This window comes from Martes martes (genome assembly GCF_963455335.1).
Source record: "Martes martes genome assembly, chromosome: X".
Taxonomy (NCBI): Eukaryota; Metazoa; Chordata; class Mammalia; order Carnivora; family Mustelidae; genus Martes; species Martes martes.
The window spans coordinates 24,739,007-24,883,185 of NC_137897.1; the positions used below are offsets into that span (position 1 = coordinate 24,739,007).

General features: G+C 40.3%; 1 protein-coding gene across 9 annotated transcripts; it reads left to right on the top strand.

The window, feature by feature from the left end:
- Positions 1–32,558: 32,558 nt before the first annotated feature.
- On the top strand, positions 32,559–105,785 carry GK (glycerol kinase; the record flags this gene model as incomplete). 9 transcript variants are annotated; one of them, XM_080831159.1, is made up of 22 exons in its annotated part: positions 32,604–32,830; positions 43,765–43,838; positions 45,954–46,060; positions 56,658–56,735; positions 65,770–65,853; positions 69,392–69,468; positions 71,525–71,662; positions 75,017–75,126; positions 75,580–75,646; positions 76,725–76,742; positions 78,454–78,489; positions 78,869–78,936; positions 80,784–80,826; positions 81,269–81,349; positions 93,865–93,943; positions 94,935–95,031; positions 95,563–95,647; positions 96,415–96,535; positions 96,647–96,790; positions 99,798–99,878; positions 103,646–103,732; positions 105,602–105,785. In XM_080831159.1, the coding sequence occupies exons 1-22, from the start codon at positions 32,753–32,755 to the stop codon at positions 105,610–105,612; spliced, it is 1,764 nt and encodes a 587-aa protein (XP_080687285.1). In that variant the 5' UTR covers positions 32,604–32,752. The 9 variants fall into 9 exon arrangements, with proteins under 9 accessions (XP_080687289.1, XP_080687286.1, XP_080687291.1 ...); XM_080831160.1 differs by lacking the exon at positions 65,770–65,853 and having other exon boundaries at positions 32,580–32,830; XM_080831161.1 differs by lacking the exon at positions 103,646–103,732.
- Between the last annotated feature and the right edge of the window lie 38,394 nt (positions 105,786–144,179).

The following is a 144,179-nucleotide window of genomic DNA, read 5'->3' on the forward strand; positions in this document are numbered from 1 at the left end:
ATACCAAAAAATCTAGTTCTGTATTAAGTTAGGGGTCTCTGCAAGTTAGAGCAGGGACTGAATTCTAATTGCTTCTGTATAGTAGAATAAGAAAAAAAGACAGACTTTTCATGTTTTCCTAGCTTTGGAGTAGCTTCACTAAATGACTTTCATTAAAAGAAGTGATTGAAAATAATAATCTTTGACTTAGAAAAAATATTTAACTTTTATAGTAGAAATGTAAACACAGCAATGATTTACGATTTCTCAACATGTTCTTTCTTGCTGAAGGACATTTAACTAGTTTTGACCTATAGTCAGGATAAGCATAGCACACACGCAAAATTTCCAACAATAAGGACCCACAGACAAGAAAGATAAGTCTCGACTTAAACCTTATTTGGCAAAGAGAAAACAAAGTATGGCACCGTTAAATTTTGAATGCTAAAGATATTTCCTTGCTCTTAACTCAGGAAATAAAGCTTTAGAGAAGCCACTAGAGTTGACCTTCTTTTATTCTTTAACAGGATAAAACTCTTCTCTCTTTTAGTTCATGTGCCCTTTGTTCTGGACTCCAAAGTTGATGGACAAGTTGATATACAGTCACTCTGAGTACAGGGGAAAAACCAGAGGTGTGTGGCTTACAACTGCCAATAAAGATATAACCTTTCTTTGTTGTGCATTTCACAAGCAGATTACATAACCTTTTGGGGATATGTCATCAGCTCCAGCAACATACTCATTTTTTTAAGTTTTTATTTTTTTAAGATTTATTTATTTATTTGAGAGAGAGAGAGAGAAGGAGAAAAAGTACAAGCCAGGTGGAGAGGCAGAGGGAGAAGCAGACTCCCTGCTGAGCAAGGAGCCCGACCTGGGGCTCAATCCCAGGACCCCAGGATCATGACCCAAGCCGAAGGGAGATGCTTAACTGACTGAGCCAACCAGGCACCCCTAGTTTTAATTTTAATTCTAGTTAGTTAACATACAAAAACATGGAGCAGTTTGCAAATTTGCCTGTCATCCTTACACAGGGGCCATGCGAATCTCTGTATCTTTCCCATTTTAATCTACGTGCTGCTGAAGCAAGCACAACAGTAACATATTTAAGTAACATATGCTAACTGCACAAGGATACTTGGCTTTTTACTGAGTGTAGTTTGAGTTGGGCTTTGTTGCTTCCCTTCTTTCCGCATGGTGCATACAGAGGGAGGAAATGAGAGAGAGGGAGGCAGGGGTGACAGGAATGTTCTAGTAGGCCTGCTTGGGGAAAGGCACACGTGTTCCCTGTTCATTGCCCCAACCCAACACACACACCCACGTTACATAAAGAGCCCCGTGCAGACAAAAGGAGCTCTTTATGTTGCCTTAAAATGACATAGGAATTGTGTGTTTCTCGGTTGCCCCGCCCCAGATTTACATGCCCAAAGCCATGCAATATTTCCACACCTTAGTGCGCCCTAGTCCCTCTTCATCCCCTCTCTCCTGACATCATTTCTTTGTGAATCAACTACTGTAGAGGCTGTCACCTGGTTTCTCATGTATATCACATTTAAGTCAAATTAAAAAGAACATTACACTCGAGAAAAGCCTCACATCAGACAACAAGTGAATATTTGCTAAGAGACTGTGATGAGCCCACACCGTTACCGGATAGCAAGTAGATCAAATACAGGAAGTGGCTTCCGAAACAGGAGACTCTCATTGTGTTCTTCGCCAAGCCAGGATTCTCCTCTTTGGGACAGCCACCTCAGCCTCGAAGCTTTGCCCATCCCTCTGAAATGCAACTAATCAGTATTTTGTCTCCACTTCAAAGAGTAAAACTTCTGGAGCTGGGAGTCCAAAGGTAGGTACTTAAGTGCTGACTTACTTTGCTCACGACCCATACCACTTCTCTAAGTAGATCGCTCTGTTCATGATGAATCTCTCCCATCTTGATTCACGTTGGCTCCCTCTCAGATGGTGATTTTCTTTCTGACCTCATCTTCAAATTCCGAGTTGAATACTACTAATGCCATGAAATTAGAAGGGATGATTAAATTTAGGGGGGAATTATATAATTGTTCACAGAAACGTGCCCTTGAGACCTTAGAAAAGAATGGTTATTCCTAACTGGGATGGTTTTGTTTCGTTGTAGAGGTAATTTCTCTTATTATCTTCAAATTAACTTTCAGTTCTTAATTTTGCGTGGGATTTCTATTTGAAGTCAAATTGTATTTTCCATTTCTTTTCCTACTTAAACCTCCAGAGAAGATTTTGTGTATGCGTTCCTCACTCACACCATCTGTCAGTGAAGAGTGATGAAAAGTATTTCAGCAGGGGTTCTTGTGAGTGGTAGAACTTTCTCAGGAAACGTGCTGAGGATGGACCTGTTTTCACCCTAGGGATGTGGTTGTGTCGGTGGATGGACTCCCCAAAAGAGCAGAAGCGCCGATGTGAACATAGGGCTGGCAAATGTTTAACTGGGGGAGAGGAGAAAAAGGGTTTGAACAATTGGGAGTCCTCTTTGCTTCCAGGTTCAATGTAGGCACGAAACTGTCTTAACAGGTTTTCCTTCAGGCTATACTAGACATATGGTTAGACTGAGATTATAAAGCCACATTCAGCCTCTCCAGATAAATTACTAACCTTCCAGCTTCTGTGGCTCATGTTGGGACCATCCTTTGTAGTCCCGGAAGTGGCTGGTGTCCTGACGTTCTTAGGCAGAATAATGGTTGTCCCCAAAGGTCCGTGTCCTAACCTCTGGAGTCTTCACAAAAGTAGCCTTCCATGGCAAATGGGAATTGAGGTTGGGGGTTGAATTAAGGTTGCTCATCAGTTGGCACCATGACAGGGAGATTTTCCTGGATTATTCGGTGGGCCCAGTGTAATCACAAAGGTCATTAAAAATGGGGAAAAAAAGAGTGTCAGAATGATACCATGTGAGAAAGATGGGACTGGCATTGTTCACTTTGAAAATGGCGTGGGTCCAGGAATGCAAGCAGCCTCTGAAAGCTAGAAAGAGCAAGAGCACAGATTCTCCCCTGGAGTGCCCAAGAGGAGTACAGCCTTGACAGCACCTTGATTTAAGCTCAGTGAGACCCATTTTGTACTTCTGGCCTCAGAGCTATAAGGTAATAAACATGTGTTGCTTTAAGCCACCAAGTTTGTGGTAATTTGTTACAGCAGCCATAGGGAAGTAGAACAGGCCCCCTATGGCTCCTTGGCAATATTTTTCGTTTAATTTTTTTACCTTATTGGATTTTTTTACTTTAAAAAAGAGGTTTTTTGTCCTGCTTCACCAATCGTGCCCCTCTAATGTTATAATGTGATATGTATTCTTCCCCAGGTTTTTTTTTTTTAATGAAAAATTTCATTTTGCAACTTTCCTCTTTCCCTTAAACTTCTAGGGATGTTTTTCCAGGTGAGTTCAGATGTAACTCCATATAAAAGTTAAATGTTTATTTTTTTTGTCAAAAGCCATGAAAGAAAATATATAGAAAAGGACTAAGTTGAGACAAGAAACATAAACAAATATTAACCCATGACTCTACAATCTGTGTAAAGTCTGCTGATAATTTTAAAATATCATTAATGGATGTAAATAGGTAGTAAATCCGTAGTGTACATATTAGTACAAGATATTAAGTAAAAGCTTTCTCTCTTTTCCTTCCTCCATATTCTTCTCTCCAAAGGTAACTACTCTTCAAGGCTTCTTGTGGGTTTATTTTAGAATTTGTATATATATGTGTGTGTTTGTATATATACACATGTGTGTTTGTGTATGTGTCTATCCCACACATATAGGAGACCATTCATGATTGTATACCTTGATTTTTTCCTCTTAACTTATGTTATAGATCTTTGCCAATGTGACATACACAATCTCACTTTTAGTGGCTGTATAGTATTCTATCTGAAGGCTATTCCCAATTTATTTGACCAATTTCCAATTAATGAATGTGTTCATGATTTCTTCTTTCCTCTATAATAATGTTGTAATGAACATCTTTTTGAACACAACTTGAAGAACTTTTGCAGGCATACATCTAGGGTATGTTTCTAGCAGTGGCATTACTGGATGCAAAGTGCATTTAAATGATTGTTGGCTATTGCCAAACTGTCCTCCAGAAATCACTGTATCATTTAACATTCCCTCCATCACCATATGGCAATGTCCATTTCCCCAAACTCTCACCATCACTAGATACCATTATATGTATATATATTTTTTTAAGATTTTATTTATTTATTTGAACAGGCAGAGATCACAAGTAGGCAGAGAAGCAGGCAGAGAGAGAGATGTGGAAGCAGGCTCCCTGCTGAGCAGAGAGCCTGATGTAGGACTTGATCCCAGGACCCTGGGATCATGACCTGAGCCGAAGGCAGAGGCTTTAACCCACTGAGCCACCCAGGCACCCCACCATAATATATTTTTAATTTATTACTAACCTTATAAGTGATACACAGCATTTCATTATTTTGATTTTCATTTCTTTAATTATGAACAGGATTGAGGTAATAATACTTCTGACATTTAGTTGCTTTGTTTGATGATTCATGTGTTCATTTGGAGGAATGACAAATCTGATTATAACAAAATAAGTAATGTTTGTATATAATCTAAAAATTAATTCACAACTGACAAGTTCTGTGACTTTGAGCAAATCTCCCTGGGCCTCAATGTCCTTATTCTCACAATTAGGTTGTACTAGATAATCTCTAAGAACACATCTAATTCCAAGTCTACAAGTTGAGTTGACACAAGAAAAAAGGATCAGGGGCACCTGGCTGGCTCAGTGGTAGTGTGTGCAACTCTTCATCTCAGGGCTGTGAGTTTGACCCTCGTGTTGGGGGTAGAGATTTCTTAGTAAATAATAATAAAATCTTTTAAAAAGATAAAAGGATCAAAGATATCACAATTACAAACAGTTAATGTCTGAGTCCATTTGGGCTGCTGTAATGAAATATCATAGACGTAGTTTATTAAAAAAATTTATTTCTCACACTTCTGAAAGCTGGGAAGTTCAAGATCAAAGCACCAAGATTCATTGTCTGGTAAGAGACAGATTCCTGGTTCATATGTCTTCTCACTAAAACTTCACATGGCAGGAGGGACAAAGGAGCTCTCTGGGGACTTTTATAAGGACCCTAGTCCCATTTATGTGGGCTCTGCCCTTATGACCCAATCACCTCCCAAAGGCCCCACCTCCAAACACCATCACATTGGGGATTAGGTTTCAATATATTAATTTGGAGGTGTGGGGCAGAAACATTCAGTCAGTAGCAATAAATAAGCCACAATGTATAGATATTTTTTAAAAATTGAGAATAATAATGCACAGCCCCAGGGGAGAGTCTCATTTATTCTTGACTTTTTTTTTCTTTTTTTTTTAAGATTTTATTTATTTATTTGACAGATAGGTATCGCAAGTAGGCAGAGAGGCAGGCAGAGAGAGAGGAGGAAGCAGGCTCCCCGCTGAGCAGAGAGCCCGATGTGGGGCTCGATCCCAGAACCCTGGGATCATGACCTGAGTCAAAGGCAGAGGCTTTAACCCACTGAGCCACCCAGGTGCCCCTATTCTTGACTTTTTAAATGTATTTTCATATTTTTATGTTTTAACTTTTTAGTTAAATGGTATAGAGCCAAACCAAAATGTTTAAATGAGAGGAGAAACCCCTGTTTAAAAATTATTTCTTATTTAGCAACAGAGTCCTTTCCAACTCTGTGGCTTATACTATGAATTTATTTTTATTTCTTTTTATTATGTTCAATTAGCCAACATGTAGCACATCATTAGTTTTTGATGTAGTGTTCAACGACTCATTAGTTTTATAAGACTGGTACCAACGTTGTTCAATTGTATTAATTGTTTGTTTTAGGTATCATTATTTTATGTATTTACTTCCACATTATCTATATGGTCCTAAGGTGTCATTTCTATTGGGAATATTAATTCATTGCCCAAACAGATAGCCGTTTGCCTAGAAATTTCTCCATTGTGGTTTTTCAGATGCCTTCCAATTTCAACTAGAATTCTATTAACGAAGTATAAAAATAGCTTTTTTGCACACAACTCTGTCAACAACTGATTTATTTTTACTAATTAAATACAGTTAAGATGACACCGCATAATTGCTCTGATTCACACAATTTGAAATTCTTCTGGAAACTTAACTTTTGTGGGTATTTTTTGTTTGTTTTGTTTTTAAATTAAATATTTTATTTATTTATTTGACAGACAGAGACACAGAGAGAGAGGGAACACAAGCTGAGGGAGTGGTAGAGGGAGAAGCAGACTCCCCACTGAGCAGGGAACCCTATGCGGGGTCGATCCCAGGACCCTGGCACCATGACCTGAGCAGAAGGCAGACGCTTAATGACTGAGTCACCCAGGCACCCCTGGAAGTTTAACTTTTGAATAACATTTGATATATTTCTTCTTACATAACTGTACATTCATATTCTTTGACCATGCTTCCATTAGAAAATAGTTACTGCCTTTATAAACCAGTATCTCTCTCGTTTACATATTTTGGTGTTAAAATTTCCATTCCTACACATCAGTTACAAGTATCTTTCTCAGAGTGCCTGGTTGGTGCAGTCAGTTAAGTGTCTGCCTTTGGTTTGGATCATGATCCCAGATTCCTGGGATCGAGTCCTGGGATCATGTTCCACATCGGACTCCCTGCTTGGTGGGGAGTCTGCTTCTCCCTCTACCCATTCCCCTGCTGGTGCTCTCTCTCTGTGCTCTCTAGCTCTCTCTTTCAGATAAATAAAATTTTTTAAAAAGTATCTTTCTCATTCAGTTGTTTTCATTTTATTATTAATCGTTGTGGGAAAACATTTCACTTATTAGATCCACTTCACTACAGTTATTTTTATTACTTTAATTTTCAAAAAATTACCTCCCTTGTACTTAAGATCTGTGATTCCACTTTCTTCTAGCATTGTCTGTGGGTGGCTTTTAATATTTAACTCATTGACTAATTTGAAATATTTAGGGTGTGATACAAGTTATTTCTTTTATTTTTCTCCATTTTCATATTCATTTTCTTTAACGCATTTACTAGTGATTTATTTTTATTACTTTGCGTCACCTCACATATCATATATTGACATCTTAAAAATGTTATTCGTCTACTCTTTATTGCTATTCTACTTTATCATTCTATTTTCTCTATTTAGGATAGTATCAGAAAATTATGGCAATCGTTTAAAGTTTGACAGAGTAAATCCTACACTGTTATCTTTTCTTCTAAGAATATTGCTTGGTTGCATGTTTTTCTTTTTTTTTTTTTCCTCTTAAAGATTTTATTTATTTATTTGACAGAGAGAGAGATCACAAGTAAGCAGAGAGGCAGGCAGAGAGAGAGAGGAGGAAGCAGGCTCCCTGCCGAGCAGAGAGCCCGATGTGGGGCTCAATTCCAGGACCCTGGGATCATGACCTGAGCCGAAGGCAGAGGTTTTAACCCACTGAGCCACCCAGGCCCCCTGGTTACATGTTTTTCTATAAAAAGTTTACAGATAATCAAGTTCTCTTAAGCATTCTGTTGGTATTTTAATCAGTAATGAATTAAACATGGAAATTAACTTGTGAGATACCTCTTTTATTATATTCTCTTCCTAAACAAGAGCATATATATTTCTTCCTGTGCTCAGGATTCTCGTTTCTGCTATTAAAGATGTCCAGTCCTTTTTTATACATTATAGATGCTGCTCATCAGATTAGTAGCAAACAGTTAATGTTTCTATCATCCCTGACATTTCTGAAGCATGGATCATGCAGACTTTGTTTTCACCACCCAGTCACTTAACATTTTGTTTTTTACGCAGCAGTTTCCCATCCATTATCTCATTTGAGACTCACACCAACCCTGTGAGACAGGTCAAGTTCCAGACTTGTGACTCCAAAGATGAACACACGTAAGAAGTTAGCCCAAGGCCCATAACTCCTGAAAATAAATCTCAAGCTCCAGTCTGGAACCCTTTCCATCTCCATTTTGGATTGAGAAGAAAACGTGTAGGGGCGCCTGGGTGGCTCAGTCAGTTAAGCATCTTCCTTTGGCTTAGGTCAGGGTCTCAGGGTCCCGGGATTGAGGCTGTGGTGGGGCTCCCTGCTCAGCAGAGTCTGCTCCTTGCTCTGCCCTTCTCCCACCCCTGCTTATGCTCTCTCAAATAAATAAATAAACAATTTTTTTTAAAAGAAAACAGTGAAATGCCATGTGTTTTCTTTGTTATTATTGTTGCTTACTGTCATTTCCTTTAGATCCATAAAAATTCATGAAGGTTCACATGGTGCAAGAAAAAGCAGAAAAATCCTGGCATCGTCATTCATTACTGTTGTGCTGATAAGCAAGGCTTAAGATCTTTGAGTGAAATTGGAATACCACCTGTCATGTCCACTTGGCAAGGTTTTAAAGGTAAAATGTCATCCTGTAGATGACAATCCCAAAGAAATGTTTCTAAGGCAAAGTCACCAAATTTCTCTTAGTCAAAATTGTAATGTAGAAAGTGAGGAGTGACCTCCAAGTTTTCTTCCTATGCAAATATTCCATCATTCAAGGCTGTTAATTAGGGGAGCAATTTATATTTAATTTAAGGTACAATATTCTTGCTTAATAATTGCAGTTTCCATCTTTTACTGATGGTGGCAGTGCTTGTCTCTGTAGACAGCAGAACTTTTGGAGTTACAACAATCTTGGTAGATTTCATAAAACCTTTATTAGGTCTGCTACATGTTGTATAAGGCCTGGGGGTATTTTGTAAATGAAAATAAAGTGAAACTTTGTCTTATGTTAGAATATAGTAATAGCCTCTTTTTTTTTTTGAGGGGCACCATTAGGATGTCCCCGGCCCTGAGGTTAATTCCTGTCAGGTGATTGTGCAACTCTGAGCCAATTCTTTACACTAGAATGTTACGACATTCTTGTTGGCGGCCATCGCTGTGTCCACGTCAGTTCTTTAAGTAGGTTACAGGTCATCCTGCACATAGACACCCCTTTTTTTATTGCCTATGTGAATGGCAGTGTGAACCTCTATTTCTTTTTAAGGATTTTATTTATTTTTAGACAGAGAGAGCATGGGTGAGGGAAGGGGAAGAGGGAGAGAATATCCAAGCAGACTCCCCGCTAAGCACGGAGCCCATTGGGGGGGGCTCTATCGCTCAACCCATGAGTTCAGGACCTAAGCCAAAACCAAGAGTCCAGCGCTCAACCAACTGACTGAGCCATCCAGAGGCCCCAGCGGTATGACCCTTTAAAAGTACAGTCCATGGAAGGGATTAAGATACTCTGGTCTACCTGTTAGACACTGGATTTTGTATACTTCCATAAGCAGAGGTAGTCTTGGGCAAAAATTGTGAAGGTTATGTCATTTATCCTCCAGCTTCTATCTTTTCTTCTAGATCCTCTCCTTGACCTTTTGCCCAGTTTTTTTCTATTGGCAGGAGCCAGATCTGAGAGGCAAGATTTAGAGCAAAGAGCATAGCTCTGGCATCAAAAAATCTCTGTTGTCATCCTTACTCTGCTACTTTGAATTTGATCGACCCCAGATTGACCTGGTTTCCTCACTTATAAACAGGGATGAATGATCGCTTATTGAAGGCTACCAGAAAATAAAACAAATAGGGAAGTATTTATGTAATTTATACATTTAGGTTATTAATGTATCAAGATCTGAACATAAATATTTTATGTATTACTCCTTACAGTAATTTGTGAATAATCCCAGGGTCTTTGCACATGCTGCTGGCCATGCTGGAATGACTTCTGCCTTTTACCCTCAGGATTCAGATTCTAGAAGGCTGGTTCAAATTCCCCTCTTAGAGGCTCCAGTAGTACTTATGTTCACTTCTGTTTGGTCTTTACCACATGTCGCAATTCCCGTTTACCAGTCTGCATCTCCCTCTAGACAACCAGAAGATTTAAGAAGCAGACACTTTGAGGACATGCATTTTCATAGGTCCAGATAAACTATAGGACGTCCAATAGATACTTGGTACACAGGGGAGAAGAGGAGTAAGAATGGATAAAACAAATATGGGTAATTGATAATACAAGACAGATGAGATGTACTCTGGAAGGTAAAGTAGGAACGGGTCATATTTGCTTGAGGAATCCACTTCATGGAAAAAGTGGAACTGGAGATAGTCTTTGAAGGATGAGAATAGTTTGACAGGCAAACATTGAAAAGACAGCATCCTAGATGATGGGAGCAGCCCAGTCAAAGGCACAGACATAATCCGGGAAAGAGCAGACTATCTTTGGAGGGAATGGAAAGCACACTCATTGGCAGGGGTAGAGTACAGATAGGGAAGTTGTGGGGGGTGCAGCTGGAAAGGTAAACAAGAGCTTACTCTGAATTTGGAGATGAGGAAGTTGAAAGAGTTCCCACTGCTGTTTGGCCCTTGTCCATGCCTTCCCCTAAGTGCTCAGAACAAGCTCCTCCCCCTTTTCTCCTAACACTTCCAGTCAGGCCCCAGCCTCCTTTCTGCCATCAGTAACTAGCTTACATCAGGAACCTCTTCTGGGACTATCAGAGCAAACCTCTGCCAGTGATTTACTCTCATTGCCTTTTCCTCCTACTATCTGTTTGGTGTAAAACAAAACAAAACAAAACACCTCTGTTGTCATCCTTACTAGGTCTTCCAACTTTGTCACCCTGATTTAAACAATCAGAATCTACAGACATAGGGCTGCTTTGAATTTCACTTTTTTAAATGGTTACATGATTTCAATGTGATCCATACATGACAAATAAACCGATGAGGTGAAACATGAGAAGTCACCAAATGAGTCACTTGGATAAGTGGTGTGGTGGGCTGGGTGCAGGAGGCAGAGGGTTTACAAGACAAAAAAACCAGACGAGCTAGCAGGACCACTCCATGTTTTTTTTTTTTTTCCTTGCCATGCCCTGAAGACTTTTAATAACCTTGCATCTCTGACCCTAGCCAAGCCTGACCAAAGCAGGCGTGGGGCCTGAAGTAATCTTGTCCTGTTAGCCTTGTGCCAGTGCTTACTGTCGTGCTAACACCTTGCCTCTGACCTCTTCCATGTTGGCCAGACATATGACTGTATATCTGTGTTGCCTTCTCGATGTGCACAGCTGTTTGCTCATTCCAGGGAGTACAGCACTTCCCTGAACAACCTGGCTGGCCCTTTCCACGGTAGGGCCCTGACATGGCCTAGAGATTGCAGCTGTGGCACTATATTGAATGTTCTGGAATGATAGTTTTGATCCAGAGCCAGCCACTATCCAGCATCTCTCTAACCTGCCCTTCTGACTGCTGACCATCTCAGAAGCCACTCCCATAGATAAGTTAGCTCCTCTAGCCCTTGGACTGTACTCTTCCACCTCATCACCATGGGTCTCCACCACAACTATCTTTGCTGGGCCAAAGATGAGCATGTCAAAGACATGAAAAGGGACAAACATACTAGGTTGCATTGTTGGCCCCAGTTTTTCACCCCTACCAGCAGGCAGACACTTGCCATGGTCTCATCTTGGGTGGAGTGAATTTCCCTGCCACTTGACTTTGGCCTTGGCCGTGTAACTTGCTTTGGTGAATAATATCTATATGGAAGTGCCACCATGACAATTTTGAGCCTAGGCTTCAAACGAGGAGCCAAGGCCTTGCACATTGCTATTTGTTCTCTTGCACTTATGCCATCTCCATAGGATGAACATGCCTAAGAACAAGTCACCTTGACCAAGGGAAAAAAGAACACACATGGAGCAGACCCACCCTATTCAGTACACAACATGCAGTGAGAAAAAGGGCCACCCTAGCTGCCACATCCTGAAGCAGTGACATCCAGCTGAGCCCAGCCTTGATCAGTAGAATCTCAGGCAAAGAGTAGGTGCACAAAGACTTCCTGTCTACCCTATCTGTCCCATGTCACCACTGCTGACCAGATCAGGGTGACCACTTGATGAAAGGGAAGCAAAAGGTACATGAGATGAGCTAATCAAAGCATCTTTTCAAGGGTTTGTATGTGGAAACAAATTGTAATTGGTAAGGGACAGGCCCAGTTAGACTCGGAACTGGAGGTGTCATTCAGAGCCCTGGGCAACTTCATAAATAGATAGGGAAAGCCAATCTTGAGAGTGAAGTGAGAAAACAGGACACATGTTCAAAGACTTTAAGAGAGGGGCACCTGGGTGGCTCAGTGGGTTAAAGCCTCTGCCTTCGGCTCAGGTCATGATCCCTGGGTCCTGTGATCGAGCCCTGCATCGGGCTCCCTGCTCTGCTGGGAGCCTGCTTCCCCCCACCCCCTGCCTCTCTGCCTACTTGTGATCTCTGTCAAAAAAATAAAAAATAAAATCTTTGAAAAAAATTAAGAGTTTAAGAGAAGAGTCCAAGAAAGACAAAAACAAAAAGATGACTAGAGTAAACTCAGTTCCCAGAGGCCTCTAGCACCAGCATACACAGAGCCTCATTGAGTGGCAGGTCTTGTGTCTAAGAAGTTGTCAATCCTGTCATTAAAACCATCTGTCATCTCCCACTCAGTGTGTGCACGTGTGCCCATGTGCACATGCACCTAGGTACACACAGCGTTTTATTTTTAGCCAGCTTAAGTGGGTTTTGTTCCTTGTAACTGAAGAACTGGACTAAGATATTTTCCATAGTGGAGGAAGAGGAAAGAAGAGCAGCCAGTTGTGTGGCTGGCATCCCCTCACATGATAGAAAACCACACCAGCTGCAGGTGGGACCATGTGTCATGTAGCGTTTGCTGCATAAGAAACCACCTTGGAGTTGAAGGGGGTTCAACAACAAAATATGGTGCTGGCAATTTTGTGGAATGTGATGGCTGGGATCCTTGGGATATTTGTGATGGCTCTTCTGGCCTTGTCTGGCTGGGCTGATGCTGGTTGTTCTAGGATGGCCTCATGTTTCTAGCGATTGCTAAGCTGTTTTTCTAGCAGGGCCTTAGTGGCAATGACTTGTCACTCCTCTATGGGGGTCTCTCACCTCCCAACAGGCTAGCCTAGGCTTCCCCACATGGTGGTTTGAGGACTACCAAAGAGGAAGCAAAAGAGCAGTAGCCCAAATGAGGAAGCTCATTTTATGTTTCTGTTCACGTCATGGTTAGTAGTGCCCCCTTAGCCAAGACAAATCATGGCGTATAGACCCAGAGTGATGGAGACTAAGCAAGGGCCTACATGCAGGGTGGAGTGAACACTTTGGAAGCCCTTATTGCAACAATAGAGCAAAACTACAACGGACTGGGAGGGAGAAAGGAATACTGCCAAGAAAGACCTGAGTACAAGGGCCAAAAGCCAAGGGTGTGGTATTTTTAAGGGAATGAGTCTAGGAAAACCTCCATTTTGCTATAACTCAACCGGTATACCTTTGGAAGGGTGCAAGACTTTAACTCAGGGATTTGTCACTCTACAGTCATGGAAACATTGGTCTTAATAGTTATAAAATAAACCATAAGTATCTATAGTGTTTTACCCTCCCTGGAATGCCTCGTCTCCATTTCCTCCTTTAGAAAAGAAGCATTTCAGGAGAATTTTAACAAGGGGGGACAATATCAAAAGATTGAAAATAAAGTGTTCCCTGAATATAGTTTACATAGTAAGCTCTCTTATACTTGGTGGTGGAGAAGACTCCCAAATAATAAACATAATTATGGAGGGATACTGTTCTGTTGCAAACACTTCACTGGGGTACCACCAAAAGCCCCAAATCCTTACTTGAAATGGGTCCTGTCCCTTTAAGTATCATAACCACATAGCTGTGAATCATAAGTTAAATGTGGTCACTCTGTTCCCTATTCCTGAACACATATGTCAGCCTGGGTGTCCATATCTGCAAAGTTGGCAGGTACGAGGCTTCCAAAGGTCACAGCAGTATGGACTCTGTCACCTGTGGAATATGCAGGCATCCCAAAGTGTCTAGACATTGGCACTAGATTACAGCAAGTTCTCCTGAATAGGCAGAAATGTCGTATCTCCCCATCCAGAAGAAGAGGGAGTCATGAAAGGAGAGCCATACAAATGTATGCTCTTGTCATCATACAAATGCTAATTTATAAATAGAGGTTATTTCTCCTTTAACTATGTTCCTCTTGCTATGTTGCCTAACTGCAAGTCAGCAATTGTGACATCACCATCATTTCCAGGCAGCCAGACACAGGCTACAAAGAGAAAATTTCCATTCGTAGACTGCAGTGTTACTAACAGCACTTAGGGAAAAGGATATGAAGGGGAGTGGAGAAGTTAAGGTATACAGTATTTGAAAACGTAAGTACAAAGTATATAGGACAAATTTCTGAAGAGCAGGGATTTGTGGACCAACTGTTTTTGTTTTTTTAAGATTTTATTTGTAAGTAATCTCCATACCCAGTGTGGGGCTCAAACTTACAACCCAGAGATCAGGAGTCACATGGTGTACTGACTGAGCCAGTCAGGCACCCCAAGGAACCAAGTGTTTTTAAAAGAAGAAAAAAACCCCTCTGTTCCCCATAAGCCAGTGATTTCATGTGTGCCAATATTTTGCAAAATTTTAAAATGACCTTTTAAAAAATTAAATGTCTAAGCTTATTTAAGTACAACCAGAATGAATTCTAATAAAACTTATTTTATCATAAGCAAGGAAATAGCCAACACAAGCCATGTGGTCAAAAATAAAGAAGGTCAAAATCAGAGAATTAAAATGGCAATGAAAGGGAAGCAGGTGATTTCTCAACCTAGGTAACGAATGCCCAGTAATGCACAGTCAGCCAAGGAACATGAATAGAGGCCAAAGCCATTCAAATATGTCGAAACTATCTCTACAGGTTTTTAAATAGACTTTATTTTTTAAAGATTTATTTATTTGTTTGAGAGACAGAGCACTAGCAGGAGAGATAGAGGGAGAAGGAGAGAGAATTCCAAGCAGACTCTGCACTGTGTGTGGAGCCCGGTGTGGGGTCTGATCTCACAACTCTGAGACCGTGATCTGAGTTGAAACCAAGAGTTGGTGGCTGAACCAACTGCACCAACCAAATGCCCTAAAATAGACTTTATTTTTTCAGAGCAGTTTTAGGTTCACAGGAAAATTGAGCAGAAATAACAGAGATTTCATATATACCCCCTGCCTCCATATCCACAGCCTCCCCCATCATCACCATCCCCCACCAGAGAGAACATTTGTTACAGCTGATGAAGCTACATTGACATATCATCACCCAGAGTCCATAGTTTACATTATGGTTCACTCTTAGTGTTTCCATTCCATGGGTGTAGACAAATGTATAATGACATGTATCCACCATTATAGTATCATAAAGAGTAGTTTCATTGCACTAGAAATCTTCTGTACTTTGCCTATTCATCCCTAAGTCTCCCCCACACGTGCCCAACAACCCCTGGCAAGCACTGATCTTGCTGTCTCTGTAGTTTTGCCTTTGTCAAATTGTCATTTAGTTAGAATCACACTGTAAGTAGGCTTTTCAGATTGGGTTCTTGCACTTATACACATTTAAGTTTCCTCCATGTCTTTTCATGGCTTGATAATTCATTTACTTTTGGTGCTGAATAATAGTCCATTGTCTGGATGGACTACAATTTATCCAGTCACCAACTGAAAGGCATCTTACTACCTTACAAGTTTGGCAATTATGAATGACATTGCTATAGGCCTCGGGTGCAGGTTTTATGTGGACATAAGTTTTCACCTCCTTTGGGTGAATACTAAGGAGCATGATTGCTGTATCATACAGTAAGAGTATATTTAGTTTTGTAAGAAACTCCCAAACTGTCTTCCAAAGTGGCTGTACCATTTTGCATTCCCACCAGCAACAAATGAGAGTTCTAGTTGCTCCACATCCTTGCCAACATTTGGTGTTTCTCTATAGCTTTTAATTCCTCATTCTCTAACATAGAGAGATTGATGACAGAAATAAAGACCTAAATTTTGTGCACAGTGGTGAGGAATGGGGCCTGGGTGAATGGAGTACAAAAAGTATGGTAGAAAACTCTGAAAAAAGACCACAGGGGCACCTGGCTGGCTGGATTGGTAGAGCATGCAATTCTTGATCTCAAGTCATGATATCAAGATCAAGATCATGGTCATGAGTTCAACCCCCATGTTGGGTGTAGTACTTACTTTACAAAATAAAATTTAAAAGATCACAGCTTTTTTTTTTCAGTGATGGCCTAATTATTTATATATATAATGTTTATATGTTTGCCTTCAGAAAAGAGCACTATTGATTCATTGTAGGTTGGTTCATTGTAGGTTGGCTTATGCTCTGAATTCTTTGGCTTATTCTCTGAGTCATCAGTAGCAGTAAATTCATAAGACACACATGTGTACCTCACCATTTGGTGGGCAATTTCCTACATTTAAGTGACCTTGGCAAGTAACTGAGATCCTTGCCTTTATTTTCTTCAGCTCTAATAAATGGAGTTGAGCTAGACAATTTAAAAAATTCTTCCCAGTCCTTTAAGAAATTATATCCATATGTTTCTTCACAAATAAGAAGTATCCCTGAAGATAAGTGCTTTCAATGGAATGTTTCCTAAGAGAGGAGAGTTTCCCAGTAAAAAGGCTATGAATGTACTTAAATTAAGATCGTCATTCCTCTTTCCTTACATGCCATTTCTGTGTGATAAATGATAGTTTCTTCCAAAATTTTTCCTAATCAGGTTTAAATATGGAGCCTAAACAACTAAACTATAGTTACCTTTTCTTTTCAAAAGCATACTTTTAAAAAAAGAATCAGCAAGGGGTGCATAGGTGGCCCAGTCAGTTAAGTGTCTGACTCTTGACTCGGGCTTGGGTCACGATCTCAGAGTCCTGGGATCGAGTCCCATGTCAGGTTCCCTCCTCAGTGGTGAGTCTGTCTTCCTCTCCCTCTGCCCCTTGTGCTATCTCTCTCTCAAATAAAAAAATCTTTAAAAATTAAATTAAATAAAAAACATCTGCAAATGAATGATTATAATCCCATTGAGAGTAGAGAATGCCCTCATTCAACATCTATTTGTGTGCTAAAGAGAATAGCCCTTTATTATCTGTCATGATCTGAATACTAGATGGGCTCAGCTGGGTGGTTTTTCTGCTCTAGGTGATATTGACTAAGGTCACTCATTCAACTGGGTTGCTCATTCAGTAGCTGCAATCAGCTGGGAGCTCTACTGGGGCTGAAATATCCAAGATGGTTTCATTCACATTTCTGGAAGTTGGTGTTGGTCAGCTAGAGTGCATAGTTCTCCTCCACATGGGTTCTCATCTGCTGGTAGGTTCGATTGGCTTTCTTAAAGCATGGCAGCTGGGTTCCAAGAAGGAAAGACTCACTCCTGTGCAAACGCTTATCAAGTCTCTGCATCATGTTTGCTGATGTCCTGTTGGCTGTACAAGTCGCATGGCCCAAGCCCAGTCTCCTCTGCACCTGTGAAGACATAGAAGTGACTTGTGATGACTGGGTAGAGATGGGAATTGTTGCAAGGAGATGGAAATATGTTTAAGATCATGGATGGGTTTTGTCCAGCTTATCAAAGGAAATATTACTATTTTATATATATATATAGTATATATTATATATAATTATATATATAATATATATAATTATATATATTATATATATATTTAAAGATTTTATTTATATAATAAATTTATATATAATAAATTTATTATATATTATATTATATATTATATATAATATATTATAATATATAATATATAATTATATATAAATATATTTATATATATAAATTTATTATATATAAATTTATATATAATAAATTTATTTATATTTATTTATATAATTATATTTATTTAGATTTTATTTATTTATTTGACAGAGAGAGATCACAAGTAGGCAGAGAGAGAGAGGGAAGCAGGCTCCCCATGGAGCAGGGAGCCTGATGCGGGGCTCAATCCCAGGGTCCTGAAATCATGACCTGAGCCGAAGGCAGAGGCTTAAACACTGAGCCACCCAGGCACCCCCAAATTTATATTTTGAAATGGTTTCTACAGCTGAGATTCTGTGTGTACTGCCCTACTTGTGACAGTTATCTGTGTTTATTTTATATCTACCAGCAAAGCCTAGAGTAGAACCTTAAAACAATGAAAGAAGTGTGGGAGGGTACAGCACAATGACGTTATTACCATATTCCATGATTATTCATTCATTCACTCATTCAACAGTCCCTTATAGAACACCCAGACCTTAGTGCTAAAACAATGATCAGGACAAAATCCCTGGCATCAAAGAGCCTAGGTCATTGCATTCTGAGGGGTCAGGTTAGGGAGAAGGTGGCAGGAATCTGCATCTCTAACAAGCACTTATGTGACTCAGACTAACGGTTTTGAACCTCTGCCTTAAGCCTTTTTCTACCAATATTCGAAGTGTATTATTTGTTAGCAAAGAACCAAGATTTGGGAGAAAAGGTACTAACACAAGATAAAAGACAGATTTCTCTTAACACGGTTTTGTCGAATCCTAGGAAAATGGGAACTAGCATATCCATAGTCCCGTGTTTCTCAAAGTGTGATCTCTGTATCGGTAGTATCAGCATTACCTAGGAATTTGTTAGAAATGCAAATTATCAGACCTCACCTACTATACCAGAAATTCTGGGATTGGGGTCTAGCAACCTGGGTTTTAACAAGTCCCACAGGTGGTTCTGATATGGGTAGAATTAGTAAATCATTGCCATATCCTAATTCTATTACAGTTGCAACATTGCATAGAGTGATACATAATTTTAGGTACCTACACTGAGCTTATTAACGTCCATGTGAGTGAATTTTCTAATTTGCCTGGGGGGAGAGGAAGTCTCCTAATACGGCTTTCTTAAATCAAGTATGTTTAAATTCTTAATGTCTTTAACTCCCTCTACTAGCTTGGGCAAATTACCTCTTACATCTGCATAAATCATCTCAGACCCATAAAATAAAGCAGTGTCTGAGCTATTTATCGTAATCCTTTCCATCATTAACTTTCTCTCTTATGCTTTCCAGACCCATGTCAATCCCCATCCAAGTAATCATTGCTAGAATAGCAAGAAGAGATAAGAAAAGGCTAGCTTCCCAGATAGAATAGAAAAATAGGGCAAATATGGGAAGACCAAGAAGCATTACTGGACCTCCCCTCTCCATTGGGAAAAAAAAAAAAAAGATTCTCAGTGGAAATGGCGTCTTTCTTCTTATATAAATTAACAGCAGGAAACACCAGAGCAGGAATCACTGAAACACCTAGAGACTCTCCAGTGGGAATTGACTTTGATTTCTTGCTCTACCTGTCAGAAATCATCACAATGAACTTGAGACAACTCAAGCTGCTTAAATCGTCTGTCTGAAGCCTCAGTGTTCACCTCTGGGTTTCTTTGGTGGAAACAGATTAGCCAGAGAAAGAGCATCTTGCCTTTCATGATTAAGGCTGCTTGTAGAACACATTCACACATCCTCCCATCCAAGTCAACAACATTTGCCCTATTTGATAGATGAGCAAAAGGAAGCCAGGGAAGAAAATTAGTTACTCAAGTTCAGGAAGATCAAGTGTTGAACAGAGGGCCAAGATCACACCAAGATCCTCAGCTTTCCAAACCAGTGTTTCCTTCACTGCTGTACTTTCAGATCTGGAATGGGTGGCGGGGTGCGCAAGGTGCACTAGCTTCCTGCCTTCTTCCTTTTTATTTATTTTCCTGGCTTCCCTTCCCTCAGACTGCTCTTTAAAAGACCAATAGGCCTGAGGTCAGGAGCTGGAAATTCTAGTCCTGGTTCTGCCACAGAAGGCTGGCTGGTCTCAGACAAGTCATTTATGTTTCCTGGGCCTCACATGCCCTATTGTTACTCTGCCTCAGTAATAGTACGAAAAAGGAAATCAGAGTATGTATTGGCTGATTTTTACGTTTATGTAAATTTGAGTTTTCAGACTGCAGCTAGGGTTTGAAGGGTTGAGAAAGAGCAGGCAAATGGGAGTAATTCCAACTGGATAAGAGGAAATAGGACTAGGAGGTTCAGAGTAAATATTTAAGGTGTGGAGATGAGATAAGGCGAGCTAGACTCTTCTGTTTAAGACCCTTGTCTTTGCCCTTCCCTGATCTCCAAGTGCGAGCTTAGGTATGTGTAACTCCTGAAACCTTAAGTCATCTTTCGTCCTCTCGGTTTTGTTTTGGTGAAAGGAATTGGGATGTGAAATACAGGCTGTTGTGGGAACCACAGGATCAATATATTTAAGAGTCTCTCATGTACACCTAGCCCCACTTATTCTGAAATGTTTGAATTCTTTTTCTTAAAGATTTTATTTATTTATTTGACAGACAGAGATCACAAGGAGGCAGAGAGGTGGGTGAGGGTGGGGGGGGGAGCAGGCTCCCTGCTGAGCAGAGAGCCTAATGCAGGGCTCCATCCCAGGACCCTGAGATCATGACCTGAGCCGAAGGCAGAGGCTTAACCCACTGAGCCACCCAGGCGCCCCAAAATGTTTGAATTCTGATCCCACTATACTGGTAGGCAAATAATTTGCTGTCTTCTTAGAATCTCAGAGTCAAAAGTATGTGAGAGTTGGAACATGGTCACTTTTTTTTTTTAAATGGATCGATAGGGTAGGTTCAGTGGCTTTCTTTTTTATCACCTTCTAGAATCAAGGAAATCCTTATCTATATCATTTAATGCCTTTTGTGGTGTTTAGAAGCAAGTTAACCTATGTCCTGTACATTTGCCAGAAGGCCTGTCTGTGTCTTCTTCCAGGAAATTCAGAAATACTGATTCATCTGCCCTCCTCTCCTAAGCAGGCCAGTTAGTTTATCGGTAGTTATTAAGTCCAGCATTTCTGTAAGCAGGCCTCATGGGGAACACCAGAATCTGATAATTATACAGAGTATAGGAAAATTTCCTTCCAGAGCAAGTGTGGTTAAACTATAAACACAGAGATGGACAAGAGAGTGTGGCGTAGGGACACCTGGGTGGCTCAGTGGGTTAAAGCCTCTGCCTTCGGCTCAGGTCATGATCTCAGGGTCCTGGGATCGAGCCCCGCATCGGATTCTCTGTTCAGCAGGGAGCCTGTTTCCCTCCCCCCTCTCTCTGCCTGCCTCTCTGCCTACTTGTGATCTCTGTCTGTCAAATAAATAAATAAAATCTTTAAAAAAAAGAGAGAGTGTGGTGTAGAGTAAGGGGTAGAGGGGAAAAACAGAAATGATGTTCCAGAACCCGGATTAGGGAAAAGTATGGAAGGAAATGAAAAAGTAACAATAGTAGAGTCCTTTTGAAATTGACAGCATGGTAATTATTTTAGTGATTTTCAATCAGCATCTTTTAAAAATTGGGGAATTGTATACAATTTCTGGACACAAGAGACTCCCTTTTGAAGCTCCAGTTTTCTGTCCAACTAAGGAACTATCAAACTGGGCCAGAGGCAGCAATTCTTTTTTTTTTTTTAATATTTTATTTGTCAGAGAGAGAGAGAGGGAGAGAGAGCGAGCGAGCAAAGGCAGACAGAGTGGCAGGCAGAGGCAGAGGGAGAAGCAGGCTCCCTGCTGAGCAAGGAGCCCGATGTGGGACTCGATCCCAGGACGCTGGGATCATGACCCGAGCCGAAGGCAGCCGCTTAACCAACTGAGCCACCCAGGCGTCCCAAGAGACAGCAATTCTTTTACAAGCAATTGGTCATAAAATTTCAACAGAACAAGTGGCATTCAGATTATATGAGGCCAGTAAAGTGAATTAATACATACCAGGGACAGGTGTGTTTGACAGCACCAATAAATTAATCAATAGTGTAGAAATCAGAAGCAGCTCCACCAGTTGGCACCAAATTACCAGGGTTTTTTTTTTTCTTTTCTTTGTCTAAATCATGTAATTACTGCTTGCTTCTTTCTCATAAGAACCCCTTGCTTTCCCCACATGAGCAGGACACTTTTCCCACACCTCTGGAATTTGTGCACCTGAATTGCAATTCTGAGATCAACAAAAGCTTGTATTCTTTTTCAGTTTTGCCTCCTTTTCTCAGTTGACATAAATGGTGTGAGAACAACATGGGATCCGAAGGGATGCACCACTCTGACTCCGGATTCAAACATGGTACCTGCATAACCAAGCAGCACAGGGTTCTGCTGGTGAGTTCTCTTAGTTCTAAACCTCCCTGTTTCCATAATTTTCTTTTTAAGTAAGCTCTATGCCCAAGGTGGGACTCGAACTCATAACCCCAAGATCAAGAGTCACATGTTGTACCAACTGTGCCAGCCCAGAGCACTCCACCCCTTACCCCCAAACTTCCTTTTTTTGGTTGACGCTCAGACCCAGGTTTGGGGTCTTTCCCATGTAGGCTTTTGTCTGTCTGAACTATAGTTACTCTCTTCTGTCTGGTGATTACTCAATGGAGTTTTCAGTTTGGAAAATTGCTGCAGGAGGGCAGCCCCTGCCCGGCTGGGTGTATGTTATAGGGATATTTCTTGTAAGTTTCTGTCTTGTTGGATCAATCCTGCTTGTGTTACAGGGGCCACTCCTGGCATCTTCTGAGATTCCAAAATTAGTCTATTTGCATGCACAATTGGAAAGAGAAAAGAGACCAAGCAGCTTGAGTAGGAAGCACAGTTTACTTCGTTTTTAGAGGCCTCTGAGAAATTAAATCATTCTCAGCTTGCTTCCTTACCGAAAAATAACTTAACTTTGTAAAGCCAACTCTGACCTCCCTCAGAGATGATCTAAACCAAAAAAGTTTCTGAGAAACTGCCACAGATGTTGCTCTTTCTCTACCTTCTCCCTCCTGCTTTTCACCCATATATCCTAGGATTTTCTTAAACATTTATTGATTCATTTATTTTGAGAGAGAGAGAGAGAGAGAGCACACACACTTGAGTGGAGAGGCAGAGGGAAAGAATCCCAAGCAGACTCACCACTGAGCATGGAGCCTGACACAGGGCTTGATGTGAGTCTCGATCTCAGGACCCCGCGATCACGACCTGAGCCAAAACTAAGAGTCAGAGAGTTACCTGACTGCACCATCCAGGCTGTCCTGTATATCCTAGTTTTACAGAACTTCCATTCTATAATATCAACCTGGACGTTCCTCTGGACCTCCAGTCATTCAAACTCCCTCTAATCTTAAACCTAATGAAGGAGGTTCTAGGACTTCATCAATCATTTATACTCCTTGGACCAAGGCAGAATTGTGAGCTGCTACAAAGGACCTTCCCAATGCCCTTGAAGACCTTCTAGGATTTGCTAAGGAATTCATTTTAGCTATTCAGACCTATAAACCTGGTAATTCTGACCTTTATCAACTTACACACATGCTTGTAAGTGAGGGGCATATAAGGGCATGAATGGGAAAAGTAGGCTGGACAAAGCCTTTTGATGATTTTTCTAAGTGAAAAGCTATAGGTAAAACAGAAGCTTTTAAGCTAGCTAAAGATTTACATAAAACTACCCCTAAGATTTTTCAAAAGACTATAGATTGGAGAAGCAAATCAACAACGTACTCAATGGCCAAATGAATCTGGTTTTTGATTATTATACTTTAAAGAAAAACTTTTAAACAATACATTGGTATTGACAAAAGTAATTGTGAAAACACTTTCCAAAAAAATTGAATACCACCTTTGCTACCTAAAAGACAAAGTTGGCCCAAATAGCCTAAGAGCACTCTCCCTTCTAAGGACACAAACAACAGGGTGGGGAAACAATGCTCATATAACAGAATAGGGCAGCTCTGAGGACTAGAGGGGATCTTTCTTTACTTCTACCCAATACCTTAGGGGAAATAGATGTTATTGGGAATAGGATGAGATGAGGTCTCTCTCTCTCTCTCTCTCTCTTTTTTTTTTTTTTTTGAGTGAAGTCGACACACAATGTTACACTAGTTTCAGGTGTACAATATTGTGAGTCAACAAGTTTATACATGATGCTACATTCACCACAAGTGTAGCTCCCATCTGTCACCAAACAACTCTAATACAATACCACTGACTGTATTCTGTATACTGTGCCTTTTATTCCAGTGACTTAATTCATTCCATACCTAGAAGTCTATCTCCCACTCCTCCCCTTCACCCTAAAGACATGGGAGCAACACTGCCAGAGTTAAGCCCCATCAACCTTCCTTTCCCCCTTCTTTGGAATACAGAAACACTATAAGTGGTAGGAATGTCTCATATCCCATGACAGTTTTGAAATTCTTCCCTATCCCTTTTCAGCTGGGACCCTTACAAGGCACTCATCAATTCCTTCTCGTCCCTACAGACCCTATTTACCTGGCAAGAATGTTTAAAAAGCAGCTCTGTAGTCAAAAGTTGGCCAGATTAGAAGCAGGTATTCACCACCTGATAGAAATTTTAAGGCCTCTCCCCTAAGTTAAAATTAGAGCTCCATACCCAGAGGGAAAGAAGGAAACTGAGGATAACAGAGTCAGAAGGGTAGATCAACCCATGATGTCATTTCAGCTGCAACACAGTTCCTTGAGGGATTAAAAGCTATGGTCTTTATCTACAAATCTTGGCAAAACTAGAAATACAGCCCCAGAAACAACTGAAAATCCTTCAGCCTTTCCTTTTCACCAAGCCGAAAACATCCACTATTTACCTCAAAAGTCTTGTGATGTCTCTGGGAACTCATATGTAGATCAGCCTCTATTCCTAAAACTTGGTTGAGGGGGGAGTTTTTTAAAATTACAAATGGCTCTAGAAGCACCCTTGCCCAAAATCCAGCCCAGAGCTTCCATAATGTTACTTGTCAAGGACAGATACAAATGCTAAGTGCCTTCTCCACAAATATTAACAGAAAAAGTTTAAGCTGAGCAGGAAGCCTTAACTGATTGATTCCATGTGCCAGAAAAACACTTTGGATACAATTTTTCTTTTATAAACTAGTGAGTTCTGAATTATCCTACTTGTCTCATGGCTAAAAAATTTATTCTACTTTTTAAAAAAAGATTTTAAGTAACCTCTACCCCCAACGTGGGGCTCAAACTCACAGCCAACTCCAAGATCAAGAGTCCCACACTCTTCTGACTGAGACAGCCAGGCTAAAAACTTTAAAACAATAGCTTTAAGGTTACCATTTGTGGGTTGTTTTTTTGTTGTTCATAGGTGTTGTACACGTGTGGTATTTACTAACCTCTGGGTATGGCCAAATTTAATTTATAAAAGAGCTCTGTTTAATTGGCTTAAAGAAAATTAGTGCTTATATAAAGTAAGTTCTCAGAGATGTAATAGAAATGAACCCAAATATGTTTCCAATTCATGTGATCTAAGATTAATCCTTAATATAAAAGCTAATTGAAGTTGGTTGGTTTAATTAAAACAGGCATGTTTTTAGAGTTGCCAGCATTAAATATAAAGCTTTTATTCTACCTAGGTTTGCCAAAAGTCAAATTAGCTCATGTTATCTCTGTTACAGAATTTGTCAGCAAGGGATATAACTTAAAAGGTGATGGCTAGCTGTTTAGTGCCTTGTGAAATTTTCATGACTAATCTAAACATAATTATTAAGAACAAGTGAATTAAATAGATGTATGGATGTTATGTGTAACTAATGAATCATTGAACACTACGTCAAGAATTAATTATGTACTATATAGTGGCTAACTGAACATAATAAAAGTATTTAAATAAATAGATGTAAGTAAGATAAAAGTTTGTAAATGAGCTTTTCAGCAATATTTATGTCTACTTAAACAGTTTTCCAAATCCTTTTTGGTAACTTAAAACCTTAGAGTTTTGTTAAGTTAAATTACATGATAGATAGTCTAGATCATTTCCAAATCAGATAAAATACTGAAACATTAATTGCTAAAACATAAGCTTATTTACTTTTGACTGTCTGTTACAGAGAAACTAAAGATACTTATGTCTACTGGTAAACATGTTTTGTGCTATACTGAGAAATTTACTCTAAGAAGGCATATGTTTTTAAAAATTATGAAATGTATTCATAAATTTGCCAGTCTAAAGAATGCTGTTATAGGGGCGCCTGGCTGGCCCAGTCAATGGAGTGTGCAATTCTTTTTTTTTTTTCTTTTAAGATTTTATTTATTTATTTGTCAGAGAGAGAGAGTACACACAAGCAGGCAGAGAGGCAGGCAGAGGCAGGCAGAGGCAGCGAGAGAAGCAGGCTCCCCGCTGAGCAAGGAGCCTGATGTGGGACTCGATCCCAGGACCCTGGGATCATGACCTGAGCCGAAGGCAGTGGTTTAACCAACTGAGCCACCCAGGCGTCCGGGAGCGTGCATTTCTTGATCTCAGGGTTGTGAGTTCAAGCCTCACGCTGGGTGTAGAGATTGCTTAACAATAAAATCTTAAAATAAAAGATGGGGACCTGGCTGGATCAATTGGTAGAGCATTTGACTCTTAATCTCAGGGTCATGGGTTTGAGCCCCACACTGGGGGTAGAGACTGTGTTTAAAAATAAAAAATAAATAAAATCTTAAAAGAAAAAGTGTGCTAGTATCACAGTTCACAATTGCTTACTTCTTAGTTTTCATTAGAAATTAAGGTTTCCAGGGTCACCTGGGTGGCTCAGTTATCTGTCTGACTCTTGATTTCGGCTCAGGTCATTATCTCAGAGTTGAGAGATAGATCCCCATGTCCAGTTCTGCACTGGGTGTGGAAGCTACTCAAGATCTCTCTCTCTCCGGGTGGCTCAGTTGTTAAGTGGCTGCCTTTGGCTCAGGTCATTATCCCAGGGTCCTGGGACTGAGCTGGGGAGCCTGCCTCTCCCTCTCCCACTCCCTCTGCTTGTGTTCCCTCTCTCGCTGTGTCTCTATCAAATAAATAAATAAAATATTTTCAAAAAATCTTTAAAAAAAAGGATTCTCTCTCTCTCTCCTCTCCCTCTGCCCCCTACCCCCTGCCCACCACTCACTTGCCCACTCTCTCTAAAAAAAGGAAGAAAAGAAATTAAGTTTTCCTGGAGTGCCTGGCTGGCTCAGTTCATAGAGCATGTACCTCTTGATCTTGGGATCATTTGTTTGAGTACCATGTTGGGAGTAGAGATCACTTAAAAAAGAAAAACAAGGTTTCTATAAGTTAAGAATTCTACTAAATATAATTTAGCCTACTAGAAATAATAAGGAAACATTTTCATATGCCAAGAAAGTAGGATGTTATGTGTTCCATAAGGAAAGATATGAGAAATGGAGTGTGTTTTTTGTTGAGGGAAAAGAAAGTTTTGTGCTAAAGCAACGGCGGTTATTTAAAGAGGGTACACAGAGACAAAATCTGAATGTAAGAATGAACGCTGTAGAGAGTTTGTGAAAAGGGAATCTTTGCAAAAATAATTATGCATGATCAGGACAACAATTGGAATTAATGAGTTTTTTTCAAGACCCAGTGAAAGTCGCATGCTCTACAGTCAGGTGCCCCTGGAATGAATGAGTCTTAATGTCAAAGGTACACTGGTATAAGATTAGAATTGGTTTCCTCTCACTGTTAAAACAACAAAGTTTGCTCAGATTATTGGTCCACTCCCAATAAGAAAGTATAAACAAAGGTTTTTGTCTTTGACATACTCCAGGTAAAAAAGTACTCCAGGTAAGAAAACTGAATTTTTGAGGTGTTTTGTCTTTATCTGGTCTTTGATTACTTAAGGAAACTGATCTTCTCAATATTAAAAGAGCTAAGTTTTGTTAACAACTATGTAACCTTCTCTATTTGCTTTTAGAATCTTTTATTGTCACCTTGGATAATAAATAAAAGCGTATTAAGTTTGGGGCGCCTGGGTGGCTCAGTGGGTTGGGCCGCTGCCTTCGGCTCAGGTCATGATCTCAGGGTCCTGGGATCGAGTCCCACATCGGGCTCTCTGCTCAGCAGGGAGCCTGCTTCCCTCTCTCCCTTTCTCTCTGCCTGCCTCTCTATCTACTCTGATCTCTCTCTGTCAAATAAATAAATAAAATCTTAAAAAAAAAGCGTATTAAGTTTTGTAATTATCTGTGATCCTATTTAGGCAGCTGTTTTAAAAACTTAAGATATTTTTAACAAACTTCCCCCAATTCAAATTCTAAATGAAGTCTTTTTTGAATAAATTGTCAAATTGCCAAAGCACGGTCAGGTAAGTGATGATAAACCTTGGGTTATATTGTATGGGTGAATTGCTATTACTATAACTGCTCTAGAAATAATAGTAAATTCCTAAAGTTTTAATATGTCCTGGCACAATGTTATCACTTGTAATTCAAGTGATTAAGGTGTTGTGTGTCACAGAAATAACCACATTTCTTTGTCAGCTGCATTGTAATGAACTCTCATGGAACTCTCATCGGATCTTGAACCATGGCCATTCTGAATCTTTTGTCATTTACAGTTCTTGCTTTATACTTGATGCTCTTGCAAATGTGTTTCAGCTTCAAGGAGATTCATGGAAAGGACTTTTGATAAATACAGGTTTCTGATAACAAGACTGAACCAGATACGAATTTCTTTGACTAGTGTGAAATGTGGATTCAAACAAGAAGAATTAATAACATGGGCCGGAATAAACTGAGGAAGATGATCACAGTTCTTATGAGTCTTGTTTGAAACGTTGCTGGTTTTCTAATGTTTGCTCTTCCAGCTTTAAGGAAACTTTCCCTCTTAAACTATCTATGAACAGAAATTTGATTAAATATTCCTTTGTGAACAAATATGAAACATGTGTTTTTGTGTTTTTCTCCCTACCTGATCCCTCCAGAGTTTAGAAATTCAGTGAATATTTCTGTTTTCATGGCAATTATAGTTATTTGTAGAATTTATTAAGAATCTGCTCTCCTTGTAAAAGAACACCATTATAAACATTGGTTATGTTACCAAGGCTTTGACTGGAATGTTGTATTTGAGAGAGAAGTGCATAGACTCAGATATGACCAAATAGCTTTAGGGAACTAAGGCTGACTTTATGGAGCCAATGAAGCCCCTTGGAACAATAAGCCTGATATCTTGTTTACAGGGTTCCCAGCAGCCTTACAAGATGAGTAAGGAAGGTCACTTCCTGGCAGGTCCAGGAACCTCAGGCTATTTGGGGGACCTCAAAAAGGGAGCATTCACCCAAATCCATCGCTATTAATTATACAGAAGTCTGATGGCAAGTTATTGGCATTGGCCTCTTAGCCCGAGGAAGCTGCTGAAAACTCAATCTAAAATTGCTTATGAAAAGTTTCAGCAAAGCAGATTTAAAACAAGCTCTAGAATCCATCACTATTCTTGCTACACTTCAGAAAAGAATCAGGCCAAGGTGTTGAAATTGGACTTATTTTACAAATTAGTATTCATTTGGCTGTCTTTGGTGGAAATGAGGGTGATTTTAGAGACTGTTAAGAAACAAAACCCAAATGAATAAATCTAAAGATCTAATTTGTTTTATTAAACAATTCATGAATCAAGCAGCACCCCATCTAGCAAACAGAGGGAAGCTTTGAGAAATTGTACAAAATGGAGGGTGTTTATAGGAAAGAAGGTGGGGCCTGAATGGTATTAGTAAAAGAAAAGGATTGTTCTAGGCAGGGTCACTTTCCCTTGGGGGAAGAAGCAGGGGGTCTTATCATGCAGATTACTTCTTCTTCCTTTGGGTGGGGGGGAATGGAGAGGCCCCACAGGACAGACTCCTTGGCATTGAGGAGGAAAATTCCTGACTGACCCATCAGTTAAGATTACATTTCTGGATTTGCAACGAGATGGAATGAACTAGAGGGTATTTTGCTAAGCAAAATAAGTCAGTCAGAGAAAGAAAATTATCATATGATCTTACTCATATGTGGAATTTAAGAACAAAACAGAGGATCATAGGGAAAGAGAGGGAGACAAATGGTAAGAGGCTCTTTAATCATAGGAAATAACCCGAGGGTTGCTGGAGGGAAGGAGGGTAGGAGGATGGGGTAACTGGGTGATGGGGACATTAAGGAGAGCAGGTGATATAATGAGCACTGGGTATCATATAAGACGGATGAATCACTGACCCCCACCTCTGAAACTAATAATACATTATATGTAATTAATTGAATTTAAATTTAAAAAATTACATTTCTGGGGGAGATTGAAACTGAAATTACAGTAGGTATTCGGTTCCAGTTTGGGAACTCAGCATAAGTCACACCATTTTGGGCCTGTGGTTTTCTTTTTAAAGAGAGAAAAAAAAGGCACCTGGGTGGCTCAGTGGGTTAAAGCCTCTGCCTTCGGCTCAGGTCATAATCCCAGGGTCCTGGGGTTGAGCCCCACATTGGGCTCTCTGCTCAGCGGGGAGCCTGCTTCCCCCTCCCTCCCTCTCTGCCTGCCTCTCTGCCTACTTGTGATCTCTGCCTGTGAATAAATAAAATATTTTAAAAAAGAGAGAAAAAACTGCAGTAACACACGTGTTCAGATATTAGATTCTAGTTCTGATTGAGGGTTGTTTCCCCATAAAACTGCTGGATCCTGAATTCTGGTGTCCTCAAATATCTGGCTGTGACTCTCCAACTAAGGTTTCTAGTTTTCTTTCCTTCTTTTGACTTGGAATCACTGAGAACTAAAATTGCTGTTCTGGGAATCCCTGGGTGTCTCAGTAGCTTAAGCGTCTGCCTTTGGCTTTGGGTCCTGGGATCCAGACCTGCACTGAGCTCCCGCTCAGCGGGAAGTCTGCTTCTCCCTCTGCCCCTCCCCCTTTTGCTTTCTCTGTCTGTCAAATAAATATTTGAAATCTTAAAAAAAAAAAGTTGCCGTTTTTCCTGAAGCCCTGAAAACTGGAGCTAGACAGCTTGAGATAAACTTCAGAGAAACTGTCACAACAGCCCATGTTTAGACAGTCTTCATGCCTTTTGCTGTATGGGCCATTCAGAAAGATCACCAGAGATACTCAGACTGCAAACTAGGAAAATTTATCAGAGTGCCACCGCCTGCTCTCACTCCCTCTGAAGATGGTATGAACTTGACATCTAGAAATCTCACTGGCAGCACTCAGGACCACAGTGGTTTTATAATTTGCTCCAACCAGTAACATTTTTTCCTTTGTTTTTCTTTTGTTTCCATAGAGAGGCTTTTTAAAAAATTACCTGATTGCTTGCACAGTATGGGCCTAACTTTGGGAACCCCCTTTCAAGACCACCTCCCTAAATGAGACCCAGCTGTTTAACTGAATATACCTATTTTCAAAAGACTAGTTGCTGAGATACGGAGCAGACCTCTTACTTAAGGTCCAGGACAGAACATTTAAACTCCAGTTAATGGGGAATAATATTGATCTCTGATATTTTTCCAGAAAAAAAAAAAACTTGATCAAAATGCTCCATTTTTCTTTCCAACTCATGAACTCTTGAAGTAGGCCAGGAACAGCAACTGTTTTACATACAGTTGGTCATAAAGTTTAAACACAGGAACTGGCATTCAGATCCTAGGAACCCAGTCAAGCGAATTAATACATACCAGAGACAGGTTTGTTTGATGGCACCAATAAAACAATAAGATAGTAATCATAAGTGCCTCCACTCCTAGCACCAAAATAGCAGTTTTTTTTCACTTCCTTATCTAAATCATATCATCACCCCTTTCTTCTTGCTCATAAAAACCCCTTGCTTTCCTTTCATGACCAAGACCCTTTTTTGATTTCTCCAGAATCTGTGCACCTGAATTTCAATTCTGAGCCCCCAAATAAAGGCCTTTGTTGTTTTCAATTTTGCCTCCTTTACTCCGTTGATAAAATGATATGCAATAGAATAAAACAATGCAGAATGCGTAACATGGGAAGATAAATTGTTTTAGAAACCTTTCTCAATAACGTAAATATGCATAAAATATATTTATGTATAAATATATGTATTAAATATAAAATGTATGCGGACATGCGCGCGGACAGACACACACACCTGGAGTTGTCAACTATTTCTCACAGCGGGTTTTGATTCAAAGTTTGAAAAGCCCCTGAAACAGAGGACTCAAAAGGATCCAGGCAAGGTAAATTCAAGGTCAAATGAGAGAGCCCCTTTCCTCGCCCTCTGCAATGTAGAGCAGTTAATGCAGGGAGAGGAAATTGCGTGGAAGGGAGGGGACACCGGAGCGAGGTCAAGCGAGGAGCAAGGGCGCATCAGGACAGGGAGGTGCTGGATTCCCGACTGTCAGCTGAAGTAACCGGGAGGTTGATGCTACACGCTTCCCTTAAATGCTAAACCGAAAGAACTTCCGCGTTCCTTGTCCCTGAAAAGCGTACAAAGAATGGGGATTCGCTGTGCTCCGGGAGGTCACACTACATGGGGCCAGTTCCCGCACAGGGAATTATTATCCAGGGCAAGGAGAGGGGAGGTGGGCGGGGCGTGGGAAGAGCGGGAAGGCCTGACCAGTTCAGTCTGGAAGAACGACTCACGTCGTGCTCTGCGCAGCCCACCAGAGGGACCAGCAGTTCTGCACTCTGGGACCCATTCGCTGGAGGAAGCCCCAGGGGGCGGGTTGGGAGTTGTGCCCTTTTCCAAGAGCCAGCGGCGCTCCCAGCCAAAGGGCAGCACTCGCCTCCGCCCCCGGCCCTGCAACAGAATGGCTGGGCCGCCGGGTCGCAGGAATCCACGTGACCTGCTGCGCGGGCCACCGCCTCCGCCGCGCCCAGGCCCCGCCCCCGTGACGTCTCACCGCCCTCTGATTGTCGGAGCGTTCCGCCTCTTTCCGTGTTCGTTAATTGGCTCGCCCGGCAGGCCGCGCTCCTCCACCCCCCCGCCACGCCCCCGGAGTCGTGGAGAACGCGTTTGGGGGCGGGGTCTGGGTCGGAGGGGCGGGGTGATAGGGTTCCGCGCGGGTAAAGGGGCTGCCTGGAGCACTGTCTGAGCGTTCTGCCGTGCACGCCGCCTCGCCTTACCGGCTCGCCGTCTGCCCCTCCCCCGCCCGCCGCCGTCACCGGGGAAACGGGCCGCGATAGCCCGCTGACCCGAAGCTGGTTTCATGGCAGCCGCGAAGAAAGCAGTTTTGGGGCCACTGGTGGGGGCAGTGGACCAGGGCACCAGCTCAACGCGCTTTTTGGTGAGCCTAGGGTGACATTTGAGGAGGCGCTGAGCCGAGGCGGGAGCCCAGGGACCTCGGGGCTGGTTGTCTAGTCCCCATCCCGCGCCTTCCCCGACCCCGGGCCCGGTCGCTAGGCAAAGGGTGGAGGCCAAGGCCCCCAGACCGGGACCTGCCACGCTGGAGCTACCCTGCGTGGGCCTGGGGGACCTCGGCCTCTCGCAACCCCCGCGGTCGAGTTGAGCAGCCCTGGCCTTGGTGGTGGAGCCGGGTCACCTACTAATAGGGGACTCCACCCCCAAAGGGAGCTACGACTCGCCGAGCATCCGTGCAGAGTGGCCCGCCTGCAGCCAGGGACAGGTGGCCACATTGACCGCTAGTGCGGGCTTCCCCAGGAGCATTTGGCCTGCGGGGCGCAGGACGTCCTTGGATGGGGCGAAAGCTGTGTCACGGCTTTGGTAGACTAACACGGCGTCCTTTGGAGCAGTAGAACGAATATAGTATTGGCGTGAGGATGCGTTGTCATCCTCTCCCACAGAAATTGCAGAAGGTGGAATGCCGGCGGGGGGGGGGGTGTGGGGAGGCGCAGAACACCTTAGGAAAAAGTCACACTACACTGCTTTTACCGGCATCTTTACTTAATTTTGGAGACTCGAAAATTTCAATTTCTGATACTTTGCCGGTTACAGATGGTTTTCTCCGTGCTTCACAGCATAAAATGACAGGAGAATTCTTTTTCCCTTTTTATTTACCATGTATGAGAGCAGTTTTATCACAACGGAGTGCTAGTTAAGGGACTCTGATTATTAATATGTTTTGTGCAATTAGGAAACTTGTTCTTAAAGTGATGTAGGACTGAGTTTAGTAAGATAAAAGTAATTGAAATAAATGGTGGTTAAGAACTCAAGCTTTCAATGGACATTTGACTCATTTGACAGGTTGATGTAAATATTGAATGATTATTTAGCTCTGTCTTCAGATCATCTTTTCATGCGTTATTTTGTATATGTATATACTGTGTATATATATGAATACATTATATATGAAGTTTATATGTTTCTTCCAAGTTCTGTTGAGCTGACCACTTGACTAAAACCTGCATTTGTGCCTTCATTTTGATACTTGTCTCTCTTGTCTAAAGTGAAAAGCTTTCAGTCCAATTTTAGTTTGAGTCTCCCTTAATGACTTACCCTGGTTTGAGCTACCAAGACGTAGTTCTACTGTCTCTTATATTGCTTATCTTTTGATCACCCAGGGCAGGTTTCACTTTGTCTTATTTTCATATAAATGTAAAGTAATCCTGAATCATAAGCAAAATAATCTGTCTAACTGTACTTGATTAATATATAAAATACACAATCATCATTACCATCTCCCCAATTTAAGAAAGATCATTAAGACATGTGTGTTGGGGCACCTGGGTGGCTCAGTTGGTTACGCGTCTGCCTTTGGCTCAGGTCATGATCCCAGAGTCCTGGGATTAAGCCCCGAATCAGGCTCCCTGCTCATCAGGAAACCTGCTTCTCCCTCTCCCACTGCTTGTGTTCCCTCTCTTCCTGTGTCTCTCTGTCAAATAAAATCTTAAAAAAAAAAGACATGTTTGTTAACTGTGGGTTAATTTTTGAAACCATATTTAAGAATTACCCACACAATGCCTGCAGGGGCCAGCCAGGTAGAAGAGAGCAGACTCAGGCCAAAGGGGACAGCCTACAGCTGCCAACCAGGAACACCAGGCAATGTTGGCCAGAGCTTCAGATTTTTTAAGAAAAGCTGATAGTCTAGAATTCTCAGTGAAATCTTTCTCTTAAATGTTGGCAACTAGTTCATAAAGCCCAGTGGGGGCCAAACTCAACATGGTGATTATTCTCAAGTTTATACAGCTTTTGCCCTCTGTGAATATGGGTAAAGAATTTCATAACTTTGTAGGCTTCCTCTTTAGCAGCCAGCTTTATTGTGCTTGTCTTCCTTTTGAAACTCTTCACTGTTGCCGTCCATGTATTATTATGCAGTCTTATCTATTGTAGGTCATTCCTCAGAATCTGCTGCCCAAGAGGCATTTTTCTGCATTGGTGGAGAAAGAATTCGTCAACTTCAAGTTATCACAATAATTTGTTCAGTGTGTGATATGAACAACCTAAGCCCCCGGAAGCTGGGTTCTCTTTACTGGGCTCTGTATGGCATGATCTCATTGAGTCAGCTAAGGTGCAAATTCAGATTCCCATCCTGCTTATAGAATGATGCATAAAAGTTGATCAGTTAAGTTTTCTGCTTCTTGAGAAACAAATATGAAGGCATGCCTCACAGGTGCATAAAAGATTTAGACATCGTGTGTGAAGTGGAACAGAGCTTAGGAACGGTTTAGGGAAGTGTTTTCTTCTTTGGTTATAAGGAAAGTGGTTGCTAAACCACTCCCTGCAAAATACAGATAATAGATTTGCTGAATAAGTGCTTCGATCCTAAGGTGATTCCCAGGAGTTGTTCCAGTCGTTTTGTTCCGTGTTGTAATTATGACTCAGAACTCATTGCTTACCTTCTCAGGAAAGAATACAGTGAATGTGAACTGTCTTAAGGAACCTTACAAAGTTAAAGGTGTTTGAACAACTTCCTGACCATTATTCATCAGATTTGCATACCTCATTCCACTTTTATAAGACCCATAACCTCTGCAAGCTTTCTTCTTCCTTTTTCTGTAAGAGGAATGTTAGCTTTCTCCCATGATGGACACAAGATTTCTTTATTCATGCTCTTTCATCCGAGCAAATTGCCTCCTCCCGTGTTCCTCATATCTGCTGCCTGAAATTTCAGTCTGCTTCCAAATGGTGCCTTAACTGCCATCTCCTAGCAGGTCTTCCTCAAACTTTTGGAATTTCTACCTCTTCCTATACTACTTTTCTTAAACCTGTCTTCCTAGCTCTTATCACCTGCTCTGTATTATAATTATATACCTGCTGTGCTTGGGAGCAGGGACCTCTTTTGAAGTCTTGTTGGTCTCTGTGTTCCTTAAAACATCTTGGTCAACACCACAAGTGAACGTGTGTTTTGTCTACAAGGAGCACTTGCTACATATTTATTGAAGAGATGTTTATTTCTCTTTAATAGGTAAACTGAAATTTGATTCCAGTTTTTTTTTTGTTTTTTTTTTTACCTTGCCAAAAAATCTTAAAACTTCTTGACTTGGGTATGTTTATTTAATTTCTTCTATTTTAGTAGCAGACCTGCCTTTTTAGAACATGCTCACTTCTAGTTGTCAGAGTCCCCCCTGCTACCCTATCCATAGGCTTTGTGCTGAAGGAAGAATTTCATACTTGTCTGATAGGAAAGTGAACTGAGGTTGGCACATGATTACTCAGATTACAGAATAGGAACTTCTTGGAAAGAGAATCAGTGTAACAGGTTTTAAGGAGGGGCCATTTCTTTAGAAGACTATAAAGTTTCAGCTGAAACAGTCAACTTCCTTCTTTAATTTGGTAACTTTGTTTTTCCCCCGATTAAGTTGGATGTTACAAAAAGCAAAGACTTGCAATGTGTTGTGACTTGAACTGTGTTAGATGCAGCAATTGAGGATTTTTCCAGCATTATCTCATTTAATCCTCCTAACAACCGTGGTGTAGGTAGTAGTATTAGGCTCCTTTCCTGTGCCCAAGGTCACAGAGTAACCGGTGGAACGAGGATTCAAGGGCAGCTCTGTCAGCTCTGTTGCACTCAGAAGCCTGTCCTCCTCATTCCTGCCTTAGGCTTCCCGGCTGCCTGGAGCGCTGTGAAGGGGAGATGAGAGGCTGGGGAAGCCCACTTAACCCACCTTTCAGGTGTCCATTCAGAGGACAATCACAGATGAGTCTTCACCAAGAAAAATATATGTACACATTTGTTTTGCAGTATGTAAAAACAAGACAAAACAAAACCAAACCAAAGTTGCCTTTGAATAAGTCTTTCTGGTTTTGATCATCTTGTGACTCAGATTCAGTGGGTCCTGGGCAGGGCTCAGGTGTATTCACCCTGGATAAGGGTTGCATAACCATTTTGTTCCAGTAGCCTGCATGTCCGAAACGTGGCTAGATCTGTATAGTTCCGTGCTTGTTTTGGCAGGAACCATTGCCTTGGCCCGGTTGTTCCATCAGACTTTGAGATCTCTAAGGCTTAGGGACCAACTTCCACTTTCCTCCTTTCATTCGACATACTTAATAAGCACCCATAAGGGGCTGGGAACTCATGAAATTTGGTAAAAACCAATCTGCTCCTAGGTAGGATGAGGCCACTGTTGTGATAAGTTGTGTTTCTTTTGTGTTTTCTTTTTTCCACCAGGTTGGCTTATTTTCTTTCTTGCCCATCACCTTACACAAATGGCAAGAACACTGTCTCATCACAGAGCTGCCACCCCCTTGTTCTCTTGTCTCCCATAAGCATTGCACGTTAAGAGCTTTCAATTTTGAGCTCCTTAAAGGGCAGGATGGTATCTGTTTTTCCCTCCCCAAAGCCTAACACAGCACTTCACATGTATGTAGTGGGTGCTCCTTACATGACGACATCTGAGCCCTTCAGATGTGTTGACTAGAATTCTAGGATTGGAAGACGAGGAAGGGTAAAATTTGTGGAGTCTTGGAAAAAGTCTAATTTGGCAGCTATAGCTATGTTAGATATAGTGTATGCTAGTTAATATGGTTCATTTTAAAGAAAAATATAATGTCATTTGCCGTCTTTTCCTTACTTCTGTGGCTTGTTGGAAGATGCCAGGATGCCTTTTGTGGTCAAGTTGGCAGTGTAATGTATTTGTAGCCAGTATTTTTTATTTTAGGTCTTTCAAATTTATGTGGTATCATAGAGTTCTAGAGGGGGAGTTTACATTCCTGAAAAATGTTTTATCACATAGTGAAGCTGAGTGTGGTGTAAAAGTGTAGGCTAGTGGGGAAATCACGTGAGGAGGGAAATGAATGTGCATGTTTATGGTGGCCTGGCTCAGTTAGTCATAGGATGAGTGAGCAAGAATAAGTGAATTCATGTTGGGACACCAAGGGACAGTTTCTTCGTAAGGACAGCATGTTGTCTCTTTAACGCTGTCCTTCTAAGATGAAGAAGGCCTGCATTGTCTCAGAAAGTCCTTCTTAGATAGTTTTTTATAAAAGTAATTGTCCTTGTGTCTTCACTTTTTAAGCGCACTCTCTCCTGCAAAGCTAGAATTGAGTCATGACTTACGCTTAGTGGTGACTAGAGCTGGTAACTTCTAATTCTACCACTTGAAGGCAATAGTATCAGTAGCCCTAATAATAATAATAAGCATTAATAGTAGCAGCAGCAGTAGTGGTGACAATTTGGGGGTGTATGCTATGTGCCTGCCCTGCTAAATTTCTACATTCACTTCTTTCTTCAATTTTTTTTTAATTTTTGAGATTTTTATGTCTTGAGAGAGAGAGCATACACACAGTCTGCGCATGTGTGTGCACACAGGAATGGGGGAGGAGCAGGGGGGAGGGAGAAGGGGGCGGAAGAAATCTCAAGCAGACTCCCAAGAGCAGCAGGGAGCCCTTTGTAATGGGCTCCATCCCAGGACTCTGACATCATGACTTGAGCTGAAGAGTCCAGTGCTTAACTGACTGAGCCACCCAGGCGTCCCTTCAGTATCATTCAGGACTTAAATGGTCAGTATTCCTTTTTTTTTTTTTTTTAAACCTCTCTTCAGTTTGTAATTGCCCTCCCCATAAAACAGAATCTGGAACTGATAAGTGATTCGGGCTTAGAGATGCATACGGTGGCTTTGAGTCCTCACCTCCACTGGTCAGTTGGGCTGCCGGCTGGTTGGCAGTAGTAGCCTCAGTAATAGTAATGGAAATAGTCATGGCAGCACCAGCGGAGGTCTCGTCATTTGGCTGTGGATGATGTGCCTGCCCCGTGTGAGATACTTTTCATAAATTCTTCCATTTGATCCTTTTTTTTTTTTAAGATTTTATTTATTTATTTGTCACAGAGAGTGAGCACAGGCAGAGAGGCAGGCAGAGGCAGAGGGAGAAGCAGGCTCCCCGCTGAGCAAGGAGCCTGATGTGGGACTCGATCCCAGGACCCCGGGATCATGACCTGAGCCGAAGGCAGCCGCTTAACCAACTGAGCCACCCAGGCGTCCCCCATTTGATCCTTTGATGGATGGAAAAGTCAAGGTTCAGAAAAAGTTAAAGTCAAACCGCTGACATGGGCAGAACTGGTGATTGACCCTATACCCCCAGCTCTGTGTACTTCCCGGGCCGGTGCTCTTTGCCTCCGGGTTACACCAAGCATGAAGTTCTCATCCGCCTCTCTGACCAACACAAAATTCTGAGAATAGATCCACCTCTTTCTCTCTCTCTTTTTAAATTAATATATAACCGACATGTAACCTAGTATAAGTGTAATGTGTACAAGTGTTGTTTGATCCATTTATGTATCGTAATACAATGACCATGGTAGCATCAGTACCTCTGTCGTATCACAGAATTATTTCTTTTTTTTTGTGGCGGGGACAATTAAGATCTAGTCTCTTGGCACCTTTGAAGCTTTTAATACGACACTGTTGGTTCTAATCACTGTGGTGTGTGTTAGAGCTCCAGGACTTACTATCTACTAGTTCCAGGTTTGTAACCAGGTTTGTAATTCAAGCTTACCACCTAAAATATAAGCAACTGCCCACTAGGCATCTCTCTGTCTATGCCCAAATAACACCCCAGATAACATGTGATCTAAAATGAGCTCTGCAGTCTTGTTAACCCCTTTGTGTGCCACAGTGACCGTTCCTACCCTATCCTGTGTCTTGTAAACACTGCCAGTGCTGACCTGTCCCCATCATCCATGAGTGTCCCCTTTTCCTTTACTCCTCCCCCTGCAAACCCTTGATGCATCTAATTGCTTGTATCGTAAATTAAATCTCTCAGTAATGTCCTTCAGTTTCTTTCAATCCTCACTGCTGCTCCCTCTCTGATAGGCCCTCCGCTGTGTCACCTGGATCCCCACGGACACATGGTAGCTGCTTTCCCCACCTCGGTCTAGCCTCCCATCCCTTCCTAGGCCTACACTTACTCCCTTCCAGTCCACCGTAAGTCAGCCTAGAAGTTCCTTCTTTGAATAGCCCCTCTCTCGGACCCCTGCGGGTCCGAGTGAGGTATTCTTTTATGTCCTAAAACTTGGTATTTGCTGACACTTAATGGAGGAAAAAAAGATCATAATTCATATTAGCATGATTTTGTACTGGAAAAGCACTGAATTGGCATTTAGAAAACTTAGAGTTTAGTCCTGTTGGTGAGTATTATCCAATCTTCTGGAGCTTACTTTGTAAGTACATGTTAGGGCCCTGGGGTTCAGTTTGTGTCATAAATTTGTTTTTTGCCTTAGAACTCCATGGTTAAGCTTTTTTCCTTTTTTTTTTTTTAAGATTTTTATTTATTTATTTGACAGAGATCACAAGTAGGCAGAGAGGCAGGCGGAGGTGGCGGGTGGGGGGCAGTTCAGGAAGCAGGCTCCCTGCTGAGCAGAGAGCCCGATGTGGGGCTTGATCCCAGGACCCTGGGATCATGACCCGAGCTGAAGGCAGAGGCCTTAACCCACTGAGCCAGCCAGGCACCCCATTAAGCTTTTTTCTGAGAGGGCCTAAATCTGGAAGCTAATGCCGATAAAATTAGAAATCCGAGGTATGGCGTGGCCCAGAGGCTCAGCTGGAGCTCCCTGTCCCTCCTTTCGAGCTTCTGAAGGGTCCTGGAGATGTAAGGGGCATATTTTGAAAATGCGGGCTCACAGGATCTCAGCAATGTCTTCCAGGAAGTACAGATTCCTTGTGCCTTCAAATATTCCTTTTAGTTAATTTTCTTAAAGAAAGCCTACAACTCTGTGCTGTTGTGCATCTGAAGTTTTTTTTTTTTTTTAAGATTTTATTTGTTTATTTGGCAGAGACAGAGCACAATAGGCAGAGAGGCAGGCAGAGAAAGAGGGGGAAGCAGGCTCCCTGCCGAGCAGAGAGCCGGATGTGGAGCTTGATCCCAAGACCCTGAGATATGACCTGAGCTGAAGGCAGAGGCTTAACCCACTGAGCCACCCAGGTGCCTCTGAATCTGAAGTTTTAACTGACTTTCAAATTCGGTGAATTTCAAATCTGAAAAGGGAGAAAAAAGTGAGGAATATCTGTAATTTTGAGGTTTTTCTCCTTTGCCACCTAATGAGTTTTAAACAATGACTATGCTAGAACTTTTATAAAACAAGCTATATAGCCACTGCCATCTTTGGTTGACAGTGGCTTTTGAAATCTGCTGGAAAACATCAGACTAGCATTCTTGCTACTGGGCGTTGTGTTCTCATACAGCGTTCATAACCCTCCCGGCAGAAAGTATTGTGAAGCATCATTAGCCGCCTTCGTACATTTGTCTGTCTGCAGACAAACCGACAGTCATTAAAACTCTTCACATGAACCTAGATGTGTGAGAAAAATAGTACTGCAGAATTTCGCCATCCTGTACAATAGCCACTAGCCACATGTGGCTATTGCCCACTTCCGATGTGGTTAGTCCAAATTGAGGCGGACCATAAGCATAAAATATATACTAGATTTCAAAGACTTGCTTCTAAAAAAAGTAGCAGGTCTCATTAATAGTTTTCGCTCTTGATCACTTGTCAGAATGATAATTTTTTAGCTATAGTGACCTAAATAAAACATTAGTTAATTTCACCTGCCTCTTTTTACTGTTTTTTTTTTTATGAAAAAACTTAAAATTATGTAAGTGTTTGCATTGTATTTCTGTTGGACAATGCTGCAGTAAGCAAGTTGATTATTCTAAAAATAGGAAACCTAGAAAGTGTCCCACAAACTTGGAAGTGTTGCACAGGGTCAACTCCTAAACCTCTACAGATTGTGTCTATATTCTGCACAGTTTCAGAACTCTGAAAAAGTAAGGCGGTCCAGGCTCCATCCTGTTACATCCAAATGCTTTGTGATTACCAGCATCCTGGTCTAATAAGCCCGATGGAATTTACCAAAATCCTTCCTTTTTCTCTGCCTATTCCAAAGGCCTACAAATCCATTAGTGTGAGGGTCCTGAAGTTAGCCTAGTAAAAACTACTAGATGATGGAATAGGGATCCTACTCCATTCAGAGACCCACAGGTCTGCTGTTGTGGTCTTTGTGAATCCAGCCAACCAGAAGGGACACCTTGTCTCCTAACCCAGAGTCCTTTGGGGATTTGTGAGTAGATCCTGGGAGTCATAGTAGTATGGATAAAAATAATACAAGTGTGGTTCCATATTAGAGATTTCCTACCGCATAACCATTTCTCATTTGATCTGGTAATTTTCTTCCTATAAGTACCGGGTAGACCATATTTTTTCAGGCATTCAACAAATGTTTATTGTAAGCCCTATGCCAGGCACTATTCTAGGCCCTAGAGATAATTCAAAATAAAACAGAACAAATGGAGTGAACATCCTAGAGATACACCGGAATGCTAAGTTGTCAATTAGAGGGATATTATTTGGGATTCTGTCAAGTGCCTTTTATTTATGACATGTCAAGTTAACCTTTGACTTGTAGGATATTTTATGTCTTCCAAGGACTTGAGAATTTACCTTCTTGCTTTCCTTGTATTTATCACTTCCTCCCAAAAAGAAGATAGTGTGCTGGGGAGGGAGGACAGCAGCTGCTCACGGTGTGTTTTCTCTTACTTTCCCTTTCATAGACTGCATTGAGCGGGTAGTTTTCTCCCACAGGAAACCTAGGCATGGAAACGCTTTCTTAACTAATTGGATGTAACTTCACCACTGTAATTACAGTGATTTCGGAAGTTGAGTTTAATTAAAATAGGAATCCCGACTCTGAAAGCCTAAGGACTCTGGTACTCAAGTATAGGTTCACGCACGTGAAAAAGAGTGTATAAGAGAAAAGGTGGCGAAGTTTTTTTCTTTTTGAGATTTTATTTATTCATGAGAGACAGAGAGGGAGGTAGGCTGAGGCAGAGGGAGAAGCAGGCTCCCCGCGGAGCAGAGAGCCCGACTTGGGGCTCGATCCCAGGACCCCGGGATCATGACCTGAGCCAAAGGCAGAGAAGCTTAACCGACTTAGCCACGTAGGCGCCCTAAGTTTGGTTTGTTTGTTTGTGTTTCTGAGTATTGTTTTAGCAGTAGTAAAATTGTGGAGGATTGTACAGCACTTCTTCTTCGGTAGCTTTCATCCATTGGTTTAAATGTTTTTGTACCAAGGGGCGCCTGGGTGGCTCAGTGGGTTAAGCCTCTGCCTTCGGCTCAGGTCATGATCTCAGGGTCTTGGGATCAAGTCCCGCTTCGGGCTCTCTGCTCGGCGGGGAGCCTGCTTCTCCCTCTCTCTCTGCCTGCTGCTCTGCCTACTTGTGCTCTCTCTCTGTCAAATAAATAAAATCTTAAAAAAAACTTAAATGTTTTGTACCAAAGGTCAAAAATTCATGACAGGTATGTCACACGGAGCACTTTGCCAGATAGGACAGGAAACACTTTTGCCCTGTTGATACGGCTCTGTTTTTACCTTTATGAGAGCTAGATGCATTGCTGTGCTTCCCTTTGAAGGAATTTGTGCAGTGCCCTTCTCTGCCTGGGCATCTATGACTCTGTGTCTCTTGTATCCAAGGTGGAAGCAGGACAGAACCTTACAATGTCATCATCAGCGTTTTACCGCCTTTCTCTTATTCTTGGTTTTCCTATTCTCTCTTGAGATCCACGCTCATTAATTGGTTGATGTATTCAGTTTCCTACGTCTGTAGTGAGTTTTTTTTTTTTTTTAAGAATAAGGAATTGTCCCTTTAGCTTCATGTCCAATAGATTTCTCTTTATCATGACTCTATCTGAAGAGAAGGTAGAACATCCTGTGTGGCCTTAAAACTGATCAGACTTTTTCTGTGAGTGACTGAGAACTTGTTGCTGAAAAGCTCTGAACACCTTCGCTCTCTACGTGCATTTTTACCCTAATATTGCAATATGTTTTTCAGGTTTTCAATTCAAAAACAGCTGAACTACTTAGTCATCATCAAGTGGAAATAAAACAAGAGTTTCCAAGAGAAGGGTATGTTTCCTGCTTTAATACGTAAAGATACCTCATGTTTATTAATGTTTATTAATTTTTATTAAGATACCTCATGTTTATTAATGTTTATTAATCCATCTCCCCTTATAAACCCTCTGGCCTTGTAAAGCAAACTTGACCAAACCCCTCCTGGGAAGACTTGAGAGAGAGGTTTTAGTCAAGGAAAGAAGTAGTTCCTTGGTGGCCCAGCAATAATAGTGACTGATGACTTGGGAATTCAGTGACAGGAAAGGAAGGGATAGTAAGTAAGGGAGTATTAAATATCGGAAATCCCGCACTGACTTTGAAAGCATTTAGTTCTCCGTCCATCCTTGGCGAAACACTGCTTTGCTGATTGGAGTGTAAGCATTCACATCTCTTAACCATCTAATGCTAAAGTCATCCTTCTTGGGAATAATGTGCGTATGTAGTAGTTGTGATTAAATAGAATGTTAAGTATATTATTTAGAATTTAATGATGTTTATGATGTATCCACTTGGGAAAACTGTGGCAATTTCTTATGAAATCAGCCATATATCTGCAGATTCTGCTCTTAGGAATTTGTCCAAGAGAAATGAAAGCAGAAAGCATATGGCTATAGAAAGGCATACATGAATGTTTATAGCAGCTTTATTCATAATACCCCAAACTGGAAACAACCCAAATGTCTGTCATCTGTGGAGTGAATAACAGTGAAATACCGTGAGGCAGATTTTAAAACGTGAACTGATGCATGCAACAACATGGTTGATTTGTATTAATATCATGAAACATGAAAAAAGCTGAACACAAAGGAGTACGTACTACATGCCTGTATCTGAGATGCAAGAAGAGACTAAAGTAAGATGATAGAAATCCAGAAATTGGTTGCCTATGGAGTATGTGATTGACTTGAAAGAGGCATGAAAGAACTTTCAGGAGTGACAGGAATAGTTCTATATCTTGACTGACTGGGGTGTTAGTTAGATGGATACATACATTTGTTAAAATTCAACAAATTGTGTACTTTCGATCTGTTTATTTTACTTTAAAATTTAATGGATTTAAGGAAGAAAAAAAACTTGATGCCTTACCAAATTTTGGTATTTTCTTTCCATGAAAAATGTTCTTCATTTTAGAGAATTACTATAATAGTAAAAGCTATTGATACGGTACCAACATTAGAATGACTGTCCACAGGCCTAATTCCAGTGCAGTTGGGAGAGCACCTGGGCCTTAAAGAGATGGAAGTTAGAAATATGTGGAAGGAAGTTAGGTTTTTAGAAAAAGAATTTAGAGAATTCAAAGCTCAGGAAAGCATGGCAAGCTGAAGGAAGACCAAGAAAAAAGGCACTTGGAATTCCCTTGTACTTGCAGATTGTAGGGTAGGATTTTTAAAATTTGGGGTCCTTTTTACTTGTGGTTTTCCTTAATTGTAATTTTTTTTTCCACATTTCTCTTCCGTGTCATTTATTATGAGACTTTCATCTTTCCGAAGTCCCGTACCTTAACCGAAATGGCACTGGCATTGGGTCTGAAAACTGAAAGCAATCCCTTGTCTACATGAAATAATTACTGGAAGAAATTTAAATTCTTTCCCTAAATTCTCACAAAATAACTTGGGAGAAAAATGGCAAAAGAGATTAGTATACTTCTTTTCCTTTTGCTTCATAAATAAATAAGTACATACCCAAATAAATAAGTAGATCAATCAGTCCATCCATCCCAAGACTCATACATATATTTCACTCTATTTAGAAATAGCTAGTAACTAGTGAAAACATGTAGATGGTTTATTAAAATTCATCAGAGCCACAGGATATAAAGAATTGGGGAACTAATTTCTTTCTGGATTTGAAAAAGTTATTTAAAGTAGGTAGAGCGTCTGCTATTTGTGGTCATTACTTGCCATCTTTCAAATGATTAATTACTATTTGAAGAATAAGAAAAACACAAGGGAATAGACTGGTGTTTACAATCATTTGTTTAGAATATTGGTGATGCTTTCCTTTGCTGATGTAATTTTTGTGGATTTATGCACCAGTCACACCCTCATACATGCACAATTCTAGAGGAATAAATGACATATGTATTGCTTTCTTGTGGACTAACCAAATACATTCTTTTGTTCAAAGATGGGTGGAACAAGATCCTAAGGAAATTCTGCAGTCTGTCTATGAGTGTATAGAGAAAACATGTGAGAAACTTGGACAGCTCAATATTGATATTTCCAACATAAAAGGTATTTGAATAGAATATTTTTCTCCATGTATGATTATCTCAATCAAATTTGTACATTGCTTTATTCAGCACATAGCCAAGTGCCTGTGCAGTGGCAAGCATCTCTGGTGAACCCAGCATGCGACAATAAATGGGAAGATGAGGTCCCTGTTCTCATGAAGCTTTTATTCCAGTGGGTGTGAGCCCAACAATAAGAGCAGACAACTGCAAGCTGATCTCAGATACTAAGAAGTCCCATGCAGAAGCTCAAACCGGATGATACAGTGGGGTGTGCCTGGAAAGGCTTACTTTAGTTTGGATGGCTAGAGAAGGCCTTTCTGAGGAGGGGACACATTTGCTGAGGTCTCAAAAGCCAAAAGGGGCCAACCATGCAAATAGCTGGGAGAAAAAAGTTTGAGGAAAAGGAAGCAGCATGTGCAACGGTCCTGAGGTGGGAATAAGCTTAGCGTATTTCTGGGTCAGAAAAAGGCCAGTGTGTCAGAAGTGGAGTAAAAGAAGGGTGAGGGCAGAGGTGCATCCGGGGTTTCAGTAGGAGCAGAAATTGGGGGAACAGATAGGGCCTTGTCAGCCATGATTAGGAGTTTGGGTGTTTCTCTTAGTATTACAGGGAGCTGGCCGTGAGAAGGTTTTAAGCAAGGTGACAGGATGGCAGTTTGCAGACAGCTTCCTCGTCACAATGTTGAGCTTTGTGGTTAAGTCGTGAAGGTCTGAGTGTGGACACAGGGAGACCAGTGTAGTGGCTGCTCTGGAAGTCCTGAGAAAGAGGGTGGTGACTTGACTGATAGTGGTAGCAGGGGAGGCTGAGAGAGGGGGCTGAACTTGATAGTGTATTGGAAGTTAGGGTAATAGAGTAGTGCTGTGGAGGGAAATGATGGGTCAAAGATGATGCTTGGGGTTTTTGCTGGCGCTCCAAGATAGATGGGGGAACGGCTGGGGGTGGGGGGTTGGAACCAAAGCATTTTAAGAGAATCCCCATGAAATAATTGAGAGTGTTAGATCACTACAGATCTCTATTAATTCCAAGTAGTTTTATTGTTTTTAAAGATTTATTTATTTGAGAGAGAGAGAGCGCACACAGCCACGGGGAAGGGCAGAGGGAGAGGGAGAATCTCAAGCACACTCCACCCATTGAGCCGCCCAGGCACCCCCTTAGCTACTTGGACCCTACGTAAGTAAGGGCAGCCATCAGTTGGTAGTGATGGTGCCTTGATTTACATCACATTGGCTCTGAGATTTACTAACACTCCTGAGTCGAAACTTCTATTACTTACTTATTTTGGTAGAGATGCTGGGGAGAACCTTTGAATTTTTTTTTCAGACTTTCATCTATTTGTATAAATAAAACTTACTTAAACAGACTGGACGGGGCACCTGGGTGGCACAGTCGTTTAAGCATCCAGCTCTTGGTTTCAGCTTGGGTTGTGGTCTCAGGGTGGTGGGATCAAGCCCTGCTTCGGGCTCTGTGCTCAGTGGGGAGTCTGCTTCAGATTCTCCCTCTGCCCCTCTGCTGGTGCTCTCTCTAAAATAAATGGATACATCTTTAAAAAAAAGACTAAATGTTATCAAAACCATTTATTGAACAGACTCATGTGCTGGGTATGCTAGGGAAACAGTGGAGCACAAATGTCGTGTAGCTAAGAACCAAGTGAGGGAGGCACATGTTAATGCAATCACAAATTAATGGAATATCTGACCCTTGGTTGTCCCTGCATCTGTGTGGAAGTGCTTCAGAATTCTTTCAGAGTTACATTCAGCAACTTGTAGATGAGCTGTGCATCAAAGCGGTGGATGGTTGTATCCTTGTTCTCACAGCTTTTACAGCCTAAACGACCTAAACATACAGGAGGCATTCAGTAGCACACTCCATTGTCAAAATATCCATTACCAAAGACATGAAGAATCTAGGTGGCTTCTAAAGCCACATTCAGGATGTGGATTCCAGGGTGATCAGCCTTGGTTTTGACGTCATTCTACCTCATAGGTAGGGTCGGCTGCAACGTGTTGGCCTTCTGGACCCTGAGGTTCGGGTGCCATTCCTTTTCCTCCCGTTTTTTTTTTTTTTTTTTAAAGATTTTATTTATTTATTTGACAGACAGAGATCACAAGTAGGCGGGGGGGGGGTTCAGAAAGCAGGCTCCCTGCCGAGCAGAGAGCCCGATGTGGGCCTCAATCCCAGGACCCTGAGATCATGACCCAAGCCGAAGGCAGAGGCTTAACCCACTGAGCCACCCAGGTGCCCCTTCCTCTTGTTTTTGTGATATTTCTGGAGGTGATGCACAGCTCCTGTCTAAGTGCCTTCCCTTCCCCTTGCGCTAACTGCTCTCTAGGAGCACGTGACTCTGTTCTATACTCCTCTGTGTCTGGCCCTTGTAAAACCCATACCTGAGTCAAAGTGACCCGGCATTTCCTTCTCAAGAAATACCAGAGGGTGGCCAGGGGAGAGACTGTTCCACGCCCCCCCCCATTCCAGGTCAGTTGTGCTAAATTTTATTTTTATAAGGTAATTCATTGAATTGTCACTGCCAAGGGCTAGTCCGCTTGCCTACAAAGAAGTCTAGCTCACTGATGCCTTGAGGGATCTTCTGTCACCTAAACCTAGCTGCAAATGAGGGAAAAGGACTTTTTGGAGGTCATGTAGCTATTTATTAGTGTTAATATTAAAGTACAACTCCCCTGTCTTGTGATCCAGTGCTCATTTTCCTGAGCCACACAGACAACTTCACAAACCACTTCTCTTTGTTTTTCAAACCACTTCACTTTTTAGTTCCCATGTAGCAAATAAATAGCTGAAGACCAATTTATTGATAGTCTTAGCTGTTAATTTTAAGAGTTTAGGGGCGTCTGGGTGGCTCAGTCAGTTGAGCCTCTGCCTTTAGCTCAGGTCTTTGATCCCAGGGTCCTGGGATTGAGCCCCCGCATTGGGCTTCCTGCTCAGCGTCTCCCTCTGCCAGTGCTCTCTCTCTCTCTCTCTCTCCCCCCCCCCCTCAAATAAATAGAAATCTTTTTTTAAAAATCATTAAGCATTTATCATAGCTGGTTATATTTCTTTTTTTTAAGATTTTACTTATTTTTTAAAAGATTTTATTTTTAAGCAATCTTTACATCCCTCTGCACCCAGCATGGGGCTCCAACTCACAACCCTGAGGTCAAGAGTCGCATGCTTCCCTGATCAAGCCAGCCAGGTGGCCCTAGCTGGTTGTATTTCTTTTGCAAATTCTCATTTGATTGGTATAAGTTGTCCTCCACCAGAAACTTGGTGGATTTCAAGTCTGGATGAACAATGTCTCCAAAATTAAACTTTCCTCTCCAGCTCAACAGCACACAGGAGTCCAAGACAAGTAAATAGACTGCTTCTTTTCGTGAGGAGTTGGGAAGCTCTGTTTGCCTGTGACTGGACTGAAGGAGCTACAGAGTATATAAAGAATTCAAGTATCAGATACTCTTCGTTCATCTTTCTGTGATAGAAGCAAAACATAACCTATACTGCTTTAATCCTGAGAACATAGGGGTACCTGGCTGTTCTGGCTGGTAGAGCATGCAGCTCTTGATCTTGGGGTCCTGAGTTTGAGCCTCAGGTTGAGTACAGAGATTACTTTAAAAAATAAATTTAGGGGCGTCTGGGTGGCTCAGTGGGTTAAAGCCTCTGCCTTCGGCTCAGGTCATGATCTCAGGGTTCTGGGACCGAGCCCCACATCAGGCTCTCTGCTCAGTGGGGAGCCTGCTTCCTGCCCCCCCACCCCCCCGCCGCCTGCCTCTCTGCCTACTTGTGATCTCTGTCAAATAAATAAATAAAAATCTTTAAAAAAATAAAAAAATAAATTAAAAAAACCCGAGAGCATACAATTTTCATTGATTAAATTCTCTTGTATCAAATGTAGTTACCACACTGTTAGAGAAAAGAGAAACCCCCCACATCTGCTGTCTGGCCCTGCTGAACGTATCCACACATTTCTGTCTTCTCTCTATTCCGGGAGGGGGCAGGGGTCTTAGAAAGGCACCTTGTTCTCCAAAATAGCTTCCCAGCTGTGGCTTCATCTCATTTCCAAATGTTACAACGTGCCTTAAGCACACATTTTCCAGAGGCTGTTTTTCTTACAAAGCTTTAGACCTCTTCCCACACAGCACTTTTAGTGGCCCCAAAGCCTTCCTCCAGGGCTCTTACTATTTCACTTCTAGTCGTTTTGGGTTTTTTTTTCTTTTCCTAAAAATGTATTCCAATAATAAATTAGGATTTCATTTTTAATAATTTTTAAGTGGGCTCTAGGGCCAGCATGGGGTTTGAACTCATGACCCCAGTATCAAAGAGATGCATGCTTGACCGACTGAGCCAGGCAGGTGCTCCTGATTTTATTTTATTTTATTTTTGTATTTTTTATACATTTTTTAAAAGATTTTATTTACTTATTTGACAGAGATCACAAGTAGGCAGAAAGTCAGGTGGGGGGTGGAGGGGAGGGGACGCAGGCTCCCCACTGAGCAGAGAGCCCGATGCGAGGCTCCATCCCAGGACACTGAGATCATGACCTAAGCCAAAGGCAGAGGCTTTAACCCACTGAGCCACCCAGGTGCCCCTTTTTTATACATTTTAAAAAATATTTTTTTATTATTCATTTGAGAGCGATAACAAGAGCATAAGCATGAGCAGGGGGAGAGGCAGAGGGAGTGGCAGAGGAAGAGGGAGAAGGAAACTCCCTGCTGAGCAGGGAGCCCGATGTGGGACTCGATCCAAGGACCCCAGGATCATGACCTGAGCAAAAGGCCAACTGAGTGAGCCACCCAGGCACCCCCTGGTTTTATTTTTAAATAAGGGTTCCTATGGTCCATAATTCTCCCAACAGTTATAACACCCAGCAGTATTTATAAAGGCTTTTTCTAAGTATATTTTCTTAACTGTCATTATAACTTTTCACAGACAATGTCAAGCAAAACTGAACCAGAGATTGTGAAGTTAGCATTTAACTAGTTAATTTTACTCGCAGCACTCATTGTTGAGAAAACTACCTACCAGGAAAGAATATACAGGTGAAGCATGAACCTTCTAGATACAGTGTACTACATTGCATTTTATATATGCCATTGATGATAGTACTTGTAATTAAGACTGGGGGGCCAAGAAATTATATATATTTTATACGTGTAACTGTCATATGCCCCTAAATGGGAGATAAACCAGGGTGGAGAATTACAGAACCTGAATGTGTAATTCTGAGAAAAACAGAATTAAAATTAGGCATGATTTTTTTTTATTTTTAAAGATTTTATTTATTTGTCAGGGGAAGAGAAAGAGAGGGAAAGAGCCTACAAGCGGGAGTGGCAGGCAGAGGGAGAAACAGGCTCCCTACCGAGCAAGGAGATGGATTCTGACTGCTAGTCCCAGCACACACACTTCTCTTAATAGTGCCTAATTTTATGGGATGCCTGGGTGGATCAGTCCATTGGGTGTCTGCCTTCGGCCCAGGTCATATCTCAAGGTCCTGGGATTGAGCCCTACATTGGGTTCCCTGCCAAGTGGGGAGCCTGCTTCTCTCTCTGACTCTGCTACTGCCCCTGCCTATGCTTGTGCGCTCTCTTCTCTGTCAAATAAATAAAAATTTAAAAACCTTTAAAAATTTTATTTATTTATTTTAGGGAGAGTGAACATGCACAAGCACAAGTGGGGGGAGGGGCAGAGGGAGAGAAGCAAACTCCCCCCTGAGCAGAGAGCCCAACATGGGTCTTGATCTCAGAACCCTGAGATCAGGAGCTCAGTGGAAATCATGAGTCTGGTGCCAAATCAGCTGAGCCACCCATGTGCCCCAGAAAATTTCCTTTAAAAAAAAACAAAACAAAATAACACAGGGGTGCCTGGCTGGCATAGTAGGTAGAGCACGTGACTCTTGATCTCAGGGCCATGAGTTCAAGCTCCACATAAAAAAAAAAAAAAACCTTAAAAAAGTACACAGGATTTTAGGGTAAAGTGACAGGAAGTTAGAACACTGAAAAAGTTTAGAGGTACTGCATAAGGCCCGTGTGCCCTGAATAGAAACCAGTAATGGAGACGTATTTATGGCTGCAGGAGAATTCCTGAGAAGCTCTTTTGCTGGACTTTGACTGTCTGCAAGAAAAGCAGTAGTTACTTGGCACAAAGGAATCAAGTTAAGATAGAAGGGAAAGAAGGAATGGTTAGGGAGGAACCTGTGACCAATGAGTCAGATCGAATATAGCCCTAGAGTGCATTCTAAATGTAGGTTAGAGTGAGCCAATAAAGAAGGGTAGCCCAAAGGGCAGAGGATAGTGACTCAGAGACTGTAGCTAAGTGAGCAAAAATTAACCTAGTGGGGAGGAATAGGAGATTTTACTGGACCATGAATTCATTGTGATCCCACAGTGTAAAGTTGTCACTAAAACTATCATGTTCACAGTATTCCATTGCTGAGTTCTCTGAGTTCTCTGGCCTCTGTTTTGTCCTCAGTACTGCTGGGCAATTCCTTTATGGGTCCTGTTTTACAACTATTAGTCCACTCTTTTCCTCAATAATATTGATGACAATGAGGGGCACTTGGGTGGTGCAGTCGATTAAGTGACCAAATCTTAGACGGCTCAGATGGGATCGACCCCTAAGTCAGGGTCCACACTCAGTCTGGGGTCCGCTTGAGAGTCTCTCTCTGCCCCTCCTGCTAGTGCTTTCTCTATCTCTAAGATAAATTGATTACTTAAAAATAATAATATTGATGACAGTGAATGGAAGCAGTAAGGAGCATTTATTGAGCAGTTACTATGTGCTGGGCACTATCACAATAAGCATTAACCTAGGGGTTCCTCATTGTAACCCTGTTAGGTGAGAACTATTACCTCCATTTTGCAGAAGATGAAACAGATTGAGATCCAGGGTCATGCTGCTAGGAAACAGGAATTCGAATTTGAACCCAGCAGTCTGGTTTCAGAGCCTGAGCTCTAATTAAATAGTGCCGGAAACTCTATGATCTTATTTTGCTTGAGCTCATTTGAGCAGATAACCTTGTGTTCTACTTCACAGAGAACACTGAGGCTGTGGGGGCTTAATTCCTCATTTCCTATTCCTGTACTTACCTAAAACTCTTACCCACTCCCACATCCCAAGGAAAGCAATAGCCTTTTGTCTTCTTGAGGCGCCTCCCTCCACCTGTGCATTAATCTCATCCCCTCCTGTCACTACAAGAATCAAGACCATGTCCAATTGATTTCTAGCTCCCCAGCTCCCCCACCACATTCTCCTTTGTCTTCCATCTTTATTACTACAAACATTAGTGTCTTCTGATATTAAGGAAATGCCCCCAAATCTCTTCCTTTTACCCTATGCCTTGAAGTTTCTTGAAGTAAAAACTGTCAGTCATCTTTGTACCTTTAGAAAAGGTGTTCTGGTAAGTAAATTTGCTTTGGATATAGGTTATTTAGATAAACTATTAGCTAGACTCTCTAAGAAAAAAAAAAGAAAGGGCTCAAATAAATAAGAAATGAAAGGGAGGAAGTTACAACTGATACCAAAGAAACACAAAGCATCGTAAGAGAATGCTATGAACAATTATAGGTCAGTAAGTTGGACAACCTAGAAGAAATTGATACATTCCTGGAAACCTACAGTCCTCTCAGACTGAATCATGAAGAAATAGAAAACCTGAATAGGCCAAACATAAGCAAAGAGCTTGAATCAGTAATCAAAAACTAAACAAAAAGGCCTCTGCCCAGCAAAGGAAACCATCAACAAAATAGGCAACCTACTGAATGGGAAAATGTATTTGCAAATCATGTTATCTGATAAGGGGTTAATATCCAAAATTACAAAGAACTACAACTCAATAATAGCAAAGAAACAGTCTGATTAAAAAATGATCACGGGGAGGGGGGCACCTGGGTGACTCAGTGGGTTAAAGCCTCTGCCTTCAGCTCAGGTCATGATCCCAGGGTCCTGGGATCGAGCCCCGCATTGGGCTCTCTGCTCAGCAGGGAGCCTGCTTCTCCCTCTCTCTCTGTCTGCCTCTCTGCCTACTTGTGATCTCTGTCTGTCAAATAAATAAATTAAAAAAAATGATCGTGGGACCCAAATGTCACTTTTCCAGAGAAGTCCTACAGATGTCCCACAGCATATGAAAAGATGCTCATCATCACTCATTATCAGGGAAGTACAGATCAAAACCACAGTGAAATATCCCATCACACCTATCAGAATGGCTGTTGTCAAAAAGACCATGACAGCCATTAGGGAGGATGTGGAGGAAGGGGAACCGTCACGCTCTGTTGATGAGAATGCAAACTGGTACAGCCACTGTGGAAAACAGTGTGCAGGTTCCTCAAAAAAGTAAAAACAGAACTACCATATAATCCAGCAATTCCACTGCTGGGTATTTATCCAAAGAAAATGAAAACACTAATTCAAAAAGATAAACATACCCCTATGTTCATTGCAGTTATTCACAATAGCCAAGATAGGAACACCCATAGTGTCCATTGATGGATGAATGGAATATCCAGTGGAATATTATTCAGCCATGAAAAATGAACTCTTGTCATTTGTGACCACATGGATGGACCTTAAGCGTATGTTAAGTGAAATAAGTCAGAGGAAGACAAACACTGTAGGACTTTACTTTTATGTGGAATTCAAAAAACAACACAAAACTCAGAGATGCAGAGAACAGATCAGTGGTTGCTGGTGGGAGGGGGGCAGAATGGGAGAAGGGAGATGAAATACAAACTCCAGTCATAAAACAGGTAAGTCATGGGGATCTATTGTACAGCGTGGTGACTATAGTCAACAGTATTGTATTGCATATTATGTAACTTTGTATGCTGACAGGATACTAGGTTTACTGTGATCTCTCTGCAGTACATACACCTACCCAATTGTATTGTATACCTGAAACTATGTTCTGTGTCAATTATAGACCTCAGTAAAGTACATATGTTGTTCATTTTCCATAGGCCAGTTTTCATTACTGTTACACACAAAATCTCCTTAAAGTAAAAAATCTAAGTAATTACTTTTTTATTTAGATTTTAGTGTATTGTTTTAAGATAAATGGTTGTTTTGAGCTTTAAAAAGAAGATTATTTAGCACAAGGGAACTATTGGTCCTGCTCAGGTCTCTGCTGGTCAGAAATTCCTATCGTGTTTTATTCTGGGCATACAATTTGAACAGTACAGACAGAAAGTTGGGTGTTCCTGGGGTGGTGGTGAAGGGATTTTAAATGACGCCACATGGAAGGGTGCCTGGCTGGCTCTGTCAGGAGAGCATCTGACTCTTGATCTTGGGGTTGTGAGGTTGTGAGCTTGAGCCCCATGCTGGGCATAGGGATTACTTAAAAATAAATAAACCATGCCATATGGTGGGAGCAGTGGAAGGAAATTAGACTGTTTAGCTTACACAGGGGAAGAGAAGACCTGGGGGTCAATTATAGCTGCCTCAAGTTTGTGAAAAACTTGCATGTAGGAAAAGTATTAACCTTATACCATATATCTGCAAAGCCTGTAGCAGAGATCTGTAGGTGAAAACTACAAGGAAGAAGATTTTTTTAAAATAACAAAGTTGTGAATAAAAATTGGTCTGCCTCGAGAGAGGTAGTATTTTATCACTAGAAGTGCTGTCTGAATGGTCACATGATGAATGGTTTTCGGGGAAATTTAAGGGGAAGACCTATTATTGATTATAGAGCCTTTAAAGTCAGTCCTCGCCTTACGCTCTAGAGAGTTCGATCCTTCAGCCTGGTGTCTTCAACCCAGGCTGCGTGGTAGAATCGCTTGTTGAGTTGTAAAGGAAAAATACTGATGTTCAGATCCTACCCCAGTCTGTTAAATTGGAATGTTTGGGTCATGGCCTGGGCACTGATATTTTTTTTAAAAAGCTCTCTGGTTGGTTCTGATGTACAGCCGAGTCTGAGAGCCTCTGCTACAGCCGAATCAAGCTGAATTGAATAAAATGACATGGGTTAGTATTTTTACCTAGAATAACTACGACTACAGTGTTTGAGTTGTGTGAAGGTCAGTGTAATGTAAATGCCATCACATATTGTATTTATGCCTTATTCAAATTCATACGTCTTAGAACATACTCCATTACGGAAACAAAACAATTTCTGAAGAACCACAATAGGAGGTTGCCCAGTGTGAAGGATTTTATCTGTAGCTGTTCTCTTAAAATGTAGGCGTGCACGTGCCCCCAGAGGGAAATTGCCTATAGCAGTTCATAAGTAAATGGATGAGGTGATTATTGGTATCCATAGAATAATGAATTGGGTATTGTAAATTTGAAATTAGTGCATTCCCTTTTTTATAAGGTCATCTGGGAGCCTTTCATTTAGATACAGACGGGGGTCCGTGTTGTCGTGTGCTCGTAGTGAAGTGGGGAGCAGTCTTGCAGAAATACAGAGAAGCACTTGACAGTGGGTGTTTACTTCTCCCAGAGCTGCTCACAGACAGTATATTCATTGCCACTACAGAAGTGCCAAGTGTTTTTTCAAATTGTTATGTTTCGTTATGCTTGTTAAAAAAAAAAACAAAAACAACAACACATGAGAACTATTCTCCTGAAGTAGTTTCCCGCTTGTTTAATTTATATTCCTTTCTGTTTAATCTTCTCTTTGAAGCTATTGGTGTCAGTAACCAGAGGGAAACCACTGTAGTCTGGGACAAGTTAACCGGAGAGCCTCTCTACAATGCTGTGGGTAAGCTGTTTGTTCATGGATGTCAAATGCAAAGTCTTTCTCCCCTTGCAAGCACTGGCCCCCTGAAATGTGTGGCTGAGAAAGCGTGCAGCCGTGTGTCCTGTACTCGGATGGGATGGCCAGAATAGTCCTCTAAGAAATGAGCTGTTCTCTACTTGCCACTTTCAGGTATTTATTGACATCTTGAGTCACATCTTTCTCTTACTTTTTCCTTTTCCTGATTATTTGTATTATACAAATGATTCAGCGTTGCCACAAATGTTTCATAGTCCCTGCTGTTCCTGACACCTAAAAGAGATCACGCCTCCTCCCCTGAAAAATCAAAATTACACATGTTCACAGTCATCTCTCTCTGAGGTACTTGTGTACTTGTTCTTCCCATCTAGTAATTGGAATTGACTCATCTGAGGTTATGAAAATAAAATCTCTACACTTTAGCTCCTTCTGCTACACATCGGGCTGTTTCAGCAGGGGTTCAAGAACTCAAAATTGCAAATACCACCAACATTAGGTATCACATCTTACTTAAATGTGAATGACCATGAGTATAATGTAGCATACTCTTCGCACGTGACATTTGGGTGGTAAATGACGCTGTCAGTTGCTAAAAGGAGAAGTTTGTTGTAAATATACTGTCACTGAAATGCATCATTCTGTTCACAAATAGCAAAACACAAGCTTTTGTCAATAAAATACCAGGTTGTGAGGTGGGGAATGGAGGCAGAAGCAGAGATGGGATGATTTCTAGAGTGACCTGTTTTTACTTGATACTTATTTGAGTAGTATAGTTACTTTAGTATTGATTGGAAGAAAGTGATATTCAAGCAGAAAATACACTAAAATGGTGCCTTGTAAGAATAGCATGAAACCTTTAGAAAAAACCTTTATAAAAAATTAAGGTATTTAATGTTACTGTGTTATCAGAGACCATTTAGTATGTCTTCTGTACTTGTGATAAAAAAAATTAAAGGCTCAGAAATGTCAAAGAATTGCAACCATAGGTCATAGGTCAAAAGTACATGTTTTAAATCTTTATTTTATTTTCATTCTCATGAGCAGATCATGTTGAATACAAGTAAAGCAGGACATTACAATTTTCATGACTGATACCCAGGGGGTACTCTTTCACGGATCACTATTTGCCAACTTCTTGAACTAGTTAGGGTTTTACTTTTTTTTTCCCCCTTAAGGAAAAGGAAGGACCTTCTCAAAGGAACCAGAAAGTTCCTGTTAAACTCTAACTTTGAATTGTAAAAATGCAACTTTGGACTTTGAGTTGTCATTTTAAAATAATGCAACTAGGTTAGTTGAAGTTATACTTAAAGTAAAAGATTTAAGTAAAAGTTTTATCAGAAATACTTTCTTTTCTGATGTGCTTATGCATTTGTTTCCTTTTCTTTTACCATCGTCCCTCTGTGCCCCATCCTGTGTGCTTTTCAGTACTAATTTCTACTGCATCTGTAGAATGTGAACTTTTTTCAATCCTGAGCCAGGCTCATGTCTGAGAACTCATGTGTTTGGTGCTATACTGGGTGTGTTATAGAGGGTATGAGTTACTGGCCAGTTCTATAAACATTTTATAACCTAGTTTTGGTAAGAGACTACACAAAATTAGGGAATCATTGATAAATTATGCTGGTAAAATGAATAGGAATTAGAGCAAGGACATGTTAGTATGGATTTTGAATTTTGGACATACCGTTGGGGGAACCTGAACTCCGTCCTAGACCTTGAAGAATGTGTTGGATTATATTAGGAAAAACGAAAAATGAGGGCTAGCGTGAACAAGTTATAAAAGTGAAAATATCTACACATATCTCACCAGAGTGAAGAGAGTGATCAGATTTGCAGATAGAACTAGCAGTGATAATAATGCTCAGTAAGTCCTAACATTACTGTGTGCTACACATGGTGCTAAACACTTTGCCCATATTATTTAATCTCAATGATTTAATCCCGAAGCAGGTTTTACATGCCTTTTCTTACAAATGAATTATGGGGGAAACAGCTGCATAACTTGTCCATTGCCACATAGCTGTAAGTAGAGGTAAAGCCACAGTTTGAACATAACTCTCTCCAACCCTCAAGCTTGTGTTCTCGTTTGGTTAAAAAGGGGTTGGTGAGGATATGGAGGGCACTGAAAGCCATACACTGGGTAACATGGAACAAAATGAGTAATAAAGGAGAGTTACCTTCCCATATGGTGGAATGGGCTATTTCAAATGCACCTCTCGAGAACGGCTCGAGAAGTTGTACAAAACAAAATAAAACTGTCTGAGGGACTGGAAGGCTACCAAGGCAGTGAGGAATTATGGGACCAAAATCCAGGAGAGAGGGAAAGCCCAGAGAGATAAGCCTGGCATTTGGTGCTGCTTATTCCCTAGAAATACTTGTAGATTCTAAGAGCGGTATCTGAGGCTAAGTAGCATTTTCATAGGTTCATGGAAATAGGGAGGCAAAAGGTAGTCAGGCTGGCAGGAGTAGAGATGAATGTGGGCAAAATCTTGCATCTGTGAAGGGCCACCCCTCGTAGTAAGGTAAAGTAGGAATACACTACCCATCACAGGACTTAGAGCCCAGATTCAAGTAAGTTAAAGTACTGAGAGCCCAGATTCAAGTAAGTTAAAGTACTAAGATTGCTAATGCTCTTAGCCTAACTTCCTTTCAGAAACAAAAATGAACCCTTCCTGGAGGAAAATTATCTCTTAGAATTTTTCATATATGATTTCTAGTTTTCTATAAAAATAATTAAGCATACAAAACAAGACATGGCTAAAAACCAACAGAAACAGATAACCTTAGAAACCAACCCATAAGAAATCCTGATATTAGAGTTACTGGACTTTAATCATAATCAACATGTTCAAGGAATCCCTTGACAGGATTGATCATCTTAGCCAAGAGTTGGAAAATTAAAAACAGAAATTCTGGAACTGTATTAAAAGCTCAGTTGATGAGTTTTACATCAGATTAGACACAGTTGAAGATGAATTAGTTGACTGGAAGAGAGATCAGAAGTAAATATCCAGACTAGAGCACAGGGAGACAAGGTTTAGAAAACTGAAGATAATGTGGGAGAAAGATGGGGTGAGGTGAGGAGGTCTAACATACTTGTAATTGGAGTCCCAAGAGGAGAAGAGAGAGAAACGGTAAGGTTTTTCAAAACTGATGAAAGATACAGATTCAGGAAGCACTGTGATTCCCAGGCAAGATAAATATACAGAAAGCCATATGTAAACATATACGGAGACCTGAAGATAAAAAGGAAAACTATGTAGCCAGAGGTTATGACCTTCAAGAGAGCCCACACTGACTTTCTGTTGATTTTTCAATGGTAGCAAAGTAAGTCTGAATACCGTAGAATGAAATCTCTAAAGTGCTAAATGAACATAACTTCATCTAGGATTCTGTACCCATGAAAATTAAGGTGAAATACAAAAGCAAAGACAAAAACGGCTAATTTGGTGGCATAAAATAGTAACATCTTATGATGTTCAAAATTTATTAAGAATCAAAAGACTTGGCAACAGTTGTACATGAAAGGAATTTGGGGTAGATGAGTCTATAAACTGTTTTGAGGTCCTTGTATTGTCAAGGATGCATGTTGTAATAATCTCCAGGGTAAGCAATGAGAGTAAAATAATGTATAATTAACAAGTTTATAACGGAGGAATGTTGAATGATTTTTTTTTTAAAAGGCAGGAAAGGAAAGAAAAAGGAATGTGAAACAGGAAGGAAGGAAGGACAAATAGAAGGCATTTAAATCCAAATATGTAAGTAAGTACATTAAAAAGGACGAGATTAGTTTCTCATAAAAATCTGGTAAAAGCATTGAGACTGGTAATCAGTGGATGGGATTAGTGCCAAGACAGTAGAGAGAAGGCAAACTGGAAAGACCTTTCAGAGGGAAGTCACAACCTCTTTGTTTGTAAATCAGATAGGGCATAAAGATAAGGGGGGGACAGGGCTGCAAGATTTTTAGCCTCAGAGAATGGACGGAAATTGAGATTTAATGGCTGTCAGCCTGGGAGAAAAATGGCTGACTTCTTTGAACAAGGTGAATATTAGACTTGTAATCAAAGCTCATTTCTGAGAAAATAGGTTTGTGGCTCTTGTATAAAGAGATTGTTCAAATGTAAGGTGGAGACTTAAAAGTCATTACCAGAGAGGTGAAAGTCTCATTTTATTACAGATGACATCACTGTAGGAATGAAGGTAAATTATTCAACAAAAGTTCAAGTGCCCTTCTGTGTACATACAGGTTCTATGATAAGCCTAGGCAGCTGGTGACGAACCGGGCAGTCACCATGCTTGCCTTTGAGACTCAAGGCTCAAGAGAGGAATCTAGAAGTGGGAAGGGAAAGCGAATAGAAAAGGGAGAGAAGGAAGGAGCAATGAGCTGAGAAGGGGAGCCACTACTCAATTATGACAAGGATAGATTCTGCCTCCCCTTTCATGTCACCCAGGAAAACGCTCAGGTGTCATATCTCCATGCAAGTCTCAGTTGAGAATATCAACATAATATTAAATCTTCAGCAGCTTTCTCTTAACACAGGGTGGGACTGGTAGAAATGGAATCAGATTTTCACCTGTCTTTGCCTTTGAGCTTCGTCTTTGTTTATACCACAGTCTGTGGGTTTGATTCTCTCTCTCTCTCTCTCCCCCCCTCCCCCATGCCTTTCTCTTATAAATCTTTCACTCTAGGCCTGTCCTCTTCATCTCTCTTTACTTAATTATGTAACCGATGCGCAGTGTTTGTTATAGACAAGCCAACAAGAGAAGCAGTCTACACTTATATTTCTTAAAAATTGCTTTTTTTATGTGGCCTTCTGGTTTATGGTCCAGAGGTCCTTAATAAGCAATCAGCTTATTAATAATAAGCTTAATAAGCTTAATAAGCCATCACCCCCCGGTACCTGTCCTATCGGTGGACCTGAAATACATATGATGGAAAGGCTGAAAGCTGAGAAAGGCTGTGTTTTTCTTGTTTGCAATAAAGGTGTATTTGTTTACTGATGTCTTTTGTAACAGATACAGTCGCAGGCACAGAAAAAAGCTTAAAATCAGTCCATGGAGGCACAGATGGCCCGTTTCATACAGTTTGAGAATGTGTGTTAATTGTGAGGTAGACATTGGTGTGGTACCTGAAATGAGCAGTGTCACTGGGCATCACTGCTTTGCAATTGCTGGGCCATGATGTGGCCATGATGTGGCCATGATGTAGCCGTTGACTCTGGTGGGCCACCTGGCTGGATTGCAGGACCTTTGTGGCCCTTGCGTCCTTTGGCTTCTCTCCTCTGTCTTCACTCATCCTTGCCCCTGTGGTGCTTTTCTCTCTCCCTCTTAGCATTCCCTTCATCAGTATTCTTTTCCAAGGACTTCCCTCTACCCCAACCCCTGCCATTTTTCTAAGCCTTTTTCTTCCAAAACCAACTTTAAAAAAAAAAGATTTTATTTATTTATTTGACAGAGGGAGACACAGTGAGAGAGGAAACACAAACAAGGGGAGTGGGAAAGAGAGAAGCAGGCTTCCCGCTAGGCAGGGACCCCAATGTGGGGCTCAGTCCCAGGACCCAGGGGTCATGACCTGAGCCCAAGGCAGATGCTTAATGACTGGGCCAGCCAGATGCCCCTAAAACCAACTTTTATTAGTGGTCTGCATACCTTGCTGGATTTACAAATACACTGCAGATGAAACTGAGCACAACTACAATGGCACAACCAAGCCCAGAACCACTGAAGTGGGGGGAATGGCTTGAATCAGTGACGTTTAATATCTTCTTGTGCACATTTCACTGATGCTACCAGTGAAATGTTCTGCCCTAATGAGAATGGCACAACTCCTCCTTGGATAGATTTTGTCATTCTCTGGTACAGTCGATGGGTGTGCATGGCACCATCTGGTAGCTTTCTATAGAGCGCAGCTCATGCTTTAATATCAAAGTATTATTCATATTAAAGACTTACATCCAGGGAGGCAAGAGCCACTGATTTAAGACCTTTAGTATATGAAAGAAAACCACTGACAAAAATCATTTTTCTCCGATCCATTTTTCTTTAGTTAAATGGTATGACAAACATTTCTTTCCTAAGATGTTGGATTTAAAGTTTCCTGTGGCTCAGCTGGTGAACATGTGACCCTTGATCTTGGGGTTGTAATTTTGAGCCCCACGTTAGGTATAGAGATTACTTCAAATAAAATCTTAAAAAAATATATAAAATAAATAAATAAATAAATAAATAAAATCTTAAAAAAATAAAAATAGGGGTGCCTGCATGGGCCCATTTGGTTGAGCATCAGACTCTTGATTTCGACTCAGTTCATGATCTCTCAGGGTCATGGGATCAAGCCCCATGTTGGGCTCTGCACTCAGCACAGTGTTGCTTGTCCCCGCCCCTCCAATAAATAAATAAAATCTTTTTAAAAAATCAAGATCCCTATGACATACAACTGTTCATGCAGAGTGCTGTAGTTATAAACATGGATCATCCTCTTTGCCTTTTTTCCTTTTTATGTACTGGTTCACCCTGGGCCAGTGATTAAACCTGTGTAATCATTTGTCAAGAACTGAAGGACCTTGAGCTCAATTTTTTTAACCTTTTCTGGGACTGGATTATATTTCAGAGTGTCAGCATGAAAGAAAACGCTAAATGACAAGCTACTTAAAACTTGGAAGCACACTTGTTTTAAACATCAAAAGCGTAGTTTTGTTTTTATTGTTTTGCTTTGGAAAGGAGCAGATGTTTTTATTTTTGTAAGATCTAGAATATTCAACTTGGTCAAGATATACTTAATTTCTCCTTATTTCAAGTTGTTTATTACCAGATTCTTTGAATGTCTTACATTTCCTTCAGTCTGGGGTAAAAAAAAAAAATTGTGTATTTTGCAATTAATGAATTCTTCAACTCTGGCCAATTTAAAAAGAAACTGGATTTGATTTCAACTCTGAGGTTTCTGATCTTTGCTGTTTGTTTATATTCCATTTAAGATTTTGAATTCATTCTGGCTTACCTGCATGGTAGGGGTTTCATGCTGGATTCAGACTCTGGGTTCAAATCCTGACTTTTCCACTTACTACCATTCTGTGCCCATTACCTCGACAGTTAAAATGGAGACAATTTAACAATTTAAGTGTGGACCTCTTAGACGTGAGGTAAAAATGAGTGAGTTAATACATGTAGAGTATTTATAGTGCCTAGCAGATGAGAAGGTTTCCGTAAGTGGTAGCCATGGCTACTGTTCTGAATTGGCTGCTGGTCTTTTTAATCCAGAAATGCCAAATGGAATGATTGACTTATCCATGACAGGTGTTCTTGGGAAAAATGCAGAGCTTACCTGGGTCACACACACTTGAGTGAGTCATTGGTATGTTGCCATATATACACCTAAGAGCTGAAATAGTTTTTAGCCCCCCCCCCATTGTGGTGAATATATGTTTTAAATCACCCCCCTCCCTTACACTCCATTTTTCTTTTGGCCACTTGTGATTTCTGAAAATGTCATCAGGCGAGGGACAGTCATCAATTACAGTCTCTTGTCCTTTGCAAGTGACCTCTTACCCAGCTTAATTAATAGTTTAACTTTTGGCAAGTGATGACACAAAGCAGTTAAATCTGGTTGACTATTATGCTGTCTCTGTGGGGGAAGCGAGCTGATAACACTTTGTGTAACTGTCAGCAGTCCTTGCTTAGGGTGTGCCCCTGAACCTGGGGCCTCAGGGCAACTCCTTTCCCGTCCTCCCTGTAGCTCCTCCTCCCAGTCCGTGCTCCCAGAGGAGATTTCGTTATTTGCCTTTGCTTCCAGTCCATTGAAAATAATTTCCATTATTTCTGGTCGATTTTAAATTTTTTTCTTAGGTACTTTTCCCTTTAATTGTTCTGACTAATCAAAACTGATAGAAATTTCTAAATATTCTCAAAGTCAATTCTTCCCACCAAATTGACCCTGGTCGGTGGATGTTGAGGTAATTACATATCTCTTCACTCTTAAAACTTTGTTTTTCAAACTAGCCCAAATCTAATGGGTCTATATTGGATGTGACTTTAACACAAATGAGAGTTTATCACATCCTCTAAGTGGGTTTTTTTTTAAACTTACTCACTTCATGGTTTGAACCATTTAAAATGGTTTTTTTTTTTAAGATTTTATTCATTTATTTGATAGAGAGAGGGAGATCACACGTCGGCAGAGAGGCGGGCAGGGGGCAGGGTGTGGGGGGGGAGCAGGCTCCCTGCTGAGCGGGGAGCCCGATGTGGGGCTCGATTTCAGGACCCTGAGCCCATGACCTGCGCGGGAGGCAGAGGCTTAACCCACGGAGCTACCCAGGTGCCCTGGTTTGAACCATATAAATCAGATCGACTGGGTCTAAATAAGGGACATGCCTTATGAAAGCAGGCTGTCTAGTGTTCTGGACTCTCTAGCGTCGGTTTTCCTTAGTTTTTTCCTCAAATTACTGTGGAACTTACCAGTTCCCTGTTCCCTTGGGACATGCTTCTCCTGTTTGTGGCGGTGGGCTTCACCTCCTGCCACCCTTATCAGGAAAACACTTTCTTGGGGCCATGCCTTCCCAGAGCAGCCTTTTCCTGTCTTCTGTAAATCGCCGCAACAGAGACTGTGGCGCGCTCCTAGGCGCCCCTTGCTGAGGCAGGCTCGCTCGCTGCAGCACACAGCCGTCTCCCATCTCGGGCAGGGTGAGCACTCAGTAACCCGCTGAGCCACTTTGCTCCCCAGGGTGCAGCTCTGCGACGAGGTAGGGGTGAGTCATCCAGAAGTGGAAGCCCGTATTCTGTACCTGCTCTTTGTCCACACGGCCGAAGTCGACCGAACCAGAGACTGACGTCAGGCACTGCCTTCGTGGCCCATCCACTCCCTGCCTCTTCCTCCGCTTATTCTATGCTCACACGCGTAGAAAATGCTCGTTCTGGGGAACTTGCCCAAGTGGTCTGCCATTTTCCCAGTCGTCAGTGACAGAACACAGACCTTGAATCTGGCCACCTCTAGCATGAATTGCCATTATTTCTCCTAATGCTCCAGCCGCTCCAGTTTCTCCCGGCCCTTCCGACCCAGTTGCCGTTGTTCGCTCTGGCTCTTCGGTTCCGGCTGCTGGCACTTCCTCAGGTATTGGTGCTCCGGCTTCTGCTCATTCCCCGACCTCCCGACTCAGACGTGAGGGGGGAGATTGACCACCACTGCTAGATGCGGATCTGGCGCTTCTTTTGATTGTTCTCAGAAATTATCTACACAAGGGGCTTGGTCCTCCAGCTTGGGGTCTTCTCTTTAGCTTTTGGTCTCTCTTCCTGCAAATCTAATTCTGCCATCTTAGCTTCTTTAATGAGTTTTCTAATTGTTTTGTTCTTAATTCAATTAATTTTGAGCATTCGTGAATTGTTTGGTAGTATATCCACCACTGACCATTTTTCTCCTTGGCAGTCGTACTAATTCGTTCCATGTATTCTAATTACCTTAAACTCTTGGGCTGCAAAAACAAAGTGAATCTGCCAGCCTTCTGTGATCACGGAGTAATGGCCGGAGAGGGACTACGGAGACCATCTAGTCCAACTGCCTTATTTTATATTCAGGAAATCTAAGCCAGAAGGGGTTAAATGACTTGCTTGAGTCACGTAGCTTGTGGGGGGCAAAATCAGAAGACCTAGAACTTGGCTCTCCTGATCTCACGTCCAGTGTCTTGACTTATTTTGGTGAGGGGTTGATTCTGTGGAATCTGCTGTGGATACTTGCAAGCTCTCAAGTGAGGAGTAAAGTGCCCAGGTCTGTAAGTGGGCTTTGTCCAGGAGCAGTTAAGTCCCAGAGCCACTGGGACTTGAGAACCACCTGGTCATCAGTTTGTCTGTCATTTGGTTTTTAAAGAAACGACTGGAACAAACTGCGTGCCCTAGAAAAGAGCTTCTCAAGTTCTAGTATATAATACTGAATAACTTGGGATGCTTATAGCAGAAGTAGAAAGACTCAGGCCTTCCTTGCCTAGACCTGCAGCCGGAATCGTGCAAGGGTAGGGCTTGGAATGTGTGATTTCAAATTTTTCCGGGGTTTTTGGTGTGCTTTTTGGGTAAGGGCCACTGTTGTGGAATCTAACAGTGTTTCTTAAAAGGCGGGCACCTATTTAAAAGGTGTGTTTCTGGGCTCCCTCCCTGGACCTACTTTTCTAGAATTTCAGGGAATGGGGTCCATCTTTAAGCTCCTTAGTGATTATTTACATTAAAATACAGAAAAGTCCTGATCTAGGAGGCTTTGAGTTATTAAACAGCCCAGAATAATGACTTTCAGGTCCTTTGTTCATGTCCCTTGATGAGAAATACATTTTACATGATGATTCATCAAATTCATATAACTAAAAAGTTTCACGTACTTACAGAGTTCTGCAAACGCTGTTATTTTCCATTCTAATCCATCCTATTTCATTTTTTACGAGTAGGTAGTCAAAACACACCCAGTTGATTTTTAACCCCCAGCCTGCTGCGGCTTGAAACATGGAGAATTGAGATGTGTTTGTTAATTCTGTCACAGACTCAGAACTTCTCTGTTGAATTCCTCTCCTTTTCCCGGTTACTTCTGTTAACATCTGCTGGGGTTGCCTGTGAGGAAAGTCTACTTTTGTCGCAGTCATGCCATATGGCCCCTCTGTGAAAAGCAGACTGCCTTGGTGCCCTTGACAGGGGAGTTCTTGCCAACTCCATGCAGCTGCTGCTAATGGCTTACATCAATCACAGCGCAAGTAATAGAAAACACAACCCTAATTAAATAAAGTGAAAAATGTTTTAAAAAGTAATTCTTTTTGTTCACGGAACCAGTAGTGAAACAGTAGCTTAGTTCAGATGCTGTTTGATTCTAGACTTGGACCATATGACCTGGATTCCCCGCAAGTCTTCCGGGCTGGCTTCCGATGGAGCCAGTTCAGCTCTCTCTCCGTGGGGGCAGCAGGCCCAGCCACACACTGCCTAGTGGCACTGAGGAGAGGGGCTCTGGAAGACTGAGCACAAATCTCCGTAGGGCTGATTCGACCGCACGCTGTCTACCGAGCCAGTCACTGGGATGGGGACATGCCTGATCCTGGAGCTGGGGGTAGGGTCGAATCTCTGGCAAACCACGTGACTGAGACTGAGGGAGGGACGATTTCCTGAAGAGAATTTGAGATACTGTTCCCAGGAGCAAGAGGAATACAGGCAGCAAATGCAGATGTGGGCTACAGACCACGGATTCCCCTGCCGTTCCTCTCTGCCGCCTCTTTCCTCAGCTGTGACGAGCCTTTTCTTGCCGCTTCTCACACCTGTAGAAACCACTGTTTTTTTTTTTTTTTTTAAGATTTTATTTATTTATTTGAGAGAGACAGAGCATGAACGGGGGGAGAGGGGGCAGGAAGCAGATGGAGAGGGAGAAGTGGACTCCCCAACTGAGCAGGGAGCCTGATGTCAGGCCCGATCCCAGGGCTCCCGGGACCACAGCCCAAGCCAAAGGCAGACGCCCAACCGACCGAGCCACCCAGGTGCCCCAGAAACCAGTCTCTTGTCTTGAAGTAGCCGCTGTCAAAATAAGCTCAGGCAGCCCTCAGGGGAAATGACAATTTAAGTAATTACAAAGAACTGATTAAAATTCACTACCGAAAAGAACTGTTTTTTACATGAGGAGAAAATAGTGTAAAGGGTGAACCAAACTATGCAATTAAGTGGCCAGCATTCCACATGTGTAAGTGGGCAAGCCTGTTTTATCTTCCCTGGTGCCCTTTAAATAAACTATGGGCCTGAGGCTTTTCAGGAGGCATCTGAGCACAGTCATTGCCTAAAAATACCAACTGACCGCTAATAGATTAAAAGTGATAGAAGTCAAGTACAAAACTTAAATCTGATAAACAGAACTCCGCTGACCTATCGGTTACCTTCCACAGTGGCTTTATGTACTGTGTGATGATACCTTCTCTTTCTCAGGCCTTCTGTCAGGAAGCAAAACAGAAATATTTTCACTAGAGGATCAGAAAGTGGATGATACTTACTAGTATAAATAATGTTGATCTCCCAAAATAGATTTTTTATGATCCAGCATGGAGCAAGAATGGCGGCCTTTAAATAATTCTTCCAACAATTCTGGCTTCTAGCCTGCTTTTGAAATGGAGGAGTTCAATGTACAGAAGCATTTCATACATGGGAGACTGAATCTTACTCTTTCCTTCAATAAATAGTACCAGGTTCTGTGCTTTGTCACAAGTTGCTCCCAAGTTTTATAAGGTACCTGCTTTTACCTAGTACGGTGATCCTGACCTGTGTGTTATGCCCCTGGCAACTGGCCTGCAGAGCATGGAGATTTTCTCTGTACTCATGTATTCTTAGAAACTTCTTATCCAAAACATTTTTTCGTGTTTTTTTTCCTATAAAAATGATACCAAATAAGTGCCCTCAGGTTTGTATTGTTCTCCTAACTTGGTCTGTAATTTGGCATAAAAGCTTTAAATTCTTCCTCATAAATTTATTCTTTTTTCTAACAATATGCCCATTCATTTCTAATTTTCTAATTTCAATCCTTTGAAAGCTCAGCATTTTAATTGCTTATGGAAACTAATCAGTCTCCTGTCCTTGACAGTGATTTCAGTAAGATCTGATTTTTTAAATGAAGTTTTTCATATATGTTATTATATTTTGGTCTATAGTGTGGCTTGACCTAAGAACCCAGTCTACCGTTGAGAATCTTAGTAAAAGAATTCCAGGAAATAATAACTTTGTCAAGGTAAGAGATCTCTTCAAAAGTATACTCTAAGAATGCTTATTTTTAAAAAAGGTTTAGAGATTTCACCTGAAAGACTAATTGGGCCTTACATCCTGTTGCACAGTAGTTATTTGATATGTTACACTATTCTCTGCAGACATTTGAGGACAACTCAAGTATTTACCTTTCTGTTTTCTTGCCCTGTGGTGGATTAGAGGATTTATATTCTGAGGTTGATAGTCTGGAGGGGATTATAAAGTGTCCCAGTGGCTTAAACCATACTCCCTCTTGTTTTCTAGAAAATTCTGGATGCTTTTGAGTTTTTAGGCATCGGGATTCAGGGAGAGAAAAGTCACTCCAACTCCTCACAGAACTCCTTCCAGTTTTTTCATATGAAGGAGGCTGATAGAAGGTGCATAAATTTCAGTCTATATGTAGAGCTCTCGAATTAAATTAAGGGAGAGAGAATTTTTGAAACAGGCAAGGTATTTTTCTTATGAAGGTCAAGGCCCACTTCTCCCACCATCCAAAAGAAGTTCTGGTTTTTTGGCATATCCCCTTCATATTTGTCAGTGGGACCCTTAAAACAGTGGTTCTTGGTTCTGAAACTAGGGTTCAAATCCCATTAATTATATAGCAATTTAACAAACCATTCCCTACCCTCACCCCCTGAATAACTTCAAGCTAGTCCTAAATATACCCCTACCCATTTCCTATTCTGTTTCTCATTGTCACCCTGCCCAACCCTCACCCCCACCTCCAGCTGCACTTTGCTGCAAGTGATGCATGTTTTTCTCTTCAGTGCCATTTTTTTTCAATTTTTTAATTACTTTTATTAACATATAATGTATTATTTGCCCAAGGGGTACAAGTCTGCGAATTGTCAGGTTCACACACTACACAGCACTCACCATATCACAAACCCTCCCCAAAGTCCATAACCCAACCACCCTCTCCACCCCACACCCCACTTCAGTACCATTTTAGGCAACTTTTCAACTTGCTGCCTAAATCATTAAAATGAGATATTATCAACTACCTCACTGTTGACTTTGTGGGATGACCCTTGGTCCTTCAAATCAAAGAGGAATAATCTCTCATAACTTATTTCCTCTCCTTATTTTTGAGTACTGGTCTTACTTTTTTTCTAGGAAAGCTAGAAAACCATGAGTTAAGATTCATAACTTAGAGGGTGCATTGAAGTATTGGTCTGGTTTGAATTTTCTTACCAAACATATCCATAGCAGATAAGAAGGAAAAAGGTATCACTTACTGTAGTTAGGGGATAAATCAGAAAACTAAGGATTAGGGGAGGGGAAAGATAGTTGCATTATTTTGATGTATGTATCTTCTTAACCACTTCCATCAGCTCTTATAAATATATTTGGTATTTAATGTACTAACAAAAACAAGAGTTGGATCCGATCTGTTCTCGAGGAAGACTGATAAGCCCGTATGTATTTTATATTTAGCATTTATCCTTTATTCAGTACACCCTCCCTTTATTTAATATACTCGCTGAGTTTTTAGGCAACTACTTTCTTAATACAGAGCAGCTCAGTATTGCTTTCTTCTGGCATGTCCTTGAGCTCTACTTTATTCTCCACTTATGTTATTTGAATATGTGTGTTAGTGTATATATTTATATTTTTTACATATACAAGTATATTGTTATATGTGTTTTAAAACCTAAAATTTTCTGGTTATCGTTTAATATACTCTGGTTTTTAATAGTTTAAGTTTTCACTTTCATGAAATGAAAAGGCAGAATTTCAGACTAGGTTCTGGACATAATAACACAAAAGCTAACATCCACTTGCTCACCATCTAGATTATAGGGTGTCGTGTCATTTAATTCTCTCTTTACCTTGCAGCGTGGATGCTCTTTGGACTGCAAACATATCACGCTGATCTTTGTTCATGAACATGCTTTTCTGTGCCATGAGATAGGAAAATTATTTTTATCCATATTACCATGGGACTGACTTTAGGGCCATTGAATATTTTGCGATTTGTTGAGGTTCTTGGTTTGGTGTTTTATTTCAGTTTGCTGGCTGAATTTCATGACTGTGTTTAGTCCAAGACAGGCCTTCCACTTAGCACTTACTTCAGTGCGGTGAAACTTCGTTGGCTTCTTGACAACGTGAGAAAAGTTCAAAGGGCTGTTGAAGAAGATAGAGCTCTTTTTGGGACCATTGATTCATGGCTTATTTGGGTACGTTTAAATATAATGTTATGTATGGAGAAAGTTTTTGAGAATTTTTTTAAATGGTCTTGCCTTCTCTCTATTTTCTACTAAGACTTCAAACTTTTTTTTTTAAGATTTTATTTATTTATTTGACAGACAGAGATCACAAGTAGGCAGAGAGGCAGGCAGAGAGAGAGGAAGGGAAGCAGGCTCCCTGCTGAGCAGAGAGCCCAATGCGGGGCTCAATCCCAGGACCCTGAGACCATGACCTGAGCCGAAGGCAGAGGCTTTAACCCACTGAGCCACCCAGGCGCCCCAAGACTTCAAACTTTTTAAAAAAGGTTTTATTTATTTATTTCTTTGAGAGAGAGAGAGAGAGAGAGCGTGCGCGCGTGTGTGTGTGTGTGTGTGTGTGTGTGTGTATGCATGAACTGGGAGAGGGGCAGAGGGCAAGGGAAAGAGAATCTTAAGCAGGCTCCATGCCCAGTTTGGAGCTGACGTGGGTTCTCATGACCCTGAGGTCATGACCTGAGCCGAAATCAAAGTTTGTCACTCAACCAACTGAGCCATCCAGGCACCTCGAGTTGAAACTTGTTAGCTGGCAAAATTATTTTAAAAAGCCACTTGAGAGACAGCAGAACATTTCAGCCTCCATTTAGGAGGCATTTTTGCAAAAAGAAAGTAGAATAGAGGTTGTAGGGGGCTGGGGGAAGGGGGAATGATTACTAATAGATACAGAGTATACCTTTGTGGTGATGGAAGTATCTTGGAACTAGATAGAGGTGTGGGTGTACAACATCATGAATGTGCTAAATGCCACTGAGTTGTCTGTTTTGAACTGATTAATGGTTAATCTAATGTGAATTTTTCCTCAAATTTTTAAATAGATGCTTTGGAAAAAAAGGCATTTTTGCCTGGGTCTTCCTTACTTTTCTTGCTTTATTGCCAAAAAAATGGAGGGTGATTACCAAAACCACATCTCCTTTTTATTATCTTTAGAAAAAGTAATTTAGGTAATCAGTTAGTAATTCATAATTTAGGTAGTCTTTTTCCTCTTGCCTATCATATGCTCTTTTCCAGTGGTCATTTCTTAAAAGAAGTAACTATTTAACATAATGGAACACCTGTGTGACTATCATCTGCTTTCAGCATTACGCAGCTGTCTCTTATTAAACCATAATATGAAAAAATCATAATGGAATTTTGAAGTATAATCTTTTTGCCTAAGCTGAACACAGATGAGTAGAAACTAACATTTTAGACATTTCCCAGAGTTATGTCAAAAGTACATGTTCTCTCTCCCCTTTTCTCTTTGTTTGTTCTTTTGTTATTTTTATTATGGGCGTTTTCAACTATACCCAAGAGAGGGAATAGTGTAATGAACCTGTGCAACAGTGTACCAGCTACGGCAGTCAACTATGGCCAGTCTTGTTTCAGCTACACTCACATACTCTTCTCCCCACAGATAATTGTAAAGCAAATCCCCACACATATCATTTCATTTGTAATTACTTGAGTAAGTATGTGATTATCTTTTCAACATTCAGGAGAGCTTCAGAGGAATAGTGTCCCCATTCTCACTTGCCAGATCCACAGAGCAGATCTTCTAGAACCAGCACTAGGAAGCAGTGCATTCCCTAGCCCTCCCTGTGCTTGGCCAGGCCACGCCGGGGTTGGTGCTCTCTTGGCTTGCAGTTTTCAGACCTGTCACATTGAAATACTTCTGACAGTAGTTCTGACAGTTGTTTGAAACCAGAGTAAGGCAGGGTGGGGCCCTTGTGAGCCGAGGGAGGGAGCTCAGTTAGCTGCTGGGTGGGGGTGTAGGTGCTGAGATGCCTTTTCTTTTTTTTTTTTTTTTTTCTGAGATGCCTTTTCTGCTCTGTTGTTCCTTTCTTACCTCTTACTGCTCCCACACAAAAGAAAGCAGCCGTGCTGGGGGGTATTAACACGGGAGATTTTAAAACTCTGCTTTCAGGATACATACTTGGGTAGGCACAACCCAGTGAGAATTGTTATTCAAAAAAACTAAATCACAAACAGAGGAACAGCAGCACAGAGTTCTATAAGATCCTGAAGAGGCAGACATGCTGATACATTTCATTTTGCCAAATGTGGTAAGACTGCCTTTTCCAAAGATAACAGATGAAAACAAAACTGATTGTTTTTTTCCGGTTTAACTACCAATTTACTAGAATGCTGTTGTCTAATATGGTAGCCACTTAAGCACGTGTGGCTACTGAACACTTCAAATATGGGAAAGCACTGCTTCCTAGCCATATCAGATATCAAATATCAAATAATCAATATGTTCAGTGAGTGTAAAATATATACTATGCTTAAGTAGGTAAAATGTTGGGGTGCCTGGCTGGCTCAGTCAGTAGAACATGCCACTCTTGATCTAGGGGTTGTGAGTTCAAGCCCCATGTTGGATGTAGAGATTAATTAAAATAATATAAAATAGGGGTGCCTGGGTGGTTCAGATGGTTAAGCGTCTACCTTCAGCTCAGGTCCTGATCCTGGGGTTCTGGGATCGAGCCCCACATCTGGCTTCCTGCTTGGCAAGAAGCCTGCTTTCCCTCTCCTTCTCCCACTGCCTGTGTTCCTGCCCCTGCTGTCTGTCTGTCTCTGTCACATAAATAAATAAGATCTTTTAAAAAATAATAAATAAATACATAGGTAAGTTGTCTGTCTCAGTAATAATTTTTCATATTAAAAGAATGTTTTGGGGGGTGCCTGGTCTCCTCAGCCACTGGAGCATACAACTGTTGATTTCAGGGTTGTAATTTCGTATTGGTTGTAAATTCGTATTTTCAAGTAATCTCTACCCCATATTGGGTAATTTGAAAAAACTTTTAAAAATAAAATCTTAAATAAATAAGAGGGTACTTTGGCTCTGTTGGGTTAAATAAAATATATAGTATTATTAAAATTAATTTTACCTTCCGTATATTTTTAAATGTACCTATTAGAAAATTTAAAATTATGTATGTAGCTAGCATTATATTTCTATTGGACACTGCTGAAAACTAGAAAATTAAATGAATGATATATTCCATTCTCCTGCTTCATGCACTCTGCTACTGATTATGGCCCTTGACAGCATGTAAATTAAATTGCAAATTAGGGGGTGCCTCAGTTGGTTGAGCATTTGACTTTTGATATTGGCTCAGGTCACAATCCCAGGGTCCTGATTTGGAGCTCTGCATTGGACTCTGTGCTCAGCAGGCAGACCCTCTCCCTCTGCCCCTCTTCCTGTTCACATGCCCTGTCTCTCTCTCTCTCTCTCTCAACTAAATCTAAATATTTTAAAATCTTTTTAAAAATAAAAATAAATAAATAGCAAATTAGTACAAATCTAACCTGTTCTTTTATTCTGTCTAGAGTTTGACAGGAGGGGCCAATGGAGGTGTCCACTGTACGGATGTAACAAATGCAAGTAGGACAATGCTTTTCAACATTCACTCTCTGGAATGGGATAAAGAGCTCTGCGAGTGAGTTGTGTTTTGCCCTAAAAAGCATTTCCCATTACTATTTATAACCTAAATCTTACTATTTTCTTATGTTGGTGGAGCACCAAACTTTGTCAACTACAATATACAAGTCTATACTGTGTATTCAAAAAAGAGACTATTGTTGAATATATAGCAAACAGGCCAAATTAATTGTCTTGATTAGGAAGTTAGGTTTCTTTAGAAAAGTATTTTGTGAAAAAAAAAAGTACTTTGTTTTCTGCGTGCTTCTTATTTTTTATCAGCTTGTATAAAGATAGAATGATAAATACCCAAACATACAATTATGTTCTGCTGGCTTATTATTTAACTCCATGCTCAAATATGTCCATTTTTAATTGCTATTTACATTTTTGTCTTTAAAAACATATAAATGTTTCTAGATATTTATTTAAAATAGTGTCATATAACCAGTCTTATCTTACTGTTTTTCAGATTTTTTGAAATTCCGATGAAGATTCTTCCAAATGTCCGGAGTTCTTCTGAGATCTATGGCCTAATGGTAAAAAAAAAAAAAAAAAAAAAAAAATTTCATTAAAAAAAAAAAGCTTTACTATTCAGAATTCAAAAGTCAGTTGTGTGACACTTTGTAGTTTGAGAGTTGTGACTTTTCTGTAAGTGTGGTAGTATATAAAATAAGAATTTAATGCTGCTTAAATAGTTCTATAACTTGAAAATTTTAGAATCCTTTTTACCAGTTGGTTTTATATTTCATAAACTTTAATTGGCCGTTCTTTAAGTATTCTACTTTCAAAGTATTAATGGAATAATTAACTACAGAGGGTGGCATGGGAATGTTTGAGCCTGTTTATTCTTTTAGTTGAAATAACTTTAGTAGTTTGTGCTTACAATTTAGAGGAAGGACTCTTCACATTTTAGTGTTCTTTCTCCTGTTGTATGTCTTTTCATGGCCAGACCACATTTTTATATTAGATTTTTTGTCAGCCCGAGCAAAACTTTAGCAAAGAAACTGAAAACAAAGAGTCTGTCTCTGATTTGTGATTGCTAATTAAACTGGTTTCCATAAGGGACATTCTACTGTTGCTTTCACTAAAACTGGGAGAAAAAGTACTTTCAGCAAAAAGTGTGCTTAGTGTCATTGAGTATCTCTGATTACACGTCAGGGATGAAAACCTCCAGGAGGATTTGAACTGGTATTTGAGCACAAAAATCTAGAATTTACGATAAAATTTAAAAATATGTCTAAGGTCAGTTACCAGAAAAATACATTATTTAGACATTTCATGACAAATAATAGAAACTGTACTTATAGAGTTAATAATAATAGAGTTGATTACTAAGTGCTCTAGATAAAGCTTGAGCAGAGTTTGTAAATATTTCATTTATAAAAAAGCCTTCTAAAACATCATGTAAGTTTCTAAGAGAAGCACGGCTCAACTGCAGTAAAAGTGCTTGGATGACTTCATAGCTGTCTACAGACTGCGTTGGGTCAGAGAAAAAAATTTATCCTTGAGAAACAGTTTTAGAGAATGGTTGGAAAAGCATTTACTGGCCTAGTTTTTTTCTTGCTTTTAAAATATTGTGCTTCTGTCCTCCTTTTTCCCCCTTGCTGACTATAGAAAATCTCTCATAGCCTGGTGAGTAGGTTGCCCACCAATTATGCTACCCATTCATTTGGAAAAGATACAGTGCATTTCCGTTTAGTTTCAGACAAGAAGAAGTCCATTTACTAAGCAGATTATCTAGAATCTCCATGACCCTCCAAATTGCTATAAGCTCTAGACAAGCTCTAGGTTTTCTTTAAACTCAGTCATGTCTGTCTGTTTTTAAGTTTCCCATAAGACTGACAGTGGTGTTTCCAAATAAAAGACTAAGCTAGTTTCCTGGAATGAGAAATTCTGATATTCCCCATGACAAAGTACAGTTGTGATGTGCTTTGGGCTTTGGCGTTAACAGGGAAATTAGAGGTGGTTTTTAAATGTCCTAAATACCTATTGTAAGTGATACTTGACCAGCCTTTCAGACTAGTTAGTTGGAAATGCACTGTCACTTTTTCTGCATGCTTCACCAGAGGACGGTCCCAGCAGTCCTCCGGAGAACCCCCCCTCCCTGTGAAGGAAAAGGAGCGCTTTATGTGCTGGAATGCACATGAGTAGATCCCGCTGGTAGTTTGATAATACCTCCATAGTGTCAGCAAAGCCTTCTCGTATTTAAATACATGGAGATAGACAGTCTCTCGGTTTCCTACAGATTCACTTTCAGTTCTTAGGAAGTGTACCCTTCGCTTATTATCCAGGTTCAGGTTTCCTAAGGGTATATCCAGTAAATAAAAAAGGGAGGTCTTGAATTAAACAGAAGGCATGAAAGAAATAAAATAATATCCACCATCTAGAAGATGTTTTCTATTTTGTACAGGGTTTCCACATATATGCTATTGCTTCCTTATCATAGCTATGTGAGGCAGCTTCTGTTCTTCTAGATAGGGAATCTGAAGCTCCTAGAGGCTCACCAGTGGGAGACCAAGGGGGCAGTCCATAGAAAGCTTTGTTTTGGCCCTGTTCCTAGTACATCACACTACTTTGTGGATCACGTTCCTTCCCCCTAATTCCTTAATACCAGTAGAAATTGCTTTGTATTAGAATTTTTTTTTAAAAAATGAAGTTTGGTAAAATACACAGCCACTTAAATCTCATTTTTCTCCCTGGAATGCTAGCCATATTTGATCTAAATAAAAACCACTATGTGTGACCTAAATTAACTCTTGCTTATCTAAATTTGAAGAATGATGTTGGCTATGAACAAATAATACCCAGTATCCAAACGCTCTTGGGTTTCTTACTTCTCTTAAAAGCAGTTTGGATAAGGAAGGATACTTGGTAAAATACAACCTTCCAAAATGAGGCTGTTCCGTGCCAGTTTGATAGCTGTTCATATGTTTGTCTTAAAGGATGTGTTAGTTTTCCTTATTAATGGCAACGATAACGAAGAGCTATCAGACCTAGGCATTCATGTTACCTAGACTCCATTTTATACATCAAGAAATTGAGGCATAGAGAAGTTTTAGCAGCCTGCTCAGGGACTTAACACTAACTAACCAAGAGTAGACCCCTTGTTTCTGATTCCCATCCCAGTGTTTGATGTCCATTCACCAATACCCTGTGTCGTCTTGTCATTCTAGAACTGTGTCTAGTGTCTGTCATTGAACCACATATGTAGTTGAAACACTTCCTTTGTCTTGTCTGCCCACATGCTCTGGCATGTTGCTATTTGTGTTCATTCCTGTTGCAGTTGTGTTAGTAGAGATAATAGTTCGTGATTACTCATAATCCTTTTTTAAAATTTTATTAGAAAGCTGGGGCCTTGGAAGGTGTGCCAATATCTGGGGTAAGTTTCCTCTCCCTGTTACTTCCCCAAACCTACCTGCTTCCATGTGAGGAGGTTTCTTCCTCTATCTTAATCCGTCTGCCCCTTCTGAAACTATGGAAAAAAGGTGAAAGCAGCAGAATTGGCTGATTCTTGTTCTTAGGTGACACAGTGTGGGCCACTGAGAACATTTTGACCAAATTCTAACTCTTCCTTCCCATACCTACTATCTTGTAGGGAATATTAGGAAATGGGGAAGTGGCCAAATGGAATCAATGCAAAAATCAAGACAGTCCATTCCTTGATAAAAGAAGGAAAGGAAAAATAAATCCTATGGCTGTTCTAAAAGGGAAATTAATGATACTGTCTTAGTGTTCTTTATTGTCATTTATGCTTTCAGTGTTTGGGGGACCAGTCTGCTGCATTGGTGGGACAAATGTGCTTCCAGGATGGTCAAGCCAAAAATACGTGAGTTGAAGAAACAGACCCAAAAACCAGTAGTGTTTTGTTTGTTTGTTTATCCCTTTGGTCCTTTGAATGAGGAAAACCTGTTGAAGTTGATTCAGGCTAAAAATCAATAGCTTAGGAGTTCCAATAAGTTTTTTGCCATTTAGTTTTCCTTCTCTTCTTCAAATAAAATACATTATGCCATATGTAAACACACTGCTGAGGCTTGTAAAGATCTTAATTCAATACATTTTCCATCCAGAAACTAAATTTTGGTTTAAAGTGTTAATGGTTTTGGTTGGGGTGGAGGTGGGGAGTGGAGGAGGGCAGAGCAGAGGAGAGGAAGAGCCATGATTTAAAACTATGTTTTGGGAGTGCCTGGCTGGCTCAGTCTGTACAACATGTGACTCATAATCTCAGGGTCATGAGATCAAGCCCCAGGTTGGGTGTAGAGAATACTTTAATAAATGTTTGGGGCACCTACATGGCTCAGGTGGTTAAGTATCTGTCTTCAGCTCAAGTCATGATCCCAGGGTCCTGGAATCGAGCCCCACATCAGGCTCCCTGCTCGGTGTGGGGAGGCAGGAGATGGTCTTTTCTCCCCCTGCCTCTGGCCCTCAACCCCCACCGCCCTTGCCCAGCTCATGTTCTCTCTTGCTGGCTATCTCTCTCTCTCTCTCTCAAATAAATAAAATCGTAAATTTTTTTTAATTTAAAGAAAAAATTTCAAAATGAACTATATTTCTCCACATATACTGTTCCTGCCCTAGTCTTTCTCACTAAATTTGGAAAGGTATATTTTTGTGGGATTTTCGATGCTGTTTTCCTGGGATTGTGCTTTCTCCTCATTACCTAGAGTTTCTCCTTCTACAAGAAGTAGAAGGAGGGGCGCCTGGGTTGCTCAGTGGGTTAAAGCCCCTGCCTTTGGCTCAGGTCATTATCCCAGGGTCCTGGGATCAAGCCCTGCATCGCGGGCTCTCTGCTCAGCGGGGAGCCTGCTTCCTCCTCTCTTTCTGCCTACTTGTGATCTCTGTCAAATAAATATAAAATCTTAAAAAAAAATAGAAGGAATGATGGAAGTAGAGGTTTGGTGAATTTGTTTCCTAATCTTGTGTCCTTACTACTCCTTCATGGGGAATCTGTAACAAGCCCCATATCTAAGAGATAAGATTTCTTGCATTTTTCAGATAAGAAAACAGATGTTCAGAGTGGTTAAGCTAGTAAGTGAAATAAGCGGTCTTTGCCCCCAGATCACCTGATTCTACTTAGCTGGGGCTCGGAACCTCTCTGTGTTACTGTACTCTGTAGGAGAGATGCGCATTGACCCAGCAGGAGACTATCTACATTTATTTTTTTCTAGAGGATTTCCTAATTATGTCATCAATGTTAACCGCAGTGGTTAAATTCGTCTTTTGTGGATAATGGAATGTCTAACCTTTTTAATGAATTGCTCTTGTGGTCTGGCGTGCTCAGCGGTCCTCATGTGACAGTGTGACATCATCCATGTGAGCTTTGGTCGGGGAGGAGGGGAGATAGGTAAAGTCTTTTCAGATCAAGGTATCCTGAGGTTATGACCAAGAGAGCTTGAACAAGCATGAGCGTGGGTCTGGGAACATACTCTTTCTTCTGGCTTCTAGGCAGCTGCACCAGGAGTCAACAGACGATTGCACTAAGTACATTTTCTTCTGGACTTAGTCTTTAAAACGTTATTCCAAAAGGAATATGTAATGCTTGTAAACTTTTGGAAATTTTCTAAAACTTTAAGATAATGACTTATTGTATGTCAGTTTAAATTATTTGTATTATTGATGTTTCATGATTTATTTTTAATAAAATTGTCACACTGTTCCTTCTTCCCCCAACTATAGGTATGGAACAGGCTGTTTCTTACTATGTAATACAGGCCGCAAGGTTGGTTTTGAAAGTCTTCTCTAACTTCATATAAATAATGCTTGGTATAATTTGCTATTAAGTTACTTATTCTGCAGATTTTATTTAATCTTTATTAGGGTTTAATTTAGAGCTCAATAAAAATGATGAAAATCACTAAATTTAAGTGGCTCTAGTAAGAACTATTTTACGTTCTTTGAAATTTTTGTGTGTGTTTTTGATTGTTGGTGGGATAACTGTACTAAGGTTGTGTCAGATTCTTAATGCAAATCTATTTTGGAACAAGGAATAAACATTTTGTACTTTTTAAATATGTTCTTAATACTGATAATTTTGACTCTTTTTTAAATTGTTACATATTTATTGAATTATTTTTGTACTTAGGTTATCTTAGATTTAAAAAATAGTATTCCGCTATCTTTTTATTTTCCTGGCTATTGAAATATTTTTCTCTTTCCTACAGTGTGTGTTTTCTGAGCATGGCCTTCTGACCACAGTGGCTTATAAGCTTGGCAGAGATAAACCAGTGTATTATGCCTTGGAAGTAAGTAGTTTTCAATCAATATGGGTAGTATGGCAAACAATCAAAGCCAGTGAAAATCATGATGCTTTCTAACACCTTTTCTGGTTAATCTTAACATGTAGGACTGAAAAAATTCAGTTTTTTTTTTCTTGGCATTTGGTTGAGTGGAAGGAACCTGGGATTGAGCTGGGGACAGGACTCCCAGGAGATCTTGAGTATATGGGCTCCTTGATTCTTTCAGCAGTCCCTTGTGGCACCTTGTAGCTGCTTGACGTGCTCTCCAAGTATTTCTGTTAGCTGGAAAATTCTGTGTTTTACAACTACAGTGCCCCAGTGTTCCAAAGAGATCCACTGGGTGCAAAACCAGAGGAACTCTCTTCACGTGTCTCCCCATAAAAATAGGTTTTGTGTCCAATTTTGATTTGGGGAAAGAAAGTGAGGAGATTTATGCCATGTTTCAGTAGAAGTATTTGTTTCAAACCCGTTTGTAAATTCTAGTAGGAATAGATCAGTCTAAGTCTGTAGGATATGTTGAATTTATATTAGAGCCATTACTTTTATTGGTAAGGTGAAAGAAGCAGTATTTTTTTTTATCAAATCACATATATATTCTTTTTTTAAAGATTTTATTTTTAAGTAATCTCTATACCCAGTGTGGGGCTCAAACTCACCCCCAAGTCACATGCTCTACTGACTGAGCCAGCCAGGCACCCCACATTCTTTTGCTGTTGTTGCTGAATATAGTGGATACACGATGTTATGTTAGATTCAGGAGTACAGGTTAGTGATTTAGCAAGCTTACACATTCGTGCTGACCACAGCTATAGCTCCCATGTGTCCCATACGACGCTATTACAGTATCATTACCTGCATTCCTTATGCTGTGCCTCTTATTCCTGTGACTTACTGATTCCGTAACTGGAAGCCTGTGTCTTCTCCCGCTTCACCCATTTAGCCCGTTCCCCACTCCTCCCCTTAGATACATTTCTCAAAGGCATCTCTTTACAATTCATTTTAAATCGTTCCCTTGAAATATACAAATATACAGTTGATCTGAAGGCTTACTGAAGCTTGCTTCCTAAAGTGTCCGATGATAATTTGGCCACAAGAGTTAGACTTCTGTTTATAGTTCATAACTAGAATTGAAACCTCTTGACTCCCTTCATTCATTTCATTGATCCCCCACCCTCCTCTCCTCTGGCAACCACCCTTCTGGTTCTCTGTATCCATGAGTTTTGTTTGATTTTGTTCATTTGTTTTGTTTTTTAGGTTCCACATAAAAGTAATATATGGATTTCTCTTTCTGTTTCTGACCTATTTCACATGGCATAACACCCTCAAGCTTCATCCATGTTGTTGCAAATAGTAAGATTTCAATCTTTTTATGGCTGAGTAGGATTCCTAAATGCCTCCATTATCTATCCATATATCTATAGTATGTATATGCATATTCTTAATATTCCTTATATATATATTCCTATATATATAAAACAGTATTCATTTATATATATAATGTATATGTATATATGTATTATAGATGCATGTATGTGTATACACACACACACACACACACACACACACACAAATACACACCCCTTCACATAATCCCTGTGCATTCATCCATTGATGGATACTCAGGTTGTTTCATGTCTTAGTTATTATAAATAATGCTGCAGTAAATATAGGGGTGCATATGTCTTTTTGAAATTAGTGTTGTTGTTTTTTTCATTAGTTGCTCTGCCTAGAGCATGAAGAATTTATTTCCATTTTTTTTCTTGCCCGCCTCCTGACGTTAAGCACTGTGCTCTCTCCCCCACCCCCTTCTCTATGGATAATAGCACTTGGGAAATACTTGGTCATGTAATAATGGTATCATATCATTTCTCAAAAGTTGAATTTGTACAAGCCCTGTCGTGCTCTGTTTCCCCATGTGGAAAGTGTTTGGTACAGAGCTTAGGCACATCAAGTATGTACTATCTGTTGAAAGTTACCTTTGGCAATTGAGTAAGCTGCTCTCTTTTTCTTATACTGGAGACAGTCTTTTAGAATTAGAGATGCCTTAGACCTGGAAAGGGCCCCTGGGATAGGGCTTACCTGGTCTTCACTTCCCTCCCAACACGAAGAGCCTTCTCTTCTTTCCTTCACCAGTAGCCCTCCATCTTCTGTTTGAATATAGCACCAAAAACTGCTTCTTACTAACACCTCTACCACTGGACCTGGATCAACTGCCAAGAACATTCAAATACTAGGGGGTGGCTATTGCTTTTTTTGGGTCTTTCTACTACTGGATAAACTTCTCCAATGCCCTGATGTCATAGGTTTCTGGATGCTTTCTAGTTCTGGACTGCCTTCATTACATGCATTCCAATTTGTCAGAATCTTCCAGAATGGAATAGAATACTCTACATGTAATCTGACTTGTACTCACTAGTGTGATTCATTTGCCTCTGACCATAAACACTGCTTCTGTTACTCTAGCCTGAGAGTTCATTAATTTAGTCTAATAACCCCATCATATCATTGGCTCCAGGAGAAGATGTTCAAATATCTGGCTCTTTTTCAAATGACTCATTGTCATGTCATGTCCTCTCCATTCTGTATTGGTGTGGATCTTTTTTTTTTTCCCCTCTGAAGTAATCTCTACACTCAAGCTGAGGCTTGAACTCATGACCCCAAGATCAAGAGTCACATGCTCTACCAACCGAGCCAGCCAGGTGCCCCTGCAGATCTTTTGTTAATCTATATTCAAGTCTTTGCTTCTTCCTGTCAAATTTAACGATATTGATTTCAGTCTACAGTGACACAGTCTAGATTCTTTGACACTCTTTAATCTGTTCCTTGTCCAGTTTTGCCTCATCTGGAAACTTAACAACTATATGCTTTGCGGTTCTGTTTCGGTTCATGTAATTTTTTAAAACATTCATAGAATCTTTTCACACCACTGGGTGTGGTGCATAAACAATGAATCTTGGAACACTGAAAAAATAAAATAAAATAAATAAACAAATAAATAAATAAATAAAAGATTCATAGAATTTTAAAGCTGAAGGGGATGGTAGATTAGACTGACAACAGGCTTTGTTACGTCCTCACAAGGCATTTGAGAGTAGGAAGTGAAATTGGAGTCACTTGGCCGTGGTAACTTCCGACAGCTAGTTGGCCGCAGATCCAGGATGCAAATTCAGGTTATTGGACATCAAAATCTAGACACCTGGCTACTCCTCTGCCATCTCTAATCTCCTGAGTCCATTTTTTTTTTCAGTGCATCTCGGATATGTCCCTCACTTTGTCTGCTAACCCCGCAGCCTACCCGAGCCACAACACACACACTTATACACACACAATACACACACATTCACAGTAGGAGATAGGGTTTTTTCTTTTTTTTCCCCTGTATCTTCTCTTTTTCTGTTTCAAGTAACAGACATGTAAAAAAATTGGACCAAGCCAAAAAAGAGGGCAAAGCATAAAGCTCTACTGGTAAAACTGTTTCTCAGTCAATTCCTGCTAATCAATCCCACTTGGTCACCCCACTTCCATTTTTGGTAAGTGTTTACAAAGTGTGTATTTAATAATCATTTCTTTAATTTGACAGATTGGTAGGGTTGGCAGTCTGAGGTGTTAAAAACTTCCCCCTCCATTCTTTAAAAACCGAAACTGTAGCTGCCCATCTGAAGTCTTTTAATCTTGCATTCTCCCTCTGCTGATTTGAAAGCAGCAGCATGAATTTCCTGTTGTTGTTGTCATTTTGGGTTTCTTTTCTTTTCTGGATACCTTTAAATTTTGAAGATACTATTTTAACCATAGGTCACTCGAGTGACTCAGTCCGTAGAGTATCCGACTCAATCTCAGGGTTGTGAGTTCAAGCCCCACACTGGGTGTGGAGCCAACTTTAAAAAAGAGTATTACTTAACTATATATTTTCTTAGCAGTGTTGATAGTTTAGTAATTTGAATGTCCCACCCATGATGATGACTTGGAATGCTTTTCCTGTCACCTCTACCAGCAATCCTGTCACTGTGTTTAAAGTTTTCATTTCCATCCCCCCCCCGCCTTTTTTTTTTTTTTTTTAAGTAGGCTCCTTGCCCAGCCCAGAGCCCACAGGGCTCCAACTCTGAGATCAAGATCTGAGCTGAGATCAGGAGGAGTGTCAGCACCAGATGCTTGAACCATCTGAGCCCCCATGGGCGCCCCTCTGGTTTTCTTAAGCAGGCAGTAATTCTCTTTTCTTATCAGTAGATAGCAAATCATACCTAAGGGCTTATATTATCATTTTTTGTGTCCAGTATCATTTTTGGGGGGTCAGATCTTTTATGGCGCTCCCCCTATTTTTTCTTGAGGAAGGGCCTCCTTTTATGGTTCTAAGAGCCTCAGGGAGTAAGCCTGTTCATTTTAGGTTTGTTGTTATTTTGCCCTCTCTCTGGGGTGGGTATAAAATCTTAGGTGATACCATGTGTTCTTCTACATCCCTTCTGGACATTTTTTATGCTAATGAAACCTCTGATCTAAATTTGGTTTCTCTTACAGATAACCTGGCTTATCTTCTGGGGATGGGGGTATGGTTAACATGTTCTTATCGCTGATGTTCTACACTTTTACTCTGATGTGCCTGGGTTTAGGTTTGATTTTACTTACCCTGTTAGATATATTAGATAGAAGTCTGTCTTCAGTTCTAGAAAATCCTCAGCAGTTATCTCTTTGAGCACTGTTACTCTACTATTACCTCCGGCCTCTTGTGCAGTTGCTATTTTATAGATATTGGAACCTTTCAGTGCATCCTCCCTGACTCTGAACTGTTCTTTTAAATATTTTTCATCCCCTTGATTCTCTGTGCTGCATCCCTGGCTAGTCCTCCCTCCCTACCTTACATTCCAAATTCTTTCTTTAAAACAAACAAAGCAGGGATGCCTGGGTGGCTCAGTCTTTTAAGTGCCCGTCTTTGGCTCAGGTCATGATCCAAAGATTTTGGAATCAAGTCCCGCATGGGGCTCCCTGCTTCTCCCTCTGCCTACCATGCCCCCTGCTTATGCTCTCTCTCTCTCTCTCTCTAACAAATAAATAAATAAAACCTTTAAAAAATAAAGCAAATCAAAACTTTTTTATTGTGAAATACAAAACACATACAGAAAGATGCATAAAATGCCACTTGTACAGCTTGACAAATGATTATAAAGGGAAGACCCATGTATCCTCTACCCAGGGCAGGACACAGAACACTGCCAACAGCCAGGAACCTGTGTGCCCTTCCCACTCCCAGCCTCTCCCTCTCCCCTAAGGTCACCAGTGCCCTGGCTTTTATTGTAGTCACTTCCTTACTTTTCTTTATAGTTCCAGCACTTAAGAGTACAACCCTCAGGGCGCCTGGGTGGCTCAGTCAGTTAAGGACCTGCCCTGAGTTGGGAGTCACTTTTCTCTCTCCCTCCTCCCACTTGCCTGTGCGTGCTCTCTCTCAAATAAATAAATAAAACCTTTATTAAAAAATACACGTAACCCTCAACACCAGAGTTGAGTTTTCATGTTTTTAATACTTTGTATATTAAAAAGAAAAAAGAGAAAGTGAGAGAGACTGAGTTATACTGTATATATCCTTTCATGGGGCTTCTCTCACTCAACATCACATCTGTGAGATTCTCTGTGATATTACCTAGAGCTTTGACATCATTCCTTTTCATCACCATATGAAAATGCCACAGTTTAGTGTTCATCCAACTATTGATGACCTTTTAGTTGTTTCCTCTTTTCGTCTCTGATGAAAAGTGCTGCTATGAACATTTCTGTATACCTCTGCTGTATCCATCTTGCTGTGGGAGTAGAATATGTGTATCTTCCCTTTGGGTAGAGGACTGCAGACTGTTTTTCTCAGTGGAGGCAGCAAGTTAACTATCACCTGCAGTGTATTGGAACGTCATCTCCTCATCTTGTCGCTTCTAGAGTTGACCCCACCTATTACACTCTTAAATTTGACTCAGTAACTTCATTTCCACCATTTTTAACTGGTATTTGTTCATATCCACCTTATCTTGTTTTATTTCTCTTTTCTTTTGCTTCATAATTTCATGGCCATTTTTCAAAAATGGAAATCATGCCTTAATTTATCTCTTTGAATTCTTCCAGCACTGACTTATTTAAAGTCCTTGTCAGATTCTCTTCCAGCTATTAAGGTTTGTTGACTGATTTCGTGATAATAGATTTCTTCATGTGTTTTGGACTTTTTACTTCCAGTCTCATCTTCTATTAAGCCATAGCCTTTGTCCGCAAATAGTTCTCTGTAGGCAAGCAGGAGAGCGCCACCTAGCACCTGGCTTCAAGCCCTGAAGCTGATACTATTCCTTGTCTTAGGCAAGCAAGCCACACTGGACCCCTTTCCCCTGGAGGAGCTGGCTCCTGGCCCCCCCACTCCTGCTTCCTGACGCATACAGAAAACCGAAGCAGAACCTCCTATGCTTGTGGTCTCAAGCCCTGCTCAGTTGTGCATTTCTGTTTCTGTACCCCTCGACCGCTGCTCTGCGTTTGAGTCAGCATGTGTTGTTTTAGTGTTCCCTTTTTATATTTTGCCCTGTTATCCTCTGTGTCTAGAACAGAGAGAGGGGATTTTTAAAGTGCAGACTCACCATTTCTGATGTGGACATCATCAAGAGAATTCTCTTTTTTTCCTCCCTCCTCCCTGGCATGTGATTCATCTGGTCCTGATACGTTAACCTCTGTAGGTTCCTGTTTTCATTATCAGTAAAAAGGAATTGGGACACATGATCCTTGAGTTGTTCTAAGACTTTAAAACTCCTCTTAAACTGCTTCAGTTTGTCCCACCTGTTCACTAGGAAATTTTCCTTTTTATTCTTTAAAGATTTTTTTAAGTAGTCTCTGCACCCAGCGTGGGGCTCGAACTCAAAACCCTGAGATCACGAGTCGCACGCTCCACCAACTGAGCCAGCTGGATGCCCCTGCTGGAAAATCTTTCTTAGTGGTGCAAGAGGTTGAAGCAAAATAGAGCAGTTGAGTAGGTCTGCCTTTTCTCTGCCATCTGTTAATAGGATGCCATCTTCCTTAAGCTGTGCTTCTCCCTTCTGTTGTTTATCTTTTTCTAAATATTATTTCACAAAACAGAAATCCTTTAGGGGCCTTTAATATTTATGAAGTTGAGATTACTTAGGATTTGAGACTTGCATGTTCTGTATTGTGTCACTGAGATGCAAGTTCCCTGAGGCCACAGTACTTGTCTGTCTGCTTCACCACTGTTGGAGCAGGCTGGCATGGAATAGGTACTCAATAAATACTCTTTACATACCAAATCCTAATGCCGTTTTTGTCTTTATAAATATGAGTTGCAAAGAGGACTTCTGTATAGTCCCCCTTGGTTTCTTACGTCCTTTCTCCTACCTCTTCTTTGATATGATTGATGATGACAGTGTGTTGAGATTTCCTTTTTAGAGTTTTTCATCCTTTTTTTACAAAAAGATTTTATTTATTTATTTGAGAGAGAGAGAGAACACAAGCAGGGGGTGGGAGGAAGTAGAGGGAGAAGCAGACTCCCCAGTGAGTGGAGAGCCTGACGCAACTCCTGATCCCAGGACCCAGGGATCATGAACTGAAGGTCACCCAAGTGCCCTGAGTTTTTCATCCTTCTTAAGCCAGATACTCCCATTTTTGGTATAAGCCTCTATGTTAGTTATCTCTTACTCTCTAACAGTCTTACATGTAAGTGGCTTACAACCACTTGCCTCACAAAGCTGCAGTCAAGGTGTTGGCTAAGGCTGTGGTCTCATCCAATGCTCGGTCTCCTTGTAGGCCCTCTCACTCAGATATTGACTGAGTTCAGTTCCTTGTGGTTGTAGCACTGAGGGCTTCAGTTTCTTGGTTGTCAGCCAAAGGCTGCCCTCATCTCCTAGAGGCCACCCACAGTTTCATCTCACGTGAAGACCCCAACAGAGGACCCCTGTACTTTCTCAAAGCCAGCAAGAAAGGGAGAGAGTCCATACAACAGCCGTGGTAATCTTTGTAGCTTAATCATGTATACTGCATCATGGGCCCCCCCATTGCCATTGATGTGCTGTTGATTGGAAGCAAGTCCTAAGTCCCACTGAGCTCAAAGAGAGAGGATTCCCCAATGGGCAGGAGGTGGGGACCATGGAGGCCATGTTAATTAAGGATCTGTCTACCATAGCCTGTAAACGTTGTTCATGGACTTTTGTAATGTAATGTCCTGGAAAGTATACTTTCTGAGCGGTAAATCCTTTTTATCTTAATTTCCTAACTTGTTACTGAAGTATTAATAATATAGATTACATAATATAGATCACATTTTAAAAATAATGGTCCCCCGGTTTAACTCTAGGTTTCTGTTCTGTCTTCTGTGTAATTAAAAATGCTATGGAGTTAGATTTTGCATTTGTGATCTTAAACACAAATTAAGTACAGTATAAATTATATACACAGATGCATATTACTGTCGCATACACAAAGCTATGTTTACTGTGCCTAATGGATGATTTTAAGCAATTTGAGGATAATCTTAATTTTAAGTAATTTTTCTCCATACCCACTGATTTTAACCATAACTGCCTTGTATCATACAGCTACGCCACATCCTGAGATGTTCCCTTTATTTGGATACTGTTCATGGCAAAGAGCTCTTGAGGAAAAGTATATTTGTCTGCTATGACATTACATCAGATATACTTTATTATCTTTTGTTGTTGTTAGAGAACATGCACAAGCATAAGCAGGGGTTTGGGGGAGGAGCAGAGGGAGAGGGAGAAAGAGAATCTTTTTATTATTTTATAAAGATTTTTATTTATTTGTGTGTGAGAGAGAGAGAGGGTGCACAAGTAGGAGGAGCAGGCAGAAGGAGAGAAGCAGGCTCCCCACCGATGCGGGACTCGATCCTAGGACCCTGAGATCATGACCTGAGCTGAAGGCAGATGCATAACCAACTGAGCCACCCAGGTGCCCCTAGTTTTTAAATTATTTATTCCTCTTGTCCTACTCATCATTTCATTTATTTTTCTTTTCTTTTTTTTTTTAAAAGATTTTATTTATTTATTTGACAGAGATCACAAGAAGGCAGAAAGGCAGGCAGAGAGAGAGGAAGGGAAGCAGGCTCCCCACTGAGCAGAGAGCCCGATGCCGGGCTCGATCCCAGGACCCTGGGATCATGACCTGAGCCGAAGGCAGAGGCTTTAACCCACTGAGCCACCCAGGCGCCCCTCATTTATTTTTCTTTATACCTTCTCATTTCTATTATGTCTTTCTTAGAGTACAGCTATTCAGTTTGTATGCACCTTTCCCTGGATCAAGCCTTCGAATGAGAGTTCATTCATGTTCATAGACAAGACACTGAAGTATTGGGTCTTAATATTTAGGATGTAGTCGATGGTAACTTATTTGATAGCAAGTAGACTGTCACCGTCTATCATTTTAGGCTTCTGTTCCTGTACCCTTTTTTCCTGCCCTTCTTGAAAGCATTATACCGTCTTCCACTTTATCCCCTGCCTCTGAATTCAGAAGACCACATCTTTTGTGAATTTGGAGGTTTCTTTCATTTTTATTAATTGTTTAGAAGGCTAGCTAATACCATATATTATGTCCAGGTACCAAAATTATATTCTTATTTCAGATGAGTGTTCTTAATCTACCTTTTATTTTCTTATATTGAGTTTTGGTTTTTTTTTTTTTGCTTACAGGCAAACACTCCTATCTATATACTCCTGATAACCAAATTTAAAATAATTTTCTTCCAGAGCCTTGAGAGTGGCTTTATATATTTTTTTCTTTTATTTCAATCAAAGTGATGCCGTCTGGCTCATGACCAGTTACTTTTCATGAAAACCTTGATACTCCTTTTGCCAAAACAAATTGCTTCCTCTCCAAAAATAAAAAATAAAAAAGTATCTAAGCATATAGCGTACTGCCTTTTCAGTGGAAATGAGGTTTATCAGTATTTGGTTTCCCAAAGTATAAAGTTCCACTAGCTGATAACCACAAAAGCATTACACTAGACTTGTAGCCCAGCAGCTTTTTGAAGTTCATTAGTTTACTTACCTAAAAATATTGAAAATATTTGCATTTCTTGGTTAGATACAGTTTACGCCCAGTGTCTTTTGAGAGTATAAGGAGAAAGGGACACCTGTTCTTTGAATTAGATCTAGAATCGTGCTGTCCAGTATAGTAAGCCACTAGGATTATGTGTCTAGTCCAAACTGAGATGTGTAAGTGTAAATATATTCCTGATTTCAAAGACTTAGTATCAAAAAATCAAATACCTCAAAAATTTTTATATTGATTACATGTTGCAGTGATGGTATTTTTAATATATTGGAGTAAACACAATATATTACTATTAATTTAATTTGTCTCATTTTGCTTTATTAATATGATGGGTACAAATATTAAATGACATATGTAGTTGATACTATACTTCTATTGAACAATGCTAGTCTAGAAAATCTTACACATTTATTTGTTTTTAACAGCTAACATCTTTGAATTGTTTGCTTCCAAAGGAAATTTGAGAGGAAAATTCTAAAGTCTTTAGTTTTCCTTGATGGTTCCACTAAGTACGCACATATATAACATACCAAAGTTTGGAAGTGTATTGAAAACTTCTCCAGAGACAGTGGGTTAGAGTCTCTTCAAGGTATTTGTTGAATTGGGCTTTTTTCCCCATTTTTAAAGCCTGGTTAAATTTGCCCAGTGATGTCAGATCTCTTCCTCAGTAATTTTTTTTATAGCTAAAACGAAATGCTGCTGTATAAGGAGAACAACTGTGGCAGTCTGCCGCTTTGCAGTAACATATAGCTTCTCACAGAAACTATGAATGCTGGAACGAGTCGTCATGTTCCACGTCTAGTTTGTTTATAGCCTGGAAGTTGACAGCAATTACCATCTGTAATTTAGTTAATTGAATTGGAGGCAGGGAGGTAGGCAACAGATTAGAAACGTTCTGCTTTCTGTACTTAATCTCACCTGATACTTGGTTTGGGATGACTCTGGAAGTAATTTACGTTAATAATCTGATGAATGAAACATCAGAAACAAACCTTTTTTGAAATTCCTAATGGTTTGTTCAGGTACTTTTTTTTAAGCTATTTTTTAAAAAGATTTTATTTATTTATTTGACAGAGATCACAAGTAGGCAGAGAGGCAGACAGAGAGCAGGGGAAGCAGGCTCCCCGCCGAGCAGAGAGCCCAATGTGGGGCTCGATCCCAGGACTCTGGGATCATGATCCAAGCCGAAGGCAGAGGTTTTGACCCACTGAACCACCCGGGTGCCCCTGGTACTTTTTTTTTTTTGGCCCCACCCAGGATCTTTTTATAATAGCTTTATTGAGATACAGTTCACATATCACATGATTCACCCTTTTAAAGCCTACAGTTCAGTGGTTTTCAATATACACAGAGTCATGCAGCCATCACCACAGTCTAACATTAGAACATTTTTATCACCCCAAAGAATAACCGCACCACCCCAACTCTAAGCACCCACTAATCTATTCTTTGTCTCTGTGGTATCTTATTGCAGACATTTCATATAAATGGAATTGTGTGCCTTACGGATCTTTCGTGACTGGCTCCTTTCACTTTGCATAATATTTTCAAGGTTCACATTACAGCAGAGCTTCTTTCCTTCTCATGACCAAGTAATATTCAATTGTGTGAATATACTAGATTTATTTGTCCATTCTTCAGTCAGTGGAATTTGGGTTATACTTTTTTAATACATAGAAAACTAATGAAGCTAATATTTAGATTCACTAATAACTTTCCCCTCTCTGCTCATGTTAAGCCTCATAGTAGTTTTAAGTATGTGTTGTGATAGTCACCACCGTTTTAGAGGTTATAAAATGGAGGTTCACTAAGCCTAACTAATTGGCCTAAGATCACACAGCAGTTAAAAACTAGCATTTGGACTCAAAACCTGTTCATCTGACTCCAAATCGTATGTTTCTTCCTTATTGCCACAGCCTCCTCCCCCACCTTCCCATCCCTTAGTGATTTTGTTGAATAATTACTTTGTAGTTAGCTTTTTTGCTCACTTTTTTTGTTGCTGTTTCTTGATTTAGGAACACTGGGGGTTACACGCAAATAATGAATCATGGAAAACTACATCAAAGTCTAGTGATGTCGTGTTACAATGAATAACGTAATACCATCATCGTCATCATCATACTGTTAGAGGAAATGTTTTTGAAAAAAACTTTTAATATGGCCTCTCCTGATAACTTGGGAGATGAGGCAGAAGTGTTTTCTGGGTGATAACCTACTTCATAGTTCGGCAGCAGTCCATAGAACAGCAGATTGGATAGGTTCAAGGGTGTGCTGGAGGGCTCACTTCTTTGCCCTCTATCATGAAAAAACTTCTCTAATGACCTAGGTAAAACTATGTTTGCATTAGTAGACTTCATTTATGATACTTGTCAATGCACCAAAGTTCACATTTTTAAATGGTATCCATTTTGGAGTGTCATGCATTAAGAAATGCTCAAAAAAATCTTACAGTGGTAACATACATTCTCTCTGGGCTTCCTTTTCTTTTGTAGGGTTCTGTAGCTATAGCTGGGGCTGTTATTCGCTGGCTAAGAGACAATCTTGGAATTATAAAGACCTCAGAGGAAATCGGTGAGTATGTTCTAACAAAACGTTAGAATCTGAAGAATGAAAATTTTTAATATTTTACCTTTGCACTCTGTTAGTACTTGTACTTTGAGCCATGTGTGACATTAAAAGATACGGATTCCTGGGGCACCTGGGTGGCTCAGTGGGTTAAAGCCTCTGCCTTCGGCTCAGGTCATGATCTCAGGGTCCTGGGATTGAGCCCCGCATCGGGCTCTCTGCTCAGCAGGGAGCCTGCTTCCTCCTCTCTCTCTGCCTCTCTCTCTGCCTCTCTCTCTGCCTCCTTGTGATCTCTGTCTGTCAAAAAAAAATAAAAAATAAAAGATACGGATTCCTATTATGAGTTGGATTTATACATAAAAGACTATTTTGTGAAGATTTAGAAAACAACAGATTGATAGAATTAGTGGTGACTCTTAATAAACTGGCAAGGTAGGGCATAAAAATTACTCACGTAATTTGAACAGCGAAGATGGCCAGAGTTTGCGGTAAAGTAGTCCAGTTACATCTACCTGATGAGAAAGAACTTTAACTCTCAGTAAAACCCTGGTGCCTATCGTTTAACTATTAATATGACTATTTTTAGTACGGATAATTATTTTTGAACTCCTCTCCCCACTCTTTCGTCTACTTCTTTACGTCGGCCTGAAGGTGAAACAGTCAGAAACACACTTCTTACTGGGGCTGCACTGGAGGCTACTTCATCTCATAGTCAGCCACCTTAGAAATAGTGGAAATGAGTTAAAAAACCTGAATGAAATGAGTCCAGTTCCTTTATTTCTTGGCCTGGGTTACACTGTAGTGGGAGGTGTTCAATGTGGGGAAATTTGCTTCTGTTGCTCCTAGCTTACATCTTTCATTCGGAACATTTTGCTGTACTAGCGAATGAGAAATCAAAAGCCCGATCCTAATTTTTTTTATACAGATGTGTTTATTGACGAAAGTAATAGAATATTTTAGAGTGACTTTTATTTCTCTCTCTTTTTTTTAATATTAGAAAAACTTGCTAAAGAAGTAGGTACCTCTTACGGCTGCTACTTTGTCCCTGCGTTTTCGGGGTTGTACGCACCTTACTGGGAGCCCAGTGCAAGAGGGTAAGAGTTGAATATGAGGTGTCCTTTTACAGGTCATGATTTATTTACTAAATTAGCTAATAGCTAACTGGCTACTAGTTTCCTGTCTTATTTTCAAAAGATTTTAAAGTGTTGAGGAAACCTTTTCTGTTTGGAGAACTTCAATGTCAGAACCTTTCAATTGCAAGAAGTTAGAAATCATCTGACAATAAGCCCCTGCCACATCCATGTTAGTGTTATGATCTTTTTTCTGCAAGGCCTCTGCCAGTCATGTGTCCAGCGGACATCATCTAGATGAATTTTGATTTGGTGTTACATTATTGTCTTATGTTCATTTGGGTCCTGGGCTTTTTCCTGTGTGGATTCAAGATTGTGGACCAGAAGAATTTTCTAAGCTGCTCAGTGTTTATGTCCAGTTTTTTTTTTTTTAATGTGCATTTTCCCCCTGACCTTGTCTGTCTACCAAGGTCAGCCTTTCCATATTCAGGACGTTTCAGATTGATGACTTGTATACTCCACTCTAATCTTAAAAATCTTTGTGTGTATTTTTAGGATCATCTGTGGGCTTACTCAGTTCACCAATAAATGCCATATTGCTTTTGCTGCATTAGAAGCTGTTTGTTTCCAAACCCGGGAGGTAATAAAGGCTTTTTTTCTTGTACTTCGTCCACTTTTATCACTTTCAAACGAATTCTATATTAATGCTGGAAATTTATTACATGCTTCATTATTAAATACCTAATCAAAAATTAAGCCTTCCTAAGGTCTCTTCTAATAAATATAAGTTTCTCCCCTTTTTCATAGCTGTCATGACCTTCTGAGTTCCTGTCATCCGCCAGGCGCTGAGTCTTTTACAGTTGGGGGGATATTGAGTAGAAAATGTTAGGTAAAGGAAATAGTAGCACAAACATAGGCATCAAGGCAAGAAACCAGGGTGCAAAGTTGGGGTTTTTGGCGTGGCTGGCTCTTTGGGTGAGGGCAGAGGTGGTGAGGAAGTGAGGAAGAAAGGTGGTGTGATACATGAAGGAAGGCTTGGAAGACCAGAATAAGACATCTAAATTTGAGGGGCGCCTGGGTGGCTCAGTTGCTTAAGCGGCTGCCTTTGGCTCAGGTTGTGATCCCAGGGTCCCAGGATCGAGCTGTGTGTTTGGTTCCCTGCTCAGTGGAGAGCCTGCTTCTTCCTCTCCCTTTGCCCACTGCTCTATTTGTATTCTCTCTTTCTCTCTGTGTCAAATAAATAAATAAATAAATAAATACGTTTATTAAAAATTTTTTTAAAAATCTAAATTTGATTCTATAGGCTTTGGGAAGCTCTTCAGGGTTTTTGGATAGAAGACTGCCATTTTCAGAGATGTCACCATGGAGTAGTAGTTTAATTATATTTATTGCATTGGTTTATTTAAGATTTTGGATGCCATGAACCGCGACTGTGGAATTCCACTCAGTCATTTGCAGGTAGACGGAGGAATGACCAACAACAAAATTCTTATGCAGCTGCAGGCAGACATTCTGTATATCCCAGTAGGTTAGTGAGCCTTCATTCCTTTACATTCTGAGAGTAATGTTTCTTTCAGAAGAACTGGTATTTTTAGGCATATGTAACTGCAAAGATGTTGATATCGCTGTCTTCCTTCAGTGAAGCCTTCAATGCCTGAAACAACTGCCCTGGGAGCGGCCATGGCGGCGGGGGCCGCGGAAGGAGTTGGCGTTTGGAGTCTCGAACCCGAGGATCTGTCAGCGGTCACAATGGAGCGTTTTGAACCACAGATCAATGCTGAAGGTATGTTTAAAAAATGAAAACTTAGGGGTGCCTGGCTGGGTCAGTCAGTAGAGAAACACGCACTTCTTGATCTTGCGGTCATTGGTTTGAGTTCCATGTTGGGTGGAGAGATGACTTAAAAATATAATTTCTTTTAAAATTTAAGTTTAATGGTATACCATGGAAAGGAGAGAGAGTTTGCCTTTCTATTTATTCATAAGTTCAGAAACTAAGTAAAGTAGCAAATGCTACTGTTTTAAATTGGTTACTAAGAATATTGGGGTACACTGTGTATGAATAGTTCCTTATTAAAAAAACTTACAAAATCACTTTTTTTGCCATTCATTTCTATTTACAGTCATTCCATGCAGAAGGGTGACACTGCTTCTAGGTTGCTAACACAGCCTTTTTTGAAAGTAAGAAGGGAGATAGATGAGCCATGGAGCTGAACGTCTTTGGTGCCTGCCAGGGTTTTTTTGTTTGTTTGTTTGTTTTGTTTTTGAGGAGCCCTTGGTTTTTTGTTTTTTCTTTTAATTCTTATTTTTTAAAATTATTTTTATTAACATACAATGTATTATTTGTTTCAGGGGTACAGGTCTGTGGTTCATCAGTCTTAGACAATTCACAGCACTCATCATAGCATATACCCTCCCCAGTGTCCATCCCCCAGCCACCCCATTCCCCCCTCCACCGCCCCAGCAACCCTCACTTTGTTTTGTGAGATTAAGAGTCTCTTATGGTTTGTCTCCCTCCCTCCCGATCCCATCTTGTTTCATTTTTCCCTCCCTTCCCCTATGATTCTCCGTCTTATTTCTCAACTTCCTCATATCAGAGAGATCATATGTTAATTGTCTTTCTCTGATTGACTTATTTTGCTCAGCATAATACCCTCCAGTTCCATCCATGTCATTGCAAATGGCAAGATTTCATGGAGTTTTTTGACTGCTGCATAGTATTCCATTGTAGATATATACCACATCTTTTTTTTTTTTTTTTTAATACCACATCTTCTTTATCCATTCATCTGTTGATGGACATCTCGGTCCTTTCCATAGTTTGGCTATTGTGGACATTGCTGCTATAAACATTCGGGTGCACATGCCCCTTTGGATTACTACATTTGTATCTTTAGGGTAAATACCCAGTAGTGTAATTGCTGGGTCATAGGGTAGCTCTATTTTCAACTTTTTGAGGAACCTTCGTGCTGTTTTCCAGAGTGGCTGCACCAGCTTGCATTCCCCCAACAGTGTAGGAGGGCCCCCCTAGATACCACCTCACACCAGTCAGAATGGCTAAAATTAACAAGTCAGGAAATGACAGATGTTGGTGAGGTTGCCAGCTAGTTTTAACACATGATTAGCCCGCCCAAGGGACATGCTGGTAACTTGAAAGCCCAGCAGAGCTGGCCTGACAAAAGTGGCAACAGTGGAAATAAATGAGCCTCAAATACCTGATTCACTGTCCTAACCAGCTAAGCTAAGCCACAGGCTCTGACCAACACCTTATTAAAATACAGTGGTGCATTTTTTTCCCCCAGTGGTCCATTTCTTAAACGGAAATAAATATGAGTACAAAGATAAAGCTTTATATATATTGAATTTGATTTTATAACTTTTTAAAAACCTATGTATAAAATTGCATCAAAGTAGATTTTGCACTACTGGGAAATAAGCTTTCAAATGCATTTCTCTTTAATTTTCTGGAAGACTAAGCCAGCACTGCTTAATTTTAGTTCTTCCCACGTGCAAGAAAGTAGATTGTAACACTAGTAATTTTATAGTCAGAGAGTATACCATGTAACTTGATGTAGAAATGTATTTCAAAATCTGATACTCTATCTGTAAGTAATTTTTACCTTTTAATATTGGATTAAATGGGGCTCCAAAAATTTTCTACCACCGGAAAAAAAAGAATTTTTAAAAATAAACGACGTTTAGAGTGAGTATATGGTCTCGCGATGCTAATCCCATTCTTAAAGCAAGAAAGCTTTGTGCAGAAGCATTTCCTGATTTCTGAGGATAGCCTTCTTCGCCTTTTTTTTAAGGCCTTAACCCAGAGTCGGTCAGTCATGTCATCTGTCCTTCCCTTCAACAGCCCCACTCCTCTCCGCACAACACACACACACACACACACACTCACACACACGTGTGAGATGGGTACCTAGGTATAAATAATTCATTCTCTAGCAAACTTCTTTTAGAGCCCCGTACAGGCCAGAAATTGACCTGATGTGGGAATATAGAGATGCCCTTCAGGAGACTCATGTATGTTGGGAGAGGCAGATAAAGCCATGACAGTTCACTGTAGTGGCTCATAGCCTCAGATGTGTGGAAAGTGCTGTGGGAAGACCGAGGAGGGACATAAGTGGGGCCCTGGAAAGCTTTCTGAAGTGAGTGATGCTGGAACAGTGTTGCCCAGGTGTCACAGGCTTCAGGTGCTGTGGAAAGACCAGGAAGCCTGACAGGGATACCTTCCTGCATGCCTCGCTGTTACTAGGAGGAGTGCATGTGGATGGACACACCAGTGGTGCCCATTTTTATTTAGTCCTCTTACTACGGATTTCCATGGTAAAAAAAAAAAAAATCCTGTCTCACAGGAATGCAGTTTGAATCTTGTGAGAAATCAATACTTGTTAAGTCCTTTGACTAGACCGACTAATAATTCTTCTAGTCTTTCCACATTATAGTATACCCCTTCCCTGTACCCCAAGCTTCCCCTGCTTCCTCCCCACAAGAAAGAGCAAACAGATCCAATGGGAATCCCTTTCTAATTCATTACCACTTGTTTGTGAATGGCCTGGTCTTCATAGGTAGCCCGGCTCCCAGTCTCCCTTTACCCTGCACGCGATGCTGAATTTCCTCTCCATTTTCTAGTAGGTATCTCTCCCAAACCCGAGTTCTGGTAAAGCCCCATGCCAGTTGAATGTGTCACAATTTGTTGAAAATGCTGAGTGAACATAAGTACGGTGCTTAGACTATCTTTGTAAACTACTTTTCAGATGTGTGTTTTTCCTACCTTCTATTTCTAGAAAGTGAAATTCGTTACTCCACATGGAAGAAAGCTGTGATGAAGTCAGTGGGCTGGGTTACAACTCAGTCTTCAGAAAGTGGTAAAAATGTTTTTATTATTCTTTCCAATTTGCCCTAGTATGTTAATTAACTTCTTTAAGTATCTAACCATTTACACTTAGTAAGGCTGCTCTGAAGAAAAGCATTATCATATGTCCAGAGTTTCTAACATTTTGAAAACACTTTAAAGTTCAAACATAAAATGTAAATTATGAGATAGATACATACTTAATTCTATCCTGCCCTCTCTTTTCCTTATTAGTTTCCTGGTACTTCAATGGGTAACTGAGCTTTCTAAAAGTAAAATTATTTCTTTCTTCTCAATGAAAAAGAAAATCAATTAGAGTTTTCCTTTTTTAATTTTTTTTTCACTTAAGTGTCTCCTTTTACCTTTTTGGGGGGCTGTCTTCATAGCCTGAACCAACCAAAACCTAGGTTAATTTCAGAATGTATTTCTCTCCTTCCTAGGCTGATTCCAAGTTCTTAGTGAATGTACATTATGAGAACTCATTGGAGTCAGAGAAGAAGAAATGTACCAAATAGTAAATTAGAAGTATCGTAATAGATTGGGAAATACTCTTGGCAGAAAATAGAAAACTATTTTTTTCAGTCACTTAAGTAGGAAGGTATTGGGCTTAAGTAAACCATTCAGTCATAGACAGCCTTAAGCTACCTTTACTATGCACTTGATAATTAAACAGACTTAAACGTGCCTTTAATACGCCATAATATTTAACTTCTTTGCTAAGTGAAGATTTAGAATGTAATTAATAGAACAATGTCCAATAGTATACTGAAACATACACTTTAATGGAGAAGAGTTTATAAGTGAAATATTACCTGCCTTCCAACCCAAAATTGAATATAGAATTACTTTTAATGTATTTATTTGGCTTTTGGGAGATACTTCTGGAACCATTCATTACCACAGATCACTGATCTGTATTTTCAGTCCTGGCTGTTCTACCTGAAGCTTTTTTTCCTCCGAAGTAAGCTTAATATTTTTTTCTTTAAATCTTTTGTTCTGTTCAGTTTTCTTTCCAAGTTGGTGGCAAAGCTTTTCTTACTAAGATCTTTTGTGATTTTGAGACCCTTTATAACAAAACTTCTTGATCATAAGTTTTCCTAGCCTGGTGCTAGTTGCTTGTAAGATACAAAAACATGGACCCTGGTTTATTTTCTTGTTGCCCTTAATCAATGGCTAATGAGCAGTGGAGTCCTGTTTTTGTTGACTTGGTGGATTTTTTTAAATGGCACAGTCATCTCTTTGTCCCTCCCTGCACCCAGTGCGCCACATACACACACACACACACACACACACACACACACACACACCCCTTACTAGCTAGCAGTTGAAGATCAAATTTTAATTGCAAAATTCCCATAAAACCAATTGGTCATTTTCAATTTGTCTGTCTACCTTACTCTCAGTGAATTTAAAACATAAGAAAATTTAATGAAAGAAAATTGCATGATTTCTTTAGTTTCTGCTGTTGAGTTTTAGATTTTTCACGTTTTGGTTTCAGACTGCAGTGCATTTAAGAGTTGAAGACATTTTTTAGTAGATTTTTGAAACACACTCTAATGTATAATATTGAGTATCTAGGCTCTATAATAAACTCAGAATTATATTCAATTAGTGACATGCTTATTGTATTTCTTTAAGCAGTGTAAACTATATATAACAGTAGCAGTACAGATAGAATCCTATTTTAATAATCTTGAAAGGATATTAGAATTGCTACCTTGGTCTTTCATGCTCCTTAAATTGCTTTACCTTACGAGGAAAATACTATGTTAGCTTAATTTCCAAAACAGTTTGCCACTTTTAAATCAATCATATTTATTTTCTTATTTCTAACTATATTTGAATATTTTGTAAACAATTTTAGTACACATTTTGACACGTGTTTAAAATGTTGTAGAAGTGATTGGGAGTCTGATACTTTTTAGAGAGAGCTCATCATACATGACAAGCTTGACTTTGCACTCCAGACACACCAAAACAACATTTTGAAAACAGGTCAAATTGGCTTAAAATGCACAGCTATCAAATAACGTGTGTGTATGTGACCAAAAGGGATATATTTTCATTAAATAAATGCCACCTGTTGCCTAAATGAACATGAGAAAAAAAATAAAATATAATACAAATTTAAAATTAATAATTAATTAATACCACCTAATTTGGTAAGGACTTGTGAATGCAGGTAGTCCTCAGGGTCTTCTTTGCAAACTAAAACTCGCTGTAGCCATATCAGGAAATTAGTGATTAGAATTAGCCTAACTGGAAAAAAACAAAAACAAAGAACTTAGCATAACTGATGCCTTGCTCTGAAAGAACAAGAATATATGTTGCCTTTCCGAAAATCAAATCAAAATGTGGTCTCTACAAATACGGAAACAAAAAGAAATCTTGGTTTTATCTGAAAAATAGTACAAGCAGTGGTAAAAGGGAGGAAAATGGTTTATACCCCTCTTTTAATCTGCCTTCTAAGGCAAAGAAATATGTGGTGAAGGGAAAAAAAAATCCTCTCCCAAAAAGGCAAATAAGTGACTGTCATCAGTTTATTATATCAAAAACTGTGCCCGTAGCAAATAATTAGCTGCATTTCAGTGAAGCCTTTTCATCCAGTGGTTGTATATTCTTAAAATTTGGAGGTTAATTTTGAATATGCTTCTTTTTTAAAGAACATTAAATAATATAAATACATAATTTTTAAATTCAAGAATACCATTGTGTATAAAGAATATTCTTTAAAAGAAGGGATTTTGACAGAAGTTGGGTTAGAAAATACTAGCACAACCATATTCTCAGGCAATTTTTTAAAAATGTGGATTCATGGGGCTCCTGGCTAGCTTAGTTCGTAGAGCTTGCAACTCTTGACCTTGGGGTCATGAGTTTGAGCCCCATGTTGGGTGTAGAGTTTACATACATACATATGTGGATTTAAAAAAATTTGGGTCTGCCTAGGTGGCTCAGTCAGTTCAGTGCCTACCTTCAGCTCAGGTCATGATCTCGGGGTTCTGGGATCAGAGCCCTTCAAGGGGCTCCACACTCAGCGAGAAGTCCGCTGATTCCTCTCCCTCTGCCCCTCCCCCTGCTTGTGCTCTGTCTCTCAAATACATACATAAAATATTTTTAAAAATATATGGATTCATACAGTTTAGTTTTTAAGATTTTATTTTTAAGTAATCTCTGCACTCAGCATGGGACTCAAACTCACAACCCTGAGATCAAGAATCGGACACTCCACAGACTGAGCCAGTCAGGCATCCCTGTAATTGGGGGGGGCAGTAATATTAATTGTGAGGTGCATTTCCTTACATAGCAAATTCTGGTTAAAAAAAACAAAAACCAATATTTTAGCAAAAATAGCCTTTGAAGTTCATTTTCACTAGACCACTATAACTCTTCTCTGATAGCTAAAGGACCTCTACTGTGAATTGGGTTGCTCATTTAGTATCTTTGGGGTAAGAATTGAAAAAGCGAAAATCAACAGCCTCCCAAAAAGTTCTCCATCAACTCTCTTCAGCTTTGCCAGTGGAAGGCTTATGTGGGTTTATATATGTATTATGTTCTTGGCTACCTGTGGCATGCTATCCGTATTGTTTGTTAACTGTCATAAGCCTTCAAGATTGATTATATTTTTGATTTGAAGTAATAACTCTGCTAGCTTTTATGAATATACTATTTTTATAACTTATTTTGTTTTGCTGTCATGTGATTCTTAACACAAATATTGTAATTATGTGTCTCTCTTTTGGTTTGCTTGACTGGAATTCCCTTCTACTTGGATGACCACAGGTGACCCTAGTATCTTCTGTAGTCTACCCTTGGGCTTTTTTATAGTGAGTAGCATGGTAATGTTAATCGGAGCAAGGTACATCTCAGGTCAGTTACTCTTTAAATTAGACAATTTTATTAGTTAGCACTAATGTATTTGTGTATAACTTGGCAGAAAATGTTTAGTGTTTTCATTCTTCCTGTGCTTAGGAACCTGGAAAATCCATGAAAGGTCTAATTTGTTAGACCAATTAATCTTTCAGGGCAGTCAGAATTGAAGACTGTGGCTCTGCTTAATTCTTTTATTGTTAGTAAATGACAGTTTCTTTGAGGGGCTACCTTCTGCTGTCAGCTGTGGCAGGAAGCAGAAGTGAAAGTAGTGCTGTGAGAGCTTACATGAAAGGACTTTCAGAGTGACAGATAAATGTTCAAATATAATTTTTTGACATTTTAATTGGCTCTCAAATGTACGTAAGTTCTCCAAACTCAACAAAACTTGCTGTGCGAGTCTAAGTATTTCAGTTCTGGTTAAGAGTTTCCACCAGAGTATGTTAGCAGAGTCTCTGGAAAACTCTAAAATTGGGGAACATATATAGTCTCTTTTATTTTAGTTAAAAGAGTATATTTTGTGAGATGAAGTTTAAAAATGATTGCTAAAATAATAGGAGTTAGACTTAAAACTCAAGTATTTTTTGCACATTAATTTCTGCTCATTAGAAAAATAAAACTACTCAGCATGTTATGAAATACATTGCATAACCTGTGATAATTTAAATGTAATAATTGTTCTGGGGAGCTTTTCCTGATGATAGCTCAGTTTTTCTTCCAATTGAGGCTTAAGAGCTTACATGGCAATAACTTGTCCCATATGTTACCAAGAAAGTGAAATGTTTTTTTCATAAGTTTTTCATAATCTTCATAATTAGAGAAAGAGTTCAATTATTTCTCATAATTAATTAGATGTTGACCTGGGTTTAACATGTAAAATGTAAACTTTATTGATAACAGAAGGAACATCTGATTGTAGAAATCTGGCAAGCCTTAACTTAACTTGACGTCATTAGTTTAGAGCTATATATAAATTTGGAATGAAAGTATTTACAGTAGCAGAACATGAGATTATCTTTTAATGATAAAATATGAGTTAACTTGCCTGAGAACTTAAAACTAGACTACCATTTTCCATATCCTTCATATTTGGGATCAGTTTATTCAAATCTGCTTTCGTAAAAACAATACCTTGTATTGGTATTAGTGCTTTCACCTTATGAAGGACTTCTGGATGCGTAAGTCTATACAGAACATGTCTTTTTTCTTTCTGCTTCTTAGGAATGTTTGGTGGAAAAGTCCAAATATTGTAATTTTCCAAAATCTCCAAAATGGATATCCAAAAATATTTTCCAAATATTGTGATAATCCAAAAATAAGAAATTTAGGTTTACAAGGAAACTTACAACTTGTTTTAGGAAAAGCTATATCATTTTTTCATTATCCTTAGGTTTTTTTTTTTTTTTTGGCTACATAATGATAGTTTGGAAAGGGGGGAAAATACTGCAACTGAATGTTTTCAGTGATTTTTTCCTCCTGTTTCCTCCTTGGTACCATGACGATGAAAAGTCCTATTCTATCAGAATTGAGCCATATAGCTTATCTCTAAGCTAAGGGATACATTATGTGTCTAAATTCCTAGGCTCCCAAATGGATATGATTACCATCTTTAGGTTCTCTCTCTTGGTAACATATGCTGAGATTTGAGAACAGTGGGAATCGCTTGCCTTGATAAACAATTAACAATAGTGTTAATATTTGCTAATTTTGGAATTGGCCTAGTTATATTTGTTTGCATTTTAACTGAAGCCAGTATTTAGAAATCATGTGGAATGTGTAGCTCAAATGATTGAATAGTCTTCATTGCCTCAACTCCTAAATTGCGTGTATGTTGTTACTGATACATGTGGTTTTTGTCCCCCGTTTTAGGTATCCCATAAATGATACCAACTCATGGATTCCAAAGATGCGAGCTCTCTGCCTAATGAGAGAATCCGGCGATTGTCTCTTAATGTGATGACACTATTCACAGACTCTGATTTTATTTATAAGCCACTTGCTGCATGACCCTCCAAGTAGACCTGTGGCTTGAAATAAAGAAAATGCAGCAGAAAGAATGCTATAGAAACATTTGGTGTGTTTTTTAACATCAAGAGTTAAGATTGGACCAGCTACCTTGGGGGCTGACCCCTCCTTTGCCATCGTGTCCTGCCCCATTCCCTCTGAGATCTAGGAAGAATTCAGGTCCTTCATTTCATTGGAATCTTTCGTCAAACACACTCAAACGCTGATGATGGTCTAGGATTTGGTTCTCTGCACTACACACACTTGACTAAGGGGTGATTACTAACTAGCTAAAAAATGAGTGGCTTTTTGTTCCGTTCCTTTTTAACAGACCCTAAAAGTCCTCTTTTCTGCATATTAAGGAGGCCACAACATCTTCCCCGAATGTTTAAATGGACACCTCTATGGAATTCTTAAAATGCAAATTGAGTACTCTCATAGCTTAGACATTTTCCAGAAAGGTATTTGCCAAAACTGAAATTCTTTAGATACTTTACGTGGTCTCACTCATTCACTGAATTGCTGTCTGGATCTTCTAGGGAAGGACACTTTTCCTTTCTTTTTTCATCTCTCCTTTTTATATTTTTCACTTTGTATGTATAACATACATGCCTATATATATTTTATATAGTGAGGGCAGCCCATTTATAAATCAAGAGTACATTTTACATGATCTCACTAATACACTGAATATCTGTCTGGATCTTACAGGGAAGAATACTTTTTCTTTTCATCTCTCCTTTTTATATTTCTTACTTGTATGTCTAACATACATGCCTATATATTTTATATACAGAGGGTAGCCCATTTATAAATTCAGAGCACATTGTATTCAGTAGGTTATAATGGGGCTGGTCTTAAGTGGACCACTGTGTGTATAAATATTTTGGGGAAATCACTGTATACATTTTTGGGCAACGGTTATGCGTATTTACAAGGAGAAACTTTCTTAAAAGAGCCAGCATTTAAAGTTTAAGTATATGTTCTTAGTCAATAAAAGAAAATGTACTTTATTGTGACTTCAGCTATATTTCTTATACCTTACCTTTTTATTTAATTGTTTTAGCTGGATATATGTCTTTTAAAAAAAAGGAAAAAGACAAAACTGTGGAGTACTATGATAAATACTGTTTTCAAACAAGCACTAGTCCATATAAAGTTATCTTCCTTTGACATAATTTTAGAAATATTTGGGATTGTTTAGAGGGGATAGCAAAAAAGGTTAAACACTGAAGTACAAGAAAACCTTAGGAATAAAGCCAAGAATCTCTTTGTATCCAAATATGTTATTAGTTGCTGGTAAGCAAGTATAATTTCTATTTGGGATCACAGAGACTTATCTCCAGTTACTGTCCTAGTACAACTGAAGAAAGGTTTGCAATTAGAAATGGCTTCCAGTGAAACCAAGAATTTCTCAAAATAGTATTACATGTTATAAAAACCTACCTAATCCAGCATCTTAATGTCAATTTTTTAAAATCCTAAAATTAATTTCTGTTTACTACAAATAAAATACTATCTCCTAATATTTTCTTCAACCAGTGCTGAAAATGGGGAAATATTTATATATTAGTATAAAAGGTCTTGTTTTGTTTGGCGTTAATGGTGGCTTGATTTGCAGTTCTGATTATGCTGTGTCTAAATTATTCAATCTACTTGGGTTTTATTGCTGCAGCTGCCACTTGAGTGACAAAAATACTATAGAAAGGTACTGTGAAATTACTACTTTGTGATGAGGGTACTTTTAAACATAATTATGTTTCTACAAAATCAGTTAATTGTAAATAATTGTTAAATCACTGTTCAGATAATTTTAAGATTCCATTAATTTTCTATAAATTGAAATATTTATAAATGTTTGAAACTGTGCATATTGGTATTTAATGATAAAATGACTTAAAATAAATTGACCCCTCATTCTTACTTGCATTTCTCATTTATAGACTAGAACTTAAAATCAAGGTTAAATCCAGAAGGATGTTTCAGGAAACATAAAGCTCAGCTGTTAGCACCTGATCAGGCACACTGTGAAGAACTAACCAAGAGTCTTAGAAGTAGTTTCGGAAATGGTGAGCACCTTAATCATTCTATTGGAAAAGACTACACTGTTCCATCTCAGCATCCAGAAAATAACCGGTGAGGTCAGAAATCGTGATCACTTAGGGCCTCCTGTGCTAGCCATGCCTTTCTACTGGTTTCTGTTCTATCTGGGTTTGCTGATGGAGTCAAGTGTGCCATTAATCTCTCAACCTGATGGCCAAAACTTCAATCTTTTGTTCTTTAGTTAATCTGTAAAAGAAGTAAATGCGTCTTTGCTTCTGTAACAATATCTTAGAATTTTTAGTGTTTCTTTTGAAACGCCCAAACTTAATTCTTTGCTTTCTGAGTGTTTTGTATCATGTTGGGAATGAAGAATGCTAGGTATTTATGAGAAACCAGCAAAAAAAGATGTCATAGCCCAGAAACTAACAGCACTGATGGTAGAGTAGGTAGCATTTAACTCACAGTGTCTACCTAATGGTAAATAGAAGTACAAACATTATTTTTACAGCTTTAATGAGCTATAAAATTGATGCACAGAGAACTGCACGGATTTAATGTATACACTTTGAGGAGTTGGGACATACGCCAACACCCATTATACCATCACCACAATCATGGTAATAAACAAATCCATCCCCTCCACACGTTTCCTTGTGTCCCTTTGTTTTGTGTGTGTGTGTGGTAAGAATGCTTAACATGAGATCTACCCTCCTAATGCATATTTAAGTGCACATGTTGTTAACTGTAGATGGCACATTAGACAGCACATCTCTTGAATTTACTCTTCTTATGTATCTAGCTAAAGCTATTGAACAGCAACTCTGCTTTCCCCCAATCCCTGATAACCACCAACCTATCCTCTGTTACTGTGAGTTTGACATTTTTGTTTCCTTTTTTGATTCCACACATAAGTGAGATTATGTGTATTTGTCTTTTCATGTCTGTCTTATTTCACTTAGCATAATGTCTTCCAGGTCTAGTGATGTTGTTGCAAATGGTAGGGTTTCCTCCTTTTTTGAGGCTAAATATTATTTCATTGTGTGTGTGTCATACACACACACAGACACACACATCACATTTTTTTATCCATTCATCTGTTGATGGACTTTTGGGCTATTTCCATATCTTGGATGTGAATACTGCTTTGGTGAACATGGGAGTGTAGATAGTTCTTTGAGATCCCGATTTCCATTCTTCTGTGTAAATACCCCGAAGTGGGATTATTGAATCCTATAGTAATTCTTACAGTTTTTTAAGGAAGGTCTGTACTGTTTTCCATAGTGACTGTACCATTTTACGTTCCCACCAACAGTGTAGAAGGAGTCCAGAAATTATTTTTGACTAACTTTAATAGCGTATTTTAACTAAAAATACTGAAATAATGAAGTCTACTTGATCTTTGTTTTTGCAACCTAACACCTTTTTTTTCCCTGACAACTTTCATGAGGTCACATAATAGTTGGAAAACTGAGTGACTCTGAGGGCACCTGGCTGGCTCAGTTGGCAGAGCCTGCGGCTCTTGATCTCAGGCTTGTGAGTTTGAGCCCCACGTTGGGCATAGAGCTTAGTATAATAAAGAGTAATAATAATAATAATAACTGTAAAAAAACCTCTTTTTTAAAAAGATTTTTTTTTTAAAGATTTTATTTATTTATTTGACAGATCACAAGTAGGCAGAGAGGCAGGCAGAGAGAGAAGGGAGGAAGCAGGCTCCCTGCTGAGCAGAGAGCCCGATGCGGGGCTCGATCCCAGGACGCTGGGATCATGACCTGAGCCGAAGGCAGCGGCTTTAACCCACTGAGCCACCCAGGCGCCCCAAGATTTTATTTTTTTAAAGTAATCTCTAAACCCATTGTGGGGCCCAAACTCACAACCCTGAGATCAAGAGTCACATACTTCAACTGAGCTGGCCAGGCACCCTGAAAACTGACTTTTAAATCGACTCGATTACTACTTGGCCTATACTTTATATAGGTACTTATCTTAATTCCGGTTTTATGATAAAATACTAGATATGCTAAACACCATAGAGAAAAAACTCTCAACAGTATTTCCTGAGGTTTTCCTTTAAATCCCATTTAGTGAAAATGACCCATTAAATTACATGTGGGGACTATAAAGATAAATACTCCGAGAAGCAGAAGGTAGGTTCAAAACAGGTTGCTCAAGGGGTGCCTGGCTGGCTCAGTTGGTGGAGTGTGCTGCTCTTACAATGTTAGGGTTGTGAGTTCAAGCCCCATGTTGGGTATAAAAATTACATAAAAATAAAATGTTAAAAAAATAAATAAATTGGTACAATCACAGAACAGAATATGTGTAGCTTAAGAAAAGAATGATACTGTAGAAACATGGAAACTATCCAGGAAAAAAATGAAAGAGCAAGGTGCAGAGGAGTGCGTTAAGTGTGCTCTTTCTATTAAAAAAAAAAGCTAGGATGTTTGCATATGCTGTGAGGACATCTAAGAAGCTGTTAATAGTGTTTACTTAGTAGGACAGAAAGTAGTGATAATCAGACGTGGGAGACAAGGGTTAGAAAAACCTTTTCACTGTTTATATCTATTTGAACTACATTAATGGTTAGCGTATGTAATCTTGAACCATGTTAATGTATGAGTTGTTTATAAATCTAATCTAAGGGGTGCCTGATCCCAGCCCAGGTCTTGATCTCAGGATGGTGAGGTTAAGCCCTGCGTTGGGCTTCATGCTGGGCATGGAGCCTACCTAAAAAAAAAATCTAACTTAAATTTCTGAATTTAAATTCAGAAGTCATTGTACATGAATGTTCATGGCATCATTCATAATAGCCAGAAAAGAGGAATCAAGCTGTTGATGAATGGACAAACCAAAGGTGGTATAGCCATATAGTGGAATATTATTCAGGTATAAGAATGAATAAAGCACTGATACATCCATGTTGTAACATGATTGAGCCTTAGAAACTATACAAAGTGAAAAAAGGACACAAAAGCCACATATCGAGTGATCCCATTTATAGGAAATGCCCAAAATAAGGAAATTCTTAGAGGGACAAATGGGTTATTAGTTGCCTGAGTCTAGGCTGGCGGGAAGGGAACAGAGAAGAAATTGCTAATAGGTACGAGGTTTTGGGGGGGTGGTGATGAAAATGTTCTAGAATTAGTGGTAAAGGTTGTACAACTCGGTGAATATACTAAAACCCACTGAATTATACACTTTAAAGGGGTGCATTTATGGCATATGTATTATATCAATAAAATACATAATGTTACGAATTCGGATGCTGTAAGTTAGTTACCCACAGGAAAATTCAACCCACAGGCTTGTTTAAAATAACAAAATTGTTTTTAATTTGCTTTAATGTAAAGTCAGCCTATGACCAGTCCCTGATGGGATGTGAGTTTGTAATCTCTGAAATGAGTCCTCGGAAGGAAGGCTCCTTGAAAAAATGGAGGTTAGTGAATTTAACTTTTTTTCTTCCACTTCCATTAACTTTTTCAAGTATCTAATATTGGAAATAAGGGAAATGATTTAGTCACTAATACATAAAAGATTGCAATGAAACGGAAGATCTGGCCTTCTATTCACCTTCTCAGAGGTTTCCATGGATGGTCTGTCTAATCTAATGTATTCTATACTAATATTAATAGGGTGCATCTAACCTGCTTCCCCCAAAGCCTTGAGAACTGAAGAGGCAGTCTTCCAAAAGTATTACCCAAAATATATTGCCATAATTATCAGTAACTTGATTTTTCTCTAACTGGAACCCTTTAACGATGTCATTTCTTAAGATTCTAAACAGTTCTTTTTTTAAAAAAAAAGATTGATTTATTTGAGAGAGAGAAAGAGTGCAGAGGGAAGTGGAAGAGGAAAGGGAAAGAATCTTTTTTTTTTTAATTTTTATTTATTTGACAGAGATCACAAGTAGGCAGAGAGGCAGGCAGAGAGAGAGAGGAAGGGAAGCAGGTTCCCTGCTGAGCAGAGAGCCCGATGTGGGGCTTGATCCCAGGACCCTGAGATCACGACCGGAGCCAAAGGCAGAGGCTTTAACCCACTGAGCCACCCAGGCGCCCCGGAAAGGGAAAGAATCTTAAGCAGACTCCGCACTGAGCGCAGAGCCCGACCTCATGGCCCTGAGATCATGTCCTAAGCCGAAACTAAGTGGGACACAACCAGTTGGCACCACCCACGAGCCCCAGGTCCTAAACAGTTTAATTTCATATGTTCATTATCTCCTCAAACTGTTTCTCCCCAAACTGTTAAAACCTTCAGCCCTTTGCTGATTTACCGCCACAGTTTCTTAAAGGAAGAAACAATGGGTCCGTTTGTAATATACCTATTCAGCCCATTGTAAACTGAATTCAAAGAACAGTGAATATTTGAGGGTTCACAGTCTACATCACTGGTTTCTCAGCTCAGGAAGCTTTTTTCTTTTCTTTTCTTTTCTTTTTTTTAAACTAAACTCTATGCCCAGTGTGAGGCTTGAACTCATGACCCCCGAGATCAAGAGTCACATGTGCTACTGATGGAGCTGGTCAGGTACCTCCCAGGGAGCTCTTTATAAAATGACCATTTCTAGGGCACCTGGGTGGCTCAGTGGGTTAAGCCTCTGCCTTCGGCTCAGGTCATGGTCTCAGGGTTCTGGGATGGAGCCCCACATTGGGCTCTCTGCTCGGCAGGGAGCCTGTTCCCCCTCTCTCTGCCTGCTGCTTTGCCTACTTATTCTCTCTTCTCTGTCAAATAAATAAATAAATAAAATGACCATTTCTTGGGGTGCCTGGCTGACTCAGTTGGTAGAGCATGTGCCTCTTGATCTCAGGGTCCCAAGTTCAAGCCCAAAGTTAAGCCTAGTACTTGCTTTAAAAAAAAAAAAAAGAAAAATGGGTGCCTGGATAGCTCAGAAAAAAAATGACTTTTTTTCCTATTGTTGCTATAGTAAGCATCTGCCTTTGGCTAAGGTGGTGATCCCGAGCTTCTGGGATCAAGCCCTGCTTCAGGCTGTCCAGCTCCCTGCTCAGTGGAGAGCCTACTTCTCCATCCACCCCCTCCCTCTGCCGCTCCCCCTACTTGTGCTCTCTTCATGCATGCTCTCAACCCCTCTCTGAAATACATAAATGAAATCTTAAAAAAAAAAAAAAACCCGAGCATTCCTGTGCTGGTTTTTTTTTTTTTTTTGATCAAATAGTTACTTTGGAAATAGCTAAGAATAATACTGCTCTTAGGAAAATTGGAAAATAGGTTAGAAAGAAGAGTAGAAAATAATCCATAATCCTAAAATGATATCTGTGGTTATTTTTTTCCCCAAAGTTTAAGGCAGTGTTTTCAGAGATCTTGAATGTTCATAAACTTGATGTAAAAATGTTAAAACAACACGAGGTGTCATGTGTATGGGCACATACAGGTGAACCAGAAGAATAACACTTGCATAGGGATGCTAAATACTGAGTTTAGGAGGGTGGTTACCTCTGAAAGGGAGAAGGTGGAATCAGAGAACCTGAAAAGTTGTGATTTCTTCAAAAAATTAAAAGAGCTAAAGTAAAGCCATTATAGCAAAATCTTAAGCTCTGGTGCTTCTGAGCAGTGAGTACACATGTATTTACTATCTTCTCTATACTTAAAATATTTCATAATAGAAAGATAAGGCATATCGCTCTCCTAATCATACATGCTTAACCCATCCCTCGGTGTCCGTTAGTGCAATTTTGGTTATCCCGAAAGCCTTCCCAATTAAAAGGGCTGAAGTCTCACTGATCTTCTGGCACAAATACTCAAAGCCCTTTTCTTCCCTTGGAGGGAGGCACAAATACATGCCAGGCCTGGACAGGGCCGTGGGTATGGTACACAGGGCTTTGCATGCTCTGAAGCCCCGTTACTGCTTATTACTGCTTCCTAGTTAACTTCAGTGACTCTGGCTAATTGAATTGCACTCCCGGGTAACTGCATGGGCGTCCCAGAAGGAAGGTTGCCTTTCAAAACCAAGGAAAGAAAATCATGTCTTCATAGGCATCCCTATGTTCTTTGGTTGAGCCAAACAACTGTTCAGTTCAAGCCAAAGATTTGTTTCCCACAACTGGAAGAAGAACTGCTGAGGCTACAAGTGTTCACAGAGACTTCTTTCACCTGATCATAGTAGGCAGGCTTTCAAATATAACAAGTTTTTATTGAATTATTTTAGACACGCATAATGCCAACATTAAGTGATTCTAACATGGACAGAGGCTCAACCATTTCTGCTGAATTGTTTCAAACATCCAGTCACAATTTACAAAACCATATGCACCATACAAGATTCCTTTATCTCCTCCAAGTTCATCCCCTGTAGCCAGATCTTTTATCAAACCTTGCTAAAAGCCCTGTAGATAGAACAGGATTCAGTGACTCGGCTATTAAAAGCAGGTTTCTTCTTAGAAACAAATTTTACCCCTAGGTGGCGCTGCTCTCCACAGTTAGGCTTTTCTGTCTTCTCTGGCAACTTTCCCGTCAGCTGTAATGTACTGACCAAGTTTGGGTACTCATTGCTCGTAATCCTAAATTAAATAAAAGCATTGTGGTGGCCACGGGAGATATCCATGATGCCTTCATGTGAGAATCATAAAAATCAAAGGCTTAAGCAAAGCCATAAATCCATTTACACGTCCCTGCAGCCTTGATTTTCCTTAGTTTTTTTCAGGTCATCATAAAATTAGATTTATAATTCCCTTCACAATCTGTACTTTAACATTTATCCATTATTTAAAAACTGGAATATCTCTGGTAATTACACATTATATGCTTTCCTAAATGTATTCACAGAGGTCTTAGTTATAGCCTGTTTTCTTTAAAGGTATTTTTATATGTTTTTAGATTTATTTTAGAGCCCAAGCTCAAGGCAGGGGGGCTGAGGGTGGTGGATTAGGGAGAGGGAGCTGAGCTGGAGCCAACATGGGGCTCGATCTCAGGACCCTAAGATCATGACCTGAGCAGAAAGCAAGAGTTGGTGGCCTGACTGAGCCACACAGGTACCCCTGAAAGCTATTTTTAAACACATCGGTTCATAATTGACTTTTGGGATGACATGGTAGAATCAATCAATTCCCGGAGCACCCGGTGTCTCAGTCGGTTAAGCGACTGCTTTCAGCTGGGGTCATGATCTCAGGGTGCTGGGATTGAGCCCCACATCTGGCTCCCTGCTTGGCGGGGAGTCTGCTTCTCCCTCTCCTCCTGCCGTTACCCCTGCTTGTGCGTTCTCTCTCTCCCAAATAAATAAAAATTCAAAAAAAAAAAAAGAATCAACCAATTCCTAAACAAAATTGTGCCCCCTTTCCCCAGTACCAAATTACTTTTTTTCCTATTGTTTTTGTTTTACACCTGTTTGGTTCTAGAAAATTATAAAGAAATAATTTTACAACAATCCACAAACGTGGTAAAATCAAGACAAAATTTTGTTCATTGTACCATATGTTGATATGATTATTGTCTCAATACCAAACTAATCCTTTTTAACTCTTAATGGTTGTCATTAGCTTTTTACATATTGAAATTTAAAAAGTTATGAAGAAAATATTCTTACTACAGTCCATCAGCTTTTAGATCATATGTTCTAAGCACCATAAGCACTTTAGCATTCAAATAAAATAAAACTTAATTTAGAAAATGATGAGAAATCTAATTTATAGAATATTTTGTAGCAAAAACAAACAAAAACTTTCCCCAGTTGTACGGGACAAAGGGTTTACTTTGAAAAAAAAATCACAGTAATCATATTAATGTTATTCAGCTACAAATAGGATTAAATTCCTTTAATCACAAAACAATTTTGAGCCAACAATTGTAACACCCTAATTCCTTGGCATCTTTTGAGTAGACTATTTTATTTGTTTGTTTTTGTTTTAAATTTTGTTCATTTATTTAATTTCTGCACCCAGTGTGAGCCTCGAACACATGACCCTGAGATCAAGAGTCGCATGTTCCACTGACTGAGCCAACCAGGTGCCCTAAGTAACGTATATTTGAAATTGAATTCTTTTTATATAAAATAAAGCATTTTAAATTTTGTTTTAAGTAGGCTCCACACCCAACATGGGGCTTGAACTCACAACTATGAGATTAAGAGTCTAATGCTTAAAAAAAAAAAAAAAAGGAGTTGCATGCTACAGTGGCTGAGCCACCAGGTGCCCCTAAAATAAGACATTTTAAAAAGAAATTTCTGTGCATATACTACTCTAAGAAGAACCATAAACAACTTTGGAATCACATAATCTGAATTTTTAGCTTTGAGAAGTAATGGTATTTTGCTTTGCATTGTCCTATTAGAAACTTAGTTGGGTGTGTATAGATGCTAAAAAGGTATAAGCAGGAAAACATGGTGAAAGACTGTCTTACACCAGCACTCTTTTTGGAGCTCTGCTGTAGAAAGATATTAACAATGTTTTTATCCAAACCAGGTAAGTAGATGTTAACTTGAAATAGAGTGAATGGTCTTAGAGCTATATTATTCCTATCTCTGCATTCAGGTTTCTAGGTTAAGGAATGATGAGTTTTGTTCCTAAAATTGTTTTTAGTGGAGCTCACTTTAGTCCCCTTGGAAAAAGGTGTGGAGAAAGGCAGGTATGGTTTTTCCTACCAGCTTGAGTTATTTATTAACTTTAGAATATGCAGATGAACTTGGTAATTCTAACCACGTGGGCTTAAAGATGTTTCTGAAATCAAAGGGAAAAAAATTCAAATCCAATTCTGCCATTAAATATTTGATTACTAATGTAAAATGTACTTAGATTATTACCAAAATGTACATGAATATCTTCTCAAAATCATGAATAACGGACGATTCAGTTAGTGATGTCTTCAATGTGAGCATTTCACTTAGGGTAGTTGCAGGTCTTGATAGCTGGGTGTATCAGTTACCCATTGCTGCATGGAAGGCTACCGAAGAGGAAATCCAAAAAGCTATACTCTTTTTTAGGGAAGCATACATAGGTACTAAAACTGTTAAAAATGCAAAGGAATTATAACCAAAGAAGTCAGAATAGTGGTTACTTCTGGGAGCGTGTGGAGAGGGTATGGTTGAGTAATGTCTTTCATTCATTTGGCTGCCATAAGAAAAAATACCGTAGACTGGGGACTTCAACAACAAACATCTATTTCTCACAGTTCTGGAGGCCAGGAAGTCCAAGATGAAGGCACCCACGGCAGAATCGATGTCTGGAGAAGGACCGGTTCCTAGACGCTTCGTGCTGTGTCTTCATAAGGCAGAAGGAGCAAGGAAGCTCTCAGATCTCTTTTCTTAGGGCACTAACCCTATTCATGATGGCTCCACCCTCATGACCTAATCACTTCCCCAAAGCCCCTCCTCCAAACACCATCATACTGGGGATTAGGCTTCAATTTAGGAATTTGGGAGGGATACAAGCATTCGGTGTATGGCAGATGGTATGATATGGGAAGCTTACAGGATGATGGCCATTCTAGCTCGTGATGGGTACATGGATGTTCACTTTATAACAATACATAGCTTCTTCAACTACATACTATATATTATATACTATATTGTATACTATATACTATTATATACTATATAGACAGTATACGTTCTATTATATATACTCTTTCTGCATCTATATCATATCTCATAATAAAAAGGGATAAACATATAAAATATCTAACAGAGACTGTGGATGAAAATATCTTAAATGAGGAAAAAAAGCACGAGAGCAAAATCACAAGCCTATCCAAAAGTCTTACTCTCTTCCCTGCTATGTTTTGTCCATAGCACTTACCACCGTCTGACACATGGATTTTATGAAATGACTTTGTCATCTACTTCCCTTACCTACATCTGGAATGTATTTTTCATGAACACAGGATTTTTTTGGTTTTTAATCCTCCATGCCTAAGAGTGTGTAGCACATGGTGGGTGCTGAATATGCATGTGTTGAATCAATGAATGAGTGAATAGCATTTTAAAAATTAACCTTTTGCTACAAGAGAGACTGTTCTGGTGGTTTGCAGCTTTATGAATGATGGGCCTCCTGGTGGCTTAGATAATGATTTTCCATCATGTATCTGGTGATCAGTCACTGGAGTGTTGAGCTTCCCACAGAGTTTGGTGGGAAGGAAGGCCCACTGGCCATTTTATCTCCTAGGAGTTGCCTTCTCTGTCACTTTTAAGCTTATGCATTTTCCTTAAAGGTTGAGGTAAAGTGAGAAAGGTTAACAGAAATTACCACAGCTCAGAGCAATTCTGGGACATAGCTCCTGCATATAACAGTCATCCTGTTATAAACTCCATGATACCGAATTTCTCCTGCTGTGACCATGTTAGGTCAGAGAATACTATTGAGGTTCCTAAGAAAGGTCTACACTACACTATTTTTTTAAATAAAATTTTAAAGAGTTTATTTATTTATTTTTGAGGAAGGGGGCATGAGCAGGGGTGGAGCCAGAGGGAGAAGCAGACTCCCTGCTGAGCCAGGAGCCCCATGTGGGACTCGATGCCAGGACCCCGGGATCATGACCTGAGCTGAAAGCAGATGCTTAAGGACTGAGCCACCCAGGTCCCCTACACTACACTATTAACAGTGCTTTCCTACTGGACTATGGGGACGGGGACTTTTAACTTCTCCTGGAGATAGATAGATAGATAGATAGATAGATATTTTGACTTTTTAAAAAAGTTTAGTAACGAATTGCAACTACAGAGAACAAATTGAAAGCAAATTCAAATTTGCAGGAATCTTGAAGAAAATGAAATACATTTGAAAACATTGGAGGAAAGCAATGGGGGAAAGTCTTGGGCTCTTTGCCTGGATTTGACGCACAGTAATGAGTCGTGCGGCCTCCGTCTCGTTGCTTAACTTGTTTTCCTCAGTCCCTCATCTAGAACATAAAGATAACAATCCCCCCTTCTTAGAGTTATGAGGATTAAATTAAATAGTAGATACACATTGCTCAGAACAAGGGTGTGAGAACAACTGCACAATAAACGTTAGCTAGTATGATCCTTTAATCTGTAGGGAAAATAGTGATGATACGATGTTATAAAAGCAAGAGGATCTACAAAAGAAGAGGGTCCCTACATGCCCTATGCCCATCTCAAAATGTCAAATGTCCGCAGAGGCCAGGCAAGAAATGTAAAGAGGGAGGAAGGAAAGCAAGCTGGGAGACACACAGGTCTGTAGAAAGACTGCATACATTGCCTGAATGGTGGTTATTGCCATGGGGAGTTGTGGGTGCCTGCTGTAATATCTTAATAAGCATAATCCTACTCATATAAAGTACACACCGAGGACCTGAGAATAGACTACTTTAAATTCAGAAGCTCTTGGGAGATGGGTGAACAAAGCCTGAAAAATATTGCATGTCCTTAAAAAAAGAGGAGCCAGAATTTCGATCTAGATCTGTCTTCATTTAAGACAAAATGCCTAAGAGGTTCAATATAAAATATTGACCTTTTGGTTTATAAAATGTTCACATGAGATGGCGATGCAACAATGGTGATGATGATGATGATGATTGAGTTGTTACTATATTATCCATCTTAAGTACTGTACATCTTTTATCATGCATTATCACATTTAAGTCTCAGAAATATCTTTTAAGTTAGTTAATATTACTTCTATCCTACTAGATAATTTATTGAGCTATCAGAGTATGTTTTCTCCCTGCTGTAAAATTTTTTCTTTTTAATGATTGGAGGGCTTTAGGCTTGGGAGGAGGAGAAAGATATAAGTGCTTCTGAGGCCAGTGAGGAAAGAAAGGGAACATAGGAAGTGGGTCCCAAGTTTCCACAAGAGGAGAGCCTCAGGATCTTCTCCCTACCAAGACTTAGGGGGTGGGGAGAAAACTTGAGAAGCCTTGTAGGAGAACAGGTGTGGCAAGGAACAGGTAGTGAGGTGGTGCTCAGGGACGCTGAGCCTGTGACTAGAATCTTCCTCCGGAAGAGACAAGCATCTCAAATCCCTAGGGGTAGCCAGAGATGTTGAATGCTTTGCCCAAGGTCAAAGAGCAAGTGTGTAACAGAACTGAGATTCAGGGGACACTAGGCGTTTGCCTTCTGCTCAGGTCGTGATCCCAGAGTTCTGGGATCGAGTCCTGCATCGGACTGCTTCCTCAGCGGGGACACTGTTTTTCCCTCTGCCCCTCCCCCTCCCCATGTTTTCTCTCTCTCTCTCTCTGTCTTTGACAAATAAGTAAATAAAATTTAAAAGAAATGCATTCACTTCTAAAAAAGATTCAAGGCCAAATGTGTCAGACTGCCAAGGCCAACCTCTCCACCACTCTACCAGACTTCTTAGCATCATTGACTCTCTTCTGGTCATGATGAACTGTTGTCCTGCCATATGCGTTTCTGGTTAATGTATACATTCAGAAATGGCACCAAGAAATGGTAGTGGGACAGGAGACAGCCATTTAATTGTCTGCCCTGAAATCCTATTGGGTTAGCTTTGATTCCAAGTTCTAGTCTATGACACAGGCTTATTTCCACTTTCACACTATGAAGTCGCCATGATGACTATTTGCAAGTGTATTTACTTGCAAGCCCTTATTTTCTACTTCAGTAACCTCTGCCATTAATATTTATTATTAATCCATAAAGCACACATAATTGGATCTAAGTAGGTGACCCTAAATTAGCAAAGTCCTAGCCCATCAACTGCAGAAGATTTATTGGTTCCAGGAGTAATTCATTTTTTTAAATCACTGATTCTCTGGGGGGATTTCAGAGCCTCTTTCATGGCCATTCCTTCTCAGATAACTGACAAAATAGCCTGTGCAGACTTTGAAAGTGCTGAATATTTGATAAATGTCCAGAACTTTCATTTAAGGTTAAGGACAGAAGGTGATCATTCCTCTGTGAATAATACCCGAAAAGGAAAGACTGTCTTGATACACTCAGGATAAAAAGGGCACAGTGAGTGATACACTTGATAAGTTAATTTGGTGTACAAATTTCTTTGTTGTTGTTAGTTATTTTGGTTTTTAAAGATTTTATTTATTTATTTGATGCAGAGAGAAAGAGAGTGAGAGAGAGCAAAGGCAGGGGGAGCAGCAAGCAAAGGGAGGGGGAGAAGCAGGCTCCTCGCTGAACAAGGATCCTGATCTGGGGTTCCATCCTAGGACCCTGGGATCATGACCTGAATCGAAGGTAGACGCTTAACTGAGCCACCCAGGTACCCCTAGGCATACAAATTTTTTACCCACCTCTCTGGCAGTGATGAGTGTGGAAATAATAAGCTAAAATATCTCTATTTATTTCACAAATAAAAGAATGGATCAAAAAAGGCATCTCAGATAAACAACAATCATTCAGGGAAAAAATTGAAAATAAAAAGCCAAGTGTCTTAAGACTTTAAATACCACATTTTCAACACAGAAGGGGTGAGAGGGAATGCAGGGGAAGGAGAGACAGAGAGAGTTTGAGAAAGAAAGTGGGGGATAGAGAAGCAAATGAAAAAACAAGCAAGGGCACCTGAGAGGCTCAGAAGGTTGAGCATCTGACTCTTTTTTTTTTTTTAAGATTTTATTTTATTTCAGAGAGAGAGAGAGAGACAGAACAGGTGAAGAGGCAGAGGGAGAAGGAGAAGCAGACTTCCCATTGAGCAGGGAGACCGACATGGACTTGACTTCACGACCCCGGACTATAACCCAAGCCAGAGGCAGGCGCTTAACTGACTGAGTCACCCAGGCACCCCCTGATTATTTTTAGTAAAACTTATTGAAGAGACAACCTATACAAAAAGGACGCTCAGGGGCGCCTGGGTGGCTCAGTGGGTTAAAGCCTCTGCCTTCGGTTCAGGTCATGATCTCAGGGTCCTGGGATTGAGCCCTGCATCGGGCTCTCTGCTCAGTGGGGAGCCTGCTTCCCCCTCTCTCTCTGCCTGCCTCTCTGCGTACTTGTGATCTCTGACTGTCAAATAAATAAAATCTTTAAAAAAAAAAAAAAAGGACGCTCAGAGCCTCCCCTATCCCAGGAAAGAAGGAAATAAGTCTCCCATGTGGAAGGAGCTGCCCCTGTACCAGGAAGTAAAGAGACATCCTTATCGCCAGATGTGGGGAATTTAGAGGCCAGAGGCTTTCTAAAGAACCCTGGTTACTTTTTACTAATTTACCACCGCAATCCAAATTCTGTCTAGAATTCCTGGCTAATTGACACTCCCAAAGTTAAGTTTTCTTTGTTCTGTCAATTTCTCACGGATTTACTATGTCTTTCTCTACAAAGGATAAAAACTGTGTGCCTTGGTCATTTATTCAGGTCTCAATTTCATTATTGGACCTCCATGTACACTTAATAAAACTTTCGGTTTCTTCTCCTGTGAATGTGTGTCGTGTAAATTTAACTCCTACTGCAGCTGGAAGGCCTTGAAAAGAATTTCTTTTTTTTTTTTAAGATTTTATTTACTTATTTGACAGAGATCACAAGTAGGCAAAGAGGCAGGCAGAGAGAGAGAGAGAGAGAGAGAGGAGGAAGCAGGCTCCCTGCTGAGCAGAGAGCACGATGCGGGACTCGATCCCAGGACCCTGAGATCATGACCTGAGCCGAAGGCAGAGGCTTTAACCCACTGAGCCACCCAGGTGCCCCTGAAAAGAATTTTCTCATTCCCTTCAAAACCATGTGTGGCTGGCTTGCTGATTAATTGCTGCTGGCTTGATTCCAGCTCCCTATATCCTGTCCCTGAGTGATCCTCTTGGACGATGACTCTGGGCTTGATTATGTGACTTCTTTTACCAATGAGACAACAGTAAATGGGAAGCAAGCAAAAGCTTCCAAAGTCGTAGCACGTTGGGATATCGTCTCTTATTTTTGCTTGATGCCCTGAGACTACCGTGTCAACAAGACCAGCTCGCCTACAGAAGAGGAGAGCCCATCGAACAGTTAGGAAGTCACCTCAGCTGAGGGCTCATAGTTCGCTGACCAGGGCACGACAGCCCAGATGCCAGCAGTAGAAGAAGCACGCATCTGCGCGTAGCCCAGACTGCCAAACTTCAGAATTGTGAGTCCATGAATGATTGTTGTTTTAAGTCATTATGATTGGGGGGATGATTATGACCCAGTAAAAGCTGATACACCGTGTCAGCCGCCTCCCGGATTGCCTTTGCAAGTCTTACATAAAAGAGTCTTGTTTCCCTCTCTCACGAGTCAGTAGTGTGGTACTGTGATTTACAGTAAGACAAATATATTTGGTCCTTGGCACAGAGCTTCTAAAACCCTTGGAGTTTCCTATGAGGAGAGCGGTAAAGGTGTCTTTTGTTATGTTAATGAGGTGAGTTTGGGGAAAACACTTGAAGATAGAGTTACTGTGGAACCAGTCATGTTCTTAGAGGGTTGGAACTGCCAGCCCCACGCCCAGACCTCCGGGTGGAGAAAGGGACTGGAGATCACACTCAATCACCAATAGTCAATGATTTAATCAATCACACCTGGGTCCTGAAGCCTCCACAAAAACCCAAAAGGAAGACATTCAGAGAGCTTCTAAGATAGTGGAGTGCTGGAGGTGTGGGGAGACGGGAGGGCTCCAAGAGCTTGGCGGCCCCTGTGCCCCTTCCCACACAGCCGGTCCTATCTGTCTCTTACATATGGCTCTTCCTGAGTTACATCCTCTTCTGATTCACCAGGGACCCGGTAAGTAAATGGTTTCTGTGTGTTTTGTGAGCTACTCCAGCAAATGAATGGAACCTGAGGAGGGGATTCTAGAAACTTCTGATCTATAGCTGATCGGTGAGAAGCTCGGTGATGACTTGGATTTGTGATTGGCATGTGAAGGTGGGGGTTGGAGTAGGGGGGTGGCAGTCCAGTGGGATTGAGCCCTTTACCTGGGGTATGTCACACTATCTGCAGGTAAATGGTGTCGGAATCCAGTTGAACTGCAGGACGCCCGGCTGGTTTTGCCGAGCTGCTTGGTGGTGTGTTGGGGCGGGAGATAACCCGCGCGTGGCAACTGGGTGCAGGACCACAGGTAGAATCCTTATTACAGGTATTATGGAGCCATTTGGGGAGCTATGCATCAGCTTTGATGCCTTCCTCTCCATCAGCCTGCACATATCCATCACCAAACTCTCTTGTTTTTACTTCCTAGAAATCCGAAAGGCCTCCCTTGTTGTTCACTTATAGAGGCAGCATCCTAGTCCAGGCTTGCTCGGAGAGTGAATGGGGATTTGCTCTTTCTCCTTTCCCAGCATCACCCCTGGCCTCATTCGGATCTGCTGTCCAGTGTAACAGAATGAGCATTTTCAGGCAAATATGACCATGCACAGCACCCCCTTCTGTGTCCACTCCTTCAGTCGCTCTCATTGACCCAAACAGAAAAGTCCCTGTTTTTCCCTTTCCCAGCCTTTGCCACCCCATCCCCTGCTTCTGGCCTCACCTCCACAGGCCTCTCTCTCTGTCCGATCTCTTCCTTCAGGTTGGCTAACGGGCAGTGCCCCAGCCACAGAGCCTTTCGTGGCATGCTGTCGCTTTGACCACGAATTTTTCTGTTTGTTTTTTTTTTAAAGATTTTATTTTTATTTATTTGTCAGAGAGAGAGCACACAGGCAGGCAGAGAGGCAGAGGGAGAAGCAGGCTCCCTGCTGTGCAGGGAGCCAGATGTGGGACTTGATCCCAGCACACCGGGATCATGACCGGAGCCGAAGGCAGCCGCTTAACCGACTGAGCCACGCAGGCGTCCCGAATTTTTCTCTCTTTTGCCCCCACGGACTTTTTTTTCCCAACCTTCTTCTGTCCCCCCTGGCATCGCCTGCTGAGGGAAGCCTTTCCTGATGACCTAGGGCAGGTTCTAGCCTCCTGGACTGTACTGACGTCCTGTCTCATCCGATGGTTGAGTGTGCTCATGTTGGTGTGGTGCCTAGGATGAATGTCTGTATTCCCAGCTATACTATACACTCTGGAGAGTAAGAAGTACTGAACTTGGCTCCCCCTTGGCACCCTAATCCCTTAGCATAGTGCCTGACACATAACCAATACCCAGAATATGACTGGATAACTTTGATGGGCAGAATTATGATTGCACTTGGCATATGAAATAAATTCAACAGATAGTTCCTGAGTTAAGAACTGCTGAATGCATAAGCCTGGGATCGGAAGGGGATAGTGAATGAAAAATTCATATCTGAGCTGCACTGCGTTTTTTGCATGTCATACACTAAGTATTTTTGGAATGAATGAGTAATTTAATTAGAGGATTTTGAAGGGATAAATAAGACTATGTACAAAAAACCAACAACATTTCCTTTATTCTTGCAATAATCAATTACGTGGTTTCCTTTGTGTAGCGACAGCACTAATTTGTAAACAAAATTTAAATGAGTACTTCCGTGGCTATCCATCTGTGAACAGTGGTGAAGTTCTGTGGGATAATACCTTGTGATCGTAATTACTGAATATCTCTACAGTCCGCAAAAAGATCTCTCTCGGTTTGTGCAACACTAAACTCTTGCCAGGAGAGAAATGGGCATAAATTCAAGTCCCCTTTTCTTAAGCATAAGTAGCAATCAGAACAGAAGATAAATATTATTTTGACCCCTGATCATCCTCCTTATTAACCTTCTCAAAAGCCTCTTCATCTCTCAAATGTATACAAGTATTAAAAAAAAAAAAGTGGTGTTCTAGAAAATCCGCACGCTCGGAAGTACCTCACAGACCTCCCGCAGTGCATCGCTGCAGGAGTGGTCCCCAAGCTGCTCACACCTTTCTGTATCCACACCTGTGATTCCTGGGTGCACTGACTGAGTGCTTGGCTATGTGACTTGCCTTGCCAACAGAATGATGAGTATAAAATGATGGCTTATTTAGGCCTGTGTTAGGAGGTTATTTTTTTTTTTTTTACCCAGCTAAAGCTAGTGGCCCCAGTCTTGGTACTCTACCAGTTTTCTAAACATGAACCTAATCTCTGAGTCCATTACTTACAGGCCTTCAAGATTCAGAAGTGGCCTTGGGACACCTGGCTGGCTCAGTTGGATGAGTAGGCAGCTCTTGATCTCAGGGTCATGAGTTGGAGCCCCATGCTGGGTACAGAGAGAACTTAAATAAAACTTAAAAAAAAAAATTCAGGGACACCTGGGTGGCTCAGTTGGTTGAGTGTCTGCCTTCGGCTCAGGTCATGATCCCAGGGTCCTGGGGTGTATTTCCACATCAGGCTCCCTGCTCATTAGGGAATCTGTTTCTCCCTTTCCCTCTGCCCCTCCCCTCAACTCATGTGCATGCTTGCTCGCTTGCTCTCAAATAAAAAAATAAAATCTTTAAAACAAAAATTCAGGAGTGGGTGTGTGTGGTTAACTTTCAATGGGTCAGAAAAAGGCCCAGTGTCCATGGAATTACATATGCTTCTGTAGAGTCTAATCTAGGAGCCACTTCTCAGTGTATTTTGAAATTTCAGCCTCTAAAATTAGGAATCATGCATAGGGGATCTTTGGCCACACATGACACTGATTTAGGGCTCTAAGTCTTAGGCAAGGAGAGATGTCAGCAGTGATTTCCCGTTGAATTTCTTTCTAGTGCATAATCAGCATCTTAATGCAGTACTCTGGCTGGGATGCAACCCTCTTGACATTGTTAAACAGTGATAAATAGGTCCAGATGCTTTACTTTAAAAGGACATTTTAGTTAATGTTCCTTGAGGAGAAGCAATAGTAACCAGTGTTGCCATTTGTCTGGTCATTCTGGGCTCCAGATGGCCTTATCCGTGCTTGAGGAAATGCGAATGTTTTATTGAGCTGGAAGATTAAATAATATGAGCTGAGCCACTTCTACCACTTTGGGAGGGGTTTTAAATGGAAGCCGCAGGCATTTCTGGTGAAACGCACACATGTCGTGTAACCAAGTAATCAAAACCGCTCTCTTTTGCAACAAGAGGAGTGAGCTGTGTCTGTTCCACAAACAACAATTGATAGAACACTCCCTCCCTGCCTCCTAGCTGAAAAGCACTTGGGAATACTATTGACTAAATTTACAAAAGAAGTAGTTTCAGGACTATGTATCTCTAGGTCTCCAAGATGATTAAATAGCTTCATGAAAGATTTTGAAAGTGGGATTACCTGGATAAAATGCTAGTAGGTGATTGCTTAGAAGTCATTGTTGGTTCTTTAACTTCAAATACACTTCCTCCAAAGATTGTCAGATTAGTTACGTGATGGTTGCGTCAAGGAGATAAGATTGTAACCCTTATTCCACATTAACACTTAATAAAAATGAGCTGCTATTAGTACTTGATCACCAGGGATTGCTGGGAACCCAGTTTAGATGCTGGAAATAATGGGAACTAGCCTCGAGAGATGGCAACCATGGCCAAAATCTTTGCCTTCGTTCCCGGTGTGGTTGATTTATCCGTCCCTCGACTGGCAATTGGCCATGTGGCTTGCTTTGGCCAATGGGACACCAAAAATGTGATGCAACCAGGTTTGAGAAGTGTTTGTACAGTTTGGGTTTGCCCTCTCTTGCACCTCTCCAATGAACACCTTGTGAAGAACCCCTGGCTGTCCTGCAGAGGACAAGGAGCCACGTGGCCCTGTCACTAACAGCACTCCAGGCAACAGCCACCAACCTGCCAGCCATAAGGGGGTCATTGTCTACATCATCCAGCTGGCAGCGTGAGTGGTCCATGCGCGAAAGCAAGTGAAATCAACACAAGTAGCCTTGCTCAGAATCTGCCCACTGACCCACAGTCCCGAGAGCTAAATAAATGCTGGGTTTTAGCTGCTGACTTTTATAGAAGTTAAGCAGTAAAAGCTAACTGCTACATAGCTTCAGCCAAAACAGAAGATTGATTGGAAGACCCTTGTGTGTTTTGAGGCTGAAGGAAGTGGAGGAAAGGACAAGATAAACTTGAACCTCAGGAGCAACCCGTACCAAGGACTTGAACATGAGCACTAAATAAAATTGATCGTCGTCTGGGATGAAGAGAACTTTTAAAGGTGCATGTAGCTAGTGAGCAATATTAATTTTTTAAAAACCTGTCCAGTGTTCACCTAAATAGAATTCCAAATCCACTTTTAAAAACATTTCCTGCCTGGGGTGTCTGGGTGATTCAGTCCATTAAGCTCAGAGGCTTAACTCCTGATCTCAGCATCCTGGGATCCAGCCCTGAGTCCAGCCCCTCACCAGGTTCCCTGCTCAGCAGGGAGTTTGCTTCTCCCTCTCCCCACCTGGCTCATGCTTGCTCTCAAATAAAATAAATAAATAAAATCTTTAAAAACATGCACTGCTTCACTACAGCGAAAGAAACACTTTGCTTTAATGCAGGGACCACCTGAGAATAGCAAGCAAGCATTTGCAACTTTAAGCACCCTGGAGTCCTGATGCTAGTCTGGGCTTTCATCAAAGGCAAATGCGTAGTAGCTGCCAAAGCTGTTGGCCCATCAGAATGTTTCCTCTGGATCTTCTTTACTAAATATCAGTCACTACATGTGCCACATAGGCTAAAAAGATGTATTACCCTTTCCGGCACTGTGTCAGAATGGAAAAATAAAACCTACTACTAATGAATAAATGAATAATGAATAGATATGAAGAGTGAGGGCTTCCGTATTTTTAAAATATATTTTTATTGAGAAATAATTGATAACAACAGTGTATGTTTAAGGTGTACAACATATTGATTTCATATGTTTATATATTGCAGTATGAAAAACACCATAATGTTAGCTAACCTCTTGATTATGTCACATAACTGTTCTTGATGGTGGGAACAATGGAGAGCCAGTCTAGAGGTTTAGAGCATGCCGTGGGTGACTTGTAATCACTATGCTGCATAGGACTCACTTACCTATCAGTTGCCTTGGACCCTTAAATACCATCTCCCCAGATTCCACTCCCCCACCCCTACCCCTGATAAATACTATTCTAGTCTGGTTTAAAAGGTAGGCTTTTTTAGATTTCTTACACAAGTGATGGTATACATCATTTGTTTTTATCTGACTTACTCTGTATAACGTCCTCAAAGTCTGTCTGTGTTGTCATAAGTGGTAGGATTTCTTCATTTGTCATGGCTGAATAAGCTGTTGTGTATGTATACATCACATCATCTTTATGCGTTCATCCCATTATAGAAAGGTAAGGTGTAGTCAAGTTTTGGTTATCTTGAATAGTGCTGCAATGAACGTGAATGCAGATAATTCTTAGATGCTGTTTTCATGTCTTTTTTTTTTTCTTAAGAAAAAGTGTATTTACTTTGCCTCCATTTTGAACATTGGGGGCTGGTAAACTCTATGAGAAACATGGGGTTTGAACTCTGGACCCTGAGATCAAGAATTATACGCTCTACTGACTAAGCCAGCTGGGCATCCCTCCAATGTTCTTCATTTCTACTGAATATATTTGACCTACATCAATGTGTATATTTAACGTGTATAACATGGTAATTTGATAAATTTATATATTGAAATTAGACTCTAATTGCAGCAATAATGAGCACTTCTGTCACATTACATACTTACTTTTTCATTTTAGTGGTCAGAACAGTTCTAGTCTCTTAGCAAGACGGTTTCATTTTCCTTGGATTTTTACTCAGGAGTGGGATGGCTAGATGGTGTGTTAGTTGTATTTTTAACTTTCTGAGGAATTACCATATGGTTTTCTGCAGTGGTTGCACCAGTTTACACTCCCAGCAATTGTGTGCAAGGCTTCCCTTTTCTGCAAATGTTTGCCAACATCTGTTTCTTTTCGACGATCACCATTCCAGCAGGTGTGAGATGAAAACTCATTGTGGTTTGGTTTGCATTTCCCTGATGATGAGTGATATTCTTTCATGTATCTGTTGGCCATCTGTACATCTTTGGAAAAATGTCTCTTTATGTCGTCTACCCATTTTTAAAATTTTGCATTTTAATTATTTTTTAAGTAGGCTGCACAACCAGCAGGGTGTGAACTCAAGACACCGACCTCAGGACCTGAGCTGATAACAAGAGTCAGACCCTCACCTGAATGAGCCACCCAGGCACCCCTCCATTTTTGAAATCAAAATTTTGGGGGGTGGTGGTGTTCAGTTATATGAGTTCTGGATGCATTTTGGATATCCAATCCTAATCTGATAAATGGTTTGCAAATATTTTCTACCATTCAGTAAGTTGCCTTGTTTTGTTATTCAAGTATAATTAACATAAAGTATTGTTAGTTTCAGGTATACAGTATAAGAATTCAGCAATTCCATATGTTTCTCAGTGCTCATTAAAATAAATGTACTCTTTATCCCCTTTATTTATCTCACCCATCCCTCTATCTACCTCCCCTCTGGTAACCACCAGTTTATTTTCTATATTTAAAAATCTCTTGTGGCGCCTGGGTGGCTCAGTTAAGTGTCTGCCTTTGGCTCAGGTCATGATCCCAGGGTTCTGGGATGGAGCCTAAGTTTGGGGGGGGGGGGTCCCTGCTCAGCGGGGAGTCTGCTTCTCCCTCTCCATTTGCTGCTCTCCCTGCTCATCCTCTCTCACTTGCTCTCTTTCATTCTCTCAAATAGATAAATAAAATCTTTTAAAAAATCTCTTGGGATGCCTGGGTGACTCTGTCGGTTAAGCATCTGCCTTTGGCTCAGGTCCTGTTCCCAGGGTTCTGGGATCAAGTCTCACGTCAGGCTCCTTGCTCAGTGGGAAGCCTGCTTCTCCCTCTATCTCTGCCTGCCACTTTGCCTGCTTGTGCTCTCTTTGACAAACAAATAAATAAATAATCTTTAAAAAAATCTCTTAAGGGGTTTGTCTTTCTTTGCTCAATTTCACAATGAGTGAAATCACATGGTATTTATCTTTCTCTGACTGACTTAATTCACTCAGCCTAATAATCTCTAGCTCAGTAGCCAAGATATGGAAGCCACTCAAGAGTCTATCAAGATGAATGGATTAGGGAGACAAACCATAAGAGACTCTTAATTTCACAAAACAAACTGAGGGTTGCTGGGGGGGCGCGGGGAGAGGGAGAGGGTGGTGGGGTTATGGACATTGGGGAGGGTATGTGCTATGGTGAGTGTTGTGAAGTGTGTAAACCTGGCGATTCACAGACCTGTACCCCTGGGGCTAATAATACATTATATGTTAATAAAAACATTAAAAAATTATTAAAAATAAATAAAATGTTTAAAAAAGATGAATGGATTAAGATTTATTGTGTGTGTGTATAAGATATATACTGTGTGTATATATAACATATACTGTGTATATATATAACATATGCTGTGTGTGTGTATATATATAACATACTGTGTGTATATTTTGTGTGTGTATATAATAATAGACATATATATATACACACACACAATGAAATATTACTAAGCCATAAAACATTAAATCTTGCCATTTGCCACAAAGTGGATGGACATAGAGGATATAATGCTAAGCATAGTTTGCCTTTCCATTTTTTTGTTATTTTTGCTGTGCTGAAATGTTTTAATTTTCTATAGTCCCACTTGGTGGTAGTAGTGCTTATGCCTTTTGGTGCCTTACCTGAAAAAAACATTGCCAAAACCAGTGTTGAGGAGCATCTTCCCTGTTTTACATATCTAGTCTTAGTTTTAAGTTCTTAATCCATTTTGAGTTAATTTTCATGACTAGTGTAAGATAGGGGTCCAACTTAAACTTCCGACATGTGGTTATCTGGTTTTCCTAAGACTGTTTGTTGAAGAAACCACAGAGTGTTCTTGGCTTCCTTGTGAAGTATTAGTTGGCTGATAAATAGAACCCAGAAATAAACCTCCTCGTTTATCGTGTATCTCTTTTTTTTTAATGCTGTTAAAACAACTCTAGCTTTATAGTATAGTAAGAAATGAGGACATGTGAAGTCTGCAGTTGGGTTCTTTGGCATGATTGCTTTACTACTCGGGGTCTTTTGTGGCTCTCTACAAATTTTAGCAAAGTTAACTCTGTTTTTTGAAGAATGCCACTGGAATTTTAATAGGGATTATACTGAATTTATAGGTGGCTTGCGGTAGTGACATTGTGATCATATTTTTCCAATCCATGAACTTCTGGTATCTTTCTTGGCATTCGCTTATCTTCGGTTTCTTTGTTCAAAGTCTTAACGTTGCAGAGATCTTTAACTTCCTTAGTGGGGTGTATTCCTAAGTATTGTTTTTGATGCTATTGTAAATGGGTTAGTTTTATTTTCAGAGGTTTCATTGTTAGTCTATGGAAACATGGCTGATTTTTAAAATGATGTACATAAATAATATATATCACATAATATTATATAGATGTGTAGTTCTGCTGAAATCATTGATTAGTTCCAACCATTTTCTGTTGCATCTTGAAGGTTTTCTAGTCTCTCATCTGCAATAAGGACCATTTTACTTACTTTGCTATTTAGCTGATTTTTATTTCTTTTTATAATTGACGTATAGTTCAATTAGTTTCGGCTGTATGTCATAGTGTTTGAACATTGTAATACATTACAAAGTACTCATCATGGTAAGGACTGCTATCCTGCTACCATGCAGTTGGAACAACATTATCAACTATATTCTATATGCTGTATTTTTCATCCCTGTGACTGACTTTATAACTGGAAGTTTGTACCTCTTATTTTCCTTAACCTATATGACCTATCCCCCCACCCTCCACCCCTCTGAAAAACCACTAGTTTGTCCTCTGTGTTGGACTCTTTCTGTGTGGGTGCGTGTGTATGTATGTGTGTGTTTTAGATCTCACAGGGAAGTTGAATCATACAGTATTTGTCTTTCTCCTGGCTTACTTTGTTTAGTATAATACTCCCCAAATCCACCTATGTTGTTGCAAATGACAAGATTCCATTCTTTTTTTTTTTAATGGATGAGTAATCCCACATTCTGTACAAATACTACATCTTTACTCGTCTGTTGATAAACACTTGGTTTGCTTCCATAATCTTGGCTATTGTCAATAGTTCTGCTGTTAACATAAGGGTCCATAATTCTTTTCAAATTGTTAGGTTTATTTTAGGTAAATACCTAGAAGTGGAATTGCTGAGTTATGTTGTATTTATATTTTTAACTTTTGAGATGCTCCATACTGTCTTCCACGGTGGCCATACCAGTTTACATTCCCATCAACGGGGCATGAGCACCCCCTTTTGTCCATATCCTTGTTGCCCTTGTTATTTCTTGCCTCTTTGATAGCAGCCATTTTGATGGATATATGGTGATCCCTCATCATGATTTTTGATTTTTTAAAATTTTTATTTATTTTTTAAATTTCTTTTCAGTGTTCCAGAATTCATTGTTTATGCACCACACCCAGTGCTCCATGCAATACGTGCCCTCCTCAATACAACCACCAGCCTCACCCAACCCCCCACCCCCCTCCCCTCCAAAAGCCTCAGTTTGTTTCTCACAGTCCACAGTCTCTCATGGTTCATCTCCCCCTCCGATTTCCCCCAACTCCCTTCTCCTCTCCATCTCCCCATGTCCTCCATGTTATTCCTTATGCTCCACAAATAAGTGAGACCATATGATAATTGACTCTCTCTGCTTGACTTATTTTACTCAGCATAATCTCTTCCAGTCCCGTCCATGTTGATACAAATTTGGGTATTCATCCTTTCTGATGGAGGCATAATACTCCATAGTGTATATGGACCACATCTTCTTTATCCATTCATCCGTTGAAGGGCATCTTGGTTCTTTCCACAGTTTGGCGACCGTGGCCATTGCTGCTCTGAACATTGGGGTACAGATGGCCCTTCTTTTTACTACATCTGTATCTTTGGGGTAAATACCCAGTAGGGCAATTGCAGAGTCATAGGGAAACTATTTTTAATTTCTTAAGGAATCTCCACACTGTTTTCCAAAGTGGCTACACCAACTTGCATTCCCACCAAGAGTGTAAGAGGGCTCCCCTTTCTCCGCATCCCCTCCAACACACATTGTTTACTCTTTTGTTAATCTTGGCCATTCTAACTGGTATAAGGTAGTATCTCAATGTGGTTTTGATTTGAATTTCCCTGATGGCTAATGACGATGAACATTTTTTCATGTGTCTGTTAGGCATTTGTATGTCTTCTTTGGAGAAGTGTCTGTTCATGTCTTCTGCCCATTTTCTGACATGATTATCTTTTTTGTGTCTGTTGAGTTTGAGGAGTTCTTTATAGATCTTGGATATCAGCCTTTGTCTGTAGTGTCATTTGTGAATATCTTTTCCCATTCTGTGGGTTGCCTCTTAAACCATACACAAAGATAAACTTGAAATGGATAAAAGGCCTCAACATGAGGCAGGAAATCCATCAGAATCATAGAGGAGATCATAGGCAGTAACCTCTTTGACATCGGCCACAACAACTTCTTTCAAGATATGTCTCCAAAGGCAAAGGAAACAAAAGCGAAAATGAACTTTTGGGACTTCATCAAGATCAAAAGCGTCTGCTTAGCAAAGGAAACAGTCTTTTCCTTTTCTTTAAGTCTCTTGTATTTCCACTCTGATCTTTGTTATTTCCTTCCTTCTGCTAACTTTGGTCTTTGTTCTTTATCTAGTTCTTCAAGGTCTTCCTATTTTCTTAATATGTACATTTAACCCTATAAACTTCCCTCTGAAAACAGTTTTTGCAACATCTCATTTTTGTTATGTTATGTTTCTGTTTGGATTTGTTTTGTTCAAATGTATTATAAGTTTTTAAAAGTACTCTTCGCTCCATGGCTTTGGTGTTAAATGTGGTTAATTTGCTCATACTGGTCGATTTTTTTTTCTAGCTTTCCTTTCATGATTTCTAGTTTCATACCATTGTGGTTGGAAGAGATAGCCTGTATGACTTGACTCTACTTAAATTTGGTACACTTGTTTTTGACATCCTACAGTTTATCATGGAGAAAGTTACGTATGTACTTGGGAAGAATGTACTCTGCTGTTGGATGTAATGTTCTGTAAATGTCACATTAATTTGGTCTAATGGATCATTCGGGTCCAGTATTTATTTTGTTTTCTATCTAGATGATCTATCCATTGCTGAAAATAGCCTATTGAAATCCCCTACTATTACTGTACATTTATTTCTCCCTTCAGATCTATTAGTATTTGTGTAGTAGACTTCTGTGGTCTGATGTTGGATTTCTATATATTTAGGATCTCTCTCTCTCCCTCTCTCTTTTGTGACCCTTTCTTTGTCTCTTTTTAGCATTTTTGGCTGATAAAAGTATAGTCATTTGTACTCTGATTTTTAGTTTCTACTTGAATGGAATAGCCTTTCTATCTCTTCCTTTGGGCCTTTGTATGTCCTTAAAGCTGAAGGGATTTTGTAGTAGGCAGCATATAGTTGGGTCTTTGTTTTTTTAATAATATATGTAGCCACTCTGCCTTTTGATTGGTGAATTCTGTAATTAGTGATTCATAAAAATTTTAATAGTGCTCTAAGTGTTTTCTGGTTATTTCATATTTCCATTGTTTTTTGTTTTTTGTTTTTTCACTTCTGTCTACATTTGTAAATAAGTGATGTTTTTCCCCTTTGGTGGTAAGGTTGTTTGCTCTTTATCTTGTATGAATCTACTCTAAGTCTTTGTGCTTACCTTGAGGCTTACAGAACACATAAATAAAACAGTTCATCTCAAGCTGACAGCAACTTTCTACAAAAGCTTCACTCTTTTGCTCCCCTTCTTTATATTCTTGATGTCCTTGTTCACCTCTTCTATAGTGTTTATTCATTAACAATTTTTTTAAAAGATTTTATTTATTTGACAGAGAACATGAGCAGGGGCATGGGGCAGAGAGAGAGGGAGAAGCAGGCTCCCCGCTGAGCAGAGAGCCCTATGCAGGGCTCCATTCCAGGACCCTGGGATCATGTTCCAAACCAAAGGCAGATGCTTCATCGACTGAGCCACCCAGGTGCCCCCATTAACAAATTTTAATCCTTATACATTTTAATACTTAGACCTTTTAATACCATTAAGTACACTGTCCTTTTACATAGAGGTTTTTAAGTCTTACCAGCGTGTTAGATACTTCCGTATGTTCTAATGTCACCGATGAGTGTCTTCATCGCACCTTGAAGAACTCCTTTCAACATTTCTTGCAAGACATGGTTAGTGGTGATGAACTCCCTTGGCTTTTGTTTGTCTAGGAGACTGGTTATTTCTCTTTTATACCTGAAGAATAACTTTGCAAGGTAGAGTATTCTCAGCTGATTATTTTTCCTTTGAACACTTTCAATATATCGTTATACTATCTTCAGTTCTGGAGGGTTTTCTTCTGAGACCTTCACTGGGAGCCTAGTGGGAGTTCCTCTGGAGATAACAATCTGCTTTTCCCTGGCTGCTTTTAGGATTCCCTATCTTTGATTTTTAACAATTTCATTACAATATATTAGGAGAAGACTTTTGCTTTGAGATAAAGGGGTCATCTATTAGCTTCATAAACTTGAATGTCCGTTCTCGCCCTCGCTTTGGAAAGTTCTCAGCTACTATTTCTTTAAGCTTTGTGCCCTCTTTTCTCCCTCTCTACTCCTTCTCGAACTCTGATTCCTCTCATATGTTTTTTGGATGGAATTCCACAGATTACATAGGCTTTCCCTGCCTTTTTAAGATTTTTCTGAGTGGCTCAGTTGGTTAAGTGTCTGCCTTTGGCTCAGGTCGTGGTCCCGGAGACCTGGGATAGAGCCTTGTGTCAGGCTCCCTGCTCAGTGGGGAGCCTGCTTCTCCCTCTGCCTGCTGCTCCCCCTGCTTGTGTTCTCTCTCTGTCTGTCTGTCTCTCACTCTAGCTCTATCTCAAATAAATAAATATCTTTTAAAAAGATAAAATTGTTTTTGTTACTTCAAAAATCCCATTTTCTCCATTATTCTGTCTTGAATTTGCTGTACTCTACTGCAGATGTTTTACATTGTGTCTTTTACTTAATTCATTAAGTTCTTCAGCTCCAAAATTTCTGATTGTTCTTTCCTTATGATTTCTATCTGGTAAATACTTCATTTTGAACATGTTTATATTTGTGATTTCATTGTCTGGGTTTTCTTGTAGCATGAGTTTCTTCACAAACAGCCATTGTGCGTTCCTGATCATCTAGATGATAAAATCCCTTGCACTAAAACTTGACTATTGAACAATTACCTTGTGGCAAGGACCTGTTTTCTTAATTTCTTGATGCTTCCTGTAGTTTTATATCCCTGCTTTCACATTTGAAGTAGCAGATACCTTAAATCCTTGCTAGTTGCCTTTGGATGGGTTATTCTGTCTGCTGGTGCTGTTACCTGGCATTTTCTCTGCTTTGCTAGGAATCTACCTGACCTATTCTTGCTCCTTCTTACAGCAGAATTGTTAAGTTTTTCTCTGTTTGGTTCTGAGAATTCCCTGGGCTGGCTGTTGGTAATCTCTCTGGTTTTCCAGAAGGTGGCATTATAGTTCAGGTTCGTGGTTTTTCCCTTAACCACTGATGCAGGCCTGTTTTTCCAAACACAGTCCGTATCTACCCCAGCTCTCTTGCACTACTGCACTCAGGACTGTACACAAAGCCAGTTGCAGAGTGGGTGCAAGTGTGTGTTTGGCTCTCAGGACATTGGGGGTATCCTGACCTAGTAGGGAGACCCCCCAGGTGTGATAACCCCAGAGGCTCAGGAGTGGACTTCTGATGAACGTAGTCTGTAAAAACAGTGTCACTTTCATACTTTTGGATATTCTTATCTGCTTTTTAAAAAAGATTTTATTCATTTGACACAGAGAGAGCACAAGCAGGGGAGCAAAAGGCAGAGGGAGAGGGAGAAGCAGACTCCCCACTGAGCAGGGAGCTCAATGTGGGGCTTGATCCCAGGACGCTGGGATCATGACCCGAGCCGAAGGCAGACACTTAACCCACTGAGCCACCCAGGCGCCCCTCTTAGCTGCTTCTTTGCTCTATTTACCTTGCTGTCAATCAGGGGGGTTCCACTTGTGTACCCTCAGTACTGCGGGAGAGCAACCGGTTTCTCCATTTGCCGCCCACCTTGTTCCTGTGGAAGAGCACGGTACTCCATCACCAGTCTCCTCCACCATGAGAGAGGTTAGCGGAGGAAGGCTTTGCCTCCTAGTTCAGCCTGTGGAGTGTTGCCTTGGAGCGGCGGCAGGAGGTCCACGGGGAGGGGTGGGCCTGGTAAAGCTCTTACTGTTTCCCTGCATCCAGACTCATATTGTGTGTGTTTTCCTCTCCAGTGGCATGCTGCAATCTCCCTCTGGGAAGACTAGACTTAAACAAGTCCTCTCTTGCCTGTAGGAATCTGCCTAGGTCAGCATTCTCCGTGGTTTTTTTCTGAACTGAAATGACAGGAATTGTGGCAACTTGGCTTCTCCCCTTGTTCTTCAGCCAGTACTGAGGCGTGTCTCCCACTCCCAGATGTTCGGGGGGTGGGGGGAGAGACTTGGCCTCAGCCCTGTGGTGTGTGGTGCCAGATCACGCAACTTGCACAATGGCACAGTGTGTCCGTGCATACACATCGACTTCTTGGAAAGGGGGAACATCTTAGCTAGTCGTCATGCTTTGAAATCTTCTAGTAAAATTAGTCTTCCTGGGGAGAAAAGAGAATTGCATCTGTCAGGCACCTGCCTGGCTCAGTCCATAGAGCATGCGACTCTTGATCTGGGGGTTGTGCATTTGAGCACCACTTTGGGTACAGAGAGTACTTAAAAATAAAATCTGAAGAAAAGGCATTTGTCTTTAGTTTTGAGATAGACAAGTCTAGGTTAGGTTGAGATTTAGAAGATCATAATTCAAGTTTAGTTTCTAAAGTCAGGTAAGGCTGAAGATGACCTATGCCACTGTCAAATTCTGTGACACTGGGCCTTGTACTTAACTAGCTATAGGCTAACTTGGCAGAAGGCCTGAAACAGTAGATACTCAGAACATTGAGCTACTATTGTAACTAGGGCATTAATAAAGGAAGTTTTGGTCTTCAAAATTAAGTGGCAGAAAAACCTCCTAGTCTATAAGAATATACGTTAAGGTGTTTCGGAGAAAAAGGTATCACATTTCTCTGAGATTTATTTCCTTTGGAGTGAAATGACCGTGTATACCTCAGTAACTGACCCGCCAGGACCTGGGATAGCAGGTTAGGAGACCCTTGGACTCGGTATGAAAGCTTTTGGTTGTAAGCAATAGAAACAGGCTGTGGCCAAAGGGAAAAAATGTGTTTATTGAACAAACCTTAAGCTCTACCTTCAACCCCAAGGACTGGAAATTACTTCAGCCTTAGGATTATATCGTCACCAAATCTGGATCACCCTGAGCAGGTGGTCGCTCTTTCATACCTCTGTAGTCAAAGGATATATTCTGTGTCATCACTTCTAATTCATGGGGTATAAATAAGAATGACCAATACTGCCCAGGTTTTATGTTACAGTGTCTACCACCAGCTGTTAAATGAATCATTCTTTCCCCCTGCTCTAGTGATCTTAGAATCAAGTGTCCTGAAGAAGCATCCCTCCCAGTGGCCAGAGGTAGCCACTGGGAGCAGAGGCTGGAAGTCAACTTGGGTTGTGTTGACCCGCTACAATACAGGTGTTGGCAGCACATCATAACCTAAGCCATAATTGCTCGTAATACCTTTGAGATTCACAGCCTTCATAGATTCTCTCCTTAGCCTTTGATGATAGAAGTGCTTGAGCAAGTTTGGAAAAGAGAACTTAGGCCAAAAAAAAATTAATGTCCATTATATCAAAGCTTGCTTTCTTATTGATCTCAATGCCATGAATAGCAAACTCACAAGTAGAATTAGCTAAAACCTGCTAAAAGGAAAAATGACCTCTTGTCAAAAGTGAGTTTTCTTGTTGGTTGTAGAATACTATTTCTAGACCATTTTCTTGCCTATTAAAAAACACAGTACAGACACACCTCAGGTATCGTGGGTCGATTTCCAGACCTCTGCGATAAAGCAAATACTAGAATAGAGCTAGGTGAATTTTTTTGGTTTCTCAGTGCATATGAAAGTTACATTTATACTATGTGGTCATCTGTTACATGTGTAATAGCATTAGGCCTAAAAAAAAACCTATGTGCATACTTAATTATTGCTAAAAAGTGCTGAATATTATCTGAAATTTGTAATTACTCATGACAGACTACCACAACAAAAAACTAATTGTGGAAGTTAAAAATACTGGTAGAATTACCAAAATGTAACCAACACAAACAGAAAAATACTGTTGGAAAAATGGTACTGATAAGCTTGATTGATGGAGGGTTGCCACAAAATTGCAGGTTGTAAGGGAAAAAAAAAAGCAGTTTCTGCAAAATGAAATAAAGTAAAACACAATAAAACAAGGTGTACCTGGGGTACCTGTTTGGCTCAGTTGGTCAAGCATGTGACTCTTGATCTTGGGGTTATGAATTCGAGCCCTTTGCTGGGCATAGAACTTACTCAAAAAAAAAAAAAAAATTGTGCCTGTACCTGAAAGCTCACAAAAAGAGAAAGAAAATGAAGTTTGATTTCATACGTTTGAGATTTGAATAACAATGCAGGTGCTTTAATGGGCTATAAATAACAAATTACATGTATTTCATGTACATGGCTTTGAATGGCTTGAGTTTACTTAAAAGGACTCATGATGCACAAACCAAACGGATGGAAATGACCAGGCAGAAGCCGTTCCAGGTCACATATTTGATTAAGTTCAAAGCAGTACTCCACTACAGCTCTAGTCTGACAACTTGCTTTTCTTGATCCCCTTCCTCTTGCCTTGAGATAAAATAGAAGGCTCCTCAAAAAAGGGTGGGAAGAATGGGATTATAAGCAAGAATCATTCGAATATTAAAACCAAGCTCATAAATCTGTGATCATGTACCATGACGGTAGAGAAGAAGAAAATGTCTTTACCACACATTTACCAAGGAGTCTTCTTTACTCCCTTTAGGAATTTACTCTTCATTTCGCTATTGCATGTTAAAAAGAAAAATCTTTTTAAAAAATATGTTATTGATTGATTTAGAGGGAGTGTGTTTGTGCTTTAGCTTGGGGCGGAGGCAGTACAGACAGGAAGGAAAAGAATCCGAAGCTGACTGTGCGCTGAGCGTGGAGCCCCACAAACTACCTTACTTGGGGGGGGGCGGGTCTGATGGGGAGGGGGAGCAAAAATGTATCTCCTGTAACCAACCAACAGTGGATCTAGATTCATGGACACGTAGACACGATGGAGGTGGGCCTTCCCACTGCCGCGCACATGCGCACATGCACGCCATAACGTTCCTGCTTTCTGCCGGCTTGTCTTGTTCTCTGCTCTCAGAATGAAGTCTCCACAGAAGGAATGACCCCACCTGGAAGCCCTAGGAGCCCATCTGCCCAGTGTTCTGACTAGTAGGGAAGGAAACTTCCTCTTCCAAGAAGTGTGGAGAGGAACTTTACCCCAGCTGGGGCCATTTTCGTGTGGCCAAACTCCCAAGTGCGGACAAGCAGAAGGAGATACTATAGTTGGCAGTTTGAGAAACACCTGAATTTACTGAAGGAGGAGCAGCTCCTCAAAAAGATCCTTATTCTAGCGATACAGATTTGACCTGGAGAATATTTATTTACTATGGTCTAGTTGCGAGCCAAGAGATTTAAACACACAGAACAGAGTACAATACAAAAAACAATTTCCAAAGATCTATTTTTATTTTTTCTTAAGTGGGCTCCATGCCCAAGGTGGAGCTTGAACTCTTGACCTTGAGATCAAGAGTCACATGGTCTACCAACGAAGCCAGCCCTCCACCCCGCAAATTTTTTTTTTCTAATGATCTTTATAAGTTTCAGTATGGTAAGAAATCATTGCTATAATTTATATGAATTTATTAATAGAATCCAAATGCATAAAGCAAAAATTCACAGAAATGACAGCCTCATAGCCAAATACATGTGCATAGTGGAAGATACTAACTTATTCTAGTTTAATGTATGAAGAAGATAAAAATCATTAAGGATACAGACAATTTGAACCATGCCATCACATTTGATCTAATAGAAATATCACACTCAGTAGGGGTAAGGTACATATTTTTTTTTATTAAATTTTTTATTTATTTTCAGCGTAACAGTATTCATTGTTTTTTCACCACACCCAGTGCTCCATGCAATCCGTGCCCTCCCTAATACCCACCACCTGGCTCCCCCAACCTCCCACCCCCTGCCCCTTCAAAACCCTCAGGTTGTTTTTCAGAGTCCATAGTCTCTCATGGTTCACCTCCCCTTCCAATTTCCCTCAACTCCCTTCTCCTCTCCATCTACCCTTGTCCTCCATATTATTTGTTATGTTCCACAAATAAGTGAAACCATATGATACTTGACTCTCTCTGTTTGACTTATTTCACTCAGCATAATCTCTTCCAGTCCTGTCCATGTTGCTACAGAAGTTGGGTATTCGTCCTTTCTGATGGAGGCATAATACTCCATAGTGTATATGGACCACATCTTCCTTATCCATTCATCCGTTGAAGGGCATCTTGGTTCTTTCCACAGTTTGGCGACCGTGGCCATTGCTGTTATGAACACTGGGGTACAGATGGCCCTTCTTTTCACTACATCTGTATCTTTGGGGTAAATACCCAGTAGTGCAATTGCAGGGTCATAGGGAAGCTCTATTTTTAATTTCCTGAGGAATCTCCACACTGTTCTCCAAAGTGGCTGCACCAACTTGCATTCCCACCAACAGAGTAAGAGGGTTCCCCTTTATCCACATCCTCTCCAACACACGTTGTTTCCTGTCTTGCTAATTTTGGCCATTCTAACTGGTGTAAGGTGGTATCTCAATGTGGTTTTGATTTGAATCTCCCTGATGGCTAGTGATGATGAACATTTTTTCATGTGTCTGGTAGCCATTTGTATGTCTTCATATTTTTTTTAAACACAAAATTTATAAAAATTGGTCCGAAGAAAATTGGTCCATAAAACAAATATCAACATAACCGCAAAATCAGTATCATGCAAGTCCTGGTTTTTGAGCAAGTGTAGTTGAGCAGGAGTTCACGTCCCCTGTCACTAAGGAGGGTCCTCATAAAGTGACCCTTCAACAGAGCACTAAAAGCTCAGGCCAAAATGGGGTGGGGGGGAAGCCTACCAAAAAGCTCCAGAGAGTGAACCAAACCAGGTATATTTTGGATGGGATTAAAACTTGGAGGAAGGAAGTAGCATTAGGTTTTTCACTTCAAACTGGTTTTTAAAAACAGCAATGCACAAAACCTTTTTTTGGGCAATGGTCCTCACTTATTCACAGATACCTTGGGGGAAATTGATTAACTTAAAGCCAAGATTTGATGACTAATTTGGCAAATGTCTTTGTGTTATGGAAGTTTATGCCTAACCTTGCCCCATCCAAATAATACATATGGTAGCCACCTCCTTTCCCCCCAATTTCTTCTCCATGCCTTCTAAAATCAATCTTGACCTATGATCCTACACCTTAGCCTGTCTGAAGTCCTTGGACTCATTCTATCATGATTATTACACTGAAATTAAGGAGTCTTCGCTTACTGGCTTACCTTTGAGAACTGAAAGCAAAAAGATGCTTATTGACACAGACAATGTAGACAGATGACCTGAACTTTCATGGTACAAAGGTTAGAATTCACTTACTAGTCCTTCCTCCTCTTTTCCTCCCTTCATTAAATCTTCCCTTCTTCCAGGACGCCTGGATGGCTCAGTCGGTTAAATGTCTGCCTGCTGCTCAGGTCATCCCAGAGGCCTGGGGCTGAGTCCCACATCGGGCTCCTTGCTCAGCTGGGAGCCTGCCTCTCCCTCTGCCTGCTGCTGTCTTTCTCTCTGACAAATAAATTAAGTCTTTTTAAAAAAAAAATCTTCTCTTCCCATAAGTTAGTAACAAATCTATGCCTCTGCTATCATCTTGCTAGGTAAGTAGTGGGTGACTACCTCAGTGATAGATTTGTAATTGAAGTACTTTTTGCCCATAACACTTTTTTTAACCATGTGTAAAGTCTCTGTAATGAAGTTGAAATCTGGTGAACTGAGACCATTTGAATTGGATTTGTGTGGCGCGTGTGTATTTGTAGCAATTTTAAATGCGAAAGACCCCACGGACAGACTGTTACAGTTGGTAATAGTTCAACAAGAAAAGTGCACTGGAAATTGATCAGGGCAATCAAGAGCTGAACTAAGGTGCAATTGAAAAAACTAAAGTTGCTGAAAAACTATAATATAGCCTGTTTTTTTTTTTTTTTTCCATCTCAGTAAAAAGTGAAGCTGCTTTTCACTCTTTGAATGCAAGAGGTACTCTTGGCTAAACATCCTTGTAATGAGTCAAGTAAAGGAAATGTTTTTGATTATATGAAGAATTTTTTAAAGGAAGAAAATGGGGCATACTTATGTATAACTTATAACTATGCGTTTTATGGCTGTGACTCCTTGTTTGTTGCCAACCAAGTACATTTTTTCTGTCTCCTGGTGATTTCTGTCACCATTCCTGGAGCCCTATTAACAAAAATTAAATAGTATGTCAGTAAGTTTGTTTTTATTTCAACACACAAATGTTAATAAGGTTTTGAAGTGGGGAATAGTTAAATCCATTTGCTCTTGTCTGAAGACATTTTAACTTAAAAGTTGTTAAGAAGATTGAAATCTATAGGAAA